The following is a 140387-nucleotide window of genomic DNA, read 5'->3' as shown; positions in this document are numbered from 1 at the left end:
CCTTGTGCCAATTGAACACTTTATTTGTTCAAAAGTCATTCCTATTAGACACAAAATGCTGACATGGCAAAAAACGTGTAATTCACTTTTCTTGAGCGCGTTAATTTATTAAAAATTATATTATTTTTTTTTTTAATTTATACCCCTGAGTTAATTTTTTTAAAAAATAATTAACAAAAAAGAAGATTTGTTCTTCTTCTTCCCTATTTCTATCAACCCCAACCCAACACAGCCCCATACCCATGCTCCAATGGTTATCTTCTTCCCCATCATTCTAATAATTTCAAAATTCTTAGCATCAGTGGTTATCTTCTTCCCCCACCATTCTAATGGTTTCAAAATTCTTGGCATTTTGTTTCATTCTTCTTCTTCTTTTTTTCATTTTTTGTAAAAAAAAAAAATCTGCTAATTTAACATGTGAAGAAGAAAAATTCGAACATTGGAGTTAAAAATTGATCGATATTCGTCTATCTCTATTTCGATGACTCCGATTGAACAAACATCGCCACTCATTAATTTATTAAAGATGATATTAAAAAATTCAACATACTTTCAATTTTTCTTGGTCATGAATCTTAAAAACAATTTATTGACGTTTATTTATTTTCACAAAAATCTCAAAACAAATGGAGAATAACAGATGACAGGAGATTAAATTTGAAAGGGAGATTTTTATTTTTGTTATGGTGGTCGTGGTTACTGGGCAGAGGAATGAATAAAGGAAGAAGAAAGGTCAAAGGGTTAGGTGGGGGTGGGGATTTTCTTTTGTTAATATTTTTGTGATTAATAAATAAAGGGAAACTATTTTTCATTTTTTTAAATTAAGAAATTATATTTTATTGCTAGATTGGGTTGATGTGCCAAGTGTCATAATTTTATTTGTCATTTTTTTAAGTCAAAACGCGTGAACTACACACAAAATATTTTTAAAAAAAGTTTTCATTTTATGTTCAATAGATACATATTCTTTAATATTAAAGTGTCTAATAGGAAATAGTCTTAGTTGAGGTGTCTAAGTGAATTATGCGAACAACTTTAAGGGGCCGCATATGACTTAAGCCTAAATTTAATTTAAAAGAATTGCACTATTTTACACAATATATGAACTAATAATCTTCAAAGTTAATATTTATAATACGAAAATAAAGGAACTCAATCCTTCTATTGTTAATCATGACATTATAATCTATGCACTGTTAATTTTTATAAGATACATTACAATCATATACTAATATTAATTTCTACATTACACAATATATTCATAAAATAAACTAAAATGCCCTAGAATATATATAACAATGACATATTAAGTATAGTTTTACAAAATGAAATGTGAAAAATGTATATGCTGACCTAATATGTACCTCAGAGATAGGACAATAGATTCCAATACCCATAGGACAATAGATTTCAATACCCTCATGTCAAGATAAAAATAGCCAAAAAAAAGAAGTAAAAATAACAAAAACAAAAATTACAAGTGAAAGTTAAATAAAAATATTCGAATCATAATAAAAAATACATTCAATATATTATCAACAAAAACATAATTTAGTATAAGACTGTTATAGTTTGAAAATATTATCATGGAGATAATGAGATATTTGATCTTTTTTTTTATGGAGCTAGACTTCGAACAAAAAAATTATTTTCACTTTAAATTATTCATATTTTAAAAAATTAATTTCTAATTTTTGTTTCGTAGCCAAACACAACTCAATGTCCAAAAACAAAAAATATTATATTTTCCACTATAAAAATATATAAATATTTTCTTCGAAATACTCATGGCAAACATCCATTGGTTTAGTTTAGTAGTTCATCACATTTTTTTTTAAAAAAAATATATATTTACATTTTACAAGAAAAAATATAAAAATGTAAAAATCTATTTAAATTGTAGTAAGTGAGACATCGAGTAGAATGGGAAAATAAAGAAGTAGGGATCAGGGATTGTCACACTGCGTTTAACATTTGACATTAGCCTGCGTTTATCATTGACGCCACTGAGTCTTTTTTCCGGCCGCCGTCTCCTCCTCCAAAACCCTAAACCTCAATATATATTATCACCTCCGGTACCGGAAATGGTATGACTAAAAAACGGGTTCTAAATCTAAGATCGATTCAAACCCCTACTATCGGCGACTGGAGATAATGCCCTTGTGGGTTCAACGGGCGTCCAATATCTCCCTCATTGCTCGATTTCATGGTCTCACTTCTTCAAAATCTATCCCATCATACGGACCTGGACCTGAAGCGGTTTGGTTTACTAAAGTTGTATGTCTCCTCTGTTTTCACCATTCTCAATCGCTTGATGTATTCGGTTCTGATTATTTTCGTCAAAATTTGGACCCACATATTGCTTTCACCGTTATTCACCATATTAATACCAATTTGAATAACCCCAGATTGGCATTTCGTTTTTTACAGTGTACTAGGATCAATCTGAATCTTATTCATTGTATTGGGAGTTTTAATTTGCTTTTGAGGTCACTTTCTCAGATGGGGTTTCATGATTCCGCTATGTTAGTGTTTAAGTATATGAAAGCTGATGGGTATTTACTAGAAAATTCGATTTTGGAAAGTGTTGTATTAGCACTTGCAAATGCGGGCAAGTTTGAGATTGCCAAAGAAATTTTGATTTCACAAGCTGAGTTAGGTAGGGAGGAAGGTAGTATTGTTAGACCTTTTGTACATAATAGTCTTTTGAGTTTGTTAATGAAACGAAGTAGGGTAGATGAAGCTGTTGATTTTTTCAAACATCATATTTTGAGGTCAGAGAGATTGTTCCCAGATACCTGCACTTTTAACACTGTGATTCGTGGGCTTTGTCGAGTTGGAGGAGTTGACAAGGCATTTGAGTTTTTCAATGACATGGGAAGTTTTGGTTGTTCCCCTGATACTGTTACTTATAACACTCTTATAAATGGGTTGTGTGCTGTTGGTCAAGTAAACAGAGCGCAAGGTCTGTTAGGAAATCTTCAGTTACAAGATGGACTGTCACCTGATGTTGTGACATATACTTCTCTTATCTCTGGTTACTGCAAGTTGAGCAGGATGGATGAGGCTATAAATCTGATGGATGAAATGATTACTTATGGTATTAGTCCAAATCTAGTTACTTTTAACATTCTTATTAATGGTTTTGGCAAGATAGGAGACATGTTTTCTGCTATAAAAATGTATGGGAAGATGTGTGCTGTTGGTTACCCTCCAGATGTTGTTACCTTCACTTCTCTCATTGACGGTTATTGTCGGACTGGAGAATTAGATCAGGGCTTAAAGCTATGGGATGACATGAACAGTAGAAATTTGTCTCCAAACTTATATACTTTTTCTGTTCTTATCAGTGCTTTGAGCAAGGAGAATAGATTAAATGAAGCTCGGGAATTATTGAGGCAATTGAAATCGAGGGATGATATTGTCCCCCAACCATTTGTATACAACCCTGTGCTTGATGGGTTTTGCAAGGCTGGTAATTTGAGCGAAGCAAATGTCATTGCAGCAGAAATGGAGAGCAAAGGGTGCTGTCATGATAAAATCACCTTCACCATTCTCATTCTTGGGCATTGCATGAAAGGAAGAATGCTTGAAGCTTTGGCCATTTTTGATAAGATGCTGTCTTTGGGTTGTGTCCCAGATGATATCACAATAAGTTGCTTGACATCATGCCTTCTAAAAGCTGGGATGGTAAAGGAAGCTTATAAAGTAAGGCTCATTCCATCAAAAGACTTGAATCCTGATTTATCACCTTCAAAGCTATTTATACCATTCCGGACAAGTTTGGATATCCCAGTGGCTGTTTAATTTAAAAAAAATACCTGGTTCCGTTGGCACTGCTTTAGCGACATGTGAATCGTTGTTCCCTTGAAGTGCTTCAGGACTTGAGAAGATTGCTTCAGCATATTTATATCAAGCTCAAGCATCATGGTCATCGTCGTTTCTGTAAGGTGAGAAGCTCCAAACAACTACCCAATCTGGTAGTTTTGTTAACCTGTTTGATAAGTTCACAAATGTGTCATTTGTTGAATTAACAGGAAGGAACCCTTTAGTTTACAAACTTATGAGACCTGCATTTCTAAGATCTTTAGTTTAATTCATCATTAGCATGAGAAGCATTACATGTGTCCCTCTAATTTCTTCAGGTTATAAGCTCCCTCATTTTGAGAAAAGAAAACTGGCCATAAAAACAAACAAAAGAAAGAAAACAAGAAGATGCCTTCTTACCTTTTCATGAGTTTACCCAGGTTATCTTGTGTTAAGCTTTTGTTATGTCATCTGATAGTCTGATAGGGTTCCATCATTTTGACAGGATTTTGATGGATAACTATCAGAAACTTAAGGATTGTACATGGAACTAATGCCTTCTCTTTTTTTAAAAAAGGAAGCAGTCCATGAAAATCAGCTAAGCTACCATGGAATAGTGTAATAATGGGAGGCTGGTGGGAAAGATTTGAAGAGTTTTTTGAGTGAGAAGAACTGAAATGGGAAATTAAATATGCAATGAAAAACAATGTTTATTTGTTGAAAGTCTTGTGAGAAACTTTTATACTACGTTGTCATTTTTGTACATAAGCTGCTAAGAACGTGCATGTTTTGTATGAAGAACAATGTTTATTTGTTGAAAGTCTTGTGAGAAACTTTTATACTACGTTGTCATTTTTGTACATTGTTATCAGTGGTGTGAAGGAATTTGGTCTGCAGATTAAAGGGCTTTCTTGAGAAGGCTCTTGAAGCTGCTAAGAACGTGCATGTTTTGTTCATCTTCAAGTTTTTACAGAAATTCAGCTAAACAGTTTTTTCTTGTTTGTTTGATTTTCAACTATAACATATGAGTATTGACTTTGTTCTTCTGTTTCTCAATTTGACTGTGTCCAACAACCTTTTTGGTGACAGCTGCTGGGAGTTGTCCCGCACATCCAGCGCATATTGGCATCTTTTATAATATTGGTTGACGTCCTCGATGTAGGTAAGCTTAACCTTTGAAGTACTACTGACCATAACATCAACTTGATTTACTCCACCATTAAGCAGTCAGTTGACATTCCAAAATGAATGAGAACTGTCTAAAATTACTTGTGTTTTTTAGAATTCACATTTGCCGACTTTATAGAGTTCAAATGCACTTACACTCTTTCTTCATCATTTCCCTTTTTACTATTATGGTAAGATGTCATGTGTCACTCCCATTACTTTCTAGGGCCGGTGGCCTTTTCTCTCTTTCCTAAGTAGCAACAGTAATTGGGTTACCATCTTATAAGGTTGATCATATGATCTTTAATTGGTCATAGTTAACAGCAAATTAATTTGCTGTCTCAAAGGTCATTTAAGCCCTCCTTCCATATTATGTCAGTCAAGTATCAGCTGAAAGATGCATTTTATTTTGTGTTTAAATGTCTACTTCTTGTGAGTTATTACCTGTCAGCTATCCCAGCCATGTAATCTAGAGTAAATGGTTACACTAACTATGTAAATGGTGATTATTTTGTATTTCATCGCACTTCTCCTTATTGTTTTTGTCTTTATATCAGTGTTGGCCTCTTCACCTTGTCGTTCTCATTCTGGAAGATGCATTATCAGCAGATCTGTGTTTAAATTATTCAACCTTTCTATCTTTACTCCTCTGTAACTTGGATGCTAGAGCCTGCTTGTTTCTTTTCTTCAAACTTCTGCTGTGCCTGTGGTCTTGCTTATGTTCCTGTTCCATTTTGTTTCTTTCAGGTTGTCTTTTCTGGGTTTAGACAAGATCTTCAAAAGTTGACAGGTCTCAGATTATTCTCCTCACAAGCTGGGGCTATGTAAGTACCTTTTATAGATGTTTGATTGTTTTTTCTCCACACAAATGATTTGGAAGAAGTTTCTCCGCATGTGGGAATGCCAATCAAATGTTCTCACCGTCGAAAATTGTAATAATAAATGGAAAAAGTCCTTTCTGAAGATCTGTGTTGGGATATTTGCCCATAACTTTTATGATCAACCAGTTGAATCTAATTATGGGAGATGTAGGCAAATAGAAAAATAATTGGTTTCAACTTGTTGAATAAAAAAGTAGTGTATTTGTTTATACCAAGTGTTAATGTTGATGAGTGTTTGTCGCGCAAAGTTCTCAATCAATAAGGGTTTTGAAGTCCCCAAAAACAAAATTGATAGTCTTACACAACCTTTGGTATTTTTTGATTTAAACAACTAAGCCCTAGTCCCAAACAAGTTGTTTGGCTATATGTATCCTCAATAACTATGTCTCACCATCTAAATTCATCTCAGTCAACCTTAATAATCTGCAATAATGCTATGCCCACCTGCTAAATACAATGCCTTCTGATGGACGTAAATAGTTGCCATACAGAAGTTTGTCTGATTATGAAATGACAGATCGATTTTTGTATGCATTCCCTTGTTTACATACTGAATTTCTGTTCTTGGGTTTTTGTGGGGCATAATGCCGTGTTACCATTAATGTTGTATAAAGTATGGTACTTGCATCTTATCAAATGCCTAACAAGACTATTTTCGAACCTTGCAGGTGGAGACACGATGACTGGGGTCGAGGAAGGAAGTGTTCTATCCTCAGCCCCGATGCCAAGTGATACAGAGTGAACATCCCAAGGGCAGACATCTCATTAACACCCAACCAAGACACGTATCAAGTTGTCTGGGTTGAGGAGGAAACTTGGCTATGCTCATCCCTGAAGCTTTGCATATTCATTGGTTAAATTCACTGTTGAGATTCAAGGGACAGAATGCGTATATGATCAACAGGCTAAACAAGAAAATTAACCTTCATCCGCCTCTTGTGTACATTGATGTGATGAGAGTTCTATGTAAGTAACAATCTTGTCACCACTGGATAGTGAAATCAGGCCATATACATGTCCATTTGAGACGTAGTGCACAAGTGCTGTTGTGATCTTTACATTTCCATATTTATAACGAAGATCAGTATCACTCTTCCCAAGCAATGCTCGTTTGATCTGTCTTTATAAGTTTATTACCACTTAGCAATATATACAAAGGCTACAGGGTGCCAAATTTTCTGCCCCCTGAACGTTTATCATTTATGTTGGGCTTTTTTCAAGATTTGTATCTACCTTTCTCATAAAGAGAACAGAACTTCCTCCCGCGTGAAACTTTCTTTATTTGCTACTCCTGCTCATCAAGTAGACGCTTTATGCTCTGATTTTCCGGTTAAAGTCAAGCTCCAGATTTAATGTCACAGTTTGATAGATTATAATTTTGTAAGTTCGATGTTTCACTTACACAGAAAATTCTACCATCTCCCCACTTCTCTCACTATTTATGGACCAGCCTAGCCCAAGTCCTTCCTCACTAAAGAAGGAAACGAAAACATTTTGTTTCACATGTTTAATTGGTCGAAGCCAGCCTACTGCCTATCTCCAATATTAATGCTTCCTAAATTTGTAGGACATGTACAAAAAAATATCATATGATTTTTTTTCATTTATCTAACTTTAATAGATTAAAGTATTTAGTATTTATGCCGTGGAAGGTAATAAATATCCAATATAATAAGCACAAATTAACTCAAACGCCTTCGTATTAAAAAAAAAGACTTAGTAATGTACTAATGTTTACACACAAACACTCATGTGACGTAAAAGAAAACCATTAAAAAGAAATTGATGTGATGTGATGTCTAAAGTCTGATACGTTGGCACTATTAATACCCTATGAACAAATCCAAACAAAATCCATTTGTCTGTTACACGTTGTTTTAGGTGATATATACCTCCTGAGTTACCTAAACAGAGTTGTGACGTTGTTTGCTTTGCCAAATAGTGGGAACTACTTTACCTTGCAAACCAATCGCACCTTGCTTAAGTTTTTTTACTACATATTATACGATTGACACAAATTATATATGACTTACAAGTATAAAACGAAATTCTTCTGTGAAATATTCCTTTATTTTAATTTTCTGATTTCAACTTTATACAAATTTTAAAAATTAAAAAGAAAACACGTAATAAAGTTTTCCACCTTGGTTTTGGATCATTCAAACTCTTGCTTTTGTTCAAATAGCTTATGGTTTAAACTTAACGTAGGGCAAAAGGTATGACCAGATCATAACCCAAAAAAAAAAGAAAAAGACCAAAAGAATTGCGTAAATTACAATCCTGTCCCTAAAAAAATCTCTGAAACTAGCAATTACTTAATTAATAAAACAAGCCTTAAGTAAATATGCTTACTTCAAAGATATTTTCGTCATTACTCACCTCAGCTGAGGAATTACAAATAGCTCCCCACAAAAGTTCCTTCCCCTTCAATCTCCCCGCAAAACCAAACACCGACCTGCCATAAAATGAAGAAATCAACGGTGAAAAATAGAGGAATTCAAACAGAACCAGAAAAACTGACGGAGCCGGAGATGAACGCGGCGTTGCAGCTTATTCAGCTTAGCGGAGATTCCGATAGCAGCCGTGAAATTTACCATAACGCCGGCGACAGTTCAAGAGTAGTGATCGTAGAAAGGGAGCACGGAGAAGAAGAAAGCGTCGGCGATACGGCGGACGTATCATCGTCAGCAGCCGTGAATATGGAAGAGATTTTCGACGAAGCTTCTCCTCCTAAGAAAAGGAAGTTCCGATCCGTCGCTGCACTTTATCAGGTTACAAAACCTTTGATCCTTAAGAATAAACATCGCAAGTTTAAATCCTGATAGCCAAAAAAAAATTATATGTAAATTATTTTGTGTATATATATATCCATCGAACGACATCAATAAACATTATTGTAGATATTTTTGGTGCAGTATATCTAGTTATTTATCGCTTTAACTGGAAAATATCAGTAGATCGGTTTATTGATTACTTAAAGTTTTATCTCCATAGTGTTGATAAGAGTTTGATTCCAATTTGTAATTCCTTTTTCCTCCTGTCACCAATTTTTACTTTTGCTTTTTTTAAAAAAATTATCCTTTATCTAATTAACTGATTGTTCATGTTCATGATCATGATATGTGCATTTGTTTGATTGGGTGGATTGGGGTTACTCAATGGGGGAGATTCTCGAGTGTTCTAGAATATTCTTGTTAAACCTTGCAGATTGAATTCAACTTTCTGACATTAGCAAATTAATAAAATCAAAATACTGGAAGTTAATTTGAATAGCACATGTTATTGATTATCTAAATTCGTTTAATTTTATGATTATTACTTGTTCTACATGAATTAAAAGCCAATCAAAAGGCATTTAAATTTGGACGTAATGTTGATTATCAAGAAATTGATCAGACAATTACATCAAGTTAGATTATTTTTTATTTTATTTTTTTTTAAAAAAAGCTTTTTGAGAGTTTGATCAACAACGCATGAGTCGGAATCACAGCTCATTTCCCCCTCAATTTATGTCTTGAACTTTTAAAAACTTAACAATAATAACATATTCCGTAAAATCCTACTTGGTGGAATCTTGAAATGAGTTTTACCTTTAAAAACTCAAGCTTATATGTGCTAATATGATGATCGTTTCCCCTTCTTGTAGTGAAGAAAAAGAGAGAAAGAGATCATTTGGGTATTGATGAAATATTATTGTTTGAAGCAGAAAGACGATACTCAAAATTAATTATGAGTATTTCAAATTTAAATCTTATTTTGGGTACAAAATTGCTTTAGTCAAGGTGTGATTTATCTTTTATTGTGAATTTTTCGGGTGCAAATTTAAATATAGTTAAATCTCTATGAGTACGAAAAATCAAAAAAAATAAAATATTATAACCTTTAAGTAATTGAATGGAGCCTTAGTTTATATATATGGTAAGGCGGCATGGACGGTCCGCACCCCCTTGCCGTTATGGGGACTCAGTCTATTATTTAGTCTTTTTTCTTCCTTGAATGGCCTCCTCACATGTGGCTGAAGTTATTGTAGAAGAATCCTGCTTTTATTATAACTATAAACAAAAGAATTTTTGGGACTTCATAAATTCTTAATTATTATCTTTTAAATATGCATTAGTTAAATTTGTGATTTGCAGACGATACAGGTAATGTAACTTACACTAAGCAAAGTGTGATGCAACAACCTCAACTAAAAAGCATTGATAGGAGTTCAAATCGATCTTGTGACTTCTCACGTAAGAATGTAAAAGGAAAAAATAATTAACTAGTGGATTGTTTTTGTACCCAAGCAGATACTTTAAGTATGTGAAAGGTATATATAGCCATTAGAATATACATGAAATATATTGAGATATTATGGATAGTAATAGAGTATTTACGATAGTGAATGTTGATATAGCTAGTCGTGAATTAATGCGTTGTTGTTGTTTATTGAAATACATAACAAATAAAGCAAAAATGATAGTGACTACACATACGATAAATCTCAATGAGATTGATGATGTATAATTATTGTTATTGTTTATTTGTTGCTATTAAAACTACTGTAGAAGTGTTTATATATATATATATATATATTACGGATAAACGATGATAATTTTAGCGTGCATGCACGTACTATTGTCTAAGTTACCAGTACGTTAATTTCTGCAGCATTTAATCATATTTTTAATGATAATAATGTAAACTAAGGGTCAAAACTAATCATATTGAAGAAGTATAAAATTAATTCCATTTTATATATAAATGTATATGTTTTACATTCATATCAGATCAATAAATATGGATTTTTTCAAAATTTATGAGAAGGCCCTAAATATAAAAGAAAATATTTGTTATATTCACTAGAAAATTTATAGACATGGCTAAAGATATAGCAACTATATTTGAACATGGAGCCAATAGGACTTAAATATAACAAATAAAAAACTTTAGGGGTAGTTTCGTAATTAATTTGATCGTCAATGGCGAAAAGCAAGAGAATGCAGCCGGAGATGAAGGTGGCGTTGCGGCCTTTTCAGTTCAGCGGCGGAGACGACGGAGACGACAACTCAAATAATCAGGTTAATTACCAATTACTTTTGTTTCCTTAATGGCTTGAACAATAGATATTGTATAGTTTTAATATCATCGGAAGTCGTGAATTTTAGAAATTATTATAAATATATTCGATTTTGAATTAGAGACGTTAAAAATAATGAATCATAATCGACGTACTCCTTCCTTCTGGCTTCTGAATGTGTGGTTTGTGGTTTAATGGAGAACCTGCGTATATATTCTCCCTCATCTGATCAATTCCACTATTTCACAGATAATAATTTTATTGAAGCTTGCCGTTTATGCATATTAGTTTAATATCATCAAAAATATACATTCATGAGTTTCATATGTTATTGATCGATGATTATGGGTCATCGAAGAATTTTTATGTACGTATAATAATTACGATATTGATATGTGTGTATTTATATATATACAATCTTAAAATTAGTAACCAAATGACTGAGGTTCATTTATTTATCTTAATAAGTATGTAAAATTTAATTGAAGAGTTGCATATAAGTATTTTGAATAAGTTTCTAGTAATATAGTATTTTATTTGACAAACAAAGTAAAAAAAAAAATGTTACAGCTTTTTTGATTTACAGTTCATCAAGTTGCTTTTCTTGTTTTTGAAGTGTATTGATAGGCTCTCACCGGTTGAAGATGTATTTAATTGGAGTTTTCTCACGAAAAAAGATTTTAATACGAATATAACAATCAAAGAAGTTTCAAGTAATAGAAAGAATAAAAAGAATGTTGAAATGTAAGTATATTTTGGTATAATATAAAATGTTTTCCATGATATACGATCATTCTTAATTAATTACTTGATAATCTCATGTTTAATTTATACGGTCTATAAATGACTCTTCTTTAAGAATAATAATGTTGTGTTCATTCTATTCATATCTAATTTAGTTTGTTTTGACCTGATTAATATTAGATTAAAGTATTATCCAGAGGTGAATTCAAATGGAGAAATAGTGGATAAAATGGTATAAATTTAGCAGTTAGCAGTACTATTTTTTAGATGATAGAACTATTTCATTTTTAGCTATAAGTTTTGAATTTGAGTTTAAATATGATTTTTTTTTTATTGAAAGCATTTAGAATAGATTTTATAATGTGCGATTTAAATTTAATCGAAATTTAAATTGATAAATTTCGAACAGACGCTCTTCACTTTCTCTGTATCTTAATTCTTTTATTATTTGATATTCTATGATCTTGTAATGACGTTTGAAGTAGGGCTTCTCAATATTCAACTTCTTTCAACTATTTTTCAAAAAAAAATTTAAGACCATCAACATTTTATTGGTGTTTTTCTCAACCATAATAATAATAATAATATACTCATTATTTTATAAAAATGATATTGTTTTTGAAAGACATTTTTAGCTCAAATACAATTTAATAATAAGAATTCGAAATTAATATAATAAAATAATGTGATAATTAAAATATAGTAAAAATGAACAATACATGAAGCAAAATCTAACAACAAAAAGCCAAAATTAATAATAAAATAATGTGATAATCAAAACATAATAAACAATTCAACGCGCGGAAAGATTGTTAAGTATTAGTACTACTTATTTTCTTTTGTGGAATTTATTCTTTCTACTCTATGTGGTGTCAATCACAACTTCATTCCCAATTTATTTAATTAAAATACAATTGGATTAGCCATTTAGGAGCACTTCATAAATCAAAAAGTTTCACCCTCAGGTTAATTCATCTTCAATTTCTCTCTTTTTTTTCTTCATTGTTAACATAACTCATGTGTTTGTTTGTTTTTATCCTAGTTCTATAGAATTTTTGAAATCAAGAGTTTATTTTTATTTTCTGGGTATATATAATAAATGCAGCTCAAATTGAATATTTAAGTTCTGCAGAAAAGCAATATTTGAGTGAATGCATGTTCTCCTTCCTAGATTGTACTTTCTCAGTTGTTAAAATGAAAAAATAATTAAGAAGAACTAAAAAAAGAAAAAGTGAACAAGTATATAGTAGTGTTGTAACAATTTTCAAAAAAAATATCTAAATATAAATGTGTGAACTTATACTTGAAGTATATATAATGCGAAGTGTGATTAATATCAGGTGCACCTCTTTTAAGAAATTTAAATCAAACGTCTCTAACTAAGTAGTAGAAATTCCTATATTTGTAGTAGTGTAATTTATTTAATTTTTGCACCTAATGTGTATATTAAAACTTGTAGTACTAGATGATATTATAGCATACAATCAAGATGAAGTTCAACCGATTTCAATACCTTTAGTAGGAAATATAGCTATATATATAGAAATTAGTACTATTTGAATATATTAAAAAAATAATATTGAACCTATAATTTTTAAAGTTTAACAGATTCATTGATAAAAAGAACCTAAAGATTAAATCGATCAAATTCATATCTCATGTCCATTATTTCGTAATAGTTTGCACCCCTCTTTTTGAAATCCTGCATACGCCTATGGTTCTGTTTGTGGTTTAGTAGACTTAGAAAACATGTACCTAAGCGACTTCTTACCTTTCGTGTTTTCTGCAGATTTTTCTGGCATATGACGACTCCTAATGGAGAAAAGAATTTGTTTACTTCTTGATGTACTTAGTAAGATGAGATACTTTTGTGTTTGCGGACAAGTATCTTATCGAAGAAGTGGAGATATAATTGGTGTAGACTGTCACAGCTGAAGCTTGATCAAACACTTGGGGGAACCTACAGTTCGATTCACTAACGTTTTCTATCTATCACCTTTTGGCCCTTCATGCAGGACCAATTTCTAAACCATCCTGTTCTTTTGACATTTTCTTCCTGCCTAGCTAGTTTATGTTTGCAGGACCAGGTGAAGTACCAACTAAGCTTCCCTCCGCTCTTAAATGCCTTAAACGTCTTTACCTATCTGAACTAGTCGAGGTTGCATGGGCTCTTTGCGCACACTTTCTTATTTTCTTACTCACTAGAGCTTCAGTTTTAAGTTCATAGTGACGTACCTGGTGATCTTTCTGGTGAATTGCTAGATTGGGTTCCTTGGGACACTGTTAATGAAATTCTTGCAAGCTTCCCAGATGTAACGTATAATTACCTCCGGGCAGTTAACGTTACAGGTGTAATGGGACAGTTTTATTGGCCAGTGCTGCTGAGGATGGTGATCGACCCCAATGTAGGAGGAGATGATTCACTCGACGATAACAAAATTTCAGCGGGCATCACCGTAAGCAGAACTTATATATAAAATGTGAGTGCGTATCCTGGTTACAAGCCTGCTTGATGTTCACACCATTATTTTTGGCCAAAATGTTTTGAAAGCTTCAGTGTATATAGAAACACATGTTTTTGCCGTATTATGTAATGCTGACTCGGTGAGAAAACTCAGTTTGGGAACTGGATGGGTGTTTTGGCTAGTGTATCTATATGCATAACATACTTGTTCAAAGGAATGAATGGAACCTGAAGCTCTTCCATGCAAAATGTTCAAAATACATCCACCAGAGCAGGGAACGGAATGGAGAATCTTAATAGAAAAAATGAAAATTAAAATAAAAGAAGATCGTTCAACATTGTTTAATATCTACTAATGCCCCTTAACAAAGAAATTTTCTCAAAAACTGTACTCTTCTCGACTTTCATGGTAGTAAATCCATGCTTAGATCTGTTGCTATAAAATTTAGCAAGCTAATTTCTTCAACCATTTTGAGTAAGAAAAGCACCTAATGGCAGAGTCAGCACACAGTTTAGTGCTCCAGATGGAAGACATATTCAGTCAAGCGCTGTAATTTACTGGGGTCTAACTTCTGTTCTGTTAGAACTGCTTGTTTCTTCACAGTAAGCATTTGAGATGCCGAATCCAAAGCCCAACCCTGTTGCAGCACATCTGAAAGGGAGACGACAAACTTATTGTTACCAAACAGTGAAAACTTATGAACATATTGTGGTTGGGATGCAGTGATAAATGGATATGCATTTGAAAGAATTCACTGTATGTGCTTCTTAACATTTGTATGTGAACCTATTTTAATTAGTTAACCGCTTCAAACAAATCGATCTGATATTAGAATTATCTTACATACCCTTTCAAACTCAATAATCACCTTCAATCCACCAAAGAGATTGCTATTAAAGTTGAGCTACATGAAAGTTGGAAGTACTATTAATTCACTTCATTGCCGGAAAATCGAAGACAATGTTACTTTTGATAAGATTAGCTTTTTCCAAATTACAGTTTAGACCAGTGTATGACTCCAAAACTAATCAGTTCACTTGTTCTCTATCAGAAAGTTCAAATTGATCATTAATGGAAGTGCCAACTGCAAGATTAGATAGCCTCATTAGGATAATTAAGATTAATGGAAAGTTGAATTTGGAAAAATTAGGACTCTTTTTTTTTCATAAGTGGAAAAATTAGGACAATTTATTAGCCTAATTGCTGAATTGATGGGCATCCCAGATGTATCGGTTAATCCTATCAGAGGAACTAAAGGAGATGTTAAGAAACTCCCCCCGCCAGGGGTGTGAAATTGATAAAGGAACAACTACCAACACATCAAAGAGCAGAGTTTGAGATATGAGAGAGCCTTTTCAGAAGGTTTAGAAAGTAACATTTTAGCATGACTTTTAAAGGTGAAAGGTGAAAGGATACCTGACCAATCAAGTCCAAATTATAGTCTGCTAGACAATGAAGAGAATGGAGACGATTCTCCTTGCAGACACAACAAGGATTCCTTATGACAGACACTAGTTCATTTAGTCCTCTTATGTACACAAAAAAGAACTTTACGACTACAAGCATGCACGCTGTAGATAAAAACTTACAGTTTGTAGCATCATTTTCATTCATTCCCAGGAAGTGAGCTGAGTCTTGTGTGCTAATGGTTGAATAAGCGGAAAGAAGGAGCTCGAACATCCTTTTTCTGTATAATTCTGCAGAAGGATGAAAATGATATGAAAATCAAATATACAGCAAAATAAGTACCCACATGTATATCTATGCGTCCTGTATAGAAAAACCACAAAGAAAACAATGGGGCACAAGAACTTCTTCAAGTTTATGTTTACATTATATGGCTCCCTTCACAGATTTGTGTAAAAGCTTTTCTTAAAAAATTGCTAGCAACTATTCGGACATTTCCCCAGCAATGTGGTCTAATATTTAAACAAATAACCAACTTAAATTAAGGATATATGTAACCACCACCCCCTACAATAATGTGCTAACAATCATTTTATTTTCTTACAAATACAGCCCCAATTAATATGGCAGAAGAAAATAATAATTTGGTGAAGTATAGTTTCACCTGACGTCACAAAAATATAATGCTGCATGAATTACAAAACACAAAAATAGTACTAAACTAATTTACTTCTAACCACAACAGAAGATCCTAGAGTCGGAACTAAGCATGCTGAAAATTCTGTTGCGCTCCTCTCCATCAGCATGGTCTGAAAACAACTTCATTTATGCTGCTTTGTCTACCACAGGTCCATAACCAATCCTCCAGACAGAACATTTCAACATAGATTGAGTAATCACTTAATCTTTTTGGTATATGTCTACATCAGTTTATCACTTAATCCTTGACCTCTCACCAAAATGTAGTAGTATAGTTTTGTTTTTTATATAGGTGGGATGAAAGCAATATGATGGAATTAGTATTACTGTGTGTCTTATTAGTAGAAAGTTACATGCCAAATTATCCTTTATATGTGGAAAGATATTTTTCCTCAATAGCTATCTTCCCAAAGTCAAGTATATAATAAATTCAATGAATCTGGAGAGTTACCCAATAATTAAAACAACCCAAGACTCCAACTAATTCACCATCAGTAAATGGTGTACAAAGAAAGAGTATACAGTCCTTGTTTTAGTAAATAAAACGCCTTGTCAAAGTTGCGCATGCGGAAAACAAAGAACCAATTAAGCTCGTCCAACTCATATAAGGAGTAATTGACAAAAAAAGAACACACAGCAAAATCAACAACGAAGAAAAATAGGATGGGGAGACATAATAGGAGCATTATCCACAATTATCTAGGTCAATAAGTACATACATATCAAGATTCAAGCATGGAGATGATACTGCAACCAACAATCCAACAATCATGACATCAACCAGGAACGAAATTGACACGTTGTGATTGGGAAAGGCATCACCATTATGATCTCCTTTCAGGGGATCACGCCAGTAAATACATCCTAAGTAAACCCATACTAAATAATTGCTTATACTGACTATTTCATACCAAACAGCCAATGGCCTTGCTAACAAAACATATCATTTTCAAATTTTTTGATGTTGTACCAAGATGTATTGACCTGTAGAGAACAATTCTACCAGCCCACTTAAGATGATTACCTGAAAGTGGGCACTAGACTTCAAGATAAGATCAGAGAACATCATTGTAGTCTCAAGCCATTATCAAACTCCAATAGCTAATCTTTGACTGCAGCCCAACTATGTGATTTGTGCAGATCCATAGATTCTACTAATTCACAACAATGGCAATTTTGTTGTTAATCCTTTACTTGATCCACATTCTATCTTAACCCAGAAGAGAGGCTAGACTCCTTTGGCAAAGTGGCACTTCTTATAAGTCACAATTCTTAGTTGTAGCAGCAAAACCTTCTATGCTTTTGACAGGCACAGAAAAGAATTTTAATTCCTTCCAAATGCCAACTATAGTATAAATTTACTAGATAGAACCTTCGAAATATAATCTCAACACTTTTATTTTTTGACAATGGTAAAAAATCTCAACACTCACTTTAACTTCTCCCTTTTTATTTCAAAACGAGAGGTGACACTCCTCTTGCACCACTATAACTTAGAGATGCTATGTCTTAGTTGTTCACATATTCAACGTTTTACCTACTCAATGGGTTCTTTCATCTTCATCATTCAGAACCCTATAATCCTATGGATTGGACAAGCAAAAACAAATCTTGGGCTGTTGCTAGGACTTATACAGTACAGTATGTAAAGCTTCTAACCAGAACTGATTAGACGACTAGAATTAAATGAAGCCAATCAAATTTTAAACAAAAAAGGATGATCAACTAAGTCTCTACCGTTTGTTCTATGGAGAATAAAGATAAACAAACTTGCCTGCAAAGGAAGCCACAAAGGGCTGAATCTCAGGACTCCAGCTGAATCCACGAATAGCCTCATGTACACCGACATAGTCCCTTGTCCAAAGTTTCTGCCCAATCCTCCAAACAGCCACCACCTCTGGTCGGGCTTCTTTTACAGCTGCAGGTATCTTCTTCCACAGAAATCGCGCACTATTACTGCAAAAGTAAAACAATAACAATGTAATTCTAAATCAATTCCCTAACATCATCCAACTTAAAACCCTAAAATTCCAAAGTAAAGTTGCAAATAAGAGATTACATGTCATTGCTGTAAATATGACCTAGAAGGTGAATCGCGTACGGCCATTCATCTTGAAATTCGATTCCCTCAGCGGCACCCTATGAATACAAATAAAGCGAATAGAAACATTAGGTTTCACTCTTAAATCGACTGAAAGAACTACACTAGAAAGACGATAAATAAAGAGAAAAAAATAGGGAGAAATTGCCTGGAGCATGAGATCATCACAAATATCAGCAATCTTGTCGTAGAAGCTGGACGCCAAGGCTTCGTTGAGTTGAGAAGTATCCATTGAAGCGCACTGTTTTTTTCGTCGTCGATTCTCCTTCTACTCCGTCACCGACTCCCCGCTGGGTGATCGGAATTACAATGTATTAAATAGTTTCGGCTTTTGGTTATTGGGCCTTTGGGCTACTTAAAGGTGATTTTCATATCCGGATACTAAATAACAAAAATACTAACATTTTTCACGACACATGTTTCTTGTTTCTTGTTTACGTGTAGAGAAAAAACATAAAGTTATTACTGAAGTTCGTTTTATATTTTTATAAAGATAATTTATCTTTGAAAGTGTTATATCACTCTATAAAAAATTTTAATATCTTTGTAAATGAATCATTTTGACTCATTTCCTTGTCTTGATTACTGCGCGTGATGCTCATTTTTTTTGATCCGTTTAGCCCAATCTAATTTTTTTATAAAGTAGAAAAATGTTTTTTTTCCTTGGTTATTAGTTAGCTTTCCAATTCTTTCAGATTTTCTTGTTTTTCTTTCAAGGAACTCGAGAACAAGAGGAAAGACAGAGCTCAGGCAGCATATGAGAGAGGAGAAAGCAGTTGGAAAAACTTAGAGTTAAGGCAAAGAAAGCTGCAGAGGAGAAGCTTGGACCTCAACTCGCCATCATTTCTCCAATCAAGTATTTTGAATTGGTACGTCATTTTTTCGAAATACAATTTTGTTGAAGATTGATAAATAATTTTAATGTCGGCCTTTTTTTAATTATATTGTCCTCCTGAGTAGTGTATTTTCAGTTAAACATTTGAGAGGACTCTCAAACTTTTATTCTTCATTGTTTTTAGTAATGAAATTGAATCTGATGCTTTTAGTGATACACCCAAAAAAACCATTTTATTGAAAATTTAAAGAGAAAGAATTCCTACATTATTGCTTTAGGAGAAGATTATGTATTTGTCAAAAAGAGTGTATCTGATCTTGCTTTAGAGAAAAAAAAATGAAATCATAAAGAGTGGCTATCAATGGCTATTTTGAGTTTAAATTTGGGAAAGATAAGGTAAACAAATTAATAATTAATAATAAAGAAATAAAGCGACATGTGTTACTTTTAAGCTGGTTAATGACAGTGAAAGCATTGTAGCACAGATTTATGTGCGTGGTCACAACCCAAACAAGGAAATGGGTCAAAATGGCTCATTTACAAAGATATTAAAAAGTTTTGTTGGGAGATAGGACACTTTCAAAGTTCAAGGGTCTTTATAAAAATACGTGACAAATTCAGTGACAACTTTATGTCTTTTCTCCATGATTGTATTATGATTTCCTACGTAGAAGGCACTATAAATTAATATATATATTAAAATGTTAATATTGCACGAGCCTATATTGTAAATCACATACCTCGTATGCCAGGAGGGATAATATGTGTTTCTTTTAAATAACACACAAAAACTTACACACATATCTTGTCATCATCCCATATTATCTATCAAATTTCTTTATCTTCACAAATTATGAAAAAAATCATAACAAATTATAACAAGTTTTTAAACATCATAACAAATTATGAAAAAAATATAATTTAATTTATATCGTATAATTTAGGTTCTACGGATTTTTATAGTGGGTGAGATAAAAGTATTAAAATTTATATTGAATAAATTAGTAAAACATCATATTTAAGAACAAAAACTAAAATTGACACCAAAATAAGGACAACACTACATGATATTGAAGTATATAGTTGGGACATTTACTTTGTAAAATGTTTGACTAACGTATTTTTATTTGGACATTACAGTTTAACTTTATAATTAATTTTAGTATATTAGATTAAGAAACACGAGATGAAACAAATTTTGGTTCAATAATAAAGTAAAATTCAGTATGAGTATACTATTTTCTAAATATAAATTTATGTTGGGTATGTTTTTTCAAATATAAATGGTTTAAAAGTGGATAAGAGTAATGATATCTAATTATTTTAGTGATAGAACTTAAAAGTGACAAGTTACAACTGATGTACATGATTTAAAGGTTAGTAGGATAATAATAATATCAATATCAAAGAAATGGTAATAAATATTTAATAATTGATATTTTTGTTATAGAATATAAATTTGTGCATCAATTTTTATATTTGAAAAATACAAAATTATGATATGAAATCTTCAAATCAAGGTTTTTAGAGAATTTCAATATTCTTCTCATGATTTCCAAATATTAATTTCATATCTTGATTTCAAATCAAGGAATGAAATTATATGTCCAAAACACCAAATTATTGTTAGTCTACCATACAACGAAAAAGTAAAGAAAAAGAAATAATTTTGTTGAAATAACATTTACGTCATTAATAAAGCTTGATTATTTATATTATTCTCACCGGTTACTGGAGTAGGTTGAATACCACGAAGTTTCGAGTTCAAATCTTAAATAATAATTTTTTGCCCTTCCATTTATAATGGAGTTACAATGATACTTGTTGTTGGTAGAAGATAACAAATATTCAATAATTGGTTGTAGACCACGATTATAAAAAATAATAGTAATGAATATAATACTTACTTTGATATGAATCTAGGTTATTACATTATGGCGTTGTATAGTAATAGATATTAGTTGTTTAGATTTGAGAAAATGGTCAAATTCCCCCTTAAGCTATGATCGGATTCTCAACTATATACTTATCCTTCACGGGAGTTCTATCACCCCTAAACTGTTTAAAACTAAAATTATTACCACCCGACATGCTTACATGACAAAGTGAGTGTATTGCACTCTCCTTGAGAGAGTGAAGATAAAAATCAACATTATAATCAACAAAATTCAAATAAGAAGATCAAAAGACACAAATCTATAAATTTTGATCTTTTAACCTTCAACAAAGTTTTTACATGACGAATCAATAAGGAAAAAAAATGTTTTTAATAAATTTTTCACCTGTCAAACGCGTGCATTTCACTTTATCAACATAAATGTGATTGTAACTTTTTAGGGGTGTAATTATTTTTATTTTTAACAGCTCAAGGTGGTGAGAGAATGCCGGTGAAATTCAAATGTGTAGTTGAAAATTTAAGTATAGATTAAGGGAGCATTTGATCATTTTATCTTTAAATTTAGGGATAATGCCCAAGTACCCCCTCAACCTATGCCTGAAATCTCAGAGACACACTTATACTATACTAAGGTCCTATTACCCCCCTTAACTTATTTTATTAATAATTTTTTACCCCTTTTTAGCTTACGTGGCACTATCTTGTGGGTCCAACGATGGTTGACTTTTTTTTCCGAACTAGTGCCACGTAGGCTAAAAAGGGGTAGAAAATTACATATAAAATAATTTCAGGGGGTAATAGGACCTTAGTATAGTATAAGTGTGTCTCTGGGATTTCGGACATAGGTTGAGGGGGTACTTGGGTATTTTCCCTTAAATTTAAGCATTTGATCATTTTATCTTTAAATTTAGAAGCAGTTTTAGCCATTAAAGAATTTGTAATTTGCAAAAAAAAATAAATAATTGTTATCAAAGTGAAAATATATCGGAATTTGATTTGTTTGTTCGTGAATATTAATTGAAATTGATTTTAAACTTTTATTAATAATCGAAGAAACAAAAGTCACATTTTTTATGATAAAACATAATTTTCGATATTCAATTCTTCTAAAAAGCAACAATTATTTATAGTTGAACATCAAAAAAAATTCGTATATTATTACATAAAAATAAAAAAATATATTATTTACATATTGGATCTGTGCAGACGCAAACTCTGATATTGAGTATTTTGCTGTTACGTTAGAAAGTATATAAGTATTTGTTGTATCTTAATTTATGTAACACGTTTTGTTTATCTAGAGTCAAACAATTTTTTCTCAAATTTTTTAAAATGAAATAAAGTCATTGGAGCTGGGCCGGGAAAACCCACCTAAAAGAAACTGGGCCAATAATCCCTAAATCCAGCCCATTCAACTTCGCTACTTATATAAACCTAAATGTTTCACTAGGGTTTTTCACTTTGAGCGAGTCCCCCATAGTTCCTCAGTAGCCGTCCCTTGCAGGTATTTTCTCCCTTAATCTTCCTGTTTTTATGCATGCTCATTTCTTTGTATCAACTAACAAGTACGTAAATCTGTAATGGTTTTTTCAAATTTTCAATAATCCATACTCTTTTTCAGAATGAATTTGTTTTACATTGTAGAAAATCACAGCTGTTTGACTGTTTTTAGTTGCGTTTATTACTTATTTGTGTGTGTTTACTGGTGTTGTGAGCTAATTGATATGTGTTCATTGGTTACAGGTTGAAGGAGGAGAAGGATGTCTCACAGGAAGTTTGAGCACCCAAGACACGGTTCTTTGGGATTTCTCCCCAGGAAGCGTGCTGCCAGACACAGGGGAAAGGGTATGTCTACATTTCCTTTTCGTATTGTGAATGGATTTTTGTTATAAAATATCTATTTTGGCATTGACAAATTATTTACTGAAAGATTTACTTATGTTTTGATGATGATGTGAATATTGCAATAAGTTAATCATCCTTGATAGGTTAAAAGTATAATAGTGTCATACATGTTCCATTTGAGCATTAGTTATCCTTCATTAGTTCTCAGAATTAATAAAATGATTCTTTTGCAACCATATGTTACTAAAGTTATTGTTCAATGTCCTTTAAATCATATCTTATATCTTGGTAGAATTATAGAAAATAGTTGTATTTTGATGTATTAATGAGCATCCGTTGTTCATCATTATTCTGTTTGTAGATTAGTTATCCTTGATTAATTATCAAGATAAGTAATATGAATTTTTGCAACCAAATGCTAACAACAATATCATTGTATTTACTGTTTTTTTTTTTCAAAAATGCTGAAAGTTTGTAACTTTCGATTTATTAATGAGGTACACTATTTTATTACTACGAAATAATTGTTTTGGACTCTTGTCAAATTTCATCTTAGTCACATACCTTGTTTATGCTATTCCTTTCTTTATTCTCTAAACCTTATTCTAGATAATGATTTTTTAGTGAAGCTAGTTGAAACTTTTTCCACTTGTATTGATACAATGAAATGAAATGTTTTCTTCACATTCTATATCACACCAAAAAAACACTTTTTATTTAGTTTAAGCTGCTCATTTCAACACATTTTTTTTATTATGGATGTTCATTTTAATTTTTTTAATACTATTGCAGTGAAGGCATTCCCAAAGGATGACCCAAGCAAGCCTTGCAAGCTAACTGCCTTCTTGGGTTACAAGGCTGGAATGACTCACATTGTCAGAGAAGTTGAGAAACCTGGATCAAGTAAACCATCCGTTTTCACCTGTTTCTCTTTTCATTTAGTCCATATCTTTCTAGATCTTTATTCTAGTATTAGGCAATCAATATCATGTCTTTGCTTAATTATTTTTGGTATTAATTCACATTCATCTGGTGGTTACAGAACTCCACAAGAAAGAGACATGTGAAGCTGTTACCATTGTTGAAACACCTCCTATGGTGATTGTTGGTGTTGTTGGGTATGTGAAGACCCCTCGTGGTCTTCGTTGCCTGAACACAGTCTGGGCTCAACATCTCAGTGAAGACATTAAGAGGAGGTTCTACAAGAACTGGTGCAAATCCAAGAAGAAGGCCTTCCTGAAGTACTCTAAGAAATATGAAACTGATGAAGGGAAAAAGGATATCCAGGCACAGCTGGAGAAATTGAAGAAGTATGCTTGTGTCATCCGTGTGTTGGCTCACACTCAGGTACTGTTAGACCCATCTCATGCTTAACAATTGATTCTTTGAGCGTACCTATGAACTAGTATATTTTTGGTGTGCTCACTTACTGCCTCAAGTATGTGTGGTTTCTAATTTGACTTTAATTATAAATCATGCACATCTTATATAAATCAGATTTCCAAAGCTGCTGTATATTGGTTCAGTAGATAATATGGTTTTATCTCTTAACTTGGTTATATCTGCAGTCATTTTTTGGTTATACCTCTTTCATAGTCCTGATTAAAGGATTTTGAGTATTTTCAATGTCTCTTTGTAAACAAAGATTATACTAGAATCAATCTAATGTTTTCTTTCCTTTAAATAAATTACAGATAAGGAAGATGAAGGGTTTGAAACAGAAGAAAGCCCATTTGATGGAGATCCAGGTTAATGGAGGATCAATTGCTCAGAAGGTTGACTTCGCATATGGTTTCTTTGAGAAGCAGGTTCCAGTTGATGCTGTTTTCCAGAAGGATGAGATGATTGACATCATTGGTGTCACCAAGGGTAAGGGTTATGAAGGTGTTGTTACTCGTTGGGGTGTGACACGTCTTCCTCGCAAAACCCACAGGGGTCTACGTAAGGTTGCTTGTATTGGTGCCTGGCATCCTGCTAGAGTTTCATTCACAGTGGCTCGTGCTGGTCAAAATGGATACCATCACCGTACTGAGATGAACAAGAAGGTTTACAAGCTCGGCAAGGTTGGACAGGAGTCCCACACTGCCCTAACTGAGTTTGACAGGTTTGTACTTTTCCTTTCTTTACCCTTCATGTAGCTGGTGGTTGTGTGCCTTTTTATCCATATACCAATCATAAGTTGGTGCTCGTTTATCAATTTGTAGTTTCTTAGATTTTCATTCTTGTTAACAGGACTGAGAAAGACATTACACCTATTGGTGGATTTCCCCATTATGGTGTGGTGAAGGAGGATTACCTGTTGATCAAGGGATGCTGTGTTGGTACTAAGAAGAGGGTTGTAACTCTGCGTCAATCCCTTCTCAACCAGACTTCTCGTGTTGCTCTTGAGGAGATTAAGCTGAAGTTCATCGACACATCCTCCAAGTTTGGACATGGTCGCTTCCAGACCACCCAAGAGAAGCAGAAATTCTATGGACGCCTGAAGGCTTGAATGTTTCAGCATCCACTTTGTTTGGGTTAAACCATAAGTTTTAAACAATTTATTGTTCCTACTAGTGTTTTTATTTTTGTGAGGTTTTTCTGGAGACAATTTTTGACATTTTAAAGCTTTTTGTTGCATTAAGGATTCTAGTTGAGAACTTCTATATAATGCAAAAGTTTTGTTGCTTTGTTCAAAATCCAATATTGTTGTTCGTAGCCCTTTGTAAGGGCAGGGAAACAATATTATCACGTTGAGCTGATCAGTCTTTCATTATTTGCCTTAGTTCGAGTGATAATGAATCATTAGATGACTTTTTAAACTTTACGTTAGTTGTTTTAGGCACGTACAACAAATCATTCCATGAATTTAATATTTTTTTTTATAAAATATATCTATTTGAAGCCTAGTTGTATCTGTATGAAAAACCCATAATTGTCATAATATTATCATTCCGGATGACGATTGTCATTATAATTTTGGTAAAACATTTTTTAGTCTAACTTAAATCGTGGATATACTTTGAAATTTTTCTTGAGATGCATTACAAAGTTAGGTACCTTATTGGAGTCTGGTGTTGAGGGGGCAATAAAATTGATCAAAATTTTTTAAAAATGCGAATTAATATGAGGATGTTTGTTTGCCTTTTTGGAAATTTTAATTAATTTTGTTGTCTTTTGGCTCCAAACTCCATATTTTTTACTAGCACACATTTTTGGATATTACATTAACCACTATCACCACTACTACTTCCTCTACTTTTTATCTACAATCTACAACCATCATTCGTCACAGTCACCACTGTTTGTTATTACCCGTATTAATGATCATTATCATTAACCACAACTAAACATCAATAACATTCCTCTATTACACCAATTGCCACTATCGACAAACACGGTTAATCACTATTATCAATAACTATAACAAAAAATATTACTCCAATCATCATCATCTGTCAACACCATTTCCAAATCGACAAACATTTACCAGAATTTTTTTTAATTCAAACGTTTTAATTTTTAATTTAGATAAAATAATTATTATTATATTCAAGCTTTTTTTTTTCATTTTCCCGAAGCACGCAATTACATTTGATTTGAGGCAGACACAACTCATGTCTTTCTACAGTAATTGTAATTATTTATTATTCAAGTCTTAATGAAAATAACTGGCGACTTATCACTTATATAGTCTTCTTACCGTAAAGATTTCCTCATTTTATAGCTATAATACAGCAATTATTCGATTTGAATATTTCACTAATTAGGGTAAAAAGCTGCAAAAAAAGAAAAAGATGCATGAGATGCAAGAATTCAGAATTCATTTGATAAAGTCACAGAATCAGATTCTCCCTTTAGAGTTCGAAAGATAAAATAAATTAAAAATATAAAACCAGAAAATGACATTGAGGAGTGGCATAACAATATATTGTTCAAAACTTTACAACGTGGAACAAAACTTTTTCCAAAAAAAAAAAAGAAATATAAAGAAGAAAATTCAGTTAATAATTAAATGCCTTTTTTTTTTTCCACTACAATTAGTAGGCTCAATAGAATCTTGCTTTTACTAAAATAAGTTTCCAAATGTTACTTTTGCAATTTGCATTTTTCTATCTTTGTTTAACCAAGTCCAACAAATGTGGTTACTTGTGGGTTAACAGTGTCATACACTTAGACCATCAAATCCACATTGCTTATATGTGAGAGCCTGTTTCCTTGGACTAATCACTATTGCACAATCCACTGATACCTGTTCAACACCATTCATCATCATGTACTGTTAAATTCACACACACTGCTGCAAGCATAACAAAATACTTGTATGGTTAAAAGTTAATGATACCGTTCTTTATAGGATAACAATCGACAATCATATTGGCTTGGTTCTAGACTAGCCATAAAACAAAGGAAGGAGGGCCGCTTCTGGCTATGGAGCCAAGTATACATAGAAAACCACACCTAGGATTTTTGAACCCCCTTTGCGACCACATCAGAATCTTCATTCAACAACGGTTTCCACCCTACAACGCATTATGGTTTTCTGGCAAAGAGAATTCAATTGAAACTTCGCCACCACCTAGCTACACCCCTAGTTCTCGCCTATAGTGCACATTGTATTATTTAAAAGATTTTCTCAAGTCAGTGAATGCTAAATACCCACTGGCTAATTCTTTGTGCTAGTGGAGAGAGTTTGTATGACATGAATTTGTTACTAACTATGACATTGTAAATCGTGCACTGGACTTGACCACTAGGATTATGCATCTGATGAAAAGAGTTGCTTACAGTAAATTTCCTTTTGGAGTGGGATACAGGACTAATTAGCACAAAGGATGAAGTGAAAAACAACTAGCTCAAGGATTAAGATACCTAACTGCATGAGACTAATCACTAGTCACAACTCACTGGAAAGAGTTTTTATAATCAGGAGCCGTTGGCCTTCTTATTCTTACCTCCCTAGTCCATACCTATTTCGTAGTATGTTCACTAGGAAACTTGCACCAGAGACAAGTTACATGTAATGAACTTACTTCATCCACTTAGTATAAGGCGAAGTTCTAGTGTAATGACAAAGGTGACTTAAAAATATTGGTTTAGGCAGCAGAATCAAAACCTTGTTAAATTTCCTACCTTTGTCCCCTCCTCAAAACTCCAAGGATTGAGTGTTAGTTTAACTAAAAGCAGTACAGAGTTCAGAAAGGAGCTTACGCAAGAAAGAGTCTGTAAAGCAAGATATTGGTTGTTCAAACCACAGGCTTGAGGGACTTGTGATATAGGTTATTCGGCAAGAGCTTAGCACCAAAACTAAGCCTAGTATTTAGAAGGGTGTGCCTATTATTCACGAGTTTCAAAGGCTACGGTTGATCCTAAAGGTCTGCTCCATGTGGAAAAATAATCGAAACAATGGCTAGTCTAAAATTGAATATTCCGAAGAAATGTCGGTAGTTAAAGAAAATTAACAAAAAGGGAAAAGAGGAAAGTCTCTGTCAATATAAGGAGGTGTTTATGTACACCAGGCTCTAATAGTAGGTGGAGAAATTGTACTGTCTCAACTCCTACTAAAGTATTGAGCAGCTCTAATGAATCCAAAAAACTACGACAATATCCCTAATCAATGCAGAATATAGTACTCAACGTTAAGAGTATGATCAGCGTATATTCTACTCTTCTCATATTATAATTATATGATTACACTGAATAAGCTGAGCAAAATTTCAAATCAGTTTTCTACTAGGTGAGAAAATGAAGAAACAAAAACATAAAAAATGGCAGTTTGTGTAGACAATAATGACCTAATAACTTGGACATGACAGGCAAAAATGGGTCCCTCTATCTATCACCATTATTTGTTTGTATTACTATCCGGACAAAAGCTTAGAGCAAATCATCCACCGCTAATTAATTATCCCTCCAATTTATACAAAATGTTTTCTAGCCCTTTTTTTTCTTCCATAAGGTCATGTCATTTATATATTCATAGTAAAAAGATTTATTTATTAAGTAACTAAATTATTATAGCAATTTAATACATACAAAACTCCCGTTCCAACCGATTCACAAAACCAAATACAAATAAAGTAGAATGGATAATACTAACCTCTACACCAGGTGAAGTAAAACCAAGGATTCGAATCTTAGCTCCGACATCACCCAATACCCGTAACTCGACCCGGTCATTCAAGGCGGCGTCACGAATCAAATCTGCTGCGTCAGCTTGGAGCAAGTTAACCCGATCCACAACGATGGTAGTTTCAACCCGCTTAACACTATGAGCTGGCTGGTAGAACGCGGGTACGGAGCCCCGACCCAGAGGAATCCCACGGTACATGATCGTGAACCGGGACTCACCGTACTTGATCCCTACTTTATTATCATTGAAAGCAGTGAAAACCATACGAATATTGAGTGAAACAGAGGCGGAGGAAGTTGCAATCGCAGCTGGATTAGGTGTAATTCCGACGTATTGAACACCCACTTGCTGAAGATCGAACTGGGGTTTTTTAGGCTTGACGGCAAGTACAATAACAAGTATAACAGCTAGAATGAGGAGAAGTAAGAAGGAAAAGAGTAGAAATAGGCAACAACAACAACCTTTAAATGAAGCTTTAGATGATGAAGAAGAAGTAGGATGAGGGTAATATTGAGGATGATGGTGGGTGCCATTAATACCATTTTGAGTTAATCTTGAGGTCATATTGTTTTTTGTTGTTGAAGATGAAGAAAGAATTAGAATAAGATTGAAGGAATAATTTGTACTGTATTAAGACCCACCACTCTCTTCTCTCTAATCCCTTTTTCAACTTTGCTTTGCTTTAGGAGAGAGTGAAGATGGAGGGAGGGACAATAGTGTGTGTGTGTGTGTTTGCTTGGAATTGAAAAAAGGTGGCATCAAAGTGGGGTAATTTTTTGACTTTGCATTCTTGCCATTATTGTTTTTGGTTCTTTCTTTCTCTTTCCCCTTTGTTCTTTACTAATTGTATTACTTATTAAATCTTTTATTTATTTGGAAATTTGAAAAGAAATTATAGGGTTAGATTTATTTCTATTTATTCTAATTTTAATGGACATGGTTAATTACCCTAATATGATAGTTATTGTCAGTGGAAGGTAATATTATTTTATGAAATTATTTGAGGTGGATGAAGATTGATATGAATATTATAGTTGTTAAAAAAAAGGAGAAATAATGATTAGAAAACATTGATTTGAATGATGAAAAAAGTTATTAATATTTATATTAAGATATATTGTAGTAGTTATTTTTATATGATTAGTTTCAATTATAAATGAGTTATTAATATTTGTATTAAAAATAACTTGACTGTTACTAGAATTTTATTTAATATTACATTGTTCATGACGGTTTGATAGAAAATAAGATTATTTTCACGTTATTTTAAATATTTTTATTTTATATTTATGTCTTTTAGTATACTTACATATTCGTTTTCATATTTTTATTTTCGTCACTCCATCTTTCAACATGCGAGTTTTTGACTAACTAGTATTTTGCTTTTTACATCAAAATCGTTCTCTAATATAACTATCATTTTGTAATTAATTTTAAAATTTTTGGTGATATATATCTACTTATCACACAAAACTCTATAGACGACCATTTTAACTCCTTTTTTTTTTTTAATTTTGTTTAAATAGCGTAGAATCTCAAATTTGAACATTTACCCAGCTTATTTCATGTCTAGTTTAAATTACTAGTTAATTCTAAAATATCTTTTATACTAATAATAATGAAACTAATTAAAAGTGTTTATTATTGTAAAAGTAAATAGACGTTTAACTAATACTGAAATCTTTTCTATTGTGATTAATTAAGAGAAGCTTTATTAATGAAAAGTTAATCACGTTATTGGAAAGGGAGAGATCTATTAGATGATAAAGTGGCACATCATGATATATATATTTATTTATATATAGAGAGAATACGAAGTGTTATAAATAATATAAGTTTAATTGATTTATTAAAATGGAATAGAAGGAGGAAATTTTAGGTAAACTTTTTTTTCTTTGCCAACATGACCCTTCTACCTCCCTCTGTTAAACGATAATTATTTATCATAGTCTTCAGACAAATATTTAAAAGTAATAAATAATTGATGAAATTTTATCAAATTATTTTAATAATATTTCTTCCATTTCAATTAATTAAATTGATGAGATATTTCATACATTTAAGATTTTTTTTTAATATAAATTAAGCATAATTTTTTATTTTTACTCTTATTAATTATTATTAAATTTATAATTAAAATAATTAAATATTAATTAATAATTAATTTCAATATTAACTAATGAAAGGTAAAATTGGAAGAACATTATAATAATAGTTTTGAAAATTAAACAATTAAGTTAATTGTAAAATAAGAAAATGTTTTAACAATTCAATTAATTTGAAATGAAGGGAGTTCAAAATATTAAAAAAATAAAAGTAATATTTAATAATAAGAACAAAATAAATACAAAAGAATAAATTATTGATTAATTTTATAAATCAGACAAGTATCATTTAAATTAAATTAAGCAAAAGGTAACATGCAATACCTTTTTAGGTAAATAAACTACTCCTTCAACTTTGACGAAAATCAATGTTTAGTTGACAAATTTAAAGGATTGAAATTTATAGGCCTACGTAAATAGATTTTTAAATTTGGTGAGTTTTTTTCCTTAGATATCTTAACTATATCATTTTTTTATTAAATTATTGAATCATTCATAATTTGTTCTTTTAGAATATTGTTAGTTGATTTTGATCGGCTTTTTAATTGTAAATGTTTTCAATTGTGTTCGAATTGTAATAATTTTGATTGAAGAAATAAAGATAAAATCGTGTTTGTCTCATTTATTTTCTAATGTATTCAAATGACCTAAATAAAATACAATTGTTCTCGAATATTTTCATTATTAATTGAACTAATGAATTGTGAAACAACGTATGTATCCTTTATTAATATCCTTTAAAAATCTGATTTCACATCAGATATGAAAATTTTAATTATTTAATAGGAAAATAACGTAGTTGAGATATATGAGGGGTGAAAATCCAACATGATACGTCTATTTGGCCAAATTTATAAACAGCATAATTAAAAAACAATTAAACCGAAATTCTAATTGAAATGCCGCCATTACTCATTTTCCAATTTCAAAGCAGAAACACAAGTACCTTTCACTAGCCACCGAGATCAAGCAGCAGTTTACTCAACAATGAGAGGCGCCGGACGCCGTCGTACCAATTCTGCAGTGCCGGATCGCCGTCATCCACCACCGACTCCGATAAACGACCCAAGGCAATTTATCTCCACTGGCGGGCGTGATTCCGACGCAAGCTTCGCCAGTAGCCGGCCTTCATCTGCCGGTGTAAACACTCGGTCCTCCGCTATCCCCATCTCTGACCGCTCCTATCAACTCTCTGCTCTGCGTACAATCAATGCTTACCTTTCCTCCCACTCTCTCCCTTTTACTCTCAAACATCCTCTCCCTTCTGCAAAAGATATCACCGAAACCCTAAAATTCATTCTCTCTCGTTTCGGATTTTCCTTAGCAGAGTCGCATAAACTCGAAGATGATCTCCAAACCCTACTGAAATCCCTAAATTGCCCCGTGAAATTGAACAAATCTGCATTACGCGCCCCTGGGACGCCTCATTCCTGGCCTAGTCTACTTGCAGCAATTCACTGGCTTGTTCAGCTATGTAAATTTGATGATTACCGGATGAGTTCGGCTCAACCACTAGCTCCGAGTAATAAGGAATTGAGATATACTGTAGAGAGTTATTTGCATTACTTTAGGGGGAAAGATGATCAAGTAGATGAATTGGATCGCCAATTTATGCAAGAGTTGGAACAACATAAGGAGCGGTTGGTTGAGGATGTGAATGTCTTGGAGGAGAATGTGAAGGCTCAAGAGGAAAAGTTGGAAGAAATGAAGACAGGACCATCGGAAAGAGAGACGTTGGAGAAGGAGAAGAGTGCGTTGGAGGAAGATGTAAAGAAGTTTCAGGCTATCATTGAACAGTTAGAAGGGCATATAGTGAAAATGGATAAGATGGTGGAAGAGAAAGAAAAAGGGTTAGAGACTAAGGTTACAGAGAAAGAGAGCATTTGTGCAGAGAATGAGGAGTTGAAGAAGAGGGTGGAGGAACAAGGGATTAATTCCAGGGATGCAGATAGGATGAAGAGGGAGTTGCATGCTTTGGAAAGGGATATTGGGGATATTGAGAACCAGAGGATTGAATGGGAGGAGAAGGCTTGGGACCTCGACTCTGCGATTGGGAACATGTACAAGAAGCTTGAGGAGCTAATGATTGAGTGCAACCAATCTATCAGGAGGTTGTCATTCCCTCTCCTGTTATTTATGTTGTTTGAAATAAGAGTATCTTACTTTCCATTTAACAGCATGAGATTCAATATTTTTCGTAATATAAGTGTTTGTTGTTCTATGAACATGGATATATTGCATTGCTGTGCTATTTTAGTTGGACTAAAGCTATAAGAATATGGCTACTAAGATAAGATTGGAAGGACATTATATTGTTTTCCCTCAATTGATTGTTTCTATCAACATTCACTTAAGTTTAAATGGCCGTTACAACATGATACTGTTAGATTGCTTCTATAATGGGTTCTCGGCAGATAATTTAGGTGACAGATTAATGGGAATGCAATTTGCTGAAAGTTATATGTAAACTGACTTTATATCTGTGCTTCTCAGAGTTTAATTGATTCACTAACTTCCAAAAACATGCCTTTCTTTCTCTAATGGGTAGTGAATTGTTAGCTACGGTGATATATGAGAATCACAATTTAGCCCATTGTTGTAGTGCTGCTCCTCTAAACTTTGACTTGAGATATGAATGAGGAACACTATACTAGTCACAAGGCAATAATGCTAAGATTCTCATCATACCTTTTAGTTATAGATTCTTGAATTTAGTTTTTCCAATCACTCCGGTTAGAAACTAAGGCTGCAGCATGCCTCCATTTTTTAAAGAACAATTGATCCTTCAATGTTGTAGTCTCTGCATTAATTAGATGTATCTTGCCTGACTGGGTGCTATGTTGGAATTGAGTTCTGTATTTCCAGCTATATGACGGTCCTTCATGAAGAATATTTTTTATTCTATATTCATGTTTTTATTGTTGGATTATGCGGCAATTGATGATACACTTTTTGAATTTGGCCAAAGCATGGACGAAAACACCCAAATGCCACTCGGGAAAAAAGATTTTGTGGGAGTGTCTCTATGCAACAATCATTTCTCAGATTTCTGTGCCTTCTTGTTGCTGCTTGAAAAGTTCTTTTCTTTTCCATAGCTTATCAGATTGAACTGTTGGAGCAAATTTTCTACAATTTGATGATTTAGATCATAACTTGGGAGGGGTTAAGATTGTAAGTTTGAAACTAGATCAGTCAAAGTGAGATGGAGCAAGTATATTTTTGTATGTTTTCTGTGGTTTGCGGTGGAACTTTCCTTCTACTTGTTGCTCGTCATCATTTCCTTAATTACTCTGACAACAAACAGCCTCATTTGAAATTTCAGGTTAAAGCTTGGAAATGAATTTCAGTATCAATTGAATCCCCAAGGGTCCTCACCAGCAGAGGTATTAGGTATAAATTACAAAAAAACATTAAAGCCCACTCTTGCATCCTTTGAAGATGAGATGAAAAAGAGTTCCATGGGGAAAATGGAAGAGTTGATATATCTCCAGCAACAGTCATCTGAGAAGGCTATGAAATTAGAGTCAAAGAGGAATCGTCTGGCTACTCTTCAGGCTCACATTGATGATGTAAGTTTAGCCAGCATCCTTTCCCACTATAGAATTGGACACTGGTCCTCTCTCTCTCTCTCACACACACACACGATATTTAATTTTGTATAATATATAACATTTTATCGGAAGTGAATCTGATGACATAATAAGTGGCATTCTATCTTCTAGTGGAGATGCTCTCAGAGTCAGAGGTACCTGCACTATTTGGAAATCAAAAATGCATAAAAAATTTCCCACTTAACTGTTTTAAAATATGTACAAAAGAATGTTTTGGGTAATAATTGATACTTGTAAAATTGTTTATGATCCAAATTTTAGAATGTAATGATTTATCATGCCTCAATGAGCTGAGTTTTGAGTCTCTTCTTTTTATGAAGTGAATTAGTAGTTGATCATTTATATTAGCGCCACTGAACAGCTTCTCTTTGGCCATGGTATATTTGTGTTTCTTTTTCTTCTTGCGTGCATGCGCTGCATGCGTGTCACTGCTTAAATGTTTTGGCCTTTCAGCATTGAATTTGAAAATTAGATAAAGCGATGTTACCATTATTCACAAATTCTAATGGCATAAGGTCTATCAGCTTAAAATATATCTTCTATTAGTCCTTTGGGGACGTATAACGGTGCCTTCAGCCTAATATGGCTATTTGTTTCCTTTTATGATTAATGATAGTTGGAGGCTCAGTTGGACTTGGTAAAGAAGGAAAGACTGGACTTCACATCTAGCTGTGCAATAGAAGCCGGAAGGATAGTTGAAGAAGTTGAAGCAGAAACGCAGAAGTTGGATCAGGTTGAAAGAGAGGCGGCGGACTTCCTGAAGGTAAGGCATTTGCAATTTAGACAAGATTTATACTGTAATGCATGGCTTCTAAATGTCTTCCGACAAATGTTGACTTGTGTGGTTTCTCGTCTTAGATGTATAATCTTCATTTTAATTGGCATCTTTTTCACTTTCAAAGGCGTCCAAGGCCAAATTACAGGAAACAATCGCACAAACTGAGGAAGAAGTGCAGCTGTGTGCCCATGAACTCTTTGCTGTTGTTGATTCAGTTTCAAAATATAAAGAGTATATTACATCAAAAGTTGGCATGATGAAGAATGATCTCGCAGAAGCTGCCGGGACTATAGCAGATCTGCATAAAGCTGGTTTGCCTGTCTCTGACGCAAACCACTGATTCCTCCTGATCTTAAGTACATTATGTTTCTTCGTTTTTACTTAAAATATGGTTATGTTGGTACACCATCCCTTACAAAGGTCTACAAGTGTGTATTCCATGGTATGGTCTTAACAATTGATTAGACTGTTGCTGTGAAGATCTCATTAAGTTCTCGTCTGATCATGCTAGTCACGAAGTTGACATTTGTTATTTTGCCCACTTGTATAGTAGCACAAAATCCAGATTCAGATATGGAACCACAAGAAACTTAACTGACAACACCACGGAACACGTAGCATTTAAATTTATTGCATGTCATAAACTTTCCATGAATAATGATGTCATTAAAAGTACGTTGTGTCAACCCTGACTGAAGCAATTCTATTATGCATATAGTTCAATCTGAGAAAACTGCAGCTATAGATTTTCCTTAATTATGTCCATTCAGAAGCTTAGCAGGTTGACAAGTAGTGCATCTTCATACTGAATCTCAACCTTGGCCAATTAATCTTCACATGAGTACAAATAAAACATTCAAATATAGGTGTGTATTTGAGAGAAGTAACTTTCTTTTTCTTACTGATAAATACTACGAATAAGACACTCAGCTGATACAACAAAATCGGAAGGTTTAACATAAATAAAAGTAATCCTCATAGCGGAGCTCAGCATGACACATATAGCTGCCACAAAAGCCAACCAAACACAAAACACCACTTCTTATAAAAGCCCATTTCCTGACTAAACCTTTACGGAGATGAAAGATCCATATCTACTGCTCATCATTGTTATCAATCCGTGGATCACCATTGCCTGCATCAACTTTCACATTTTCATCACTCCTCTGGTTATTCTCATCCACTTCTAGCACATCATCCATCATATCATCCTCCACAACATTGATATCCTCAACATCCTCATCTTCATTGTTGCTGACACCAGGAATCTTTCGAGTCTTGGGTCCACGCTCAAGCCTATGAGTCTCTAGCTCTTTGTCCATAGTCTCTTGAAGGTTTGAAACATTTTTGTTGGCTCTCCTTTCTAAAATATTTTTCCATTCCTCCTCAGCTTTTGCAATATTCTGTTCAGCAATTTTTTTCTGGTATTGCGACAATTCCTCTCTCCTTGCAGCTTTCCATTCCTCGAATATCTGATGAGGAAAAATAAAAGTCAAGTGTCTGTCAGCATAACACATGTCCACATAATCAATAAGTCCTGAGGCTCTTTGATGTGTTTTCTAACACTCAAGTCTCACATGCTCAGTCAACTATAGAATTCACACCACTGCATTCAGTACTCCCCCCTCCCCTATCCACAAACACAAGTGCATTCCCATAGAAACTCACACTACCAAAGCTACAGGGTTAAATAAACATAATTTTCTGCCACCTAAACAAATAATTTCTGTTCACAACTCATGCATTGTGGATTTTCAATTTTCTATCCATTTGGAAGTATTTCATTCGTATATAACGCAATCAAATGTGTGCAGCTTGATAGTTACCTGATCTTTTCTCTGCTCAAGTAAGGTTGAATCTTCTTCCAATGGTTTGGCAAAAGAATAAAAGATCGGGGGCTCGGCTTTGGTCCTGGAAATTAACACAGCCAAAAAATATAAAGAGAAATTATGAACTGTTACCAGGATAGATAACTGATCAGCCTACACTGCTGCAAAGAGGGATTTTGCAGTCATTTAACAGCTTCAACATTCTGTACATGAACAGAAACTTATCTTCGCGTCAATAAAATTGGAATATGGACATTTGGACCGAAATAAGAAATAACCTGCAAAATAGAACTCAATTAACACGATAAGTTCACTGCAGACAGATCTAGAATAGTGCAGACGCAGACAGTAGAATAAAAGAGGCTGCTCCCGAAACATTTCGAATGAACTTGTAATGATCTCAAAAACTCGAGGGCATTGAATAAAAATGGAATACATTTCATACAGGCAGGTCATGTAGAACAAGCTTCCATTGCTGGTTGCATCAGGAATTAATATCTGATGTAGCTAACGCAAATACCTTATAAAATTGGCTAGTTTTTTGTGGTGCTCAATCCACCGAAGAAACAGCAATTCCAGCCTCTTCTCCTCAGCTTTAGCAGCAAGACGTGCTCGAAGAGTCTTAACACGGAGACAAGAGTTGGGAGTTACATTTCTCATATCACTTATTAGGATTTATCACAGAAGTTCGTTGCAAGAATTGCTGAAAAATGTTAAACTGAAACACACCAGATCTCTTTTCAGCTTTTCATCAAGCTGCTCCCGCTCTTGTTGTCTTAACTTCTCACTTTCTTCGCGCGCCCTTTGCTCAGCCTGGCATTATTTTGATGTCAAAAGTACTTCTCTAGGCTTCGGTTTTATGATCATTAGAACAAATGTTTCTTTCTTGAGGTCTTTCTAACTTTTTGAGGGGGGAGGAAGGGACGGGAAAATAGTTGTAGATTATATGAGAAAAAATGCACTCGTAGAATAGCTGGTGTGGACTGTAAGAAAGCATACGATACACCAGAAACCCCATCCACCTATTAAAGACATGCTTTCAACAGGTATGGTATCAACAACATACCCAGTGAAATCCCACATGTATAGATGTTTCAAGATTCTTGGGGATTCATAAAAATGAAAATATTCCAATATAAAAAAAACTAAAAAACCAAGTTCATTAGGATAATCCTAGAATTATAAAGTTCAACAATTACAAAAGTGAGAACCAATTTCGTTTGTAGGTTAATCCCAGTACATTCCTCTGTAAACTCAAATTCTCCCGACTAAAGTACAAAATTCAAATATTAACTCAAGCTGCAACCAAATCATTAGACCACACACTCAAACTCGTATAATTTTCTCACCCGATAATTTTTATCCTCCCATAAAGTTGCAAGTACCCTACTACACTCAAGTTAGGTCAGTTGTATAAATCCTCAGTGAGCTGTCACAATATCTACTACAAATGCTCATCTTAAGTCAATATTATACAAATTAAAAATAGAAACAAAAATAAAAATAAAAAGCACATCCTCCAATGAAGTTTTATGTTAGCAATAAAAACATTCAACCAGAGTTAATACAACAATGTCAGATCGGAGTGCTTACCCTTTTCAAAGAATCTGACCTCCGCATGTAAGCCTCTGTCCCTGAAAGCTGCATGTCTTCTTTCCGGAATTTCTGTAAACATTCCACACATATAATTGGAGTAAAGGTAAGTGAGCTAAGTGTTGCCGTGCCAAACAGAAACTAACGATTGTACAACTGAATTACTGAGGGTTCTAAATTAAGAATTATCTTTCAAGGAAATATTATCAAACTGATAATGTAGAACGACAAGATGATTAAAAACAGTTTCTTGGCTAACTCCAAAAATTTTCCCCTAGAGGACCCTAGATATATAAGAGGAACAACATTAAACAAAAATAAAGTCATCAAGATGTTTTACCAATCCCTTGAAAGCACTTGAACCCCTTATTTGGACATCAAATTTATAATTCTCTTTCAATAGTTTTTCTTCTTTATAGTATCAGAGTTTGAAAATCAAGTCCCTCATTAGTCTGTAACTGACAATTCAACTCTTTTTTCAGTGACGAAATAGATTCATTGGTATGTGCTGCAAGAAACACTTTTTTTGGATATGCAACTATTAACGACTTTCCTGAAAAAAGAATTTCAATACCACTTTTCTGGTTTAGGTGATTGAGCACTATTCTGATGTTGCCTTAACAAATTATTTGGATAACTTCTTCAACTTAAGAAATTAAGCACAAGCATATCCCCAGGAGATGGAATTTTATAGTAGTTCAACTATTACAGAAACCAGATTGGCACCTATGAGGCAGCTGGTAGGTTCAGAAGAAATAAATCAAAACCATAAAAAAGTACTCTATACTCACCTCCAAGGTCCCCAGCAGCTGCCCCAACATTCTCTTATTCCTACCAACCAATTTAGGATCCTCGTTTTTGGGCAAGACTCTTGGCACAGGCTCTGGTGGAGGTATATCAAAATCCTACAATTCAAAGAAAATGAATATCAGTATCTCTAAGGTGCAAAAACATACCATTATCTTTACGAATAGTGTGGCGCCCCAAAAGTGTTCCATCCATATTTACCATTTTGGATGGCCTTTGAAAGCCATCTCTTCGTAGCCAATTGGATGGCTTCCTTTCATTCTGGTTGGCAGGTGCCACCCTGGGGATTGCCTCCACAATTGACTCTTCCTTATTTGCATCCCTTGGAGCTCCGGATACATCCTCAGCAATCTCCCCCTCTTCAATCTGAATCCATAAACCAATATACAATTAATAAGATTTTTACTCTATTTGGAATGGCAACGAATGACGACAACAACAAGAGAAAATAGCCTTAAAATGATTTGGCTATGAATTATCCATATAACTTGTTTCTTTAAGTAAATTAGTAGTTCTAGTTCTAAACATACGAATTTCTGAGGTGAGGATTATTGAATTTTCAGTGTTCACCTTCACAACAGTAGAAGACATACGCCTTTTAGGTGCTGGCTGATCCTCTGCATCATTCCTCTCGGCCTAAATAGCCAATTAACCAAAACACCGAACTCAATAACTAAAAAAGGACGTAAGTTACAAGAAGCTTCATCTCAAAAACATACAAAGAGAACTTACAGGTCTAACAACGCCGCGTTGGCGGCCACCATTGGCAACAAAACTCCGTGGACCTCCGCCACCGCGTCGAAGACCTCTTGGATCCTTAAGCCGCTCAGTAATCTAGTTAACCAATAGTATAAAAGTTACAAAAACAAAACCTAGAAAATTGTATGGCATAATGAAAGATATAGAACGAACCTCGCGTTGTTGCCTATTGAGTTCAAAGAGCTCTTTGCGGAGCTCTTCCTCCGTCTTCTCCACTACGCCGCTCGCCATTTTTAGGGCTTTGAGTTTTCTTCACTGTCTCTCTCTCTTTTTATTAAAAAACCTTTAAAAACTCGGACCAGCGAATGGTCGAGCCGGTATAGCACTGCAACTAAATAACACGTGAACCCGGTTCGGTTTTGTTAGATTTTTAATTTTCATCCCAAAAAATCACATTAAATAATAATTATGAAGGAATTATTTGGTAGTTAGTTAGAGTTATACACGTATTGATAATGTAGAAATAAATTATGAGTAAATTTTTATGTATTATTTTACTCAGGTATTAATTTTAGATGAATTAGTTTTATGTATTATTTTATTCGTATATTAGTTTAACAAGAATTAGTTATTTCACCAAACGGTATACATAAGTCGGTTTGATTTGCTTTATCATTAAAGAAAATCTAAATCAATTATGTTAGTTTATTAAACTAAAAATTAATTCAAACCACATAAAGCTGGTGTTTGGTCATAGATTTTCAAATATTTTTGGTAAATGTTATTTGGGTGACATTTCAGCATGTGTTTGGCCATAGTATTTGGGAAATATATTTCACTTTTTTGGAAAAAATATGATTTATACCCATAAGTTTTAAAAATATCAAAACTAACCATAAGTTTATATTACAAGTCAATTGGATCTTTGTTACAACAATAACAAAATAGTGTCCATGACACTAGAGCAATGTGGTAATTTTAAGTGCAACAAGCATCATTTCATATATCGTGAAGTAGACAAAACACATGCCTTTGTTATGGTGAGCTGATTATTCATTATTTTCATCAATAATCATATTATCATTTCACATTCACCAAAAATTTCATCACTACTTTGAAATTAATGTAAAGAATTATGTAATACAACGTAAGCAACAACTATAGAGGGTGCTTTTGTAAAAGATAAAAGTTTGAGGTATACATTCAATTTTTAAAAGATCCCAAACAATGAGAGTTTGACCCAAATACTAGAAAAAACTAGTGTATAGACAAACACTATTTGTCAAGTTTTTTCCTAAATATTATTTGAAAAATCTATGACCAAACGGGCCCAAAGTTGGGTTTTTTTTTAATAGTCTTTGGTCGATTCTTTCAATTTTTTAACTTTTTACAACTATAGGGTGTTTGGAAAGAGATTAAATATTTTCACTTACCTATGTGATAAGCTAAACTTTAAAACTGTTAAATGAATAGAATTTTTTGAAAAGACAGTAAAATTCATATGAGTACAATATATTTTTATTGAAATATCAACGTTAATCATGTTAAATTAATAAGATTAAAGGCTATAGTCAAACTGAATACAAAACATAATATTTACACATTGGACGAACCAATAAGATTTTACAAAATATGATGAAAAAATATATAGTAAAAAGCTAGTCAAAATCATTATCTTTTGACTCTAAAAAAGAAAGTACGACAATTAAAATGGACGAATGTAGTATAAGTTATGAAAAATAATACATGAATAACTTGAATCTTATCGTCCAATTACTAAACAACCGCTAAGGGCGTGTTTGATATAAAGAAATATTTTCCATGAAACTGATTGTTTAGTAAAAAGGTGAATCTCTTACTTATTTTTTAGTGTTTGATAAATAAGTGAGAATATTATTTAAAAAACATTTATATGTTATCTAATAAGATGTTACGGAAGTGGATAGGGGTGGGGAGTGGGGTTTCGGGGGTGGTATGGTCGAAGACTGAGGGTTAGAAGGACAGAGGAGGAGACAATAAATTTAAAAAGGAAAAAGTATAAATATACTCTCGAACTATCATAAATGGGATGCAGAAATTAAAATATATGTTATTAACACTAACGAAATCTAAATAGAGACATGTAATATAACCTTATCTGTCTATCCAATATTTAATAAATATGAATTGATACATCGGTGTAAAGGGTAATAAAGTTACAATACATTAGCAAAAGCAACGAGACAAAAAATCTGAAAGTGAAAACATGTTGCTTAGTCATTGACAAAAAGGTTGTTGAACAAAACGATATAAGCAAGCAATATTTACAAAATTTTTGACAAATAAAAATCATAGGCATGCAAAAATCATTTAATTTTGTAATATTTTTCATCGTATCATGAACAGAAATTATTAGGGATTCAAATTTATTTACGTAGAATGTAAATTATATATAAGAAAAAGAACCAAAAATCAAATCCAACTAATTGTTTGACAAAATTATGTAACTTTTTAATAGTTAAACTATTTGAAAGCCTTGCAATAGAAATCAATGACAGGAAAAATAGATTGAAATAATCAATTTTAAGATTCTATTTGTATATCATTTGATTTATTTTAGTAATAATCAACTTCATTAAGTTTCTAAAATATTAATTACAATAAAATAAAGTTTATACACATGGAAAATTGTATTAGTACATGTTAAATTTCACAAAGGCTCTTTCATAGCGCCTTTATATTATATATTTATTACAAATATACGGAAATACATATCTTTTCTTTCATTTATTTCTATTATCTTCTATTACTTTTAATAATCTTCAAAATTCTTTATTTCTTTAATGTATTTGAATTGCATATTAATGAATTCGAGTTATATATTATATATCAACTCTAGTTTTTAATGTATCTGAGCTACATATTAATGTATTCGAGCCAGTATTTGATGTATCCGAGCTACATATTATGTATCTGAACTAGTTTTTAATGTATCCGATTACATATTAATGTATCTGAGACCATATTTAATGTATTCGAGATTTAATTATTGTATCAGTTTTTTTTTAAATTTTAAGGAATTATTGTAATTAAATTCTCATTACAGATAAATTATATTTTCAAAATAAAACCATAAAATTTATGTAATTTACACATTTTTTTATTAATATTAATAAAGCTTTGTTAAGGAATAACTATTATGCGCTGCCAATTTTAGAATTAGATAATTAAAAAAACAGATATTTTATTTTAGTAAGTTTTACTTATATTAATGTGAGATGTTTTGGTATTCCGTTGGGATCTCAAATAGTCAAATTTATAGATCTCCCACTCAAAATTTAATTTCTTTGTAAATTATACAAAATTTGATTTGACTTTCTTTAATAGTGTATTTCTTTTTAACAATATAACACTCACACTCAAAGTTCTACAATTTGACTGTTTTATTAAAATGGTGCATAAGCAAAAAAGAACCACTTATAGATTTAAAAGAAAAAATTCTTATTATACAATAATTTAAAGAAGAAGATTTGGATAATATTTAAAAAATTTATAAAATTTAAAGACTAGCGTATGATATCCATTTTTTATGTAGCATCTGTTATATGTTGGGCCAATTGGGACCCTAATTACACAAACATAAGTCAATAGCTCTGTGTTGGGCTTTTTGTTACATCTTCTTTCGTACGAATTTGCGATTATTTATTTATTCGTAAATTAAATTATCTTAAAATTAAATAAAATAAGATAAATTTAATTAAGATAAGGTAAAATAAGTTTTTTTTTCTTTTTTCTTGTTCAATATAACTGTTAAATATTATTGTACAAATATTTTTTCTTTAGGGTATTCTTTTCACTAATCATATCTTATGTACTTGCATACTTTTTGGCAAAATTTCATGTTATTTTTCTTTCTTTTCATGTGAAAGCTATAAAAAAAAATATTGTATTACAATAAGAATTACTGATCGAAAGTAATAGATTTTACTATAATTTCATTTTATTTCTTAAGTTTTATGTTTTTTGACATCTTGATTTTAAATAGCAATATAGGCTATCAAAACAATCTATCTTCACGTGATAGAAATAAGAATGCGTATATATCATTCTTTTAAAACGTCCACTTATGAAATTATACTAAATATATTTTTATTTATTTAACAATAATAGAGAATAATACATCATGAAAAATAATAATTAAGGTACTTATCTATATTCTATAATTAGAAAAATAATACTAAATTGTCACCTCCATAAACTTATAAAATTCCAGCATCCAAATAAATTAATAACACCTAGTTACATATGATGTTATCCTATAAGCCAGACCATTCTCTATAATGTCATCCCAACTCTATTTTTTGAAAATTTATGCTATAGTTGATAAATTTTAGAGGTCAATAAGAAGAAAAAAAAAAGGATCATATATTTTTCAAGTTTTTTTTTTTAATCCCTAATTCTACGGCTAGCATTAAGATTTCCTAGTGATTAGCATTTAATTAATTAGTGGTATAGCCCATCAAAGGCGTTAAGATGGAAATTAAATCACTATCTAATTTAGGTATAATTAGAGTAGTCTTTTTATTTACTATCCCTTTTCCCTTTTCATCCTAACTAAACTATTCGAACGAGAAATTTAATTAAGTTGAAATTGAATTAGAAAATTTAACTTGATTGTTTGACATTTTATTGCTAAAAAAGTACTCTACATTAGAAGTAGCATTACACTAGCTACATTAGTTATATATATTAATTAGATTAAAAATTTATTCGATTATCTTGTTTTCTTAAATAATGTATAGTAATAAACATTTAGAGACTTCTTTTTTCTCGAAGGAATAATCAAAACTGAATATATTTAACACAATCCCTTAAACTTGTCAGAATTTTTTATTTAGATCGAAATTTATTCGAGATTAACGTTTTGTTTGATGTACTCAATATTAATTAATTAATTACTTGTATTATATATACTAACACATCAAAATTTAGCATCAATCAAGGGTTCACATGGAACACCACCCACCCAAACCAAATCCCAAATCGATGACTTACATAAAGAAAGTATAAAGTGATATATACTATAGATCAAATAAAGGAAGTCCACGATAAATTTCATTGGACTTGGACAAACTTAATTACTTGACAATTTAATACAAGCATTTATAACTTATGCTAATTATTATTATTTTTTCAAAGGTAAGTAAGATGCAACATATGAACTTTTCAAAAGGTCAACATAGTATTATGCTCGTCCAAAGACCATATGAAATTCTTTCGTGTATATATATGAGTTAATTAAATTTAATATTTTCGATATCAAAATATAAAAAAACTAATATATGTATATATAGAAAAATAAAGTACTAAAATTTTGACAAATATAATATCTGAATCATAATTCTAAAATTACAATGCGTGATGCTAAGCACCTTAAAAGGTATAATTCATTGAATTTAAATTTTGAATCTGTCTCGAGCATGTATATTGCGTAGTATAACATCATTCAACTCTCTCCAGTTGAATGGCTTTGATCTTTATTAATGAGCGAAGAAATAGCAGCAGCAACAGCAACCCTAAACTTAGGATCAGAAGCAATTGCACTCATATTTTCATGAGCCAACATAGGAGGAATATTATTATTATTATTATTATTATTATTATGTTCACCTTGTAATTTAGGACCAGAAAAAAGGTTATTCCCTTCATAATTAGATAATTTAGACATCCAATTAGAATGTCCAATTTCATGATTATTTGAAGAAGAACTTGCAAAGGGGAATTGATGATTATTATTTGACATATTTTTGGTGAGATCAAGAACTAAGTTCCCTTGTGAAGAATTATTAGGATCACTAGAATTAAGAATATTGGTTCTTAAATTGGAGAAATTATTATAAGGTGAAGAAGAAGAAGAGTGATGGTAATTAGGTGCTAGATTATGGTGGTAATTAGGGAAATTAAGTGGTTGGTTTAAATTGGAATTGTGATTAAGAAGAGGACTAATACTTGAATCCACTAACATGAATGAAGCTGCTGCTGATGCTGTTGATGCCATTGCTGTTGCACCTACTGGAAGTGGATGATTATGTGTTCCTTCATATGTTGTAATCAATATCGACATGTCCTCCAAACATCTTTGTACCTACATTTAACATCGAATTTAACTTATATACGTTGACTCTTTAATATTAGCTAACTATTTACTAAAGTTAAAGAGTGATGCAACAAATTAAATCATAGGAAAATATTAATGTTTGACCAATTTCTCTCTAAAAACTTCAAACAAAGAATGAAATAATATGTCACAACAAAATTAAATTACATCGTTAATGTATATAAGTTAAACGTACCTGTTTTCTAACTGGACAACCGGGCGCCACCGTGCAACGATAGTAAGCCCTAGGACAATTAGGACTTCCTTTAGCAATTTTCTGACCATATTTTCTCCATTGACAACCATCATTCATCTGGAAAAAAAATTTGAATTTTTTTGAATAAAAAATGTATTTTTTTCGTTAAAAAAAAAACGAAAGATTTTTAGCATTGAACTTACTGTAGCGGATTCACATCTTGCTCTAACTGAAACCCTAGATTTTCTGTTTGGTGGAGAAGCTGTAGTGACATGACTTGTTAATCCTCCCAAATTTTGTGGTTTATTTTGTAGTTGATGATTAATTGAAGGATGATCTTTTTTCTCCTTTCTTTGATCTTCTTCTAATATTTCCACTAATTTGCTGCTTGTAGTACTATTACTACTAACCAAAGTCAAAGATAACCCTAATTCATGATCACCATCCATAGTATCATCTTCTAATGATGTTGGTGATGAAATTCTATTAGTATTTAAAATATCCAAGATTTTTGGAACCTTTGTTTGTCCTTCATTTGTATCATCATTTCCACTCAATGAAAGAAAACTTTTGTGATCCTAAAATAAATAAACAAAAAAAAAGATTAGGAAGAAAAAGGACACAATTAAACATAAATGTTGAGTGAATTGATTTCTGGTCTGTTGGTCGCTCAACTAATAGTTATTATAGCAGAAAGTCATTTGTTCTTTAACAAATGATAATTAACTATTATAAGTTGAGTGACCATATGAAAAATTAAGTCGATATTTAGTTAAAACTATGACATGTGATTGATGAAAATTAAGTCGATTTTTAGTTAATACCTTGTGATTATTTTGATGAATTGAGAATTTTGCTTGTAGATCATAGTAATCTTTCATTGTTTGCTCCACTGCCTTCCTCAATACCTTGTTTTCCTCTTTCATCCTCTTCATCTCCTTTTCTAACATCGATAACTATCACACCAAACAAGTGAATAAAAGTGTGTGTGCTCTAACATTTCCATTAAAAAACTTTAAGACGAGATGATCACTACTCGTCTTGCAAGTAATTAATTAAAAAAAAAAGTATGTACCTCTTCATGAGTTTTTGGTAATTCTTGATCTTTTGGTTGTGTTTTCTCATTCAATTGTGATGATTCTACAATTTGATTTTCTTCATTTTCTTCTTCTCTAGCATCAAGTTTCAAGCTGAGATCAATTTCCACTTCATTATCATTTTCTGATTTGTTGTTTTCCATTTGGAAGAGAGAAGAAAAATAAAAATAAAACTTTGGTTTATCTTTTTGCTTTCTTAAATTTCTCTAATTTGTGTGCTGCTTTTGAGACACCAAAGTCAATTCCCTAATCTCAAAGTAATTATAATATAATTGGACATCTAAGGACGCATCTAAGTTTTGACTTTAATTAAATAAACCCATTAATACAAGCTAATTAATAGTAGTAGCAATAAAAAAGAATTGTAAGTAACTAATATAGTATTAGGAACTGGCAGTATAGTCTGGCATTGATCTTCAGCATCCTTTTTGTTATTTCCTACTTCCTAATTTAAGTGTAACCATTCGGATTTTGACAATCAAAACTTTTTAATTTTTATCGGTGAATTTGAACATAAAATCTTTACGTCTTTTTTAATTTAATAGCATTGCCGTCCTTTGCTTCAGGATTTGCCCCTCGATATGGTCAGTATATATTCTGTGTTATCGAATAATAAAATCTATACGTGTTCTAATTATAACGGTTCACCAGAACTTCTTTTATGCTCACTTAAAGGGTTGAGACCACCACGCCCCTCAAAAGAGGGAGGGTGTCTACTAAACATCTCAACACCATTTTTGTTTATCAGGTATTATTATATTTTGTGAATCGTAATATCGTACGATCACGCTGAGTTAGTTATTTGAAAATTATGTAAAAAAATTTATAATAATTAATAATTTAAAATATTTTAAACACATTATGTAAAAGTTACAATAAAAAACAATTTAACACCTAGTCTCTCGAGATGCAAATACCGCCACATAAATTGATAAATTACATGAACACCCTCAATAGCTCCCCCACTAGTACATTATTAAACCTTCGATAGTATGTATATTAATAGGCATCCCACTATATAAATTAGACTTGCGACTCTATGTAATAGTAGCATGCTTCAAGCACTTAATTTTCAACGTAAAATTTCAATTCCATTGCCAACTTGATGTAGACATAATAGGAACTTAACGACAGCAACAAACTAAAAAATATATCATCTAACGAAAGTTAAGTGATAAAAGTAGTAACTAATTATTTGATATAAATATTGAATGCGCATATAAAGTTTTTTGAAAAAAAAAAACTTAGCTACTAATTGCTTAAATATAGGATTGTATATGATTCTAAAAGGATCGCACCTCAATATATATATATATATATATATATATATATATATATATATATATATATATATATATATATATATAAAAGCACTCAATTGTCTATCACACTACAAACATTAATTAATATTTATAACTCAAACCCATAACTATTTTATCATTTGATTTTAAAGCTCACCATCAAATAATAATTATTTTTAAAAAAATAATGTTAGCACAAACATCATCTTCTTAAGGAATGTGAGACATGTACGAAATCCCATCAAGCCTTGGGATCGGATCTTGAAATTGTCAACTTGGAAGACCTCTCTTTCCTCTCTCTATCATTTCAGATTAAAATAGTCGTGTTTTATTTTACGAAAAATAATTACTTTATGAGAATAATAATTTTTTTCATATTAAAATAATGAAAAAATAGATCTTAAATTATTTCATATTATTTAACTCTTAAATAAATAATTGTGACAAGTATTTTAACGGCCAACGAAATATTCCATTTTTTACTTCTTCTATAATTTTATATCATGGTCTTCAAATGCGTCTTCAATTAAACAATCTTATGATAGATAAAAACATAAAATAATAATACGCCACTATATTTGAATAAGAAAATTTGAAGAAGGGAGGTAAACTGGTAAAAGAGAGAAATGGATTGGAAGAGGGGAATTTGATGATGCATGCATAAAAAAGAAGAATATTAGATGTACAAACTTAGAAATTCAAAGTATCCTCTAGTATAGTTTTAAAAATAAAAAATTGTAACCTATTGAATTACTATTAATCTTAAAGTTATCTCAGATATATATTAGGCATAATGCATAAATATATCCTTTAACTTGGTTTTAAATCACATTTATGTCCTTCAACTTTGGGTGTGCACATGTCGACACTTAAACTTGTATAAAGTTGAACAAATAGACACACATGTCCTACATTTATCCTACATGTCATTTTTTGTTCTACGTGGTGTCCTACGTGTATTTTGTCATGTAGGACTCGTGTGTTTATTTATTTAAAAGTTGGATAGTTAAAGTGTCTGTTTGTGCATTATGAAAGTTGGAGGTCAAAATTAAAATTTGAAGTTAAGTTTAGGGTCCAATATATATATTATGACTAACACGACTACATATATATTATATTTGAGATGATTATTCAAAAGTATTCTCTCAAATATACACGATTATACATTATGTATAATCTTATATTCTACTACTATATCTTTTTCAATTTGATTAAATAGTCAAAACAAATTTTAAGAGTCTTAACTAGGATCAAGCCAATAACAATAATCAAGTAATTTTTAAAGGGTCAATAATCTAATCTATTTATCAACTCAATTAATTTAAATATACTTAAATTTAATTTCAATCTACATATTTGACACCCCTGATCATGATCATCAATTTGTTTTTGTCTTTAAAAAAAATAAAAATAAAAATGGTGGTATAGTGATAGGAGACAAGTTTCTTTAAGGTGTCAAATGTAAATAGGCAAAACGGCATGGTTAAAAAGACCATTGTCAAGCGAATTATTTAATTAATTAATTTTAGAATTGGGATCTGTAATGCCAAAGGTTAAGGGAGCAGTATATAATAATTATATAATACATTTTTTTGTTTTCTCGATCGAATAAAATGGAGAAAAAAATTTATTCGAGCAGCTCAACGCATCTCAATTAGTTTATATTTTTAGTTATTTTATTTTATATTATAATTTAAGCCCAAAAAAAGGAAAAAGGACTGGCCCGTTGACATGAGAAATGAATCAGGTTTCTTACAACCCTATATAGGCTATACTTAATTCAAAATTAATAATTATTACTTTTGCATCATCTTTATTTGTTCATATTTATTTTTATAATTTAGTTAATTTTAAATTATTTAAATATTAAAATAAATAATATATAATAATAATGAAGAAATAAGTATAAAATAATAAATTATTTCTTAATTTTTTTATTTAGATAAATAAAGTGGACAGAGAAAAGTAATTGTATCACGTATTTTAGAAAGTGTTTTTCTCCATTTTTGCAAGTAACATCCCACGCTTGTTGTCGACCTCTTCCTTGATTAATTATGGATAAGTGATTAGTAAATTGTACTAATTAATTAATTAACATTTCTTGGCTTGGTTAAGGAATAATTAGTCAATGGTGAAGGCTTTCTATCCAGTCAATTTAGCATGGAATTAATTAATTTATTTAATTCAATAATTAATTAACAAGTCCCCATCAAGTCTTTGTAGTTTCATGTTGAGTCACTCGTTACATGATGAGTAATATTGTTCTATTTATTCTCTATATTTCGTTGGTATAATGTTTTTATATAGAAAATAATATAATGTATTATTATTTTTTATAATACAACTTACTAAACTATTCATAAATAATAATTAGAGTTGTTTGGTGTGAGGTTCATAAAAGGAATAATAATTATAGAATAAAATATAAGATTATTATATGTTAAAAATTAATTACATTTTATTTCAACTCTTTGCAGAATATGTATACATCCCTATACATCGCATCCTGGATTCAAATACATTGTGTAAAGTGATGTATTCAAGAATATGAATTTTTATAATTTCTTTCAAATAATAGGAAACCTTTAAAGAATATGGTAAAATAAGTTGTCTGTTTAGAAATTTTTTTCATTATTTTATCTCATGATTTACCGGAGATATTAGGTACGTAATTCTTGAATTTTTTGTCCAATCATTTCTGTAATAGTTAATGCAATAAGTTATTTTTTCATATGTATAATGGAATAACTTATTACGGAATAATTAATCTCGAAATAATAACTTTTCAACAGAACAACATCATATACGTGATAATTATTGTAAAATATTGATATTTGTTGGACATAGAATGTAAATATTTTTATTTACTTTTTTACTAGGGAATGTTTTTTTTTTAATTATTTTTTTTTTAAAAAAAAAAAACTTATTTGGGGAAGACATTTTTCCTATAGGCGTGGACATTGAGGAAGAGCAAGCGTCGCCGCAGCAAATTCTCCTGCACGTTGCTTCTTTAAACTAACTAAATACGTATTATAGTGTGTGATTAATTAATTAAATTATACAAATGGTTGTAGATCAGGTCACTCTGCACAACTTGATAATAAAATATATATACCAAAGAAATTTACATTGCTATGTCAATTCATTAAATGACCAAACTGCCCCTGGTCAACAAAAAAAAACTGCTTAAATAAACTCCCTCTTATATGATAAGAGAAAACGAAAATAAAAAATATGATCTAAGTTATATATATATATTATATGTATATATATATAAGATAAAAAAACAAATCAAATCAATTGGATTGAAACCCTAGCTAAAAGGTAAATTTAATTTTATAACCTTCATTATAAAATATATAATGTATACATTAAATTGATTAATGCCGTTTATTAAAAAGAAATATTATACAATTACTAATAAATAACTTAATTATATAAATATTTTCCCCAATCTGTGCAAGTGTAAAACTTGTGGCGTAAATTACGTAATATGTAATATTTTCTTCGTCCGGTATTGTTTGTCATAATTTTTTTAGAGTCAAATTATAAAAATTTTGACTAACATTTTAAGATGTATTTTTTTATCATATTAATATATAAAAAATTGTTATTTATAGTACTTTTCATATAGTTTTAGAATATCTAATTTTTTTGTTTAAAATATCGAATTAATGTGATCTAATTTACCTTTAAAAATTAGTCAAATTGACTTTTGATAAGCGTAACATAACAAATTAAAAAATTTGATATATTAAATAAAAAATTTAGATAATTAATAATTGTACGAAAAGTATCATAAATTTTTATTTGTTGCATATCAATATAATAAATCGTAAATATTAATTAAATTTTTTATAGTTTAACTCTAAAAAGAAAATTATTACAATGTGAACAAGTAAAATATAAATAAAACTTTGTCTTATTCTCTTGACCAAGGTCATATAGTTTAGTGTTTTTGGTTCTCTTTCTTGATCCATGAGTTTCAAAACCTACCTCTTTAATTAACCAACCCTAAATTAAGGTCTACATATAAGTAATAAACTCAAAATCCACTTTGATTTATGAGCCTCTAAACTATATGCAATATTTAATTCTTACATAATATAATAACAAATACTATTTTATTAAATTTTATATTACAAGTGATGGCTAAGACTAGTGTAATATTTTCATAAAGTACACATGGCAAATTATTACCTCTCCAAGCATCTAGTACAACAAAAATTAGAAGAAGATATTTTCTTACTATTTCTACCTTGTAAACAAAAACTAAAACAATATATATTAATTTATTTAGGAATAATTCATGGTAATCCAACAAAATGTCTATAACCAAAAAAAAAATCCAATATATCAAAATGCACATGTGAAGAAAAATACTTTTTTTTTTTTTTATAATTACCGTAAGTTTTAGAGGTCGAGATATAAGTTTTTTTTAAAAAAAAAACAAAAATCCAAATGTCATTCAAAACCTAACATGTGGTGATTTATTTCCAAAATGTCAATTCAACGTAGTAAATGACTTGATTTACAATTAAAGTTTTTCTCGCTAAACTTAATTAGTGCACGTTGACTTTATTCCAATTAAGTTTGGATATTATTTCATCCGTCCATTTTACTTGTTTACTATATTAAAAAGTAATTTTATCAAATCACCCTTATTAAATATAAATCTTCGAAACATTGAGAAATGAATAATATTTAATGGGGTATATAGATATAAATGATAAATTATTTCACTAAATTGAACAAATATTACTAGACATCTCAAAATAATATAAATGACAAGTAAAAATAATTAGTTCTTGGAAATAGTGAAGATAAGAAAATATAGTTCGATAAACTGAAATTGATCTGACAATTATAGTTTGTTCTAAATTATATTTCCCCTCATTTAAACAACACCTATGGGACAACATTGTTATATATATATATATATATTATAATGCCCCTGCTATGGATGGGTGAAAGCATAATATTAAGAGATTACGAATTTGAATCTGAATTAATCAAATTAGTGTGTATTGAATAGTTCAATAGATTTGTTTCTACACCGATGTATCCAATGCCATATCTTATTTTTTTAGTTTCAATGCCATACACTTCATCTTTTAACTTGGTATATCTAAACAAAAAATAGAGTTACATTTTTCTATTGAGAAATAGTTTAATTTCATTTATCCGTAGTAAAATAATTTACATCTAAAGTTTTATTTTAGATTAGATATTTTAAATCAATTTTTGTTCTTTCTTAAATTTTATGGGGAATGTGACAAAAATGAGACCATGGAGGTATAATATTGCTTATTTGAATTTCACATCGATACGCAGCTCCGCAATATAATTAAAGCATACGATAAAGTAGTGTTACTAATAATTTTTTTTTATAAAAAAACTATGTTTATATTTACTCCCTATTATAATTTAGCATGGCATAATTAAGGAGGGCAAATGCAACTTCAATTTCACTAGGAAAAACAATGATCACTATTTTCAGTATATATACACACGAACGAACTTAATTGTGCGTTGAATTTCTTACTAATGAAATTGAAAAAATTATATTCAGTATCACAATAGTCAATGAACATTAATGAAATATCATCGATGAATATTGCACATGACACTATTTATTCAAGACGGGCTAGGGATTAAAAAAAATTCTCTCTAATATGAAAAATATGAGTAGAACGACTCATCCGGTGACCTAATTGTGTTGAATTTCTAACTAATAAAGTTGAAAAAACAATATTCAGTGTCACAATAGTCAAAATAATTTATTAGTGTTATTTATAGCTAGGTTTTGAATTGAAACACATAAAATTTAGCCAAAGATTTATGTGACAATAGGTTTTTTACTTCAGTCGAAGAAATAAAATAATGGACCTATTATGTAACTGATAAAATTAGGCACAATTATCAAATTAAATGACCCTTAAATGGCTAGAGGAGGATGAAAGATAGATTCTTGAATAAAAACCCTATTTTACTGTGTCCTTACAGGGTGGAAATTAAAGGAGTGGTCAAGGATATGAAATTATTTCTATCGACGAATTTAAAATTACTTATTCTTAGAGATGGTAAAATGAGTAATTTATATGAATATTTATTTAATTATTTATATCCAATTCTTTTAAAATGGATAAAAACAAGTTAAACTTATACTATCCATTTAAAAATAGATAGTTAAATGAGTAAAATCAGGGGCGGACCCACGTGGTGTTCGCCGAGTGCTCGAGCACCCATTAACTTCGTTGTGAAATATATATATCTATGTAAAAATCGATAGGTATTTGTATAAAATTAACATAGAGCACCCAATGAATAAATTATATAATTGTCCCAATAGTTTTAGAATGGATACTTAAGACTCCTTTAGTGTTGCTGTAAAACAGGTAAAAAAAGACTCATTTATAAAAGAAACAAAAGTGACATTAATATTTTACTTTAAGGTATAGGTGATCCCGTTAAGGTTGGGTTGGACAAGGAAAAAATATATATTTTTTAAAAAATAACATAAATTGATTTTGAGACGTTAATTGGCGTTGGGGTTTGGGTAAGAGATTTTGCTTTTGAAACTTGAGATATACCTATAATAAGGGTGAATATGGATACTCATATTATTCATTCGGTAACTCGTTTTTATCCATTTCAAATATGAGTCGAATCAAGTATTTTGCTTATTTTTATTTAACTCATTTTATTTTATTTTTAAAGGTCAATTGAAAAACATGTAAGAAATTGAATTATCTTTTATTGAACTATTTTCATTTACTATCTTGAATATTTTAGTAGCTTTAAAGAGATTATCTTAATAAATAATATTTTATCACATTTCTATAACATGTAAAAAGTTAGAATTAAATATACGCGCACATAATGTTACATATAACCGCAACTCACCCCACAAATCACAATAATTTATAAAAAAAACTCAATTCAATCCGTCCCACATTCCACCGACCCCACACAACCTTAAACCCACCCAATAAGCTTAAATCCATCCTGCACCACATGTACCCCGCCCCATTACCATCCCTACTTGTACCCAACTCGATCCCCACGATAAAAAAAGATAATGCCTAAAGGGAAGGTTATTTTGGGTAAAAGACTTTTTATATAGGCGGGGTCTTTGAGACTTTGAGGAAGAGAAAGCGTCGTCGCAACAATATCAAGAGATAATTTACCTTATGATGAAATAATAACGTAGCTCGTTTGATGAAATAATAAGGTCATCTAACAATAGTAATTGTCCACTATACTAAAATTAGTTGTTCAACAATATTTGTTCAATTTAGAAAATCAAGAGATAATTTATCTTTTATATCTATTTTATGTTTGTTATTAAATACTACTCCTTCTGTCCCTATTTAGTTGTCCACTTTAAAAAAGGAACACATATTAATATAACAATAATTAGAATAGTGAAGTTACAATTACCCTTATTTAATATGGTTTGAAAAGGATGAATTAAAACTTAGAAATTTTTAAGAAGTTTAAATGGGGGTATAATAGGAAAAAAAATTGTCCTTTCTTGATCTGTCAAAATAGATAAGTAAATAGGGACATCTAAAAGAGGAAATATGGACAAATAAATAGGGACAGAGGAAGTACTATTTATCATCTAAAACATTTATCAAAACATTAAATTTGACAAAGTTAAAGGGTAAGATAATAATATGAATTAATATCTCAAAAGGTCACTCAATTTTGAAAATTTGTCTAACAAAATCATTAAACTTTATTTTACATCACTAAAATCACTAAACTTAGACCTTTCTATCAATAAAATCACCCCATTCAATTTATTACTAAAAAAGGTATTGACATAGCAAAATAAATTAATATTTTTATATGAATCTCACAAATAAATAAAATTAGAGAAATCTTATTAAAAACTTCCACTTCCTCTCACAAAACTTTTTTTAAAAAAATCAACTAAAATGTATGTGCAAACACAAATTCAAATTTCAAAATTTATTTATTAACAAATTTGAAAAAATATTATTTTCAAGTTTAAAAAATCTAACGTTAGCAAATAGTGAAAATTACGAAGGAGAAGTAAGGCTTTTACCTATAATTTATAGCAAGAAACATCTGAAAATCGTTACACGCTGAAGAACTTAATTAATAAATACTTGTTTTATTTTTGACGTTTTTTTATTGTTTTTCTTCCTGTTTTGGATTTAAATTGTTTTGTTTTGCTATAGTACTTGTTAGAGCCGTCAATATGGGCTAGTCCTGTTAGGCCGGCCTGGCCTAACCCGGGATTTAATGGGGCTGGACTAAGATTTTTGGAGCCCATTTAAGAAAAGGGCTTTTTGGGGGGCTTGAGAAATATTGGTAGGGTCGGCCCGTGGGCCAATAAAAATTAATTTAAAAATATAATATAATATTAAAATTTAAAAATATAGAGAGTCCAAAATCAAAATAATTAGGTTAATATTTCTATTTAGATATTTGTACTTTTAGTTGAAAAAAAAAAACTTAATAAATATTAAGTTTTTTTGTAATTTTATACACCTTTTTGTCTAATGTGGCACTCTATGAGACTCCACGCAATTGAGGCGCGTCAGAAATATTTGAATGCCACGTAAGCTAAAGAGGTACAAAAAATTATTAAAAAAAAGTTCAGGGGGGTAATACAACCTTAGTAAAGTGTGTTTTTGGAATTTCGATCATAGTCTAAGGGGTACTTGTGCATTTTCCCTAAATATTATAAAGATAATTTTATTTGTGAATTTGATTAACAAGTAGTGACAAAGTCTCATTTGTTTCCATTAAGATTAAGACGTTTGAATTTGAATACACATTTAAATATTAAGATATGCATTAAGATCTAGATGTGTAAATCTGAATAAACATCTTAATATTAAAATATTGTCTTTGAATCTGAACACTAAATTATTAGGACAGTTTATTTCAATATCTGAATGACATATGAAATTAAACTTTATATCAATAAAATATTATAAAAACCTTGTTAGTAAAATAGTTGTTTTTCATATAAAATAATATTTTGAACATTTTTACCATAACAAAGCTAATATAATTAATCTTTTAAGAACTCAACATCAAGTTACGTCATTAATATGACTATTTTTGCACTCAAATACTTTGAGAATCTAATATAATGCAATTTAAAATAGTTTATATAGAGTAGTAAATATATAGTTTAGAAAAATATTTTATTTTATTATAGAAATTTTATATTGTTATCGATTAAATAACTAATACTTTCTTATTTTTTAAAACCGTGCTAAATATTATATCATGTGAGTGCTTATCAATTCAAATATATTTATTAATTTAGAAAGTAAAATATGTATATTAAGTTAATGTGAATAAAGGAAATCATAATGGCAAACATGTAATTAATATTAATTAAATAAGAAAACAATTTTTATGAGATGTCGTGATATAGTTGAATTAAGATATAAGTCTTATTTTTTAGTCTGAATAGTGTTAAGGGTGTGTTACAGATCTGATTTATTCCGATATATCCACACCCATTAAGAGACTTATAATAAAATAAAACAAACGAACTTAATAAATTGAATCTGAATAATTAAGATCCAGTTCTTAAAAACAAACACACTTAATAAGGCAAATCTTAATGATTGAGATTCAAACCTCATTAAGTGCAAACAAATGAGGCCTAACATAATGTAATATTGTTTTGTCGATATTTATGATAATATTTTTAAATTATAATTTATAATTTAATTTAATAATTATAAAAAAATATTTTTTAAAAAAAAGTGGGCTGACCCGGCAAGACTGTAGCCCACGTACTTGTGGGCTGAGCCGATCATTTTCTGGCCCACATAAAATATGGGATAGCCCGACCTGGCTCGTAAAATGTCCAAGCATGTATGGGTTAGCCCGGATGGGGTGAGCTAGCCCATATTGACAGCTCTTGTCCTTGTACTCATTTTTTTTAATTAAGGAGGCAAATTATTATGGTATTAGTATTACAGTAATACAAAAATATGTTTCACTAAGAAAAGATATTCATTTATTTATTAAATCAAGAAGTAAATTATTCAACAATATCATTAAAAAAAATTATTTTCATAATTTAGTTTGTGCCGATTTAATGAGTTTTCTTTGATTTTATTTATTTGTGGATCTGGATTATATGATATAAAAATGTACGAGTAATTTATTTTGATATGTCAATACTTTTTCAATAATAAATTTGATTCGGTGATTTTATTGATAGAAATATTCAAGTTTAATGATTTTATTGATACAAAACAAAGTTTAATGACTTTGCTAGATAAATTCTCAAAGTTGAATGAACTTTTGAGATATTAACTCATATTAATATTATCTTTACTATTTATTATTTTTTAAAGGGATGCGCCAAGAAGGAGTACTAATTTTTTTGTTTCTCATTTAATCCAAGTATTGGAGTCTGTTCACATGATGCAGGGTCTTATCAAGAAGAGAAAGTGATCTTTATTAACGATATTTTCGTACTCAGGGCTCAAACTCAAAATTAAGAAAGGAATAATATTATTTATTGCACTATAGATGATAAAGATAATATTTTAATGTCATAGTAAAGTGAGAGAAATCCATATGCAAATATATGGACTTATTAGGATTTTGATTTTTGATCGTCTTGAAAAATAAAATAAAATAGATGTATTCTTAGCCTGGGATGAAAAAGAATATGATGTAAACGTTGCATACTTTGAAGAATTAAGTTAGGAAACGATAATGTATATACTTGGGATAATTATTTCCTTTGAATTTTATGATAATTTGCGTCAATTTTCTTATAATAATCTTCATTTTCCAATAATTTGAATATTTCTTACTAATATTTTTATCCAAGTCTAATATTACAGTAGAAAATATATCCTAACTAGAAGTCATTTCTTCTCACAAAAGCTATTTACTTTTCTATTATTTTTTTAAAATTAAGTCAACTTCTCTAACACATGTATCCAAAGGACTTGATCTTCCTATTTTCTCGGTAATGTTTTAATCACTATGATGATAATAAGAATTAACATGATTCCAATTTGATTTTTTTTATATATATACTTTGACCTAAACTAATCTTGATTTATTTTTTTAAATATATCATCAAAAAGAAAAATTAGTAAAATAATTGATTGGATCAAGGACCAATCCAATCTTGGAGATAGTGACAATTAAGATAATTTAGTCCAATTAACTTAATAGTTGCCCTGACTTTGGTTTTTTAATTTCCTCTAACTTGACTTTATTTCAAAAAATTAGAATCAAACTTTTGAACATTATATAATTGAATTAGGCCTCCTTCTCCTTTATGTTATCACTATTTAGATATTCATGTAAAAAATCGACTATCGATGAAAATGACGAACAATCGACTCATGTATGATTACTCTCCACATTATCACAATGCTTCAATGCCATAAACCCTACTTGTTATTTGCTACTAATAAGATCCAATCGACTTATTAAGGAAGTTATGAATCCTAATGTTTCTATCTTGCTATAAAATACAAACATATGGTTAGTTTCAATAGTTTTTAAAACTTATGGGTATAACATATATTTCTTAAAAAAGTGAAATATGTTTTTCAAATACTATGACCAAACACATGATGAAAATCTATGGCCAAACACGGGCCAAATTGTAGCAAAAAATTATTTGCCAAGGTAACAAACAATTTAAGCATCAAAAAAGGCATATGGTTACCAACCTCAACTCTAAAGAAGCATAATAAAAACCTACAATACCAAATACTAATTCAACATGCAGCAGCATGCAAATTATTATAATTACTTTCAAAGCAGATATGATTTCTAGAAACAATTTTCTTTTGTAAAGTTGAGGCAAGTAAAGTTCTAAACTCTAATTATTAGGGTCATTCTTAAAAAGTTGATTTCCAACCCTCCAAAACAAAGGCACAATCTATATATTACCAGAATCTACGAAGTTAAAAGGTGCCAAAACCAATCAAGATTCATGCACAGGACTGGGAAAGCACATAAACAATAACCCTCTCTATTCTCTCATTGCTTCCCACAAAATCTATCGAACGAGAAAAGTTATCAGAAAAGTTTCTGAATCAAGTACAGACAAAAACCATGAACCATTTTCGTATAGCATTTGGGTTAAGCTGTATCAAGAAGAAATGGCGCAAACATCTCAAATTCAAGAGCGGAGAGGCATCATAAACTTCATTTGATCCCATGCATTATCTTTAATGCCAGCTTCGAATTGATGCACTGCATAAAAAAAGGGGATTGTTTAGTGCCAGGAAATCTTTCAGTCAATAAAGTGGAGCTTTGTACTTCTTCACAACAGCTTCGAATTTGATGCCCTGCACCTATTCTGAGAAGAAATGTTAGTAATACAATAAATACGAGGTCCATAATTAACTATCACAGCATGTTCAGATAAAATTTCAATTAGAAACATGATTTCGTCAACTAGAAGGAACAAGTACCTTCGCAACATCTTTGTAGAAGGCACTGATCTCCTCCTCTGTAAGGCCACCCTCATCAGCATTTTCCTCCCAGCCCATAGAACGCAAAAGTGCAGCCTCTTCCTCGTCTGAACACAACATCGCATCACAAGTTGAAAAGCTCTTGTCAGTATTCTTTCCGTCGAAAGAGTCACTGTTGCATGTATTTTCACCCAAGATCTCAGTTGATTGCTCCACCCTTGGGGTCTCATCAGATAGTGAAGCATCTTGATCCTGAGGGATGCCATGTGCATTAGATTTCTTTCTCATACGATCAAAGAAATCATTCCGACTCTGAGCTTGGGATGATAGTTTCTTTTGCACCATTGTCCCAACAGGCTTGGGTTCAAAGGTAGAGGGAGCTGCAATATTTCCTGGACTGTGTGTAGAAGCAGACACAGGAACGGCCAAAAGCGCATTTGGACCTCTGCTGTGTATATTTTGGCTCAGGCTACTGTTAACAACAGGAGAAACACCATTCCTGTCACTTGTTGGCTTGTAGACGTGAATCCTGCTTGAGATGCAGACACTTGAGAGATTGTGACTGACAGGATGAGACGATGAGACAGTTTGTTGCCGCAACTCAACCTTGGTTCTTGATTTATCAGAATGATTTGGCACCTAAATTCAAAGATTGCAGAATTGTATCTTATCAAGATAGTAATTCATGTCAAACATATGATTAATGGGGTCTACAGGGGAGGGGGTAAGGAAACAAGTGGTAAAAAAAATTGTACTTAAATGAATTACTAAATGAAGCTGCAGAATACAAAACTTGGGACTGCAGGAATCAGATAAAGTATTCTACCACGGTACCACCACACTATGACTTTCTCCCATCTTTCACTTATTACTTCTTTCCGTAACTTCCTATCGTTAACCTAGTCGCCACTAATAATTTTCCCTAAAACACCTTCAGAAAGGCATTGCCATATGTTTCCGTAATGGGGTAGAACGTGGATTGTTCTAGTATAGAAAAATAAACATAAATGGTTTCCATGCAATTAGAATATGAACATACTTCTAAATAACACTAATAGGGAAGGAAATTTTAATATTGCCAACCAACATAGATTTCCCAAACAGGAAACTCACGGATGATGCATAATTTTGGATACATGAAAGGATTTATGGTGGATTAGAAGATAAAAAAAAAGTGTGATCTCATACAGTGGCATAGCTACACTATACTCACGTCAGAAAATTATACTATATATACAATAGAATGATATGTTAAATGGTTAAATAACATATTTGGATACTCTTGAAACAATGAAGTGTTGTAGCCTAGTGGTTATGGCACGCCTGAGATGTTCAGGCTTAAGGCAGTCACGAGCTATGTTGCTCGGACTCTCCAAAAATGCCAATGGGTGCGTGTCAGATTCGTCAAAAGTAGTGTATTTTTGAATAATCCGAGACGGGTGCGGCATCAAAAGTGAAGAGTCCGCGCAACTAAGGTCACGAGTTCGAATCTCACTTGTTGCAGCGTTTAAGATTTTTTGACACGCTTCGTAATTTCTGACTCTGCCACTGATCTCATAAAGGCATTCTTCAAGTCATAAACAAAGAAAATAAGATTTGTTTTCCACTGAATGACCGACAATACATGTCATAAAGGGAAGAGCAAGCATATCATGAAGCATTAAAAAGAGGAGGATTCCAAATTTAAAGTGGACGATACTTAGCAGTTTGACATTATATTACATGAGGCCCTATCATATACAAACCACCAGCAAGTGATGTACGAGATAAAAATTGGTCCCACCTTTTAGAAGAAAATGTACTTAGTAACCTAGGTAAGTAGGCGTTTGTGCACAATAAGTGCACTTCAATAAACCATGCATAGTCACTTCCAGTAGTTTACAGGAAGATAAGAGTGATATAAAACCTCCTCCCATCCAATTGCTGGGAAGGCTGACATGGAGAAGGGCAGCCATCCCATCTGTCATTTCCACTCATACAGTTTTGTATATATTATAGGTAGGCCTTTAAAATAGTGATAATGGAACAAGCCGTCTCTGTGACTTTGTAAGCAGTTTCTTTTTGGTTAGTCTCTTTCCATTTTTTGTTATTTCAATTATAGGCCATAAAAATTGGAGAGCAAATCACTTGTATGCTTTTGGGAAATGGCAGCCCAGCACCACCAAGAAAAGGTCTGTATTCCCCTAGTTAGTGAGAATTGGCCATGTCTATTTCACAAACCAAGTGACAAGTTTAACCGAAACAAGAAATCCTACCTGCAACATGAACAAGCCTTATGAACACGGAACACAGCTCATCCATAATACCTTGTGATACATGATGATCAGTCAGGGCTCAGGATAGGCAAGTCTGTTATGATCATCATCCATAGAAAAGAATGTTTTGTCACGAGAATGTCAAACTCATCATAATTCCCTCGACTTTTGTCTTCTCCACCACACTCCACACCACCCTTTCAAATTTATTCTTAAATCCCAAAATACTTCTGATTAGATCTTCGTATACAGTTTTTGAGCACAACAATATTTTGAATTGCCTCATTATTCCAAATCATAAAATTAAGAGCGACTGAGGCTTTGAACCGTTGGAACGGCATATGGGTATGTCAAGGGCTCATTAGACAGTTCAACATAACAACCAAAGAAACATTTTTCTAAAACACAAGCCCCTTCTTTTTGCATCTCTTTTGGTTAAGACTACTTACTTTTATGTGCACCAGATCTGTTGCTAGATGTATATAAAAATCCCCACAACTTTCTACGGCCATCAGTTATCAGGAGAATAGACAACAAAGAAAAAATAAATAAAGAATGGTTGTGAATTTAAGTGTTTAAAAGTAAAAAAATTCACAGTAACTCAAAATCTGTTTTATATTTCATCAACTAGGATATAATATAAATTATAATTTGCCAAACATATGGAGCCAAGGAAAATTATACAATCCTAAAATAACTAATAACAATTGAGCTCAAAAGCATGGAGATGGAGAATAAAATCCACAAGCCACAGTTAAATATACTATTTGCACAAAAGATTGAACACACAAAGAATCAAAATCCACAATATGAGAAATAGCAGTCTTGAAGTGAACAATCTTACTTATGTGACCGCAGAATGTATTTCCAAACAATCCCAAAATGAACATAAAAGGGGAGGGAAAGGGGGGCCATGAAAGGTTATAAGCAGGCGTGAAATCATTCGCATTAGTTTACCCATTAATTTGCACAATTTACTAAGTTCCTGATTCATTAGCTGGTTTCCTAATTTAAACAGAACTGTGTGATTTTGAATAGCAAATAATCCAGTTTTAGAAACTACATTCATGTAGTTCAAACCAATCACGAGGTATCATAAATGGACAAAGAAGCACCATAAAAAATACAGTAACTCTTTTTCTCAGAACATCATGACATTAATTCTCTTGAATTATCATTGTTACACTGTGATTCTTACTGGTAACTGACGGTAAATTGTCCTTGGTCAGGCTAAACACAGACCATGTTATCTAGCTATGTATTTAGATAATTAATCGATGCGTGAGTAATAAATGCATTTGTATAATTAATTGTGAAAGAGAAAGGGAAACATCCGAGTAATAAATGCATTAATTAATCCTGCAAGAGACAGGAAACACTTGAGTGTCAAACTCATAGTAATCACTGGTGGAAAAGGTCAGAAAATCAAATAAGCAGAGTCTCTGAAGCATTACTTAAGAATTCCCAAAGGCTACCCAATTAAACCTTCTGATAAAGGTGTTAGATCATACAAGAGCAAGCAGTTCTGTCAAATAACTGACCTTTATAGTAAATAATTTGGGAATGACTTTCATGTACATAGTAATATTTAAATTTTTTATGAAGTTAATGTATATAATAATTAAACATATATAGGAAGCAAAGCTCTTACCGAGGCCTTAGCCACCAGTGGTATCAATTGCCTAGATTGCTTCATAGCAAGCTCTTCAAGTCGGTGATTTGCTTGGGACACCTGTTATGTTAAACATTAAGAGTATGAGAATGCTAACTTTCCCATGTAAGCCACACCCATATAAACAAAAAGGGAAACAAACCAAACCTGGGAAATAGTCTGAGCACAAGGAAGACCCTTAGCGACAGTTTCAGCCATATTAAGACATCTGCCACTTGACTTGCTAAAAATTGGAGAAGAAGGTCCAGAAGAGGCAGCTCGTTTCATGGAAGATAGACCAGAGTTATCGTTACCGGCAACTGCTGTAGTAACTGCTAATGCAGATGCCAACTTGTTGACAGTACTGCCTGACGGACTTGTTGGTATACCCTGAGTCCTAGTACCCAAACCAGGAGATCCGACACTTCCAAGGCCAGGTGATGTTTGTCGTTTTTCAGTTACTAAGGGTCGGATGCCACATTCAATTGCTTTATCCGCAAGCACGCCATTGTTGTCAGTTAGTTTGATCTTACCAGCATTGCTCAAATTCCTAGGCCATTTCTCACTAATTCTACCAGAAGTCATTGAAGGTGACTGTAACCCTTCCTCAAATATTTCCAAGTGATGTTTCTTGGAAGTATCGGAAAAGTCCCTAGACCTATGATTTCTTAAAGTTGATGACTCCCGGTACTTGTTAATGTCTTTATCCATGTCTCTGTGATGATTTCTAAAATTATTGTAAGATTGAAAGTTAGGGGAATTACTACTGTTGGAGCTCCACCGAGTCCGTGAAGAGATGGCTCGATCAGATGAAGCAGGACGCCTCCACTCTTTATTGTCCGTATTCACTGACAGTGATCTCTTGTGTGCATGTTTTGATGGGGCTGCATCATCTATAATGATAACAGAAAGAAGCAAATAGTTCAAGTGACATGAAAATGCATGTTTCATATATAAAAAAAAACTAATTAGAGCATGAAAGTAACCTGGATGCAACCGGGATGATGCGGCGCCGAAGCTTGACACATGTTTACCGCTCCTTAACCATTGTGGGGCTAATGTAGGTTCACTTGTTTCCATCCTAACCTATTTTAGTTCTATGCATCCAAGCAACCCAGTTCCTCTCTTACAAAAATTAAACCCTAAAAGACACAAAATTATAATACTTAAGCAATCACACTAAAGAGGAACACTCAAACGAGTTAGATGAGTCAATCCAGCCCGAGATTAATATGATTCGGCTACTCGTCTGCACTCCCCATATTTCTCATGCTTTAGAAACAAAATCAAAATCAGTCTATAGGGGTCAGATTAAAAATTTCCAGAACCCTATATGATTCAAAAAGAGACAACCCCACAATGCTATTCACTATGGATGATCCATTCTGTGCACTAAATATCATCAACAAGAACCCTATTCCATCTTCAACTAAATTTCAATCAGTAAAAACCAATGAATAAACCAAGAAACCAGAAAACTACGACTCTACCGTGAGAAATCAGTCCGACCCACTACAGATAACAAGGAAACAGTGAAACCCTAGATTTCAAAACTTGCAAAAGAGAGACCAATATAAGACGGCATTCACAAAAACATAGTCCAAAACAGAACTTTATCGTCCAAAAATCCGAAGAATTCACCCAATAATCAAAACAATAAAGCAAAACAGTCGAATTGAATTAAACCCAATAAAAGAATATAATCAAAATTGAATAATAACAGAGCCCAATTCAGTTCCTTTTTATCTATTTTTGTTGTATTTCTCAAGGGTATATAGCGAAAAAAACTGATATAGATAATGATGATAAACAAAGTTTATAGTAACAATTAAGAGATTAATAAGTCTGTATGTGGAAGAGTTATGGTGAGAGAGAAACACTGGTAGAAGAAGAAAATTTATGCATCCGTGTGGTGCGGAAAAATTTTATTTTGTGCCTCGCACACATAGTATCAGTTGTGTGAGGCTTTTTTGCCTTGCCATTTGTATGTGGGCCAGTTGTATCTGTTCAATTCCTCATTTTTTTCTCTTTCAATTTATATTTTTTATTTTGCTTATAACTCTTTTTGTAAATTTTATTTTGATTAAAGAAAAAATTAAAATTCACCTTGATAATTTATATATATTTGAGGGAAATTAAAGTAATATATTAGAACAATATAAATTTAATTTTCTTGGATGAATTCAAAGATATTGAATTAAAAAATAAATTGAACTCTCATCAAAGAATTAAAAATTCACTCAATTATCTGGTAATTTAAATTTTTTCTTTTGAGATTTCAATTTTAATTACTCAATTCTTAATTGTCAATTATATTTTTATTTATTATATAACCATTTTATGTTTTTAATGTTTAGTATTAATAATAATGTCTTAATGATATTAAGCACTCAATTATCTTTTTTTTCTATATTTGTTAAATTCTTTACATATAGTAGTGTCTTAAAATGTGAAACGAAACTCTTGTAAATATCTTTTCATTGTGAGTTTATAAGAATTAATATAAAAAAAATTAACCAAAAAAATTTGTGAAAAACACAAAATAATAGTAGCATGAATTATTTTTTTTCACTTGGAGATAGAATTGAAAAAAAGTTTTAGATGATGCAAGATAAAATAAAAAATGGATTCTCTCATAGAACAAGATGCATTAGTATTATATTTTTTCACTTAGAGGTAGAACTAAAAAAAAAGCTTTAAAAGATGCAAAAATAAAATAAAAAATAAAATTTTACATAGAAAATATGCGTTAAAAGCATTAAAATTTGAGAAAATAGAAGCTTGAAAGATAAAGTGCGACAACAAAAGGAGGGATCCACAAAAACACTTGTCAAAAAGAAATAGTGTCTTCATATAACTATTGTTGATTGTACCTCAAACACCATAAAATTTTTCGTTAAGAAAATATTTGAAGATCAAAAAATAAAAAATTGAGATTTAAACGGAAACAAATACCAGAAAATAGAAAAATAATAATAATAAATAAAACATATAAAATATAAATACTAGTAGTCCGTTTTCTGCGTGTGAGTTTGAAAGACTAGAAAGTGTGGTCGCCAAGCTTTTCCTTTTATTTTTTTAATTAATTACTTTTAAAAAAAGTACAGAACCGTAGCAAAATGTCCTTCGCATTTTTTCTTTTTCAAAATTAAGAAATATATTTAATATTTAAAAATTTGAAAGCGATTAGAAAAAATGACATATAATTCGATGCATAAAATAATATACGTTAATAAATTTCGTGTAAAGATCTACACCTCAAGAAGTGATATAGTTATTAGTGTCTATTTACTAATTTTGTCGACTTTTGCTTGATTTGATAGCATAACAATCATTAACGATCAATTATATAAAATAAAATATTGTGTTTGTGATACTATATCAATTATTAGTACCGAAACAAATCACTAATAAATCACAATAGTTTTAAAATGGATTTATTATTTAAATAAGTAATTGATATTATATTTTCTCTTTTTCTATTTTTATATGTCTTACTTACTATAACATGTTACAAAATTAATACACAAATAATATTATTCTTCATATTTTTTTCTTATAAAGTTCTTATTAGTCTTAAATATTTGACCAATACAAAAAGAATAGCTAATTTACGTTTATTGATATTACTTAATTAATTACTCCTACCATTATACTCTAAAAATCTTACATTCAAACATAAATCTCAACAAACAAACAAACTAATAATAAAAGATGGAGGGTAAAAAATAAATAAATAATTACAATTAACATAAATTTATATATATATATATATATATATATATATATATGGAAATTAAGTGTAAAATTTTAAATTTGAGATCAATTCATACTGAAATTTTGGCTCTAATTTCAAACACAAAAATTTGAAATAGTTATTTAATGCATTTCAATTATAATATACTTCACTTGTAATTTCATCTCCATGGAGTACACAAGAAAATAAGTTAAATTTGCTTATTTATTTTACTTTGTAATTTTTATATGAATTAATCTTGATTTGGACTTTTAAAATGGTAGATTTTATTTATTAATAATTGAAAATTTAACTTCAAGAAAATACAATATAAAATTATCATAATAAATTCATTTAATCTCTTACACAGAATAAAATCTAAAATTGTGACAACTACCATATAAGTTTTGTATTACAATATGTCTCCATAGTGTTAATGTTTTATATCAATATTAATATATTAATAAATATATCAATATGTTAATAAATGTAGTAACACAAAATTTGTGAACAATTAACATGAAATACACATATAGTGTATACATTTAAGTGCCCACGTAAAAGTGAAAAAGAAAATTAGTTTTGGATGAAAGGCTATTTGTTATACAATGATTTTATGAGATAATATCTCAGATGATTATTTAATTATGAAGTATTTTCACATAAAAATTCACTTATTAACTTTGATTATTAATTTAAAAAACACTCAATTATGGACTTTTTTCACATAAAGTCACTTGGCTTTGATTTTTAATTTAAAAATCACTCAACTATAAACTTCTTTCCAAAAAGTCACTTAAACTATTTAAGTTTTTAAAAAAAATAAAATTCTCCACAATTAAAATTTAAAAGATATTATTTGAATCATTTAATGACCATTATTATTAGTATTCAATGTAAAATCTTTAAGTACTACGCATATTTTTATGGATTCTTTGAGATCTTGCAAATCACATGTGATTATATATGCTAATTTGGCTGGCTAATTGTATTTATATATGTAGTTTAGTGACCAACAATATCGATGAGAAAAAATCATGATTGGTTGAAAAATTATATTTCTTAATTGAAATCTATAGGTAATTTTGAATTGTTTGCATCATCATGTGAACCTATTCATATTATTCCTTAATTTATGTATTTTAAAGTTTAGGAAAAGAAAACATTATGTTAAACTTAATCCCCATTCCCCATGGAAACTAGAGTATACTATTCCAAAAAGCACATTAAAAAATTATAATTTTCATGTAGAAATTTTTAGGAAAAATCCTTTTGCCAGAAAACTTGGTTAGAATGGTTAACAATATATTTCACATTATGTTATTAATCTTTTTTGAATATTTTTTTACCTTTTTGATTTTAATATCTTTTGATTAAAATAGAAAAAAGATCAATTTGATTTTAAAATAAAAATGATTTATAAATTTTTTAAATTTCTGATCAAATTTTCTGGTTATTAAGCAGTATCCAAATTTTTAATAGGTAAATTTAGTCGGGAGGATTATTAAGTAATATTTTTAAAATTTTAGTAGTTAATTTCATTAATTAAATTGGTTGAATGATTTTTTTAAGTAAACACCTATTTTTGAGCGATTTTATACGAAAAAATTAAATTCAAAAAATTAAAATTGAGTGATTTTCTATGAAAAAAATGCATAATAATAGTTAAAAATCAAAATTGAATGATTTTATGTAAAGAAGAAAAATCATAATTAAGTGATTATTTGAAATATTACCTCGACTTTTATCCAATGAGATAAGTACTAGAATAAACTATAAAAAAAATACTACTCAATTGGAACAAATGCTTAAACATGATTATTTATGAAAATGAAATTTATTTTCTTAAAAAAAAAAAATCTTATGCTATTTCACAAATATAAACCTATAAGGTATAGTTTATTTTTATTAGACTAATGTATTTTCAAGTTTCAACTGTCCACGAATCCAAGCATTCCACTACTTAATTGATTTCTTGTTATTTATTTTATTTTTTATTGGATAAATTGACCGTAAAACAATGCACACAAAAAGATAATGTAAAAGGTTTAAACGAACACGCCATGCAACTACTCGGCCTATGGAAAAGGACTTTTTGACCTTTCCATTAACAAATAATTACATTTTTTTTGTTAAATATATAAAAATATAAATTTACCATTGTGAAGAATAATCATATATGGTAAAAAAAATCAAGATAAAAAGAGCAAATTCAACTATCATATATATGTTTCCAAGATAGATACATTACTGATTATAATTTATAATATTTTTATATTTATATGGGCATATATATACATTTAAAATACACTATTAAATAGTGCAGAGGATAAAAAGTTTTTTTCAAAATTTAATATCGTTATAATAATTTCAGTCAAAATTCGAATATATTTAAGATATTTTTCCTTACATAAAATCTTAGATACTATGACAGAATTTGATTCACTTATTTCTAACGCAACATATGTTATTCATGTTTTTTTCCCGTTAATAACATTTTTATTTCTTAGCTATTGATAAATTTTAATTTTTACTGTTTGTGATATTTAGTCAGGCACATTCAACTATAAATTATTTGAAGTTAGCATTTAAAAAAAAAAATTACTTAAAAGAGTATTTATGAATTTAAAAATTCATCGACTTCTTACATTAGACTTGCATTGTTGTTATTGTTTACCTATATAATCATGATTGTTAATGAACGTAGTTTATTTGATGCGTCTAGTTTTAAATTCACACTTTAAAAACATTGCCATATTTTTTTAAATCGGGGCTGTGGTTTTTGTCACATAGTAGAGGAATATAATTTGTTATACCAAAAACAACAATGTATAGAACAGCTGTGATTTAGTTGGATTTATTAGAAGATGTTTTTTTAATTTCTTTTTGTTTTTCTTTCTCTTGCTACATATGAGAGAGTCTGAGATTGAAGTATGCATGTATTCGTTGATGTGTTCATTTTTTTTTTTTTGGCAAAAGTAACAAGTTTTTGTATAAATCTTCAGTACTAAGGCTGGGGTTCAAAAAAATTACATCACAGAGCTACCTATAACTTAGTAGGCTCAGCAATCAAAAAAAAAAAATTAATCTCACTTACAAGGATCCTAAAATGTCTACAATTGTTACAGGATCTTTTATATACTCATAATTACACCAATAGCAAAAAGTGATAATGCAGTTCATTTTAATTCTATATCAAGGACTGCTGACACTTTCAAAACATCTCGAATTTCTCTCCTTCCAAAAGGGTTCGCCATATCACTGTTGGGACAATTTTTCATCTGTTTTTGTCCATGCTATTACTCCCTTCATAATTTTAGCTTACTAGATTCTGACCCGCCTTTTTAGGCATAGTCCACCTTATGCCTTTGAAATTAGTAAAAAGTTTCATAGTTGGCTAACTACTTTACAACGTAAAAACAGAAGGTTGATTGTATTATTTTGTTCTGTTTTAATTTAATTTTAACGTTTATGAGATCAATTCTAGCTATGTTGTTTAGTTTTAAATTCATATCTTTTAGTTATAATTCTATGTGTGAATATCACTAATATTTGTGTAAAATTTTGTAATTAATAAAAAATTAACAGCCAATTTCAAAAAATATTTTATTATGGACATTCGAATGGGTCTTGTAAAATATTAGATCAAGATTTTCATGTCGATACACTGTTGCTTAATTACTACAATATGTTTTATTCTCATTTTGGGGATTTGAAATTTTGTGATACTTGCAACCTCGCTTAACATAAGTGTCATCGTAATTAAAGGTATTGTACAGAGGTATTTGCATAATTTTCTAATTATATTTACATATACATTGAAAGTGTGGGTATAAGATATATAAATACAGATATATATTTATCCTTTTTGGGTAGTCAACTATTTGTTTGGGCAACTCCTTTTGGTGACATCTGTCCATGTGACTAAGGTCACTTTTGTATATCTTCATATCTCCTCTTGTAATTTTCGTCTCACCTGAAGTATAGGAATCTTAGACCATTATCTAGGTCCTTTTGGCTGGAATTCGACACACACTTCCTCTTGATAAGTGATAAAGAATCTATTTTTATGCTGGGTAATGTTTGATATTTTAATCATATCTCGTTCAATAGAACTTTGTTTACAGTGAGTAAATATGATTTGAACAGCTAATCGTATATATACAACTCTTATGTTTATGTAAAACTCTAATTTTGCTGTTATGAGTACGAAATAAGGGACACAACATAGGACAAGTTTATCCAGATTTTGGAATTAGAAATCTTCTTTGTTCAACTGTTAGTGTTTTGACTATATATTTGTGTACAAAACGTATTTTTCCGGTGATTCCTGATTATTTGCAAGCTTAAGATATGTACCTACATTTTTTATGAAGGATAGAATGTCCACTTCTGTTGTTTACTGTTTCAAATCTAAGTTGTGACATGAAGTGCTTTTGTTGGACATAGTTACTGTTTTAGGAATTTAGTCGTATTTGTATAAGCTAGGCTTACTTGTGAAGATAATCATATTTTACATCAACATTATTGAGCTGCAAGAAATTAAAGAAGTTATTTAATTGTATTCTTAAGGTTGTATATACTCATGAACAAGATGAGGACTTTCGTACGTTGGTAGGTCTATGGTTTGAACTCTTGAAGTGGTGTTGGACTGTTTTTTGTCTAAAGAAGTGAGGTTTGTGTATAATCTTATACTTATACTATTTTTAACTGTTGGTACATCTGAAAGATTATCTTGGTACCTTGGTTACCTCTTGCCACTTTGCATTATCGTGTTGTTGTCATTTAAGACGTTAAAGACTCTTGTGTAACTCGCTCACTTGTACGGATTATTTGAGCACTTGACACTCTTGTTGGGACGTTGTCCTTTTTGTGGTTGGGACTTTGTCACTATTGGTATGCCTCTTGATTCAGATCATTTGCTATCTTTACTTTGGATTTTTAGTTTGTCTTAAGTATGGGAGTTATCCATTTTAAGTATGAATGAGAAAACTATTTTTTATATGGTTCTTGGTTCTTTTGATTATTGGGCTTTGAGCCTTCTTGATACGGGGTGTCGATCCTTCTTGATACCTGTTCGTGCTTGGTGTGACGACGTGATGTATATATTGGGCGGGTCTTGCTAATGAACCTCTTGAAAAAATGTGCTATGAGCGTTATTGACATTTGAATCTTTAAATATCCAAGTTGATACTCGTTGTATATTGTTTATTCGATTTACTGATTTTGTTTCAATTATGCTGCCCTTGACTTGAGAATGATAAGTTGGTGAATCTGAGGGCTTCAAATCTATAGTTTTACACCACTAAGTTATATGTTTAGCGATAATCGTTTCTATCATAGGGATTGTTTGAGGACGCTTGAAGTTGATCATTGAAGATGGAGATTTTGAAAGCCTTAAGGAAGATTACACTTGCACATAGGCATATATATTTTGTATAACCTAGGAACTCTTGGAAATGATCGCTACAAAAAAACATATTATTCTTTTCTTGATTTACCAAAATTAATAAGTAAAACATTAAAATGAACAAACAAAAAAGTAAGAAATATATTGAACAAGTAAAAATGGACAAAGCTCGGAAAGATGATATTATTGAAACTGCTTACGTGGCACCGTGTGATGATTGTTGAATTATTTTTCGTTCCGCACATCACTTAAAACAAACCAAAAAGAAAGTTGAACGAAGAGCAAGAAATGACAAATAGCAATCAAATCCACTGTTTTGACAAATGCAGTCACCGCCGTCTCTTCTGAATTCCTCTTCTTTTTTTCTCAGGTAAAAATTAAAGTCTCTATCTTTCTCACCATCTCTATGTGTGAAAACTGAAAATTGAGGGATGTATGGGAAGCAGAAGAAGTTAAGGCCTCGACTTGACCGGACAAATGCCCTAAAAAACGTTGATTACGACGCTTCACAGTCGGTTCCGTCTTCGCCGTCGTCGTTAATAGATCAACCTGCTCACCGGACTAGGTCGCTTGACCTTTATCCTGTACCTGACCGGACAAGTTTCAGAATCGACGGTGCTGCTGGTGAATTCGACACTATTTGCCGCTCGCTAGGGCTTTCTCCTGAAGACTTTGCGATTCCGGTAGCTGCGTGGGAAGCTAGAAAACATTGCTCTCGTTCTGACAGATTGCGCAGCACCAGGTTTTCGGATGACCGCCGTGACTCTGATACTAAGCTTGACGACGCGAATGAACTGCCTGATAGTGTTACAACTGTTGTTAGGGTTACAGTTGACGCTGAATCGAACAGCCGGTTAAATAATTTGCCTGAAAATGTGAATGAGGTGACGATTAGTGAATCGGATGTAGAGACGGAATGCTCTCACTCTGACTGTTTCGGTTCTGAGGATGAGCTTGAGACTGCTGATGAGGTTAGAAATGGTGCTAGGGGTATTGTTGGCGGTAAATTGAAGCACTTATTATATTCATCACCTGAAAATTTGATTAAGGTTAGGGTTAGTGAATCAGTGGACGATAATTTGCCAACGGATGTGAAATGTGGAATTAAGGGTTTCAGACCACCAAGGCTGGCTCCTCCGACAGATGTGGACGATTTCACATCTGCTTGGGATTTTATCAAAAGTTTTGGTCCTGCCGATGATGAAGATATGGTTTCACCGTTACATGATGAGAGCACTTCTGATGACATACTTGTGAACGAGCAAGTAGAAGAGATTGCTAAGAACGAAGAGCGTAGTGAAGATTTTGTAAGAAATGCTTCACAAGTATCAGAATCTTCTTCGGAAATGTCCACTGATAGAGATAACAACTCCTCAGTCTTGAGGGCAGAAAATGATGGAGCCTGTGAAAAGCCACTCGAGCAGGCTGTAATAGATGCTGCTGAAAGTTCGAAGTCACCTTTTGATGATTCTTACAGCCTGATATCAAAGACAAGCTCCAAGTCACCCACCGGTGAATCCAATGACGTTATATCGGAGATGAGCTCTAAGTCACAGAGTAATGATTCATATGCATTGATTTCAAAGCCTTTACCTTCTGTTTCTCCAAATGGTTCCCCCAGTATAAAATCTTGGCAGAAGGGCGACTTTCTTGGGAGTGGATCATTTGGGACAGTGTATGAAGGCTTTACCGAGTAAGTGATTACATTTTACATCAATCCAGACTATGATATTGATACCAAGTAAATATGGATTCTTTGGTCTGTCCTTTGTTCTTTTGCATTTCTTGATTCCTTGCATTTTCAGACAGACTCCTTGCCTGCATTCCTTTTATATATATATATAAATTTTATATGTAGACACAGAGGCACCGATACAAATATGTGTATCTATATATATACATGTGTGTGAGGATGGGGTAGTGGTGGCGGCAGCTAAGGTCGAGCGACTAGCTAGTGCAATATTTGATGTTATCTATCTCACCATGCTCCTTAATACTCCTATAGAGGCCTGCAGAAAGAATGTTGTACTCATCTTATGTGTGTGTATCTTTTTCTAGTAGAAAAATATGTTTCTTTTCTTAAGATTCTTTCCTTGTTCTGCTGCGTGCAGTGATGGATTCTTTTTTGCCGTCAAAGAAGTTTCGTTGATTGACCCAGGAAACCAACAAAGCCTTCTTCAACTTGAACAGGTATTAGTTGGCCATTTCACTGCTTAGTTTTTTGGATTTTGTTTCTCCCTTATTCTCCTTACACCTTGTTTCTTTGTGCAGGAAATTTCTCTTCTAAGTCGTTTTCGACATAGAAACATAGTTCGCTATCATGGCACAAACAAGGTATGCTATCATAATCTGGAGTGTGCATCTTCTGCATACTTCCTCTTTGTTGTGTAATTTGTGAAATTATTGTTCAATTGTGCTGTACACATGGACAAAAGTACTACTATTAGATATTTTGAAAAGACGAATCTCTTTGGGTCTTTTAATTGGTAACATCATTGACTAGATGGAGATCTGATGACAGAACTGCAAACTCAAGAGAATTATTGTTCTCATCCTTACTTACAAATGCACAATGTTTTTCTATCTTCAGGACGAGAGCAAACTGTATATCTTTCTTGAGCTTGTTACAAAAGGTTCACTTGCTAGTGTCTATCGCAAGTATCGCTTGCGTGATTCCCATGTTTCAGATTACACCAGGCAAATCTTGAGTGGGTTGCATTATCTTCATTCCAGAGAAGTGATGCACAGGTGATACATATGTTCTCTCTATCTTGCTGAGTTGTGGTTATTATTTGTCTTCTCTTGCAATCAATGGGAGCAATATCTTGATTTGTTGACATCGTCTGCATGTGGAACTTATCTCTCCATCACTAGAAGACCATTTAGTTGCCATCGTGCCATGTTCTAAAGAAATTGATTTGATTCTGAGTGTGTAGTCCGTGAGCATTTCCTTGCTAAGAAATATCTTGCTTTGGTATCATCGAACTTCAAATCTCTTGCTATGTGCATGTGAAAAGGCTAAATTGTGCACAATATCTTTTGCATCTTCATTAAGGCACCATTAGTTGGCATTAAGGCATTTGAATGAAATGCTGTCTCTAGATTTGAACATCGAATGGTTAAGACTGCTTTTCTCAACATAATAAATATACAATTCAAATAGAAAAATACTCATTCCGTTTCAATTTGTTTGTCTTACTTTCCTTTTTAGTCTGTTTTAAAAAAGCCTCTTCTCTTTTTCGGGCACTAAATCTAACTTTCTACATGGCATTTTTAAATCTATAAGATTAAAGGGCCAGATATAAAAGTCCTTCCCATTTTTTATAAACTCGTGTCAATTCAAACAAGGCAAACAAATTGAAATTGAGGGAGTAATTAAATATATGAGAAATATAAATGTAAAAAATAAAATCATGGAGGGAACTCCTTACCTTTTTCAATCTGGTTGGACAAGGACCGAATCAATATGCTCATGGAGTGGTCTCATTGGATAACTCTTGGAAGGTGTATGTGATGTGCCTATATGAGCTCATTAAAATATGGTCCTTGCTGTTTACGGAAAGGTTTGTTCTCTGTATCTGCAAAGAACTCTAATTAGGAGTTGTCAAATAAATGGTGCTAGGGGAAAAGATGATCAGTTAGCTGTTAGTCAGTCATATTATCCTTTGCATAGGCAGAGTGGCCAAGCAACTTTTCTATTACACTATAATATCTGTATGACTTCATAGAGAATATGGGAAGTCTCTGAATACATTTTTTATATGATGTCATGGAAACTTCTTCTTTCTAAAACACTTGTTTATGCTCTACTTGAAGGGACATTAAGTGTGCCAATATATTGGTGGATGCTAATGGTTCAGTGAAGCTTGCAGATTTTGGACTGGCAAAGGTGAGATAGTTATGCAATCTGTAGTTTTTTCCTTTTATTGGTCTTATATCAATCAACTAACTTAATCTGAAACTAGCTGGGGTTGGCTATATGAATTGTTTAAATCAGTTCCAGTAATTCTATTCACCCTGGTTCATTACAACACATAATAATTTGTCCTTCCGCTCAAATTACTACTTCTCGTCTTGTAACTTGATAATTTCTTTACAGGCAACGCAAATGAATAACATCAAGTCTTGCAAAGGAACTGCATTCTGGATGGCCCCAGAGGTTTGTCTTCGGCATCACAGTTTTTCGAACTTGGAAGTCTATAATTCCTACTCTCTGAACCCCCAAAACCCACAGACCATAGATTTTTGATGCCTGTAGGTGGTTAAAAGTCATGGAAAAACAAGTGGATACAATCTTTCAGTCAGTGTTTTTAAAAAGAAATAAAAAAATTGGGGCCTCACTTCTATGCAGACTTGGTGCAAAATATGGCACATAAGAAAAAAGATCCATAATAGGAATTACCAATTTTTTGTAAGGTTTAGTTCAATAGGAATCTTCTAGTTTTGATAGCGATTTGTTTGGCAAAGAACAGAAATTGTTGAGAACATTTGGTGCTAGATAACCTGATTTTTCATACGGTGGATTGCTACGGGTATAATTGGAACGACATGGTTGGTGAGGATTCACATAGATGACCCAATTAGCTTGCGATTGAGGCATTGTTGCTGCTGTATAGTCTCACTCAGGGGTTTCTTTTCCTTTCTAATTTCATGCTGTATTGACATATGTTATTGATCCAATTAATTTTTGATAAACATTTTAACGAGGAGCTATTGAGTAATTTGCTATGGAGGCTTAGGTTTGGGAAAAGAAAGATAATGCACATTATACATGCCTATACTGCTAAGGATTTGTTAAGTGTTGATAGATGTTGCAATAGCTTAGATGAAGTTGCTTGTGCAATTTATGTAGCTCATGAGATACAATTAACAATTTAGGAGTAGAGTTCCACATATCTTTGCTGAAGCAACTGTCTGTTGGTAGAAGCAGGATACCTCTGGTTAATCCTGCCTAGGAAATTGTCATTTACTTCAACCCATTCAGTTTTCCATATTTTGAATGATTTCCAGGTGATCATATTTACTCTTTGCCATAATCTATTTGCATCGTTTTCTTATTGTTGAGTTTTAGCAAGATAGAAAAAGATTAAATGGTTTCAAGATATTTACAGCCTGGCTCATAAATTTGTCTTGGAGCTATTTCAGGTTGTTAATAGGAAGAGCAATGGATATGGTACTCCTGCTGATATATGGAGTTTGGGTTGCACTGTCTTAGAGATGTTAACTGGACAAATTCCTTATTCTCACTTGGAAGGGGTATGTTATATCTCAATCATTGAATTTTCTCTATGGAAATTGCAACCACTTAACTTTATGATGTATGTTTTGCTTGAGTGGGAGTATGAGAATGACTTCACCAGAGTCTACAATTGATCTCTTGCTTGTTTAATGTATGAATCATCTAAAATATGTAGTCTAAAGTGAAATAGGAGATTATTATGAACTCAAATGCAAAGGCTTAGTGAGAACATATAAGTTTCAAGAAATTTACATTCATGATCTAGTAGTTGACAACTGCTTGTACCTTAATTTATGTTCTCTTTTAACAGCCACTGTAAATTTTCCTGAAAATATTCTTCTATGAGCATGGGCGGGTGTCTTTTAGTATCTATTTCTCACTTCAATTGTAATAGATCTTCCTTAAGCTTTAAGGTGTAGGCCTGTAGCTGATCTACACATCAGAGGTAACTGTTGTTGCATAATATTGCATAACCAGTTTTAAGTCTTTTATATTCTTGGAAGAAGTCTACTTAGTAATAGTACTAGTAAGCACACTGATAATTACAACAATATAAGTCCTGAATAATCTAGTTTCTTTTTGCGCAAATAATGGAACTTCATGACTAGACAAATAGAGAAAAAAAAACATGGTTTATGGCTTAGAGAAGCTCTAGTTTTCCTCAGGTTTTAAGGGTATTCACATGTTAAGATCTTATCATTGTTTTGTGGGACAGATGCAAGCACTGTTCAGGATAGGCAGAGGTGAACCTCCTCCTATACCAGATACCTTATCGACAGAAGCTCAGGATTTCATAAAAAGCTGTTTGCGAGTTAATCCAAATGATCGACCAACTGCAGCTGAGCTACTAGAACATCCATTCGTTATGAAGCCGCTGTCAAATTTCTCAGGTCCTTTAGCGCCATAAATTCTGCTGTCAATTGTACTGAGGTAAATACCATCTGCATCTGTCAAGGTATAGGGAGTTCTATAGTTTGTCCTCCTTCCCACAAATTCAGGAAGAAAGTCTTGTGTGGGAGGGGATATGAAATGGCTTTTGGTAGCATTAAAAAAACTGACTTCTCTATAGAATAAGCTTGTAAGAGACTATTGAGTTAAACTTCCCTTGAGAGAAATGTTTTTGTTTTAAGCTATATCAACCTCACAAGTCATCAGTATTCGTTCATTGTTAAGGGGGAATTTCAAGGTCTATTATATGCTTCTCTTGTATTTAGTTAGTTCTTTTTAAACCTGCCTAGAATTCATGCTAGCATTGACATGGTATGCAATTTGCTACAGTGTACTCTTTAAGTCTTCATGCTCTTGCTTTCTCAAAAAGAAAATGGGTCTGCAAGCAGTGGCGGACCCAGGATTTTCTTTCAGGAGGTTCGAAAAATAAAAATATAAATGTGTAAACCATTCTTTTGGCACGTTTTTAAAATAAAAAATGCTTGAAAAACAGCACTGATTTTTTAAAACAAAAATAAAAAGTGATACTATAAAGAAAAATTAAATAAATGTTGTTACAGGGATTCAAACGTGGGGCGTGCAGCATAACAATCAGTGGTCTTACCATCAAACCATCTATTTTTATTTGTTATTGAGGGGTTCAAAATATATGCATCTACAGAAATACAAAAAAATTACTTTATATATATCGTGTATTTGTTGCCGAGGGTATTCGGGTCTGGACCCAATGTGGCCCCGCCCCTGTCTGCAAGTACTCATCTGATGCTTTGAGGACCGTGCAAGTCAAGGATCAATTTCAAATGAGATGCTTGTACAGGGGATTGGTTTGTGTTGCATCTAAGAAGTCTGTCAACTGAATTGCAAATATTTGGAGGTGAGCAGTTAAATGCTGAATGGTCATGTGTAAGTTGTTAGTAAGATTGAACAACAAAGTTCAGACATTGCACTTGTGCCTGGTTGTGCTCTGTCTATCCAAGATAAAAAGTAAATTGTTAGTGAAAATATCATTATATTATAAAGAAAATTGTATATACAAGATAAATGATATTGCTTGGTACACAAAGGACAATGATTGCACAGTTGGAAATGCTTCTTTTGCTGTTTTCCCCTGTTATGTTAAATGTGTAATATGTGATGTACTGTTAAAATTCATAGTTGACCTTATGTGATGTGTTTGCCAAGATACCTGAGAATCCTGGTATGATGGAAGCATTGTCCAGTTCAGTTATTTGCTAAATTGTGGCTTTCATACTCCATCAGAATTTGAGCGGCAGGCATTATTGGCCTGGAACTATAATAAGATGCAAAAGATCAGGTTTTCAAATCACTGGTTATAGTTCATACATTTGGAAGGCATGGTATGCTAAAAAAATCTAAACATAGCAGAATAAAGCTTTAACTGTGGACGGCAAGATATTCACGACTAAATAGGTGCGCTGATAATCCAACAACCTTGAACATATTCAATTCTGAATTTGTACAAAGGCTTACCTGCATATTTACTATTGAGCAGGCAGCCAGAGAATACTTGTAAGTTTCTTCATTAATGAGAATACAATGTGCACAATGAATTGTTGCACAACTAGTAAAACAAATAATCATGTTATTAGCTATGACTGTTACTGATATAGACTTTAGTATCCAGTAAACGTGCTATGAGATTTCTTCATCACGGCAGTTTTTGATGAGATAAACTCATTATATTTTGAAACCTTATGAACAGTGGCAAAGAATTCACGAGCACATATTTGCAGCTCTGCTTCACTCTGTGCTATTGTTTCCTGCAGTTTGGCCTTTGATAGCCAATGAGAATCAGGATTATACATATAAGAACACCCCACAAATTAACATTCATCGACATTTAGAAGTCATGCATTACAATATAATTCTGACTCATTGCAAAAAGACTTACCTTTGAGAAGTCCACCGCCTCCCTGTCAACCTGACCCAAATTCCCAGTTTCTGTTTCAACTTTCTCAAAACTATCTTTCTGGCTTTTGTTGCATAGCTAAATGTAAAATCCTGTTTTTCCTTCTTTACCAAGTCCAACTGACATCAATCATAAAAGGTTTTGCTTATAATCATGTTAGGCTTCAAGGCTGTTATAAGTTATAGCGATTACACTAAATTTATGGCCTTGTGTTTATCTGCGAACAAAACTTCTTTGGTGTCTCGACCTTGTAAAATCATGTTGAAGGATTAATAAACCAAGCAAGATGGGTCTCAGAGACACCTTTATACATCACGAATGAATTAACAGAAGACATTGATCAAGCTGATAGACCTCAACGTCTTAATTTGCCAATAAGGGTAACAAGTACCTTATTCATTCTCAAATCCAGACGTTGAAAGGCCAAAAATTCTCACTTGTGTAAAGACTCACATGCATGCAAGAGGTAAAAAAAACACTAAAATTGCATGGTTAAAGCAAAGAGGCTCTGATAAGACTGATTGACTATTTAATACGCTAAATAAAGAGAACAGAAAACTCAGCTGATGAGACACGATAAGTCAATCCCTACTGTAACTTCAATTGCTATTGTCCCAATTTATGTGGCACAATTGGAATTTCGAGACCCAAACTTCTAAACCCTGATCTTGAATTTGGACGTAGAAGTTCTTAAGTTTTTTAAAAATAAAATTTATATATTTGGTAACTTCGTAAAATGTAATAGTAATTCACAATTATTAACAACTTAAAAGGCATATAACAAAATTTCGGTCAAAGAAAAACTTGGTTGACTCTCGAAATTTCAACAGTGTTACATGAAGTGTAATTGAAGGAGTAAAACTCTTAAGAAGCTCAATTGAAAAATCGTCTATGTAGAAAACTTGAATTTCCCTTGGAAGTCATCTAAATTATCTGCTGAGAATTCAATATGCATAGAGGCTGAGTGCCAACTTGATATAATGGGAGCTATGACTATTAACTGAATGCTACTTGCAAGCAATCAACTGAGGTGGACAATACAATAGAATATCCTTCCATCCTTGTCTTATTACTCATACTCTTACAGCTCTATTTGGTCCAACTAAACTAGCATGGCAATACAACAAATCCTAGCCTAAAGAACAACAAACCTTGGATTAATGGAAACTTAAATCTCGTAATGTCAAATGGAAGTAAAGTCATTGTTCTTCCAAACAACAATTAACAATAAGAAAGAGTATGAGACTATACCTCCTTAAAGATTGGTTGCACTTGAGCATCAGCTCCTCCAGATTCTTGTAGTCATTCCTAGCTGCAGAGTCGAGGTCCACGCCTTCTCCTCCCATCTATTCCTCTGGTTCTCAATATCCCTTTCCAAAGTCAGGACCTCCCTTTTCATCCTCTCTGCATCCCTGGCATTATTCGCTTGATCCTCCACCCTATTCTTCAACTCCTCGTTCTCAACACAAATCATCTCCTTCTCTGCAACCATAGTCTCCAAGCCTTTCTCCATCGCCATCATATGCCCTTCTAACTGTTCAATCATGGCATGGAATTTCTTTACATCTTCCTCCAATGCACTCTTCTCATTCTCCAACACGTTTTCCTTTGATGGACCTGTCTCCATTGCCTCCAACTTCTCCTCTTGAGCCTTCACATCCCTCCAAAACATTCTCATTCTCAATTAACCGCTCCCTTTCTTGTTCCAACTCCTGCTTAAATTGATGATCCAATTCGTCCACTTGATCATCTTTTTCCCCTGAGGTAATGCAAATAACTCTCAATAGCGTTGCTCAACTCCTTATTCTCCGAAGCAGGTGGTTGAGCAGAACTCAGGCCGTGATTATCAAATTTACACAACTGAACAAAGACGGTGAATTGCTGTGTATAGACTAGCTCAATAATGAGGTGTCCCAGGGGCGCGTAATGCAGAGTTGTCCAATATCACTGGGAAATTTAAGGATTTCATTAGGCTTTGGAGATTGTCTTCTAGTTTTTTGCGAATCTAATGAGGAAAATCCAAAACGAGAGAGGATAAATTTAAGGGTTTAGATGAAGGGCGACTACCGGCAAAGCTTGTATCGGAATCACGGACGCCGGTGGAGAGATATTGCCGAAGTTGGAGGAGGATGTAGACGATCCGACACTGCTGGGTTCACACGGCGGCATCCGGCGCATCTTATTGACGGAAATTGTGGAAGATGCTGCTGTTGATCTGGATAGTGAAAGGTTTTTGAGTTCCCGCTTTGCAATTGAAAAATAGGGTTCCTTCATTGGGCGAATTTTGAACAGCGCGCCAAAATCAACTAGAATTATGATATATGCGGGTTTGTTTTTTTTTTAAAATCATACAAATGGTATTAAATAAAGAGAAAATTGTCAAAAATGCCCCTCAACTTTGTTTTATTAGTTGATTATGTTCTCATCGTTAAAGTGAAGTTATTTTTACCGTTACCGTTACTATTTTCATCATTTTTATCCCTTAATTGGATGAAAAAACTAAATAAACTAAAATTACAATTGAATGACCCGATTTTCTCTTTTAATCGAACTTGATTCATTATATCAAATTAAAATCCTAAACACATTTTTTTAATTTCTCCATCTCTTTTCTGTTGAAACACATGTTACTAAAATATGTGATCAGATTTGCTACCAATCCCTACGTTCCAACTTTAATTTTTGGATCTCATTTCTATCAATTTGTGGCTGTTGTTTTCCAGCCTTGATGCTCGCTTAATTATGTTGTTGGTTTAATTTATTAACGGTGCTTTCAGTTGTTTTCCGGTGGGGGTTCTGTTTGTTGGTTGTTTGGAGGTTGGAGAACGATAGTCTGGTGATCATTTGCTGGTTATTTTAGCTTGGGTGATGGAGGTCTGAGTTTTGGTGGGCTGAAATGTGGTTTTACTATCAGATTTTGGCATGGAAAGGATGGTGTTTGAGAGTTGTTTTAGAACGGTTTCGCAACTGTTTGAATGATTCCGATGGTGGGTGATTTGTTTAATGTTGTTTCAGCTTAGAACTGTCAGAAAATTGAGACGAAAGGTCTTGTATTGGCACCAGAAAGTAGAGAAAAATGGGTTTGTTGTTAATGTTTTCTGTTTGGTGTTGATCCTGGGTTTGGTGGCTTTTGAGTGGTGGTTTCAATTGGTCGTTTGGAGGTTGTTTCGGTGGTGTTTCGTCGGAAAAAAGGAGAAAATGAATGGGATTTTTGGGTCGTTGGAGCTTGATTTGGGTTTTAAATTTGGTAAATGGGTCGGGCTCTTATTAAAATGAGAAAATCAGGTCATACAATTGAAATTGGGTAATTTTAGTTGATTTGGATTTTCCATCCAGTTAAGGGGTAAAACTGGTGAAAATAGTAACAGTAGGGGATAAAAATAACTCTACTTTAACGATAAGGGTATAATCAACCAATAACACAAAGTTGAGGGTATTTTGGCCCTTTTTCCTTAAATTAATATTTAATAACTGGAATAGTAGATTTTATGACTATCTCGTAGAGTTAGAAAAATTGCTTTTGAAAGATTATCAACTCAAGTGTAGTAATTTATTTTTTTTGAATAAAAGAAGATGAAAAAAATCATGAAGATTATTTAGCAACTAATAAGGGAATCAATGTAAAACCTACAAGAGAAGGAATAAGAAGTTAAGAATCGTATGATAATCGAAACGTAATAAACAACAAACAATGATAGATATCAAAAGCAAAAACTATATTATTACAAATAATACGACAACAAACATCAACATCCATTGTTTGTTAACCTTTTACCCCATTGAGTGTCCTCCACGCCCTCATGTTTAAGATAGTATTCTTGGTAATTAGAAGTTATTTTGTGTCGTGACTGATTAGCTCTCTGAATACTTCTTCTGCCTATTCTACTGCTTCTCGAATCTACTATAACTAACCTCTCATATCTCCTCAGTGCAGCATATGCACATCTCTTATTCATACGTTTAGATCATCTCAGAGTTACTTTCTTCCTATCACAAGAGGTTACTCTGTCCTTATCTTGGATATTCTTATTCATAATTTTATTGCTCTTGGTATATAGGTCCACTCTGAACATACAATTAAGGTATAATATATTTTCATTTTCATTTTTAGTAGATTACCAAATAAATTTTATGATATATTTATCTTACAATAACATATTTAACGTATTTTTACAGAATATTAAAAGGTAAATATGTATACAAATTCTACTCATATTAAATAAAATAAAGTTTTGTTTTTATACTCTCCACTCAATTATCAAACCTTACTAATCATAATAAAAAGGGAAACATTCAAAATAAAGGAATCAAGAAAAAATATTAAAGCAAACAAGAAAATTCATACTAAAAACACAAGCATCTATGACAAAGTAATATGATAATCCAAGTGCAATATATAACAAAAAAAAATAGAATTACAAGAAATTTCTCGATAATATTGTGACTCGTTTGGTTTGAATTCATATTTGATGGAATTAATTATGATGAAATAAGTTATGCTAAGAATATTTTTTATTGACTATTTGGTTTGTTGTATTCAAAATAATAAATCTTCTAAACAACATATATGTGTACGAGAACACCCTTCATGAATGTGAGAAGTAATATATAAAAAGTGTTTAAAGGGATATTTTTGTCAATTAGTCATTTTGTCCATGGATAAGTTATTTCAGAATTATTATACCATTCAAGAAAAGAAATAACTTATATCGGTACTAATTATTAATTGTAGGATCCTTTAATACTAGAAATTTTTTAAAATTAAATAAGGACATATTAGGAAAAAAAATTATTGTCCTTTCTTGATTTGTTAAAATAGACAAGTAAATAGGAATAGATATAAAAGAATATGTGGTCACATGAATAAGTAAATAGTGATAGAGGGAGTAGTTAACAAAGTAAAAATAGTTTATATTTAATGGGGCTAGAGGATAAATTTGGCGGCTATTTATGTAAAGATACCTGCACATCCAACCGATTCGTAATTCGGGTCACACAGCCCAATGTCGTCGCAATATAAAACCCTTTTAGCTTTGCACATATCCCGCAAAAAAAAAGAAAAAAAGAAAAAGAAAATTCACTGAAAAATACCGTTCCCTCCAATTCTCTACAAACCCTCGTAAAAATCCCCAAACTCCACAAAACCCAAACCCTCACGCACTCAAAACAGAAGAAGAAAAATCTTAAGGCAATTCTTGAAATTGTTTAATGGGGAAAGACGAAGATGAGATGCGGGGTGAAATTGAGGAGAGGCTGATAAACGAGGAGTACAAGATTTGGAAGAAGAATACTCCTTTTCTTTACGATCTGGTTATTACTCACGCGCTTGAATGGCCTTCGCTCACCGTCGAATGGTTACCGGACCGGGAAGAGCCGTCGGGAAAGGATTATTCCGTTCAGAAGATGATTTTGGGGACTCATACATCGGAAAATGAGCCTAACTATCTCATGCTTGCTCAGGTTCAGCTGCCTCTTGAGGATGCTGAGAATGATGCCCGCCACTATGATGATGATCGGTCTGAATTTGGCGGATTTGGTTGTGCCAATGGCAAGGTTTGAATCTATTCTGTTTTATGCCTTGTTTGGCTGTTTTATATGGGTTTTCATTTTCTGGATGTTTTATTTTACTACATTTTTCTGGCTAATTTCAGTGTTAACGTCTGAGATTTACTTGTTTTGTACTAGAGTTTAGTTGTTCTAGGGCAGCCTGTTTAAGAATCTCTTGAATTTTGATAGCTTTGGGATTATGTTATATAGTAAATGGTTTAAAGTTTATTAACAACACTATAACAAGTAACCAGTGTAGTCCCAGAGGGTAGTGTGTACACAGACTTACTCCTACCTTGTGGAGTTCGAGAGGTTGTTTACAATAGACCGTTGGCTCAAAGTTTTCTCCTTTGCAGCGTAGGTACTAGGGAGTTGTGAATTGGAAGTTGTCAGTTCATTCATGGATTTTGCTCAAGGTACAGTTAATATTTCATCAAAAATTCACCAAAGGGGAAAAAAGGGGGCCTAGCATAATTAGTGCACCATTTTCTGACCCACCACCACACCAAATAAGGGCACCTAATAGGTCAATCCCTTTGGGCAGAGTGAACTCTTTGACTGACATTTTCTTATTGAAATTTTATGCGTTGTTGTAGTTTTTATTATTCCTCTGCTTCTTTCTCTGTCCTGATATTGTTGAAAGGTTCTCTTCATAAAGGGCACTTGAGGCTTTTATATCATATATGAATAATGATGCTTGGACCCCAAATCAGTAGTGATTTGCTGGTAGCTTAGGTGAAATGGGTTGTAACAAAGCCAATGCTTCCTGATTCGGCTAGCGTTCTAAAACTAATGGTTTAGTTGCTCCACTCATTTGAATGTGAAGATGATTGGAAGCAACATTGCTGCAGGAGAAAACTGATGAAGTTTTGAATAGTCAGCTAGAACTTTAAAAAGCTTATGAGAATACCACTTATGACTATCACCTTTTAGTGTAGATTGATGTCACAGATATCAAAGGTACTATCCACATAGAGTCAGTGATAAATTGATAATGAATTCTTCTATTTATGATGAGGGCATGGAACTGTAAAATCTTATTCTCTAAAAAGGTTTTAAAAATGGTCTGTCAGTTCCAATTATCACTTGAAGGCCTTACTCTGATATCTTTTTGCTGTACTATTATTTCCCATAATATCAGAGTGAATTTCTTGTCTCTGTTTCAACATTGAGTGGCTTATGTATAATGATAAATATTTCTCTTTCAGGTACAAATAATCCAGCAAATAAATCACGATGGAGAGGTTAATCGGGCTCGATATATGCCCCAAAACCCATTTATCATTGCAACTAAGACAGTTAGTGCTGAAGTATATGTTTTTGACTACAGTAAACATCCATCTAAGCCTCCTCTAGATGGTGCATGCAATCCAGATTTGAGGTTAAGAGGCCACAGTACAGAGGGGTATGGTTTGTCTTGGAGTCAATTTAAGCAGGGTCATCTATTGAGTGGTTCAGATGACTCACATATATGTTTATGGGACATTAATGCCACTCCCAAAAATAAGGCTCTAGAGGCTATGCAGATATTTAAGGTTTGCCTCGTGTTTTTTTTTCTGACGAGTCTGCAGAGGATAGATATTGCCATGTTACACTGCATAGATTATCAATTTGTTGCACCCACTTACTACTTGTAGTTTTATCTTGTGCAAATAACCATAATTGATAATTGGAGAAGAACTTGTATGCTTTCCCTTCCAGCAAACACCCCCAGGCACCTCGAAGTAAAAAAAGATCAAGCGAAGCAGAATAGCATGAGTTCTCTTTATTAATATCATGTTACAAAGTTAAACTGTAACTTCAATAGTGTCCCAACTTTTGTCTCAAAGGATATTTTTGGTATCATCTTCTCTACTATTTGCTGTCTGAAGCTTCAGTCTACCTAGCATGGACAAGAATCTTGTCTCTCGTATTATTTTCTCATTAAGCTTTTGTCAGCTGTTGTTGGTTTATTCTAATATTTAAAATGTGTAGGTTCATGAAGGTGTTGTTGAGGATGTAGCTTGGCATCTGAGGCATGAGTATTTATTTGGCTCTGTTGGGGATGATCAGTATTTGCACGTATGGGATCTGCGAACTCCATCAGTGACCAAGCCTATACAATCTGTAGTTGCACATCAAAGTGAGGTGCGGCTTAGACTTCTTAGCTGGACTTTTCCACGTTTATGTAGTTAATAATGCTTCCCTTTTGACTGGTGTAAGAACCACTCAGATATGTCTTCTTAACATTGTTGGCAGTCTTTTGATTTTCTTGCACAGAAATGTGAGGATCTTGTGCTTACAAAATAATTATAGTTTTTCTTGAAACTAGAATTAGTGTTTCCCAATTTTTACCTGTACTTTTTTTTCTTTTCATTTTCGTGGGTTTACATTATTGGATGTGCAAACAAGTGATTGCTGTGTGTGTAAACTATAATGTGATGCTCATGTCTGGATGAATTTCTGTTTCGTTTTAAATGGTTTAAGGAGAAGATCCTGCCTTCCATACTCTCTGCTGATTATTAAATGTACAATATCATAGAAGGATGATCATTACTGCACATGGCCTATTATGAAAAACATTTCTGAATGCAGTTATCTAGATTTTTTGTGAACAAGCAGTCTTGTGTTGATGATTGTACATGATTGACCTCCTTTCTCTTTTGATCAGGTTAACTGCTTAGCTTTCAACCCCTTTAATGAATGGGTTGTAGCAACGGGGTCTACAGACAAGACAGTTAAATTATTTGATCTACGCAAGATTTCTACTGCACTTCATACTTTGGATTGTCACAAGTAAGATGTCTTCCTTACATATACTTTTGAGGAAAATGTTGGCTCCGTCATCATTCGTGTTAAATAGTATAATAGAAGCTTGTTCATCTGTATTTACAGTTGCTTATCATTAATTTCCTTGCAACTTTTCTGCAGGGAGGAAGTTTTCCAGGTTGGGTGGAATCCAAAGAATGAAACCATTTTAGCTTCTTGTTGCCTTGGTAGGAGACTCATGGTTTGGGATCTCAGCAGGTTACTCTTCCAACTATCCTTACTAGTATTTTCATAATATCAGAGTGAATGTTCTGTCGGTCCAGTGGGTGCTTTTATTCTATCTTGCTCTTTGATGTTTTGAATTTTAATTATTCCATCTATAAGTTAACACCTGCCTTATCTTGCCAGCTATAGTTCACCTAGAGTTGTGATCTATCATCTCTATTCCTTCCCTCTTCTCCCACATGGCGTCAATCCCTGTACTCCTTAGAAAACTATCCCATTTCATTGTTTGCTACTGCCCATTTATTTGGAAAAACACCTTTTAGTCCTAGATTAGTATTTTGGCACTTCCTTTATAGGTTGCAACTTTGTCATCTCACTCAACATGTGATTTGGAACTCTGAAATAGGCTCATTCTGTTGTGTGCTCGAGTCAATATTGTACTGAATTGTCCTAGCATGTGAAAATGACTACGTCATATGCTCTACTGAGTTTTGGCATGTGTAGAATTGAAGTTCCATGTTGATTTGTGCACATGATAATCCAGATGTACAATTATATTATCATGTGGTCCGAATCTGAGTTTCTGATCCAAGTCTCAGTATCTGGGATTGCACTTATTCACTGAATTGTTTTGGTGGTATCAATCCATTGTTTCTCCTTTGTGACAACTTGTGTATTGAAGTTGGACTTTGACATTAGAGATATCATTGCGTTAAGGATTTGAAATCATGTACTTTAAAAGGAACTTCAGTTTTAACCAGTGATATTTTCTTGTGTCAAAAAAGGCCATTTCTGCTCAGTGATACATTTAACATCTACGCTTGAATGCCACATCTGGCGTTACATGGGATTTATTTTAGATGATTCACAGAAATCACTAGAGGTTTTATATATAATGTTCCCTTTAAGATCTGCAGGCTGCAGTAAACCTGAGATTTCACTTTTTTAAAATTTGATTTAGGATCGACGAGGAACAAACTCCAGAAGATGCGGAAGATGGACCACCAGAGTTGCTCTTTATTCATGGTGGCCACACAAGTAAAATTTCAGACTTCTCATGGAACCCATGTGAAGATTGGGTCGTTGCTAGTGTTGCCGAGGATAATATACTACAAATCTGGCAGATGGCTGAAAACATCTACCATGATGAAGATGACCTGCCTGGAGATGATGCCCCCAAAGGCCCTTAGGATACTAATATAGCCCTTAGGAGGGTATTGTAACATCAACTAGGAGAGGCTAAAAAGATGCTTGTTCTATTTGCCCCTCTACTCCCCCACATTGTTGCGTTATTTTTTCTTTTCGATTTTTCCTTTTGAACTGAGCTTCTCTACTACTGTGATGATATCTATGACTGTTACTTTAACAACTTTGTTTTTCTCTTTTAACATTTCATTTTTGTATTTAGATGAGAAAATATTGAGCCCATAGTTGCTTTTTTCCCAATTGGCAAATGATTTGGCCAGCTTTATACTTTTCTAGATTCTATTTCTTTTTTTCCTCCATAGTTGGCTGTGATTGCTTAAAGATGAAAGCAAAGTTCATATGAGTTGATGATGTAACTTTATTCTCATAAAGAATAGGATTGTGACAGGCTAGGCTACTAACATGGGCATGTGAGCTTAATTGTATGCTTTAATATAGGGGGTGGTGGTGATCTATTCCAGTCCCTCATTCTGTAAACCTGCAATAGTTTCACGTGAGAGACAGTTAACAGATTAACCCACAAAAGATGGAGCACTGCCAACCCTATCTGTTTAGCCAAAAAAATGATCTTTCGTTTGGTATTGGGACAAGGAACAATAATATCGAAATAAAATGTAGATTGATTCGTTTATATCATCTCAAAATCGAGATAACTTTGTCAATATTTCTTCCTTTCTTTTATTAACTTGTCTATTTTAACAAATCAAAAGAGATTTTTATCCATACCAATTTATTTAGTATTAATCTCTATTAATTAGTGAGACATTAAATTAAGGATGAATTAAAGATAATAAAAAATAATCTTATGGTAAATGCTACTTGTATATTTCGTGATATTTCTTTATGCATTGCATATACAGTCGATTAAATCTTAAATTATTTTTTTTGATCATTACTATTCTCGGATCGACATATATGTACATGTACAATTTCGTAAGGTAATTACTGAAAAATAAATAAATCTCGCAAAACCTAATAAAGTATAATTCTTTTTAATTACGCAATGTAAAGCGTACGTGATCCACCTCATTAAGTATTACTTGTAAATTAATAATTTATATAGTTGAGCTAAACTAAATTATACGTGTGGTAAGTATGTTGTCACTGTGGATGTGTATCAGATATTAGGTAAAATTATATTCTCAATTCAGCAACATTCAACCATCAATTTTCGTAATAAAATGAGTTATTGGACTTATAATTTTTGAAATTTAAAGTTATTTTTATGCATGCATGTTACTTGAATAAAATCTTAAATTCTATGAGTAGAAATTTCAAAATCTGATCTGATAATATTTAAAGATTGAATTTAAAAGAAAATCAAATTTCATAATCCAACAAATATTGAAAGATTGATTTTAAAAAGTTTGATCCGAAATTAATGAACAAATATTATCTGAGCAATAGTATATATGGCTATACAACTTGCCCATGAGATGGTAATAAATAATCCTACTCAAGTAGGAAAACTCTAGAGTTCTAGACTCTATTTTTCCTTTATATCTCTCAACTCTTCCATAATGTTTTGATCAATCTATATTTATAATTAATTTTAATTGAATTTTTTTTCTATAATAGCTGGAACTTGGGACTAGAATTGCCTAGTTGATAAGACACAAATAAAACAAAATAAAATAAGAAATGAGATTTGATAGAGATTTTTCTTTTAATTAAAATTTTTATCAAAAAAACTTGTTCTAAGTGAACTTTACTCAATATATAAATTAATTAAATCGATAGGTCTTGAATATCGAATGATTAAACCAAAAGAAGATAATAGTAAAAAGCAAAGGATTACACCAAAATTTTATTGAATTAAGTATATTATATGATTAACCTAGTTTTTGATGTTAATGTTTTGACATATTGTGCCCAAGTTGGAAAAAAAGAGAGGAGGTGAACAAAATAGACTGGCTTTCTATTTGATGATGAAATAATCGTCAAATACATAGGTAAAGACATAATATTATAAATCATAAAAAAGGTTAATAATTAGTTTTAACATTTTAACCCAATATTTTTGAAATTACCCCATATATATATATAAAAAATATGGAATGAGCCTTTTGGTTTCAAAATACATTTCCATTAGTCTTTCGAAAAAAAAATTGAAAAATGGAGGTTTTAAATTTTTATTTTTCTATTATGAATTTCTTTGTTGGAAAAATATATCATCTTCCACTATTACACCACAACATCTTGCATTATCATTTTATAGCCATACGACAAAACTAAATTATTTTATAATTTTGTGAAATGAATAATGTATAATAAAGAAATGATTTTCTCGTACAAGCTTAAATTACATGGACATATTTTAATGTTTCTTATTTGTCTTTGTACAAACGCTACTCAAAAATCATTACTCAGTATTGCTATATTGCTATTTAAAATTATTAATTTCATCTGAATTTTTTTTTATCAAAAAACATTAAAATAAAAATATGCTTTAGTACCTCCGGAAAATTAAAGCTGACGTGTCATCTAGCCTAGTAGTCACGATTCCCAATGTTTGATGAAACACCTCACGTCTCAAACTAATGGCAATACCAATCATCTAACCAGTCATCATGCGTGGCCTTCACTCTCAAGCAATTACGTATTTCTTCTATCTCAATTTATATAATTTATTTAGTTGATATTAAAAAGGATAATATATTTTTATTTTATCAATAAATTTTTTTATCATTTATTTTAAATTATAAATTTTAAAATATTTTTTTAAAAAATATAATTTGATTCAAAACTACTAAAGTGAAAAATCATATAAAAAAGACAAACACGGAGTTTAATAATTTCATTTAATATCTCTTTGTGTTATTTTTCAACAAAGTCCAATTATTTGGTTTATCATTATTAATGGTTATAGGTGACAAAATCGCCATCGTTATTAATGATTATGATGATCATTTTTCGTCTGTTGCAATTTCACACTTAACGTTTTGAAATTGTGAATATTTGTATTCTTTTTAATTATTTCATTTTATTTTTAATTATTTTAATTTTAATTTTTTTCCTCATCAATGTTTTTTTTTTTAAAAATCATTTAATATTTTACAAGAAAATAAAAAAAATAATTAGGAAGCTATCATAAAAAAAGATATAAATCACATGTATAGAAAATAATAGTCGCGTGAATATCAGTTTCCGAAGGCGCGAGTGAAACCGCCACCTAACTGCCGTCGAGAGGAGAAAAAGAGTAGCGTAGAAATGACTCCACGAATCCCATGAATTTTCTCTCTCTACCATTTCCCCTTCTTTTTCGCTTTTTTTACTTTCTCTCTCCTCCAAATCCAAAATCCCCAAATTTTTTCTATATCATTTTTCAATGCCCGCGCTCTAAAAGTGAAATTCTCTCACAGATCTCTCTCCTTTTTACGAGAAAACCCTAGCTTTATCTCTCTTTCTTTCACCTTTAAGCGTCCTTTTTGTTGCCTATTCATTCGTACTCCAGTTTTAATCAATTGGGATTTTTTTTACCGGTAAGAATGATGTATTTTTTGCTTATTTTTATGAATTTTTGGAGGTTTGGTGATTGTGGGATATAAGGGGATAATGGGACAATCGATGGATTTGATAATTGGATAAAATTAGTGGTGAATCTGAGATTGATGGAGGTGATTAGAAAAGGTCAAGGAGAGTCATGTGCTTGGCTTTGTTTTTATGTTATTTAAATAATTGTTTGCTGTACTGAGCTTTTGAATTATTGCTATTAATTTATTCGTTTTGTTATCTGTATTCTCGCGTGATTTTGTTCTGCTGGGGCACGTTGTTTCGTGTATTAGATGCATTTTCTGAACCTATCTTTGCTTAAGTAGTAGGTAGATAGGTGGGAGTTGAACTCTATCGCGGTGTGTGCATATATAGTTAGCGTGTACCTTTTTGCTGCTCACAATAATCATTTTTGGATCCAGATTTGCTCGAAACTCAAGGTGGGTATGAGTATTAGCCTTTTCGTTTTTTGATCAATTTAGCTTGTAGGTGGGTATGTCTTCATTCTTGGTGTTTGGGTATCTGTTATTGTGAGGTGTTTTTCTCAACTGGGTTGTTGATTGATTTTTCTGGGGAAACAATGGAGGTCAAGTTGGTTGTTCATTCATCTGAATTACAATTGCCTAAGAGGATTCTGTCTAAGCTAATGCAAAATTTGATCTTTATGTGTATGGGTAACGTCTTGTCATTGGTACAATGTGATTGTGTGGTCTGATCTTCTATTTGATTGTGATAAGAGGTGTTTCCATGGCTTTTAACAGTGCCTGGATTCCCCAGTTCTGAATTCTTCATTTTCTCCTCCTCATCTGGCCTTACTTTTTATGATAGTCTGATTATCATTGTTATAATTCAATTGATCAGACTAGTTAATGAGTGTATTTTTTGGCGTTTGAGCTAGAATTTTGGGGGGTGGGGTGGGGTGGCAGTTCACTTATTATCAGATCTGTGGCTTTAAGGAATTGTTGACAAGGGAGTTCCTCCCATAACTCATGTGGTGGTGATGGTGGTGTGTGTGGGATAATATACCTTTAGAGACTATTCCTCCTTGAGTTGGATTGACTTTATGCGCATGTTGGAAAAGTCTGTATTTGTCTTCCTGATGCGAATGGGTGTTCTCCGGTCTGTCTTCTGTTTTGTCTTTTTGGCATGGAGATGTTATTTTCTTTGGTCTTGACTTGGTTTGAATCCTTCACTACACTTTTTTTTTTGAGGGTGGAATTTGAGAATTTTAAGTTGATGACTCCTGAGCATAAAGTAAAAAGGAACAGAATAGGATGGCAGGGAAGGAAGGACAGTAGCAGCTGGGTTGCTTTATTTCATTTCCTAAGCTTTTTCCTTATCTTCACTCTTCTGTGATCAAATTCAATGAAATGTATTTGCCATCCCTAGTTTTTTTATTAGGGAGAATAGACCCAGGGGTTACTTTCCTGATGCCTCTAATCATTCTCATGTAGTTGGTCTGAATGCATGTCAAGTATTTTTACCTACCAACATAGTATGGCCATATACCCAGTTATGCTGACTCAGAATTCTAGAAGATAAGTCTAAGTTGCTTTTGACTAGATTTAATTCATAGAACTTTATTTTCGGTAATCAAGTCATTGTGAAATTTGACTATGCTCTGAATATTAGCTTCAGATAAAGCTTAATTGATTTAAAGTGTTCATATAGCTAAGTCCAACTACTTTGGGATTGAGGTCATAGTTGACTGGTATGATGTAGTATTGAATTATCAGACTGCATGATCTCTCTATTAGCGTAGTGCTCTTTATCCTGCAGTTCAGTGATGGAGCTAACACCCCTATTATTTCCTCTGTTACTCTCTCGTGAAAGGTCTATCCTACTTTTATTTCCTTACTGATCCTCAGATAACGGATGCAGTCACTCTCTCTTTCTAATTTAGTGCAATCATGCTAAATTATTGATGTTCTATTCATGCAGATCTGTTTAGAAAATGGCGAAAGGGACCACAGGACGACGTAGGAATGGTTCTCGACGATGCAGGGCCACCCCATACCCTTTGCCATCTGCTGACCATTCTGAACTTGTTCACCAAAAGAAATGCTCTAAAATCTTTGAGAAGAAAGACTGGGAAGATGCAACATGTTCTGTATGCATGGAATATCCCCATAATGCTGTGCTTCTCCTGTGTTCCTCTCATGACAAAGGTTGCCGCCCCTACATGTGTGGAACTAGCTTGCGCTATTCAAACTGCCTCGATCAGTACAAGAAAGCCTACACTAAAGCAATACTGCCAGATAATAATCAACCCGTGCAGGGTGCTACTGATCCTCCAACTGCTGAACCATTTTCTACTTGGCCTTCTGAGAAAAGCGAGGTCTCAGAAGTTGCTTGCCCACTATGTAGAGGCCAGGTGAAGGGATGGACTGTGGTTGAACCTGCAAGAGAGTATCTAAATTTGAAGAAGCGTAGCTGCATGCAGGATGATTGCTCGTTTGTTGGAAGCTACAAGGAGATACGAAAACATGTTAAGGCAGAGCACCCCTGTGCTAGACCACGTGAGGTAGATCCTCTTCTTGAACAAAAATGGACAAGGCTTGAGAGGGAACGAGAGAGGGATGATGTTATCAGCACTATAACTTCTTCTATGCCAGGGGCTGTGGTTTTTGGTGATTATGTGATAGAAGGAAGTCATTATGGTTTTGATTCAGATGATGAAGAGGGTTTTGATGCGAATGAGATGATGAATGAGAATGAAGGTTTTGGAATGGGCATCGATCGCAACTTGATGAATGTGTTTCTGTTTTTGCAGGCTTTTGGTTCAGCAGGGAATATTGGGTCAAATCGGGTTATGAGGCGGCACGAGAGGGAGATAAGTGACACTTTGGATATAGGTGCTGGTGGAGTTGACCGAAACCTCCCAATTGGTGGTTTTGAGTACTCTGATGATGACAGTGAGAATAGTGGGGGTGATAATGATGATAGTGGTATGTCACTAGTTGGGCGGCTTCGTCGTGAAGGTAGAGTCCTCTTGGGTCGGTCTGGGAGGAGACGAAGACGTAGAGAGGCCAATGCAGGTCGGAGATAGATGTAATTTGTGTATGTTTGAAATTGTGAAAAAAGAAATAATTATAGGTCTTAGTCTAGGATTTAACTGTGCTCTAACATTCTCATGCACATCTGCCTCAGATTGATGTTTGATACATGGTAGATTGTAGGATGGCTCAGAAAAATTGGCGGGCACTTGAAGAAAGTTCAGTTTCACTGTGATTTGTAGTTTGTAATTTCCTTTTTCTGTCTTTTGAACATTTATCTGTCAATTCTTGTATTAATTAATGCAATTTCTGATGTACATTTTTCATATCTTGTTCAACATTTCAACTTGTATGAATGTTATTTACATCTGGTGTTGAAACTTGAATCGTGGACATGTTAAGGAGATTGGGCCTTGAGAGTCGTCTGCCTGGACAGCAAAAACAGAAGATAGTTTTCCTTGTTTCACATAATAAAAATAGTGAAAACTGTTTTGTGCCATCTGATCTGAGTAATTGCATTGGAGGACAAAGGAAACACTCTTCACATCAATCTGAATCAAAGTCACATTCAAAACTGAATTAAATATTTAATTGACACTGATTGCATTTACAACGGTAATGTGAATATCTCATCTCTAGTCAGATTTTAAGAAAGGGAACACGATATTTAAATTGATAAAGAATAAGTAATATGACATAACAATAATACTACAAATCTTTTTTGTTTATTATTCCTGTGGGGACACCATAACAAACTGGGGCTGCTCCTATCAAAAAAGGGAGAGTGCATGCCTCTCGAGCTTGCCCCATGAACGATCCAATCTTTGGTCTATGGTTACAGTGGTTAGTAGATATATTGTAATTACACAAATCAGCTGTTGTATCTTTCTTTGTCTTTACCCTTTCACTTCTTTTTCTATCACTAATTTTTAACGACTCAAGTTTATCTGAAAGCGTATCACATTGATCACAAACATTTGATCTTTCTCTCAAAATAGCATCAAGCATGCTCTTCCCAAATCTGTCAATATCCTTGTCTGTCACTTCCCATAAATTAGCTACTATAACTGGTGAACCTGCGAATAGATAGCACAGGGGAACACCTCGAGGAGCATAACATCCATGCAGATAAAGTGATCCACTGCTGCACCCCATAAGCAGAGTAGCAGCACAACTCTCTAGTTTTTTCACCTCATGCTCAGGGATATATTGTGCTCCTGAAATACCAGCATAGCAACATATATTATTCCTAAACGAGCATGTAAAAACTAATGAACCATGATAATATCATCATTCAGTTTAAATTTGAGCGTACCGCTTCCATGGCCAAAGTAAATAAAAAGATCATGACTCTTCAATGCCTCAGCTAATTCTTCTACAGCTGGTGCAGTTCCACACTTCCCCTGCACAAAGAAGTTAAATGCTTTTGTTTAACATATCCTAGGAAGGGGCATCTGACAAACCACATTTAACATCACGTTATGGTTATACACTCCAAATATTACCAGAACTACTTTTGCATATAAGATAATAATGGTCATTTTTAATAAAGGGAAAGACATGGTTAACAACTATGAATTCAGAATTGTTTCTTAGTTCATGATTATTATATGTGTGTATGTATATATGTTGTTTTTTAAGGGAGCAACAACAACATACCCAGTGAAATTAGTTGGCTGATTGACTAATAAGATTAATTGTCCTAATTATTCATAGTTATAAGATAGTATATATCAGTGGAAACAAACTAGAATAATTGAACCACTGCAGTTCCCACTGAAATAAACTACTTTTTCCTAGTCTTTCCTCCCACCATTTAAGGATACATACATCTCAATATTCAGTTGAAATTCATGAAACATAATAGGCCTGTTTTAGCAATCATAAAAAAGGGAAGGAACATAAAAAGCTTAACTTATGTAGAGTATATATATAATATATATAGATGAACCTTTCACATATATGCACGTTCCGAAAAGGCAAAATGTGATACCTAGTCTAAGGATTTTCTTTCTTTTACTGTTCTGATCCCAGTGGTTTGAGCTTGGGACTTCCATGTTGGAGGTCTCAAGTTCGAAACCCCTTGCCAGCAAAGGGTTTGCCTTCTAGGTCGAGCTTGTTGCACCAGGCTTGCCTAGTTTGGGTTACCTCTCATATGTGGTTTGAGATCTATTGCATAGGAGAGGGGATTTTATCCTGTGCGCACCCAAAGGGTAGCGGCTGCGGGTTTCCCTTGTCATCGAAATTTTTTTTTTTTTAAAAAAAAGTCCAGGACTGAAGTGGAGAAGTACCTCAAAATCCTGATCTCTGAACCAGTTTTCAAATTCACACTGTGTACTGCTCAGATCTCCACTTGGATTCAAAAGATAATAGGAATCCATTGGATCAATCAGTGGAATGGAAGGTGATAATGGAACCCCTTGTTTCATAGGAGATCCCCCCTTCTGAACTTGCTGTTGATCTTGGCAACATTTGATCAGCGTTGCTCTAATGCTGCTAACTGAAGGCATGCGATAAACCTGCTGGTTTCTTAATACCGGTAGGTTCTCCCAAGGAAGCATCTGCAGAAGTCATCATTATTTTTCTTACCAAAACCTTCTGTTTAAAGAGTTTTACTAGATTTCAACCAATTAGGGAACATTAAAAAGAATTTTGCCAATTAGCAGAGGAACTTTTCCAACTTGGAGAAGTTCAAACACTTGCAGCACAACTATGTAAACTATGCACAATAATAGGCTTATGCAATACAACAATTGCACATTTCACAAATTGCAATATTTAACAAAATCTATCATTTCACAAATTGCAACTTCTCGAAGCATGGGAGGACTTCATATAAGGAACTTCAGAATTAATGAAGCACAAAGTTGAATCAGAACTCCTCAAGCAACCAATACTAAAAGAATAACAAGCAAGGACAAAAGTAAACTCACCTGCACCTCAAGATCCAAAACAAGAATAACTGGTCTTCTACTCACGGATTCAGTCTCTTCTATCTCTTGGGCTTTGTCAATTATAGACTTGTATACTGAATCACAGAGACTTTCAACTTCCGTAGATGTCTTACATAATGCTTTGGATTTTCCATGACCCCCTCCATGTAGGTGACACCCTTTATTTATAACCATCTGAGAAGTGCAATTTTCTTTCTCACAAGCGTACTTCGCACCTCCAAGAATTACTTTTAGAAGACTTTCATGAACATCTGCTCCAGCTTTACATTTAAAATGATCATCGAGTTTCTTTACTAGAGAATCCAAGAGCTCACATTCTGACAATTCCCCCAAAAGCAAGCATCTCCAAGGACCTAACCATGAATCCTCTAGATTCCTGAGGCATATAAATTAAAAACATAGTATACTTTGATATGCGTTATTTGAAAGAGAATTGACATCATGTAGAAATGATAAGCATCACATTCAGTGACTTCACTCTTAACTATCAGATGGAGAGGTGAAGACATCAACAATTATACAAAATCATCATCATGACACCAATCTTGCAACTTAACTTTTGCAAACATATAATTCAGTATTGAAGATCGTCCACTTAAATGGAAATGATCTTTTACATGGAACACAAAAGTAGATGGAGAATTATTTAAATAAGACTAACCGTAAAAAGTTGGCAAGGCGCTTATCAAGTTGTTTCCTCCACTTCCACCATGATGATCTGTTCTCTGTTGTATCTTCTAATAGGTGTACAGAAGAGGATAAGTAATTATTCTCTAATATATCTCTAAAGACTGGAGCCACATCATCGATCACGCTGGACACCCAAGGGCAATGCCAGTGCTTATCTTTGACTTCAAACGGAAAACTGGAAGTGAATTCAGCAACATCATCTGCAGCTTCTGATGGCATGAAAGAAGAACAATTTATGTATACCTTTCATGAAATAACTGTTCAATTTAGAGCGTAAAACTGTATTACCATTTAAGATAGAATGCACCGGCAGAAGTACAGTGATGGGCTGACTGGTCGAGCTCATGCGAGATAACAGAACCCATGATTGAATGGGGTATGGAGAATTCAACAATTCAGTCAAGAAACTGGAAACAGAGCGTCCAAGCAAGCTAAGACAGACAATTGTACAAGAAGGAAGGCTCTCAAAAAAATTCGAAACAAAATCTTCAAGATCTTCAACTGATTCAGGTGCAATCCTGCATTAGAAGAGGAGGAAGATAGAACAGAAATGAACCAAATCTTCTTAGCAAAGGTGCTTAATTCAAGCTAAGACTAAGAAATACCTGAGCATATTAAGTTCTTCTGAACCAAGATATGGTTGCCTCAAAGAACATGAACCCTGAAAACGACAAATCCATAGATATAAGTGCACCCAGCACGATGCAAAGGAAAAGTATAATATTAGCTTGTGTTGGAGAAAAACTTAGATCTAATAGTAGGTTGTCATTTAGGCTTTAGTGAGATCTTATAGAAGCTTTGGTGGATCTGACTGAAGGGTTACACTGGGTATATGTTGTAGTTTGCAGTCTTTTGAGGTACGAACATAATGCTATGTTTATGTTTAGGGCTCCAAGGTTGCCCATCATAAACTTTTGATTTACTCAGTCAATACTGCTCAACATTTTCCTTGGAGAAAAGTGAGCTTCCTCAGTTCGGCTTTTCTTCCCAGTTATTAATCTCATTTTCTATCTGATTTATCATTACTCTGTCTGCTATCCTCAAAAAAGATTTTATACTCCCAAAAGATCTTCCCAAGGAATCCAATTCTTAAAACAATATTGTTTCAAGGGGAGAAGATAAAGAAGATGTCATGCTTGGTTAGTGATTGTTGATCAGTAACATGATTATAGCAGAATGATCACAGCAAAAGATAGTTGTTGACGCTCATAGTCACAAATACAAGTGGACAGATTTGTCCGCTATCCAACAAAAAAGAGATTGTATGTTTACTTCTGACTAGAGATTTCAACTTCATTAAAACACATTAGGTTGACCTAACTCAGGTTCAGGCCTAGCTTACTTCCCTACCACTTAGGGGCTGTTTGGTAGCTGGATAAGAAACACGTTATCCATGTATTAATTTTCGTACAACCTATACGACGTTTGGTAGGTAGATAGTAAATACGTTATTCATGTATAAAATTAATAATACGTTTTGTTGACATTGTAAAACCAACATAACTAATACATGTATAAGTTATGAGGGAATATTATTTTATGTAACTAATCCCTACATAAAATAGTACATAGATTCACTCATAATTAACCCCTACATTACTAACATCCATAGATTCACTCATAATTAACCCCTACATTACTAACATTTGCATTACTCTTAAGCAACTACCAAAGTCCTTGAACAATAAAAAATGGCAAGGCACTAGAAGATCATGCTGCCAGTATTACATGCAACCATGATGCAGAACACACAGCAACAATAGTAGTTTAAACTGCAGAACAAACACAACGAAGAAAAAACTTCTTGTAGTTCAGTTGTTGACGCAAAGTCGCAAGCTAAACTAAGAAACACATACCTCATAATCCACATCATGTTCAGCTTTCTGCTTCTTCAACGGGAAAGAAAAGAAGTGTTGATTGAGATGAGTACCAATTGAAGCTTGATGGAAGAACGATGCCCATTGGCCCTCAGACATTGCTTTGCTAGGTGCTATACTAAAAGACTTAACAGAAGTAGAAAGTACATAAACTGCCGCAAGCAACCTGGAAATCTGTTTGAATTGATACACAAGTCAATTTCCTGGGAATCAAACTGTTTCAGAGGCTTACAGATTGGAGAATAACACAATGAATTGTCATATGTTTATTTAACATCTCAACATGCACCCAAAGGATAAGCATACAATGATTTAATTTTACACATTTGCAGAGATCATTGCAGTAAGATCCACTACAAATGAACATCAAAAAATGATTACAGCTGTCATCTAAGAAAATCAACCCACTCATGCAAGAACTGCAAAGCTAAACGAAAGATATTAGAGCCTTACTTAATATAATATTGCAACAGTCCTTTTATTTATGGACTTCAGGACATTAACATTTGTTACTAGTTAGCAATTTGTTGTCTCAGAGGCCAGAGCAGGCAAAATTACCATGTATTTGTTCATGCACCTTATGGTTTGTTTGCAAGCACGTGATATGAAGCTGCTTAGGGGAATTTCTGTATAGCATTTTGTAAATGTATATACCAAAGGGGATAATTCCAAGTGATTGAAAAGGAAGCACACTGATAAGAATGCAAGTGTCTCAAAAGGTAGATACAGAAACAAGATTGTTGAACTATCCACTTAGCTAAGAGAGGAATTTCTAGTACAGATCAACTAAAGAAAGTAACCTTTTGAGAAAGCAAGGGAATCTCACGACTAAGAATGAAAGCCAGCTTCAGCCAACCAATAACTTTTGATAACTTAATGCATGAAAAATTACGGCATTCTTTACAGCTAACTTTCCTGCATAAGAAAGAAAATCAGGACAACAGAAAACATTATTACGAACTAAAACTTAATGTGAATGCATTACAACTTACTACAAGAAAAATGTATACAGCGAGGGAAATGTGGCTACCAATTTACATATATAGATGACAAATGGACGATTTGGGGCGAGTATGAGCAGGTCGAAATGGTTGAATTGATAAATGGTAAGGTGGCTAAACAATGGGTCATAATAGAGCCACTCATCTCTTTCCAAATTTTATCTTCATTATTTATTAACTTATAATTTGTTTAATTATCAAGCACACAAATAAAACTTTTCTGTTCTTTACTAGAGCTATATTTAAAATATCAAACAAAAAAGTTTTTTATTTAAAGATTTTGACAGCTTTTCATAGGTCAATTTGTGCTACATACTTGGCCAAAATCAGTCCAACAGTTAGATGGGCTAAATTTGGATAAGTCAAGATGTGCTTAGTTAATAAATAGACGGTTCAGTAAACCGACCAACTTGGGTGGATTTGAGAGAAGTACCAGTGGGACCCAGGATATTCTCCTATTTAGTGATTGTTTGATATCATTTGAACTTCAAAACAGAAAGATGTGACACTTGGGACTAGCTCAAGAGGAGAAGACTGCCCAATTTCATATAAGCAGACCACAGGTTCATTCCCCAACCAATGTGGAACTCTAATAGAAACAAAGCATACAGAACCTTTGGAGTATTTCTAATGGTGTATTAGACTAGAGCAGATAAATAATGACTATTGAGCAACTTAAGTAGCCAACATACCAAAAAGAAAGCAAGTCACTTTAAAAGTATTAAAAAAACTAACTATAAGCTACAGTGCATGCTATTTACAGCAGACCTGGAGTTGATTGTGTTTGTGGGGAGGGGGGTAGAAAAAATTGCACCTTATTCTTTTACTTCTATAAAGAAAAGTCTCACTCTAAAAAGAAATATTTCCAGAATTTACAGAAGATGTGAAAGAAACATCAAGTACATAGTCGAACACCGTTTTCTAAAATAAGCTACAAACAAAAATCAACTTAAAAGACAAATTACTGGTAATCGGACTGAAGTTGAGCAAAACAGATTGGACTGGATGCGAAAAATTCAGATAGCCAACCCGAACAGGAATGGATTGAGACATAGTTGGGGCTATTCACAGAAATGGTTCCACTTCCCTACACAATTATGTTGCTAGAAGTTCCAATTGATCCCTCATTGCATAAGAAATGCCTGTACTTGGAGATTTTACTGGTTCTCTCTAACCAAATACACCAATTGGTGGTAAAAACATTCAATAAGTAAGTCAATTTTGCCTCTATCTAAATCTGTTGGAGTCGACAACATGAATATTTTGCATCCATTCTGCTGCTCTATTCAGGACCATATCATATCAATACTAAATAATTGCTGTTGTTTCATGCAAATCATGGGTTCCCCAAATTAAGGGAAATAAAGTTCTTAAAACCACAAAAGTCTACTGAAAATTCACTCCAGTTCTGTAAATATTTGGAATAACAGTAGTTTCTGGACGTCTTTTAATGGAAGGAATAAAAACCTTAATTTGTTAAGCACTAGTTGAGTCTCCCACCTCCAATAAGGGATGGGGGACTTGGGCAATCCTCACCTCTTCATGTAGCTTTTGGTTTAAGTCATTTTAAGAACAATCTAATTTACAATGTTACGACTGCTGAAGATTGTCAAATACAACAAATAAATATCGCTGTTGCATCTACACCAGTAATTTGAATTTCAGAATTCATAATAGCAAGTTAGAATTTGTCTGAGATTCAAGATACGAAAAGATATGACAACTTGCATATACTTCTGCAGGCATACCTGGTTCCTTTGCAAGTATAGCTATTCAAAATGGAATAGCAAATGCGGTAAAGTATAACTGAATGATCAATGGCCAGTTCAACCGCCCAAATATTCAGTCCCATCTGGTCAACCAAGGACATTAGTGGCAGAGAAGAATACTTGGGACAAGACGGATCTGAACTGAACAGCGATAAGCTTTGAAGAACAAGCTTTTGTGCTTCATGGCTATCACCAGAAAGACCTAAGCATTTTTCTGCCACATACAAGATAAGAGGTAAGGCCAATGAATAAGTTGAAAAGCATAATGAGAGCGAAAAAGATAAAAGGTATCTGTCAGCTTCAGTTCAAGAATTCAAGTTTCATGTAGGCATGGAATGTCTACCATGTCTAGAAGAAGTTAGGGCCACAAGTGGATCACAGAGTTCACTGCTTCAATGAAATTGAGTGCATGAAAGAGCAGCATGAATTAGCTCAAACATGCACACAAGCAATATAAAAAAAATTGACAAATTGAATAGGTTTTGTCAAAATATATGAATGTGCTTTTAAAAATGAGCTAACTTAAATTTTAACATTATCAAAATACATATGGCTACAAATTACGAATATAAATATGAATGATCAATTGCACATGTAGGTGCATCGTTTTTATGACACTCTCTCTCTGAATTTAAGAACCCTCAGTTAGACAATTTAGAAAGACACAATAGCTCCTGAAACGGGTCTACAGTTTTTATGATCGCCCCACAAGTATTAAGTGATCAAAGCCTAAAAAGCTTCGCCGCTGTGCCTTTTAAAAGAAAAAACACAAAAATGCAATAACAAGAATAAAGGTGTTTCTTTCCAATATTAAGAGCTCAATCTGAAGGAAAACAAAATCATTAACCAGACAGGAAACTAGTACTAACTATAGTAACATCAAATTTGCAATTCGCTTCACTAATTTCAGAATCCATTATACAACAATGACAACATTGATCCCAAAAAACTATGGTTAAATATCATCAAAATACAATTTCCAGTAACACAAGAAAAGATGCCTGCAATTGAAAATTTGATTCTCTTTGCAATGAATCAACAACAACATACCTAGCGTAACCTCACAAAGTGGGGTCTAGGGAATAGAGTGTCCGCAGACCTTATCCATACCTCGCAGACCCTTGGATCACTCTTTGCAAAGAATCAACCATTGAAAAGAACCAGTGTATAATATTGACCTCCATATTTCATTGATTTAGGAATTTGTTCTAATTTATCTTTAATTGCAAGATTCATTTTCAAGTTTTCCAAAAAATTGAGTCTTAATAAAGAACTAGAAAATAGAAAGAGATAGAAATAGACAAGAAAACGAGATCATTCCCAGCACTCAGATAGCAAAAGGCTCTAATCTTATCCTCTCTATTTATTTCTCATCTTCAAAAGTTAATTCAAATGCTTCTAACTCAGATTGTTTTAAGCTTCATTGCACGAAGCAAACAATACTTTAAAAGTCATTAAGCTTTACCACGAGAAGAGATACTCTGCTTTGACATCACTCAGTTCTTTTAGCAACTGTGCACTGCTATTGAAGCATAATAATGTGCGACTCCAAGCTCTTATAACATGGACAATACAAACTTTTAGAAACACTAATAATTTCTTCTATGTTAGTAGTATCCAGGCCAGCAGTTTGCTGAAATGAATATTCCACAAGGCAGCCTGCAATAGTACAAAAGCACAGGAATACACCTCCCATCAAGACTGAAGCCAATGGACTCACGTTGAATTGTGTAACCTGCTGAACTTGGAGCTTCAGGTTACTCCTACACCTCAACACAAGTAATGTGACAATTTACTCATTATGTTTTAACATTCAGGGAGGATCTGTGAGTCTATTACTAGTAATATATTCATGGTATATAGTTTATAACAGAATTTTGAATTCTGAGCATATATCATATGTTGCATACTGAGAAACCAACCATAGCCACAGCTAAAGAAAGTGATAAGAAAAATAAGCACAATCACATCCAGAAGGAACGTCATGCTACCTGTAGTAGTTAGAAGCCTCAGCGAAAGTTGTCTGCGAACGAGCTCCCATTTCAAGTATACAAAACTACTCAAAGACCCAGATCGGAAAATCTCAAGAGGAAGATGGTGCCAACACTTCAATTTGTAGCACATACCTGTGAATTAAATGATCAAACTTGGCAATGAAATGCAATTTCTATCTTAAGCTCCAGCTGAAAAGAAACATATTAGTAGAGGGTGCTTACACCCTATGTCTTCAGCATCATTAGCATGTTCATCATCCATAGAACTTTCACATTTTTTCATAGAGTGATACCTTGACCGCGTCATCCTTAGATTATGTTCGGGCTCTTTCTTGGTCTTCCTAGTCGTTCTGCCTTCAACAGCTTTTTCCAGCTTGTCTTGGGATGGGAACTCCTTCAGATCTGAAGGATCTGTTGAACCATTTGCAAACGAATACCTAGCCTGGTGCTTGGTATGCTGGGAACATGCTCCTAAAGAACAACCAACAGAATCCTCCCAGCCGAAGTTATTCAGCTTCTCAAAGGAAGATCTATACTTCTCTTTAACACTAGATACAAATTCCACTGTGGAGGTAGTATTACAATGTTGGCGTCTCCATAAATCTCCTAGTAGCAGATCAATTGAAACTTCCAGAATTGTTCTGCATTTCAGGCAAGAGATGTCATCATAGTTTTCAGCCAATGTTTGCTTAGCAGTATTTAGTTCCTTTTCTGCCAACTCCAAGAGATGTTGTTTAGCATATAGTTTTCCTGATGAATATTAAAAGACACTAAGTTGAAAATCCAGAAACCTCCTAAAAACATGCATTGTGATGTACGAGAAAAAGCAAAGAAGTTGGGGAAAAGAATTACCTAACATACAACAGAATGAAATTATGAAGAGTGGCAAACTCTGAAAACAAGAGATGTCCTTCCCCCACACTAGAAGTGTCTTAGCCTCAGTTCCATTTCCAAGCATCTCATGAACAGTTCCAACCTGTTGTATTAGTTTATGTTATCATGGTCAATTAGATTCTCCATAACACATCCAATTAAAATTAACAAACTACTTTTGTGTATAATAATTATTGACAATTATAAAAATAAACAAAATAATGATAGACCTGTAAAATGCTTTCCAGATAACATTGGAGGACATTCCAAGGAGTAAGTGTAGAACCATCAAAGTCAAATGAGACACTTCCAGGAAACCAAGCCTTTGCAGCCACAGAATCATATATCTGGAATTTTGTAAGACCATATACTTCAGCCTGCTGCTCTATCTGATATTGGAAGTTTTCTTGGAGAAGTTTGCTTCGTAAACGATGGGCTTCTTTTGCATAAGCAAGAGCCTACAGGCATTGTTGACATTAAAGAGCAATCAGTAGTCAGTAGCATGCTCAATATTAGAGAATAACTTATAAGTTTGATACAAAAATGTCCCTCCGACCCACTTTATGTTCCTATTCATGTTATAGATGCTAGATCTTCTCTTGGAGCATGGATCCATGTGGTCTCCTAAGGTATGTAAACCCAATAATAGAAGCTAAAAAGGTAAAAATCGCAAGCGGGGGCTCCCACATTGGATCTACTTTCCTCTAGCAAAACATTTTAAGAGTTCCATGAACGAGTGCTATTGATTCAAACAAATAAGGAAGAAAACTTGAAGTTGCAACCCTATAATCATGCAAAATGCTATAGCCATTATTTTACCTCAATCAGTCGTCCATTTAGAATCAGTCTCTCACTCAAGTCATAGTAAAGATAAGCAGAAAGAAAGGCTGAACCGCTTGATAAAGGAACCTAAGAACAAATAACAGCTCAAATTAGCAGGTACAACCACACTCCGTTAACTTGAATAAATGCAACGGAATTTGCTGTGTCTACATTAGAAGCTTACAGCTTGAATGAGCTCTGAAGCAGTAAGCTTAACTTTATCCTCTGTAATGTCACAATGGAAAAGGCTTTGATTATTATGAGACACTTTAGAAGAAAGAGCAAGGGTTAGAAAGAAGCTCTGCTGAAACCCAACTAATTGTGGTTGAGATTCTTTCATGCACTTCATCCAGTATTCAACAGACTTGGAAAGTTCACCACAATGGTTTGACAATGTTTTGATGAACATTTCATTCACAGGTGATGTACAGAGTGCATGACTAAGTCTTCTATATCTCCATAGTAACGACACAGACTTCTCTAATGGAATATTCTTCATAAATATTTGTATCATCATCTCATATATGTCAGGATGAATTTCCAGGTAGCCCTGAAAAATGGAAGCACAAGATGATAGAGTTCATGGAAATTGGCATTATCTCAATACCCAAAATTCAGCATTCTTCAAAAAATTTAGACACACACAAGCATGTTTATAGGAAAGACAGAAAAGATTAAGCCCAATCATTATTGTGTTTCAGAGAACCTTTGAATAAACTTTTAGGAATTAAAGCTACGGTTGAACCAGAAGAGTAATTTTACACATTTAAATAAGTGAGCAATAAGTAACTCTTAAAAGCTTCCAGGGTTTTTTTGAAAATCTACTGGGAAGAAGCTTTCTGGAACCAACCAATGATTATTTATACTCAACACGCATTTCTAGTATATGCTTATAAACACTTATCTGTCAAGAAATTACATCGTAGGAAGGGATTCCTACAAACCACTTCCCGAAGTGAAAGTTGCTCCTTATGATGCATGAGCCTACAACTAGGATAATCATTCACATGAAACAAAGCCAAAAGTAGTTATCACAAACTTTCCAAAAATGATGCATGAGCCATCAAAGTTATAAGACCAGTCAGATCGACTAGAAAGAGAGAAGTTTGAAGGGCAAAAAAAGGTTAAATTCAATGAATGTGATACAAGGCCCTTTTACCATGTTCATGGCAAATACAAAGTGATATCAAGATTAGAGGTTACCTTCAATGATAAAAAGTCAACAATCTGATGCAACATATTCAATATAGTTTCAGACATCCTACACTGATCATGTGTATGGCAGTGGTTCAGACTCATCCAAAGTCTAGCTGCAGCACGTATATCTTCATAAAGTCTCTGTTCAAAAAGGAATGACGGGGAATAAAACAACAGATCAGTATTCAGAACCACAGAAACGTTCTGAGAGTCAAGAGAAAGGAATTAACTAAACATAGAAAAACAATGAAAAGATTACACTAATTTGTTAGTTTGCTGTGAGATAGAGTTGAAAATGATAAGAAATTTCTCTGACTTCTCTTCTTTAGACCAATCAAATCGTGAAAGAAAATGGACCTTGGACCTAACTCAACCGAAAAGACAACTCATGAGGTAAGGATTCCAAAGAGCATATACGGAGAGGGATATGTCTTGCTCTACTACCATGTAAAGAAAATAAACCTTGAACCTAACTCAACCAAAGCTAGTTCATAAGGAGAGAACTGCCTAAATTTTATAAGGAGACAACATCCCTTAACCAATGTGGCATATTATGACACATTTAAAATAAACAGAAAAGGAAGAACTCACTCCGTTTCCTTCCAAGTCCCAAATGGAAGGTCATTAGCCCAACTGTTTACCCCCCAAGGAAACATATCAATGCAGGAGATCAGCCTTTTACGCTGTAATACCTTTGAATCTGGTTCAATCTCACTGGAACAGAGTGCACGTGCACAATATGCATAGGCTGCCAGATGAGAAGCTGAATTGGTGCAGGCTAAATTTTCTCCATATCTTTTCTGTTTTAAAGTACTTTCCTGCAAAAGGTATAACCTGACATAATTAACAACATCAACTAGACAGACAAAGACAATCAAACTCTGATTACCATAACTCAGTAGATAAAGAGGCAGACACAAACAAATAACTTACTACTGTAGCTATTGCCTCGGATAGACACTGAATGCAATCTTTAAGATATTGAAATCCACGGGCTCTTAACACCTCTCCCTTAACAAGAAGGAATCTACATCTCTGTAAATAGCTGTCCTTGGAGACATATACTTCTTGTATAAGAAGAGCTATAATTTTTAAACACATTTCCTGACATAATCTTGGATTTCGTGCATTCAAATCTCTATATGCCATAAGCTCCTGATGAAATATAAGAATCAGTTGTTAGCAGCACCTATTGTTGAGCAAACAAAGCAAATTAAATCAAATATAACTCCTGAAAGAGGTTATAACTATTAACAAGCCCAGCCAGGAAGAGTTTGTGTGTTAGAACCTGCTCCAAAATGATTCCAAGAGCCTGTTTTGATTCTACAAAAGGTGACATCAAAGAATACAACATAGTGGTACCTTCTTCAATATCCACATCGTTAACTTTCAATTCCATCTGAAAGCAGATCCACATGAGAGAGATCCATTAACAAGAAGTCAGAAAGACCAATATAATTTTCACTACTCCATAAAATGGAAGGATGGTAAGAGAGGCAAACAAGCAAAGCTTTGGATTTTACCTTCACAAACTGTTTCACTACAGATGTGGGACTTGGCAGTTTTTCGAACAAATGCTCTGCAGCAGACCAGCTTTTAAGGCTATCAATGAGGATTTTTTGTACCTTACAATCGCCAGTTAGTTGGAGCACCTCCAAAAGAAAAGCAGTTTTCTCACACGCCTCATCAATGAAACCAATCACATCATCTTCTGACAGATCATTCTTAAATTTATCTGATTCGTGTTTAAATAATTCACACAGACATAAGACACGCTTCCAAGATGCTTTGCAGCATAGCTTCAAAGCTTTAGCAGCCTGGAAAGGAAGAAACGGTATAATCAAAAAATGGACTAGAATATGAAAGGACATTTTTTTTCCTAATAATAGTTGATACACCATAATTAACGTTTTTTTTTTTTGGAAATCAAGGAGACATAGGTACGAGCCTATAGAACTGATCCTGTCAAAGTAAGGTTGTTACACCATATTAACGTATTTATGCACTATGACAGCAGAGCGATATTCAGAAAGAACTTGAATAAAATGATCGTACAGAGGAACTAGTTTACCACTTTTAAAGCATTCTAAGTACAAAATAAGAGTAGGAAACTAGATCTACCTGGGCTCATCTTATCATTTCTAATGAGTAATAATATTTGGAGAAGTAACGCAGGTAATGAAGTCAGGGCAGTGTTGGCAGTACCATATGCTGTTTCTTTATGTCAAAAACTTTCACCCATTGAAAATTATTCCATGTTTTTCTTTTTTTTTTATAGGTAAATTAATTAGTGTTGGCAGAAGGATTCGAACTCCCGCCACTTAAAGAGGAAAAATTATTCCATGTTTTCTCTCCTTCATCAGAGTAGATTTCCAGACATAAACAAACTATCTCAGTTTTCTATCTCTTTGGCTTTCCAGCAGATGTTTGCCACTTTCATCCATTCAAAATTTCCAGAAGTGCATCTGCAATAAAGTTAGCTTATGGACCAGATCTCACATTGGTTTATGTAGCCTCCAATTGGAATAAGAGCATCTGCTGCAAAACACCATCACATGTCCATTAAAGTTCACTCCTCTAACATAAAAATCTTTCCGAGCTAAAACCCATTCTTTTCCCCCATGAAACTCTATCTTGTGATGTGCTGGATACAGCTGGCACTTCTTAAACATGTATCAAGACTAGCTCATGGTTCCACAATATGCCACAACACAGATCTGTCCCTTCTCTCTCATCCACCTAATATACTACAATACTCAATGAGCTGAATGCCTTCATAAAGGTAATTTTCATTCAAAATTGACAAAGCATCAAAAACATGAAAGTGAATATAACACGATCATCTTCATTAGTACTAAACCAACCATGTGGAAAGTAAAACAGTGGAAAAGGATAACAAGAATCTCTACAGCTGCCCATACCTCTTTCATTTGCTTGTTTCTGTATAATACGACAGCAATGTTGTAAAATGAGGTAAAGAAATACTTAAGTCCATTGGTTTGAACTTGCTCGCTTGAAATGAGATACTTGAGAAATCTAACAGTTTCCTGCAAGTATAAATAAAGAGACAATATAAAATTCATTGTTAAAGTGGAGCTAGTCTGTTTCTATTATTGAATAATATACAATATATCATATGGGATAGTATTAGTGGTACGTGATGTCAATAACAATCTTAATATCTTAGTAGCACGAACAACAACAGAAACCTTGATATCACGTTTTGTGCGTAAAGAGAGAGTGAAAGCAGCGACTGCTACAAGACGTAACACTTTGTCGTTATCTCCACAAGGATCTTGTTTGCTATGAGCGGTACTGCATTAAAAAGGGTGAAAAACATAAGGTTTACAAAACATAGCCTATGGAGAACTCAATTAAATAGAAATACCAACACAATCTTAAAGATGAAAAAGACCAGTAAACAGCTAAATCAATTTTAACAGAGAAGCTAAAAGATCTATTTAAAATGGAAACTGAATTTGTTCATAAAATACACAACATACCGAGTACAAAGAACCTAGCAATGGCTCTAGAATTCGTAATTCCATGTCAAACTAAAAACTTTAGTTCGTTGTATGTAAAATCTAGAGAAGTATAATAAGTTCAAATATCAAAATGTAAGTTAAAATCAAACTTGGCAGATTGCAGGACTTGTGCTATATGCTAGTGGTGTACCTGTTGTGTAGGAAGACTTTAATGTACTGCTCGAACACATCCTGAATGATCTCTAGGTGAGTATTGCAAGATCCAGTCTCTTTAACACTAAGAATTTCTTTCCTTGCTGAGATAACATACTCCGCAAGTGGCTGGCACAGAAACCTCAATGCATCAAAATAAGACAGAACATAGAACATTCTCTTCTGTGAATAGTTGCCTCCTTTGCTGTCTATGTCAAAATAAGATTTTGAAAAGTTGAGCAAACTACTTAATTTCTGCAGCACATCATCGCAAGCCAAGGAGACAGCTCTTGAGTCATGAATACAGGACTCATTAATTAGCAATCCAGTAGCATAAAGCCCCAGAATCAAATCAGTGGGTAGCTCATCCTTCAAAAGAAATTCTGTCATAAGTAGGACTTTCCTTAACCAAAGTCTCCCATAAATTCATAGGAATCATTAAAGAATCAAATAACATCAATAAACTGCTAACGTGGTTACCTGAGAACCTGTTAATTCAGCATAATAATTTTTCACGTGCGTGGCTAATACTTTTAATTGGGCAGCCAGAATACTACAAACATTTGAAGTAACGCTTCGGCATTTATAAGCACAATAACAAACAAGCTCCAGAATTTCTATTATAGTGTTATCCTGTCCAACCTGACATGTAGAATTACCACAACTTCATGAATCATACTACAGATGTAAGGACAATTCTATCATCAAATAAGTAACATAAACAGTGAAAAATAAGTTTTAGAATAGACCATTGACTTAAAAGTGCATTTTATAGAAACATTCTTGCGATTATCTTTAGCAGAAAATGAGTTTAAAGCTAACCATATAGATAATGATTGGGATCAAGTCACTAACCCAGGAGAAGAAAAAGCATTGCAGGTCAGAAAACAGTGTCATCTATCCCACATCATCATATTTCATATTTGCGCTATCTCAAGGATGTTTGTAGGTTCTTTTTAAAGAAAAAAATATAGTGATGCTCATATTAGTTTGTGCACACCTCGACTAATGAACCGGGTACCTACTATCTCCCACCAACACAAGTATGGTGTAGCTCTGTCCAATATCCACCAAAGCTTAGGCGAATGGGAAGAAATAACCTAGCACTTTTCTACCTCTGTTTGATTTGAACCTTGGTCTCCCATAGTTCATTCATCTTCTTAACCACTGCGCCACACTCTCGGGTGCAGGCTATTTAAAGTTTACAAACTAGAAAGCTCCTTCCTAGTCTTCTATACCTTTTTCTCATAACCGTTACACTAAATAAATAAGAAACAATACCAGTTTATACAAGTAACTTACTAATTAATGTTCAAAAATCTCAGAAAAATCACATTATCTCTACTGATGGATCTTATCTACTCCATTTAGTAATAAAATTGCTAACTTAAGGTAAAGAAAAACTCAAGTATCTCTAATAGGCAAGTGGAGGGACTTAATTGTCTTTTTGAGTTACTCTGATAATAGGTAAAGTTAAAAAGTGAAACTAGATTCCTTTGACCAATTATCAAAGTGACTCAAAAGGCAATTCAAAATGGAAAGAGTAATATTTAACAGGTAAGTCAAGGTTTGTGGGATTTCACAAGGTATGTTATTGTAACTCATGTTTCATTTTGATTTGGCGTGATTATGTTAAAGATTCAAAAGTGCATTGATCATATTGCATTTTTTTTAGGATAGTAACACTAATCTATATATTTACAGGTAAACTACATCCAAAATATGTACTCCCCTTCAAAAGGTATTACCCTTGTATTATGCAGTAAATAGTGTCAATCAGTCCTATCTATTTATAATTTCCCTTGTTTTATATGGAGCAAGTTAACTGTAGAAGTTCATTTGAAAATAACAGTTAGAAAAGACACAAGTAGAAACCTATGAATGTTTTTAAAAAAAAATTGGTAAATTGTATTCATCACCATTAAGGGTATGCTGGTCACCCGTCACCTCAAAAATTGAGCAATTACAAGCTTCCTATCAAATCTACAATTTTGATCTACATCTTCTATACAAAGTAGTTTACACAAAAGAAGTGGAGCTTCAATACAATTCCATTTTACTTTACGTATGGAATTGGGCCTATCTTTAAAGCATCTCCCATTTCTTTCCTTCTATATTGACAACCATATACATAATGGTATGAAGTCGAGCAGTCCTGAAGAAGGTGAGTTAATTTCTACGTTTTTCTTAATAATATAATGGTATCTTTTTGAGCTTAATTTATATTTTTCTTGTTAAAGTGCTTTATGCAAACTTACTCTGGGATTTCCAGGGATTTCAATAGGAGTAAGTGGAATTCAACATATTTTTTCATTCCTTCTTGTTCCCTTTTAAGTCTCCACATCCTTTACTGGTGACATACTACATTGTACATCCCAGATCTGCACCAATAACAGCGACCTCATACATCTGTCGCTTTACTAAATCACATAACATTTGAAGCCTCGTAATCTTATTGCTGATCCAACCTTGATTCAGCAACCCTATGACCAGAATAAGCAATTCAAGTCCCCCCCCCCACGCACCCAACCCCCGTTTTGTCCTACAGAAAACTGTGAACTTGTTTACTTCCTCGTCTTGAATAAATTATTCATTTGTATATGTAATTGTACTGTAAATGAAAAGAATAAATACCGGATCCTACAAACAGCAGAAGCATACATACTTGTTCGGGATCAATAATCTAAGAGATGATCAATATAATACCTTTATTTCTGCAGCCATGGTGTCCAGCACATATTTTAAGGTGTCAGCAATCCTAGAGAACTCATCATGTTCTTGTGAGAACAGAGAAGAGCATATCTTCCTTGCAAACTGTGCACATATACCTGTTAGAATAGACAGAGAAGACATCTCTAGAATAGGTAAATGAAAAATATGAGAGCTTCACCTTGAACAGTTGATCTTTTAGGGGTGATTGTTTAATTTGACACAAGGTTTCTATACAAAATTTACACACCAAGTCCCCATTGAATTTTGTGAAGTCCCCAACCATAATCAGTGTTATTCTGTTCAAATATGTCACAAGCACCGGATGCAATTTCTTACGAGCATTCATATCCAAAACCCTGAATCATCCAAAGTTTGTAAAATTCAATCAGTCAAACATTTTTTCGAGCATTGCAAGAACTATAACAAGGTCAAGATTATCAAGTTCTTGGGTTCAAATATTCCAAGAAATTACTCAACATGAGATATAATTAAGTAAATGAAAAAGAAAAAAAACTCACTTTAACCATGGCACAACTTCTTTGACCAAATCAAGAAGTCCATCATATTCATGGACAGCCTTGTTCTGAATTAAAGAAGCACACTTAACAAGTGTAACGACAATCTCCACGACCAAAAGAGCAAATTCTTGATCCACATACTCTCCGTCCAATTGCGGCAACAACAGCTGTGTTGATCTTGACTTCTTGACTTCTTTCTTGATTTTACCAATTGCATTCTCTCGAAGAACCTTAAGTACGGTAAGTCCTTCACATTCCACTTCCTGGTACTTCCCCCATGAATCCAGACAATGAATGTACCGGACTCTTTGTGCTTGAACAGCGTAAGGTTTACAAGACAGCTGCGAGGAGATAATCTCAAGGCAGTTAAGGCATAACCTGTAAATATCAAACAAATGAGGGGCAGATTCGTCAGGGAGTTTGGGGGATTCAGATAGGCGTTTCGGTAATAGTGATAAGGATGTATTGAGGAACGAAAGAAATTGTTTGGCAAGTGAACGGATTGTAGTAACGTCGGTGGATTTTGGTTTGGATAGAGTGGTGAACTCGTGGAGGTAATTAGAGAAGTTTTTGTAGGTATTGGTAGTGAAATTGGTTGAGGATTGAAGTTCTGTGAGGAGAGCAGTGGCGGTAGAGGAACCCATTAGAGAGGCTGCGGCCGCCGGAGGGCAGGGCAGCGGCGGAGAAGACGCGGTGGTGGTCCAGTGAACTTTTTGTTGAGAGAGAGTATTTAAGGAGCGGGAAAGTGTACCGCTCTTTGTTCTTCAAAACATTGAATAGTGAACGGAGAAAAATATACACTTTTTTTTTTTTAGTAAAAAAATAATATTTAAAAAGAAAATGTTTTAGAAAGTAAAAAATTGAGTCGTATAAAATAAGCTAGAATGGATCCGTTTGGCTCCAAGAATTTTTGCGAAAAAAATAAAAATTGGTATTTGATCATATAACTTTGATAAATAAGTATTTTAATTTCTCAAATTCTAGAAAAAACTAGTATTTTGAGTCAAATTCTAATATTTAAAATTTTTAAAAATTTAAAGTTTACCACAAATTTTTATATAATATAAAAAATATACGTTATTTATCAATTTCAATTAATATTTGTTACTACCTCCTTCACGAAAGTTAGATTTCTAATTTGAGCAATAAACATGGAAAAAAAACAATTTGTGTTTAATGGGTTGACTATAACTGAATAATTGACAAATTTAAGTATGTCATTAATTTATTGTCTTACACATATTATAAGGTTATTTTTTTAACTAAACATATTCATTTTCAAATGATTATATAAATTTATAGGTATTTTAAATATTTTTTAAAATTTGTAGATATAAATGTTATTTTAAAAATAGTAAAATATTTCTGAGAAAATTTGGAGTGAAACACGTGGTGAAGCTTCACTCAAAACTTCATCCAAATGCGACAAGAATATTTGTAAAGTTGAGAACAAACGCTAACTAAGTGAATTAGGATTAATTATTAGAGTTATAACTTTTTGAGCTAATTTCTAAAAAAAAATGTAGTCTTTCTATCGTTGTCAATATTTTTTGACATTATCATCATTATTGCTATTCACAATCATTAAATCTGATCTGGAAAAGATTAATTTAGCTAAGATGTGAGATTTAACATGTCAGTAAAAAAGATAGGCATAAAATGAAATGCTAATGATAAATATGTTGAAAAGAATATGTTAAAAAATAAATGTAATTTTTTAGAATAAGGAAATTCAACTCTTTTATGGATATAAGTTGAGTTTTTTTATGATGACATTTAAACAAAATTAGAGTTAAGATTTGAAGTTAACGATTTTTTCATAATCCTGAATTAAACTGTAATAGTAATAATGTTTGGAGTAAAAAAATATAGATATTTAGTAAATACTTGAACAAAGACAATTGGGCTAAAAAAAAGTACATTTGAAGAGATATGAGGGGGGAAAATCAAGAACCTTATTCCAATTTCCAAATATCAAGAATATATATATATATTTTAAATTTTATTTTTAATGTTCGACCAAATGCAAAACACACTATATATATATATATTAAATTTTATTTTTAATGTTCGACCAAATACAAAACACGCAATCGTCATTTCACAAACAACAAAACATTACATCACATAATGTAATGGAAAGAGCAGCTATAAACTTGGAATGAGAAAAAAAAGTTTGAAGGCTAAGTGAAAATCAAGATATAAGATTCAAATATAATTTAAAAATCTCTTATATATCTTCATTCACCAACACTCTAAATCAACAGTATAACAAATAGTATAGCACGAAGTCATCTATAAATCTTGACAGGAATTGTTATATAAAATTTTAAAATAATGGTCAAATACATAAGTATTTATCTTTTTACGAATTCTATATTTCAACTATTTTTGTAATTTTTTTTACATGAACTTTCACAATTCATGTATTTAAAGAGTTAATAACTCAGATGGTCACTCAACTATGCACTCTTTTCTCAGAAAGTTACTCAACTTTCAATTTTCACTCAAAAGTCACTCAGCTATGTATTTCTTTCTCAGAAAGTCACTCAACTTTGAATTTTAATTCAAAAGTCACTCAACTATTCACTATTCTCTCAAAAAGTCACTCAATCTATTAAATTGTTTTTAATTAAAATTTATTGATATTAATTATTTATATAACAAACCAAATTTTAAAAAAAATAAAAATACCATTTAAACCATTTAGTGATCCACCCACCTAACCCGACCCATTAAAAATATGATATGACCCATTTTATTTTGTCTTTAATCCTAATTCAAGGTTTAAAGAAAGGGATTAATTTAGGATTAAAGACAAAATAAAATGGATCATATCATATTTTTTAATGGGTCGGGGTAGGTAGATGGATCACTAAATGGTTTAATTTATTTTTTAAAATTTTTAGTTTGTTATATAAATAATTAATATCAACAATTTTTAATTAAAATTTAATTTAACAGATTGAGTGACTTTTTGAGAAAATAGTGGATAGTTGAGTGATTTTTGAGTTAAAATTCAAAGTTGAGTGACTTTCTGAGAAAGAAGTGCATAGTTGTGTGGCTTTTGAGTGGAAATTGAAAGTTGAGTGACTTTTTTTTAGAGAAGAGTGCATAGTTGAGTGACCATCTGAGGTATTAACTCTGTATTTAAACACATTTCAACGATCAATTGTTTCATTTTATGGTAGAGTTTAGATAGAAAAATGAAACAATTGACATTTGATGTATATTTTAATACATAAATAGTGATATTTTAGGTAAGAAAATCAAGAAAAAACTACATAACTGGATCAAAAAACTAAAAATAATTATATGTTCAATTAGTTTAAGTAATTAAGAAATACACATTCTCCCAAAAAAAAATTTACAACCCATACACCCGTTTTATATATATCATATTGGTATCATTAAAATTTTTTGTTTAAAAATTACTCATATACTTATATTGTTATAGTATTATTAAGATTTTTTTGGTATACATATATATATATATATATATATATATATATATATATATATATATATATATATATATAATTTGATATCAACTAAGCAAAATTATTAATCTTGATGATACCAATACAATATGATACTAGATTAGTATTAGTAAATAATCCAAATTTTCAAATATTTTAAAAAATTAATATTTAGGTCAAATCTCATTGTTTGGTAGCTTTTAAACATTAAGATTTTACACTAAACTTTTATCTTTTACAAGATCACCCTTTATAATAGTTGTTAGCATTGTATTAAATAATTTTTTACGTGAACATCTAAATAGCGATAACATATTTAATAAATATGAAAGTGATGATATGACATTGTTGAAAATGACGAAGAATCAACTCATGAATAATAGTTTATTGCTCACACTTCAGTCATCACATTATCACATTGCTTCAGTGCCATATACCCGCCTTGTTATTTGCTATTAATAAGATCCAATCGACTTATTAAGGAAGTTATGAATCCTAACGTTACTATCTTGCTATAAAATACAAACATATGGTTAGTTTCAATAATTTTTAAAACTTATGGATATAACACATATTTCTTAAAAAAGTGAAATGTATTTTTCAAATACTATAACCAAACACATGATGAGAATCTATGACCAAACACTAGCAGAATCGTAGCAAATAATTATTACCAAGGTAACAAACAATATAAGCATCAAAAAAGCATATTGTTACCAACCTCAACTCTAAAGAAGCATAATAAAAACCTACAATACCAAATACTAATTCAACATGCTGCCTGCAAATTATTATGATTACTTTCATAGTAGATATGATTTCTAGAAACAATTTTCTTTTTTAAGTTGAGGCAAGTAAAGTTTTAAACTCTCATTATTAGGGTCATTCTTAAAAAGTTATTTTCCAACCCTCCAAATCAAAGGCACAATCTATATATTACCAGAATCTACGAAGTTAAAAGGTGCCAAAACCAATCGAGATTCATCCACAAGACTGGGAAAGCACATAAACTATAACCCTCTCCATTCTCTCATTGCTTCCCACAAAATCTATCGAACGAGAAAAGTTATCAGAAAAGTTTCTGAATCAAGTACAGACAAAAACCATGAACCATTTTCGTATAGCATTTGGGTTAAGCTGTATCAAGAAGAAATGGTGCCAACATCTCCAATTCAAGAGTGGAGAGGCAACATAAACTTCATTTGGATCCCATGCATTATCTTTAATGCCAGCTTCGAATTGATGCACTGCACAAAAAAGGGGATGGTTTAGTGCCAGGAAATCTTTTCAGTCAATAAAGTGGAGCTTTGTACTTCTTAACAACAGCTTCGAATTGATGCCCTGCACCTATTCTGAGAAGAAATGTTAGTAATTCAATAAATACGAGGTCCATAATTAACTATCACAGCATGTTCAGATAAAATTTCAACTGCACCATGTATTAGAAACATGATTTCGTCAACTAGAAAGAACAAGTACCTTTGCAACATCTTTGTAGAAGGCATTGATCTCCTCCTCTGTAAGGCCACCCTCATCAGCATTTTCCTCCCAGCCCATAGAACGCAAAAGTGCAGCCTCTTCCTCGTCTGAACACAACATTGCATCACAAGTTGAAAAGCTCTTGTCAGTATTCTTTCCGTCGAAAGAGTCACTGTTGCATGTATTTTCACCCAAGACCTCAGTTGATTGCTCCACCCTTGGGGTCTCATCAGATAGTGAAGCATCTTGATCCTGAGGGATACTATGTGCATTAGATTTCTTTCTCATACGTTCAAAGAAATCATTCCGACTCTGAGCTTGGGATGATAGTTTCTTTTGCACCATTGTTCCAACAGGCTTGGGTTCAAAGGTAGAGGGAGCTGCAATATTTGCGGGACTGTGTGTAGAAGCAGACACAGGAACGGCCAAATGCGCATTTGGACCTCTGCTGTGTATATTTGGGCTCAGGCTACTGTTAACAACAGAAGAAACACCATTCCTGTCACTTGTTAGCTTAGAGACGTGAATCCTGCTTGAGATGCAGACGCTTGAGAGATTTTGACTGACAGGATGAGACGATGAGACAGTTTGTTGCCGCAACTCAACCTTAGTTCTTGATTTATCAGAATGATTTGGCACCTGAATTCAAAGATTGCAGAACTGTATCTTATCAAGATAGTAATTCATGTCGAACATATGATTAATAGGGTCTGCGGGAGGGGGGAAGGAAACAAGTGGTAAACAAAATTGTACTTAAATGAATTACTAATGAAGCTACAGAATACAAAAATAGGAACTGCAGTATCAGATAAGTATTCTACCACAGTACCACCACATTATGACTTTCTCCCACCTTTCACTGATTACTTCTTTCCGTAACTTCCTATAGTTAACCTAGTCACCACACATAATTTTCCCTAAAACGCCTTCAGGAAGGCATTGCCATATGTTTCCGTAATGGGGTAGAACATGGATTGTTCAAGTATAGAAAAATATACATAAACGGTTTCCACGCAATTAGAATATGGACATATTTATAAATAACACCAATAGGAAAGGAAATTTTAATATTGCCAACCAACATAGATTTCCCAAACAGGAAACTCACAAATGATGCATAATTTCGGATACATGAAAGCATTTATAGTGGATTAGAAGATTAAAAAAAAGTGTGATCTCATACAGTGGCATAGCTACACTATACTCACGTCGGAAAATTATACTATATATACAATAGAATGATATGTAAAATGGTTAAATAACATATTTTGATACTCTTGAAACAATGAAGTGCTCTAGCCTAGTGGTCTTGGCACGCCTGAGAAGTTCAGGCTTAAGGCAGTCGCGAGTTCGAATCTCACTTGTTGCAGCATTTAAGATTTTTTGGACACGCTTCGTAATTTCTGACTCGGCCACTGATCTCATAAAGGCATTCTTCAAGTCATTAACAAAGAAAATAAGATTTGTTTTCCACTGAATCACCGACAATACATGTCATAAAGGGAAGAGCAAGCATATCATGAAACATTAAAAAGAGGAGGATTCCAAATTTAAAATTGATGACACTTGGCAGTTTGACATTATATTACATGAGGCCCTATCATATACAAACCACCAGCAAGGGATGTATTTGACAAAAATTGGTCCCACCTTTAAGAGGAAAATGTACTTAGTAACCTAGGTAAGTAGGCATTTGTGCACAATAAGTGCACTTCGATAAACCATGCCTAGTTACTTCCAGTAGTTTACAGGAAGATAAGATTGATACAAAACCTCCTTCCGTCCAATTGCTGGAAAGGCTGACATGGAGAAGGGATCCAGCCATCCCATCTGTCATTTCCCCTCATACAGTTTTTGTATTTATTATAGGTAGGCCTTTAAAGCAGTGATAATGGAACAAGCCGTCTCTGTGACTTTGTAAGCAGTTCCTTTTTGGTTAGTCTCTTTCCATTTTTTGTTATTTCAATTAGAGGCCATAAAAATTGGACAGCAAATCACTTATATGCTTTTGGGAAATGGCAGCCTAGCACCACCAAGAAAATAAGGACTTAACATTTGATGGAAAGCGTAAAAGATCGATATTAATAGGAGAAAGGGTCTGTCTTCCCCTAGTTAGTGAGAATTGGCCATGTCTATGTCACAAACCAAGTGACAAGTTTAACCGAAACATGAAATCCTACCTGCAACATGAACAAGCCTTATGAACACGGAACACAGCTCATCCATAATACCTTGTGATACATGATGATCAGTCAGGACTCAGGATAATAGTAGGCAAGTCTGTTATGATCATCATCCATAGAAAAGAATGTTTTGTCACGAGAATGTCAAACTCATCATAATGCCCTCAACTTTCTGTCTTCTCCACCACACCCCACACCACCCTTCTAAATTTATTCATGAATCCCAAACTACTTCGGATTGGATCTTCGTATACAGTTTCTGAGCACAACAATATTTTGAATTGCCTCATTATTCCAAATCATAAAATTAAGAGCGACTGAGGTTTTGACCCGTTGGAACGGCATATGGGTATGTCAAGGGCTCATTAGGCAGTTCAACGTAACAACCAAAGAAACATTTTTCTAAAACACAAGCCCCTTCTTTTTGCATCTCTTTGGGTTAAGACTACTTACTTTTATGTGCACCAGATCTGCTGCTAGATGTATATATAAAAATCCCCACAACTTACCACGCCCATCAGTTGTCAGGAGAATAGACAACAAAGAAAAAATAAATAAAGAATGGTTGTGAATTTCAGTGTTCAATACAAGTTAAACCTCAATTTTTTTAAAAGTTCACAGTAACTCAAAATCTGTCTTATATTCATCAACTAGGATATAAGATAAACTATAATTTGCCAAAAATATAGAGCCAAGGAAAATAATACAATCCTAAAATAACTAAGAACAATTGAGCTCAAAAGCATGGAGATGGAGATTAAAATCCACAAGCCACAGTTAAATATACTATTTGCACAAAAGCTTGAACACACAAAGAATCAAAATCCTCAATATGAGAAATAGCAGTCTTGAAGTGAACAATCTTACTTATGTGACCGCAGAATGTATTTCCAAACAATCCCAAAATAAACATAAAAAGGGGAGGGAAAGGGGGGCCATGACAGGTTATAAGCAGGCGTGAAATCATTCACATTAGTTTACCCATTAATTTGCACAATTTACTAAGTTCCTGATTCATTAGCTGGTTTCCTAATTTAAACAGAATTGTGTGATTTTGAATAGCAAATAATCCAGTTTTAGAAACTACACTCATGTAGTTCAAACCAAGCACGAGGTATCATAAATGGACAAAGAAGCACCATAAAAAATAGAGCAACTCTTTTTTTCTCAGAACATCATGACATTAATTCTCTTGGATTATCATTGTTACACTGTCTATGTGATTCTTACTGGTAACTGATGGTAAATTGTCCTTGGTCAGGTTAAACACAGACCATGTTATCTAGCTATGTATTTAGATAATTAATCGATGCGTGAGTAATAAATGCATTTGTATAATTAATTGTGAAAGAGAAAGGGAAACATCCGAGTAATAAATGCATTTGGATAATTAATCCTGCAAGAGACGGGAAACACTTGAGTGTCAAACTCATAGTAATCACTGGTAGAAAAGGTGAGAAAATCAAATAAGCAGAGTCTCTGAAGCATTACTTAAGAATTCCCAAAGGCTACCCAATTAAACCTTCTGATAAAGGTGTTAGATCATACAAGAGCAAGCAATTCTGTCAAATAGCTGACCTTTATAGTAAATCTTTGGGAATGACATTCATGTAAATAGTAATATTTAAATTTTTATGAAGTTAATGTATATAATAATTAAACATATATAGGAAGCAAAGCTCTTACCGAGGCCTTAGCTACCAGTGGTATCAATTGCCTAGATTGCTTCACAGCAAGCTCTTCAAGTCGGTGATTTGCTTGGGACACCTGTTATGTTAAACATTAAGAGTATGAGAATGTTAACTTTCCCATGTAAGCCACACCCATATAAACAAAAAGGGAAACAAACCTGGGAAATAGTCTGAGCACAAGGAAGACCCTTAGCGACAGTTTCAGCCATATTAAGACATCTGCCACTTGACTTGCTAAAAGTTGGAGAAGAAGGTCCAGAAGAGGCAGCTCGTTTCATGGAAGATAGACCAGAGTTATCGTTACCGGCAACTGCGGTAAAGACTGCTAATGCAGATGCCAACTTGTTGACAGTAGTGCCTGACGGACTAGTTGGTATACCCTGAGTCCTAGTACCCAAACCAGGAGATCCGACACTTCCAAGGCCAGGTGATGTTTGTCGTTTTTCAGTTACTAAGGGTCGGATGCCACATTCAATTGCTTTATCCGCAAGCACGCCATTGTTGTCAGTTAGTTTGATCTTACCAGCATTGCTCAAATTCCTAGGCCATTTCTCACTAATTCTACCAGAAGTCATTGAAGGTGACTGTCTTAACCCTTCCTCAAATATTTCCAAGTGATGTTTCCTGGAATTATCGGAAAAGTCCCTAGACCTATGATTTCTTAAAGTTGATGTCTCCCGGTACTTGCTAATGTCTTTATCCATGTCTCTGTGATGATTTCTAAAATTATTATAAGATTGAAAGTTAAGGGAGTTACTACTGTTGGAGCTCCACCGAGTCCGTGAAGAGATGGCTCGATCAGATGAAGAACCAGGACACCTCCACTCTTTATTGTCCGTATTCACTGACAGTGATCTCTTGTATGCATGTTTTGATGGGGCTGCATCATCTATAATGATAACAGAAAGAAGCAAATAGTTCAAGTGAAATGAAAATGCATGTTTCATAAAAAAAAAAAACCTAATTAGAGCATGAAAGTAACCTGGATGCAACCGGGATGATGCGGAGACGAAGCTTGTCGCATGTTTACCGCTCCTTAACCATTGTGGGGCTAATGTAGGTTCACTTGTTTCCATCCCAACCTATTTTAGTTCTATGCATCCAAGCAACCCAGTTCCTCTCTTACAAAAATTAAACCCCAAAAGACATAAAATTTTAATCCTATAAGCAATCACCCTAAAGAGGAACACTCAAACCTCCTTAAGGGTGAGTTAGATGAGACAATCAAGCCCGAGATAAATACGATTCGACTACTCGTCTGCACTCACCATATTTCTCGTGCTTCAGAAACAAAATCAGATTAAAAATGTCCAGAACCCTATATGATTCAAAAAGAGACAACCCCACAATGCTATTCACCATGGATTATTCATTCTGTGCACTAAATATCATCAACAAGAACGCTATTCCATCCTCAACTAAATTTCAATCAGTAAAAACCAATGAATAAACCAAGAAACCAGAAAACTATGAAGAAACCAAGAAACCAGAAAACTATGACTCTACCGTGAAAAATCAGTCCGACCCACTACAGATAACAAGGCAACAGTGAAACCCTAGATTTAGTCTCAAGTATGTGGGGGGTGTTATTTTTTATTTAGTTAAATATGTTTGTGAAAATTATGATTTTGTTCACATCCCATTGACCCAAGGGTCCAAATAACGCGTTATTCTACTACAGAGCCCAAAATTTCAGTTAATGGGCCTGTGAACTTTTAGGCCCATTACAGGCCAAAATCAGACATAAAACTAAACGCGCGGCCAGGTTTTACTTCTTTTTTTCGAAAGCTAAGCAACAAGTAGGGTTTTAGCTTTCACAAGAAATCAAGAAGCAATGCCGAAGTCGAAGCGTAATAGAGCCGGTAGAGTAAAATCCTTGAAGTTTTCATATATGATTGATGAATTCATTGTTGTTTAAGTACTTTGTTGATTTATATATCTGTTTTATTGATTTCTTGGTTGTTATTAAGTCGATGTGTTGTGGATTTTGATTGCAGTTACCTTATCTAAGACGAAGAAGAAGGGTAAGGAGCATAAAGAAAACATTGTTAACTCAATAAGGGAATGCGCGGAGAAGTATAGTTCAGCGTACGTATTTAGTTTCGAAAACATGAGAAATCTCAAGTTCAAGGAGTTCAGAGATCAGCTCAAGTCTTCTAGCAGGCAAGTTTTTGCTGTTTAATTCGGGAATCGAGAGACAACGCACTTGTTAGTTTTAGTTTTAGTGAGTGATTTTTGTTGTTTAAAAGATTGTAATAACTACATTTCCAAGTATAGAAAGTTTTGTTGCAACTAATAATGTAGTATAGCTTTGTATGTATCTCCATTCTTTTCAAAAATACAAATCTTATGTATCCCATATGAATTTTCAAAGCCTGACACTTTTAACTGTTCTTCTTTGTAAATGGACAACTTAGAAAGTCTTTTTTACTGAACCTGGAATTGGCCTGTTTGGCTGGCAGTGCTTGTTTCACGAGTACATTTTTGTGCATACAATGATCATTTTATCATTGAAACCATTACATTTTCTAGAGGATTATCGTATAGAAATTGGTATTGAGTTTGGAATCATATATCTCGAAGGGGAACTTTCTTGGTCTTCCATAATTAACTATCAGTAGCATAATAAGCATAATTTCTTTCCATTTCAGATTTTTTCTGGGATCGAACAAAGTCATGCAGGTAGCACTAGGTCGTTCAGACTCTGATGAGATTCGTCCTGGCCTCCATAAGATTTCTAAGGTATCTGCTATATATCCATTTGAATGAAATTTCTTTTTAGATATGTCATTTCTACTCTTAAGTCATGTTTGGATTGAAATGTCCTGTCTTTACAGCTTGTTCGCGGCGATTCGGGTCTTTGCTTTACTAACTTATCAAAGGAGGAGGTCCAAAGGTAAAACCCAGATTCAATTATGTATTTTAAAACCAAACTCTACATGTTATAACTTTGCTTCTTGATCAAGTCAAAGGGAGTTCTTTTTTTGGGTGGATGGGATTAGTATTACCCCTGCCTACTGTGTTGTGCTATATCCAAATTGTTGCTGATTGTGTTCACAGCTTGACATTTAGTAGTGCATGCATGATATCTTGTTTCCAACAGTTCCTTAATCAAGTCTTTCACTTCTTTTTTCACATTGTACTGTAATTTTGTTCTTTGCATGGAAGTCAGAATTCTCTGGTGGGCTGTGACCCGCCTGCTGTTTGCTTCCTACTCCTTTTGTTTCTCTCAATTTTTTTGCTCATCATTTTAAACTTTGTTAGGTTGTTTAATGAATATGAAGAACATGACTTCGCGAGGACTGGCACTACAGCAACTGAAAAGGTATGCCAGAAGGTTATTGTGTACACGTTTTTTTAATGACTATGGTTCAAATGTTTCAAAAAATAAATCAACAACATAAGATATAAATCACGGTGTCCACCTTGCATGCACCCTGTGACTAAACTACTAGGAACCACCCACTAGCAAAGGTGTAGGGGAACTCATTCTTGTGGCTATATGTCAATTTTTAATCTGTAAAGCTAAATGCCATTTTGGCTATATAAACAAAGAAGCTAAATGCCATTTCGGCTTTATCAAAATAGAAGAAACTAAATGCCATCTTGACAACTACAATAAGGGCTATCTGCTCGAGAGCTCTTACATAAGATGTTTTCTCGAGTCCAATTTGATGCCTTTGGGTACCCATGTGTTGTTTGCTCTATAATAATTGAATCACATCGATTATTATTGCATTGAAGTGTGGTTCAAGTAGATAGCTTGGGTATATTTTTAACTAAAGTTGACCTGAGCAGAGGTATAGTCACATATTATCTTGCTCCAATTTATATCTCATGTACAATATTGGGCTTTTTATGTTTGGTTCAATCTATCAGGTGGAGCTACAAGAAGGTCCTCTTGATCAGTTCACACATGAGATGGAGCCATTCCTGCGGAAACAAGGGATGCCAGTGCGGTTGAACAGAGGTATTTATCATTGCTCTTTTGTTTTGCTGATTGTGATTGTAACATGATTTTGGTGGTTGATATGTCAATAGTTATCTTTAATGCTCTCTGATTCTTTGACTTTTGTCATGCGGGGTGAGCAGGTGTTGTGGAGCTCGTGTCTGACTTTGTTGTATGTGAAGAAGGGAGGCCATTGTCACCAGAGGCAGCTCGGATACTGGTTTGTTGATTTTCACAACTATCAAATTTGTGAATATAGTTAACATTCTGTATATTTCTTACATCATATTGCAAACGCATGAAAGCAATTACCTGGTTACTTGCAGCGTCTGCTTGGGAAGAAGATGGCTACTTTCCGACTCAACTTAATATGCAGGTGGTCTCCTGATGAATTTGAAATCTACAGAGAAGGATTGGAAGAATCAGATATTGAATCCTCATAGACTGCTCTCAAGCCTCACGTGTTTTACGATGTTAAAGTTTTGGCATCCGGAGGAACTCCTATAACCTCTTGCTAGCTGAAGTTATAAATGGAGTGCTTCTTTACTTGGTTCTCAGAAATATTACGTTGACCGATCACAGTTTTACAATGTTAAATTTGGCATTCAGACCTCAACTCAGTATGTGTAATGTGTTTGAATTATTTGACTGTTCGATGCAACATAGTTTTATGTAAAATCTTTTACTGGTAGTATATCGTGGCAACTTCATATTTTGTTCTCAACATTCTTTTATGGCTTACCTTGTGTCAAAGATATACTTGTGAGTTCAGTTGCTTGGTTTAAGAAAGAATATGCCTATTTGAGGCAATAATTTTTTTAAAAACAGTAAAAACATCTATAGATAGTAGAGTACTAACGGTATGAATTCAAGAAATTGCCAGCTGGTTCAGCTGAAAACGGTTACTAAACTTCGTCTCAAAAACTGAGGTGTTTTCAATTATCCAGACAAGACGACAACTTCTCTCCCTACTTCAGCTTCAGAGAATTTCTTTAGGACCCACCTTCAGAATTTCTGTCCAAATAACATTCATGAAGCATTCATGCCACAAGCCAATTAGTGTAAATAAATGGTATTTCAACTGCTAGTATCAATGTATGAAATAAAGGACAAATCAGATCAACCAGCAGTTATGTCCTCAAAAATTGGAGTACTATCTGAAAAATACCATAAATTAGATCCTACATTGCTTCGCCCTAGCTATTGCACAAAGTACAAAAATACACACAATTCCATCAACCAAATCCGAGTGTGTTGGATATATTGATGCAGCAATAAAACGCCACCAGGCTACTGTAGATTCAAACTAAGTGCTTCTTCAGCCTCAAATTCAAGATGCTTCCAATTCAGCCTTTTTATTTTCCAAGAGCTTCAACTCTTTTCTCCAGCTTTCCAGCTTGGCCATTTTCTCCAGCTGCTCTGGCTTCATGTCCTTCTCATCAGTCTTCTGCTGTTGAGCTTCTGTCAGCCGAATCTACACCAAATAAAACAGGGTTAAGTTTAGTGAGCTCAACAAAAGAATAAAGCTCCAGCAGAGATGGGTAAGTGCATCTTGAACTTGAAGGTTCAGAAGAATTGTAATACAGATAAATCACCAGTGATTACAACATCGATTTTATTTATTTTTTCTCAGATCATAAAAACCCACATCATTCAACAGATTATTTTCCAATGACCAGATTTTAATTTATCTGCAGTTTTAGAAAGATGGGACTATCAGCAGAAATCAAATGAAATACTCATATCATAGTTGGAGAGTTAATAGTGCTCTGAGATCCCATTATTTGACATTTGCTAGTAGTGTGGAAATGGGAGCAACACCTTGGACTGAAAAATGCAACTTAAAAGTGGATATACAATGAATCACATAAAATGAATAGCTGGAGTAGGACATGGATTTGAGCCAGCACATTTAATGGACCATACGATTTTTGGTTTACAAAAGAATGCACAAAACCCATCATTACCTTGAAACAAACTTGAATCATCCATTTAGTACATCAAAACTGAAATAGAGAGTATTTTGACCATACAACGCAAAGTAGAAATAGCTGAGTATTTCTAAAATGCTTTAAGATGCATCAAACTTACTTGATAGCTCTTGAATGATGGCATACCATCAGAGAACTAGAAGCACAAGAGTACATACCTTTTTCTTCAGAGCTCGGATCTTTTTGTCAATGTCCTGCAGACTATCTCCCATGCCAGAAGACTCGGTTGAATTTGAAGGAGGGACAACAGGATTTGCAGATATGGCAAGATTGTTTATCTGGGACATAACTGACTCGACCTGATCTGGACCATCAACTGAATTTTCAGCAGATGAGACCTCATCGTTCTCTGGATTCTTACCCTTTTCAAGGGCAGCCTGCCACAAATTGTGTTAATCAAGCTCAGACATTTTTTGTGTGATTAAACCTCACCAATATTTACAACGAGATCATGCCAGTTTGTATACAGTTTTAATTACAACGAGAGCATGACAGGCTTGGTCCTCTTTATAACAAAAATAGGCGAAAAAGTAAAGAGATACTAATCTCGCCGCCTCCCAAATGACCTTTATTTTTTATCCAATGTTATATCCTCAAACTTGGGACTCCAATCATTATTAGTTCATCTATGTAATAGCTCATATTGTTGCATTATTATATTCACGTGTGTAAAATGACCAAGAGGCCCAAAATATCTTCATCCTAAACAAGAATTTTATGTAATAAGTCAATTCTTGCCTCAAGAGAAGGCTAACAGTCAAGAAGCAGCTTTCTTCAACTTATGATAGCAGTTTGACAAGAAGCATACTGGATAGCTGAAAGCAAGAGGTGAGATGGGATGGAATAGAAAAGTCCTACACAGTTTATCATTTTCAGTTCTTAGTCACCTGTGTTACATATAATTGTCCATTGACTTCCACAAACGTGTAAGAACTTTTTCAATGATCTCATGTAAGATTCCACCTTCCTTCTTTCCACCTCTTTTTTGGATAATGGTTTTATGACTTACATTAATGCTCAGTACAAAGACTCCACCTTCCCTTTTCCGCTTTTGACAAATACAATAAGAAATTCTATTCATAGAGTTGGTAAAAGTACTTAATCATAGGGAACCAGTGTCCTCCTAACATGAAGCAACAAATTAAATAATAAAGAAAACAGAAATTACTTCAAACACCATATTAGTGCAATATAAAATACTTTTGAGTTTAATTTAAAAGATAATTAGAAAACAGCAAACAAGTAAGAGAAGAATCCATATTATCTGTTTCCTAAAAAACAATACATATTTTATTTGTAAGCATAAGAGATATCAAAGCATATGCTATAACAATATTGAGTGTGGCCATGGAGACACATTAGAAACTTAAAAGGAAGAATTCGTTGCAAATGGACTGGAAAAGTTCAAACAGAATCCTTGGTTTGGTCACATCTCTCTTTTGATAACCAAGAAATCCAGAGGGCCAGTGGCACACTGTTCACTTCCATAGCTCAATGTAGGAATATCAGTTTTAGAAGGTAATTTTAGATCTCATAGATATCCTACAGGAATAGGATAGGATACTTTTGGGGAACTTTCAATTGCATTTGACATCCCATTTTACATATTTCACTGCAATCTCTTAGAGCTATGTTTATAATAAATTACTATTTTGAAAAAAAACAATCAGTTAACCGATAAACTGACAACTGACATCTTTTGGGGAAACAGAGGAAATGACTATCAAGTGGAAAGATTTTAGTAAAGGGAATTTCACTGTATAAAATTATTGCAGCTTGATTTCTTAATTTGTTTAAAAAGCACTATATGTGGCAACACTTCTCCCAAGATAACTTAGAAAAGGGGTAGACTTTGTGCAACAGGTGCACTTCATGTGCGAAAGTGACGTGGTCACATAGAGGAACCTAATCATCTCTACCTGCGAGCGAGACAAGGGAGTTCTGATATATGTTCCCTTTTGGATTGAATGGGTAATACCTCAACTTCTAATAGCCACATACATCAGTTGAACTGGTAGGGATCCATTTCACATCATTTGTCTTGCCTTTTGTAGACTTCGTTGTTCGTTTTATAAAATTCTGAAGAGACGTGAAATTACGCCTCACAGATAGCTATTGCTGTTTTAGTTGGATTATGCCAACGTTTGGAGAGGGTTTCTGCTTATCCACAAACAAACAAACATCAGAACCCTTGAGGGGTACTATGCTGAAACAAACTGTATCAGGAGTCGGGCTGTGTCCTACTTTAGATCCCCAGTAAATGTCATTTCCTTTTACGGCCTTTAGTCTGAATATAAAGCTGTATAGTGCTTACCATATATATAAACCATACAACGACTAGCAGTGTCTGTGTCAATTGTTTGTTCTCTTTGAAGCTAAAGGGACATTTAATCACGTACTGTAATATAGGAAGCGGGGTTATTGAATATAGTAGAAACTTCAGGGAGGAAGTTTCTCGACTTAGTTTACCTTATGTCCTCAACTTACATAGCTTAGTGCATTGCAAATGGTAGTTGGAACATAAGCTACTATCAGAAACTGAAGAAAGAATTGGATTAGAGATAGGTTGACTTATCCTCAACAAAACGTGACAGTACAAGGAAATTCACTATAAAACATGGCTATTACAATATGCTTAATCTTGTAAGGACACTTAGCAAGGAAATTGCCATTCCAAAGCCAAGCCCATCTTAAAAGTTTCCCTTTTGGTTGGATAGCACTACATGAAGCTGTCTAACCCAACATAATTTAAGGAAAATGGGCTCATTCCATTCAATAGGTACTCGATATAAAAGGTACTGCATATCAAGGACCCTAATGATCTTTTCCCACTCTGTGGATTGTGGCAAGGTAGAAGCAGGATATGTTTCTAAATCTATTTGTTATTCAATGGGTGAAGCCGAGATCCATAATGGTAACATAACAACAGTGGATGCACGGGTCAAGAAGTATTTCCGAACAAAATATCTAGGCAGTGCTTACTATAAGTACAATAAACAAGAGAAGCAGGAACTTAGTATTAACCTGTTGACGCTTCTCCTTCTTCCTTTCATTCCGCTTGGCAGCTTTAGACTTGGGCTTTTCATCCATCACAGGATCATAACCCGGCGGAACATCCTGCAGTGACTCCATTTCCTTCTTCCACTGCACTCTCCCCCAGGCACCAATCAATCAAAACAAAAACACACTACATAATTTTTGAAAAAAAGAGAAAAACAAACAAACAAGTATGTTACATACAATAGCGCCTTTAGATTTGTAAATGGCGACTTCATCTTGAGGCACATAACCAGCCCTAATTCGAATAGGTTTACGGAGTGTTCCGTCAGGTCGTCTTGTTGGTGCGAGTAGTCTTTCCCCTTCTTTTAGGGTTTTGCCTAGCTCAGCTGCCAATTGTTTCGCTTCTTCCTCTCCTCTGGTCGTGCTGCTCGCCATTGCCGTTTCTCTCTCCGTTGATACTGATGTTTTTACAGAATCATCATATTTTGATATTTTAATACATGTTATAAAAATAATTTTTATTATATTCAACGTCTAATTATGTGAAATTCTTTAACAAATATGATTAGGAATATTTAATAAAGAATTTTTCTTTACGTTAAAAAAAGTTTCACAAATCTTAAATATTTGTCATAACTAATTACTATGTTTAGTGTCAGAAATTAATTAGGTGAGTCCCTTGAAGCTTGTGAGAGTCGACGGGCCGGGTTTCTATTTGTTAGTGTTTTGGGCCATAATATTTGCAGCAAGAATTGCTCTTGTAATCAATTTCGATCTTATTTTAACATTATTTAACTAATAGCCAACATTAATAAAAATTCCAGCCAAAGCCTGGTTTTTGTTTCTCTATTTTCTAGTTTCAAATGTACAGCAACAAATGTTGAAAGCAAAACTTACAAAAAATCACACTCAGAGACGTTTCGATAGTAATAAAAGCAAATATTATAAAACTTGAATTTTTAAATTTAGGTATGTTTGTATCGAGCTTAGGAATAAGGTCTTTTAGTATAGAATCAAACTTTAGAGAAAAGAATCAAAAAGTTATTCACACAATTTATAGGATTGACTTCAAATATTTTCTTACTTCTAAATTTTATTTTTATTAGTGTGGTGTTGATCTTGAAAAGGCTAAACTTAACAAAAAATTATACATTTCAAAAATAATTCTCAAATTGGCTATTTGTGCAAACCTGTGTTTGCTAAGATGGATAACAACCAGTCTTGTTATTTATTTAAAAATTAACCACAAACTTTTAAAATGTTATAAACTTGAACATTTTAAATTCTTCTTGCTCCACTATTTATTGGTTATATATATATATATAAAATGGTTGGGGTGTAAAAAGAACGAGGTAGGAATGAAAATGAGCTATTTGTGATCAATAAAAAGTATGATCGAATTTTATATTCTTTAGTCTTTGATCCTCACCTTAAGTAGTTTTATTTAGTTATAAAAGAAACCGTTTATTAAAAATGAGAGGATGACTAGAATTCAACAACAAATCATAAAAATTTCAAAACACTCTATTAATTGGACATTTGTATATATATAAATATTTTGTAAAATTTTACAATAGAAAGATTAAATTACGATCATTTAATTTTGTAAATTGTTAGAGAGATTTTTTTTTTGAAAAGAAACTTCAAAGGTACATCAATGAATAATAATTTGGTAGACCCTCGTAATTGTATCGAATTGTATTATGGACTCTTTTACTTAACTTTTTATCATTTGGACTCGTGAACTTAACCAAAATGAGATTTTTAAATTTCTCTGACCATATGTGTATCTCACTCTCCCTTACATAGATGACATTATATCCATATCATATCCATGACATATATATTAATGTCAAGTCATAATTTTCTTTATAATAATTTTTTAACTAATAATAAAAATATTAAATAAAAGACAAATTAAAAAAAAATCTATTTTATCAAATAAAATTAAATTATTATTTTTATACACATTCCCTAACCCATCATCACTGTCAATACTCCACCATCTCCATATCCCTATCTTTTTCTTCTTTGACTTTTTTCACAATCCAACAATCTGATGAAGTCATGAAACTACTTCACTCCCCCCGCTAGTGCTATTTTAATTTATTATTACCATCAAATCGGCGTCGTAAAAATCATTAGAATTCAATTGTAAAATCCAATATAGCATTTCTGATTTTTCGGCATGAATAGCAATACAAACTGATCGGAACAAGGTAGATAATCTCGTCGATGCCGGAGAAATTGATGGAGTCATTGCGTCGTCTTCATTTTTTACGGCGGCGTCCATTTTTGCCGGCGTCATCGCCATTTTTACTGGCAACATCAAAGTAACAACAACCTAACAACCATAATAACAACAACCAAGCCATCTAACAACCAGGTCTAACCAAACTTTTCATAAAACAATGCTAACTATTATTTACACCCCAAATTGCTTACAAATACAAGAATAATTTTACCACCAAAAGAGGTCAAATTACTCATTAGAGATATCAACAACTCCACTGATTTCTAATTTTTCTTTGCTTATTATGTTCAAAAAATTTTGCCAAATTTTATTTTTTATTTAGGGTAACAAAAAAAAATAAGAAAAAAGTTGAAAAGGAGCAATGAAAGACAGAAAGATAGAAATTCAGGTACGGGCGAGAAAAAAGAGGGAAAGTGATAATTGAAGAGGAAAAAAATAGGGATGGATGGGGAAAGAAGAAAGAAGTGAAAGAAAGATGAAGATAAATAATAATAGGGTGTGGATAAGAAAGAAAAATAGGTTGGGGTTGGGGTGGCTGGAAAAAAAGGTAGTGTGGGGAAGAAGATGGATGTAGTGTAGGGAAGAAGATGAAGTTTTTTTTCATTTTAAATTTATTTTTTAAAAAAAACAATTTTAACAACTTAAAAGTAAAAGTTAAAATTTTGATATCATGCTCACTTGCATCTATATTAATGCCACATAAGGATGATCAATAATCAGATGGGTTTAATATATTGTGTTATGTTGAATATAAGGGTCCAGATGACAAAAAACTAAATAGAAGAGTTTATAATACAATCCGATACAAGTACGAGGGTCCATCAGACTATGTTGCCAACATAAAAATATGTCTTAGTTTAAATGAATTTTAACGTTGAGAATGAATACCAATTGTTCCTTTTCAAATAACTATGAGATCATTGCATTGATACATCAAAATGAAGAATCAACAAAGAAACATATATCTTAAAACAATTTTGTGTTGTGATCTCAATTTTTTTGATTGAAATTTAACGTTGAGAATAAATAACAATGCCCCTTTCAAATAACCGTGAGATCATTACGTTTATACATTAAAATGAGGAACCAACAAATAAACATGTATCTTAAATTTTTTTTTTATTGAGATCCCAACTTTTTCATCACATACTTAAAAGTATTTGAAAGTTTTTGATTTTATTCATTAGCACAATCGAGTTTTACATTAGAGTAAAAAAAGCAAATACTGATGGAGATAATTCAAAGAGAAAATAAAAAATATT

The 140387-nt window shown here is 32.9% G+C and overlaps 16 protein-coding genes and 1 long non-coding RNA gene across 31 annotated transcripts; 7 read left to right on the top strand and 10 right to left on the bottom strand.

Annotated features, from left to right (window-relative positions):
* Positions 1-1963: 1963 nt before the first annotated feature.
* LOC138340768 (uncharacterized) lies at positions 1964-8691 on the bottom strand. Its single transcript, XR_011213600.1, has 2 exons — positions 8235-8691; positions 1964-3994 (listed from the first exon to the last, which is right to left on the bottom strand). It is a non-coding gene; the product is annotated as an uncharacterized lncRNA (long non-coding RNA).
* On the top strand, positions 2155-7127 carry LOC101262963 (pentatricopeptide repeat-containing protein At2g06000). Of its 3 annotated transcripts, none has more exons than XM_010316705.3 (4): positions 2155-3950; positions 4897-4969; positions 5722-5798; positions 6524-7127. In XM_010316705.3, exon 1 carries the CDS (start codon positions 2155-2157, stop codon positions 3805-3807), a length of 1653 nt encoding a protein of 550 aa, XP_010315007.1. In that variant the 3' UTR covers positions 3808-3950; positions 4897-4969; positions 5722-5798; positions 6524-7127. The 3 variants fall into 3 exon arrangements, with proteins under 3 accessions (XP_010315007.1, XP_069149028.1, XP_019067374.1); XM_069292927.1 differs by having other exon boundaries at positions 4313-4969; XM_019211829.3 differs by lacking the exon at positions 4897-4969.
* A 5652-nt stretch (positions 8692-14343) lies between the features above and the next one.
* Positions 14344-18704, bottom strand: LOC101263551 (COP9 signalosome complex subunit 8). Its single transcript, XM_004230565.5, has 5 exons — positions 18482-18704; positions 18292-18371; positions 18007-18188; positions 15716-15823; positions 14344-14777 (listed from the first exon to the last, which is right to left on the bottom strand). The coding sequence occupies exons 1-5, from the start codon at positions 18563-18565 to the stop codon at positions 14638-14640; spliced, it is 594 nt and encodes a 197-aa protein (XP_004230613.1). The 5' UTR covers positions 18566-18704; the 3' UTR covers positions 14344-14637.
* Positions 18705-22552: 3848 nt separating this feature from the next.
* RPL3 (ribosomal protein L3) lies at positions 22553-25584 on the top strand. The gene is made up of 6 exons (NM_001247068.1): positions 22553-22569; positions 22809-22910; positions 23703-23813; positions 23953-24257; positions 24605-25014; positions 25143-25584. The coding sequence occupies exons 2-6, from the start codon at positions 22826-22828 to the stop codon at positions 25399-25401; spliced, it is 1170 nt and encodes a 389-aa protein (NP_001233997.1). The 5' UTR covers positions 22553-22569; positions 22809-22825; the 3' UTR covers positions 25402-25584.
* A 1112-nt stretch (positions 25585-26696) lies between these two features.
* LOC101244424 (NDR1/HIN1-like protein 26) lies at positions 26697-29929 on the bottom strand. The gene is made up of 2 exons (XM_004230586.5): positions 28990-29929; positions 26697-27141 (listed from the first exon to the last, which is right to left on the bottom strand). The coding sequence occupies exons 1-2, from the start codon at positions 29584-29586 to the stop codon at positions 27055-27057; spliced, it is 684 nt and encodes a 227-aa protein (XP_004230634.1). The 5' UTR covers positions 29587-29929; the 3' UTR covers positions 26697-27054.
* A 2062-nt stretch (positions 29930-31991) lies between these two features.
* LOC101249025 (kinetochore protein NDC80 homolog) lies at positions 31992-36018 on the top strand. The gene is made up of 4 exons (XM_004230512.5): positions 31992-33238; positions 34450-34696; positions 35355-35501; positions 35641-36018. Exons 1-4 carry the CDS (start codon positions 32115-32117, stop codon positions 35854-35856), a joined length of 1734 nt encoding a protein of 577 aa, XP_004230560.1. The 5' UTR covers positions 31992-32114; the 3' UTR covers positions 35857-36018.
* A 371-nt stretch (positions 36019-36389) lies between these two features.
* On the bottom strand, positions 36390-40820 carry LOC101248146 (uncharacterized). Its single transcript, XM_019211828.3, has 10 exons — positions 40658-40820; positions 40478-40579; positions 40316-40381; positions 39947-40111; positions 39730-39843; positions 38939-39010; positions 38075-38158; positions 37866-37966; positions 37343-37427; positions 36390-36988 (listed from the first exon to the last, which is right to left on the bottom strand). Exons 1-10 carry the CDS (start codon positions 40733-40735, stop codon positions 36611-36613), a joined length of 1245 nt encoding a protein of 414 aa, XP_019067373.1. The 5' UTR covers positions 40736-40820; the 3' UTR covers positions 36390-36610.
* Positions 40821-45750: 4930 nt separating this feature from the next.
* Positions 45751-48122, bottom strand: LOC101261463 (probable WRKY transcription factor 9). Its single transcript, XM_004230558.5, has 5 exons — positions 47852-48122; positions 47601-47732; positions 46980-47354; positions 46777-46893; positions 45751-46568 (listed from the first exon to the last, which is right to left on the bottom strand). Exons 1-5 carry the CDS (start codon positions 48014-48016, stop codon positions 45930-45932), a joined length of 1428 nt encoding a protein of 475 aa, XP_004230606.1. The 5' UTR covers positions 48017-48122; the 3' UTR covers positions 45751-45929.
* Positions 48123-61065: 12943 nt separating this feature from the next.
* LOC101263472 (uncharacterized) lies at positions 61066-67502 on the bottom strand. Of its 3 annotated transcripts, none has more exons than XM_010316686.4 (5): positions 66525-67502; positions 65707-66431; positions 65539-65619; positions 61633-62271; positions 61066-61411 (listed from the first exon to the last, which is right to left on the bottom strand). In XM_010316686.4, the coding sequence occupies exons 1-5, from the start codon at positions 66616-66618 to the stop codon at positions 61364-61366; spliced, it is 1587 nt and encodes a 528-aa protein (XP_010314988.1). In that variant the 5' UTR covers positions 66619-67502; the 3' UTR covers positions 61066-61363. The 3 variants fall into 3 exon arrangements, with proteins under 3 accessions (XP_010314988.1, XP_025883680.1, XP_019067372.1); XM_026027895.2 differs by having other exon boundaries at positions 61066-61517; positions 66525-67495; XM_019211827.3 differs by having other exon boundaries at positions 61066-61512; positions 66525-67489.
* Positions 67503-74925: 7423 nt separating this feature from the next.
* Positions 74926-81958, top strand: LOC101263165 (mitogen-activated protein kinase kinase kinase 1-like). Its single transcript, XM_004230475.5, has 9 exons — positions 74926-76377; positions 76796-76874; positions 76956-77018; positions 77275-77432; positions 78501-78573; positions 78784-78843; positions 79830-79940; positions 80639-80853; positions 81432-81958. Exons 1-8 carry the CDS (start codon positions 75116-75118, stop codon positions 80828-80830), a joined length of 1998 nt encoding a protein of 665 aa, XP_004230523.1. The 5' UTR covers positions 74926-75115; the 3' UTR covers positions 80831-80853; positions 81432-81958.
* Positions 81959-82287: 329 nt separating this feature from the next.
* On the bottom strand, positions 82288-85022 carry LOC138340767 (kinetochore protein NDC80 homolog). 2 transcript variants are annotated; one of them, XM_069292925.1, is made up of 2 exons: positions 84053-85022; positions 82288-82664 (listed from the first exon to the last, which is right to left on the bottom strand). In XM_069292925.1, exon 1 carries the CDS (start codon positions 84477-84479, stop codon positions 84081-84083), a length of 399 nt encoding a protein of 132 aa, XP_069149026.1. In that variant the 5' UTR covers positions 84480-85022; the 3' UTR covers positions 82288-82664; positions 84053-84080. The 2 variants fall into 2 exon arrangements, with proteins under 2 accessions (XP_069149026.1, XP_069149027.1); XM_069292926.1 differs by lacking the exon at positions 82288-82664 and adding an exon at positions 82784-82920 and having other exon boundaries at positions 84053-84622.
* A 2845-nt stretch (positions 85023-87867) lies between these two features.
* MSI1 (WD-40 repeat-containing protein MSI1) lies at positions 87868-92790 on the top strand. Its single transcript, NM_001247073.2, has 6 exons — positions 87868-88354; positions 89557-89883; positions 90323-90475; positions 90999-91123; positions 91259-91354; positions 92283-92790. The coding sequence occupies exons 1-6, from the start codon at positions 88010-88012 to the stop codon at positions 92509-92511; spliced, it is 1275 nt and encodes a 424-aa protein (NP_001234002.1). The 5' UTR covers positions 87868-88009; the 3' UTR covers positions 92512-92790.
* Positions 92791-95745: 2955 nt separating this feature from the next.
* Positions 95746-99341, top strand: LOC101262665 (uncharacterized). Of its 7 annotated transcripts, none has more exons than XM_069292923.1 (4): positions 95746-96009; positions 97961-98543; positions 98793-99057; positions 99170-99341. In XM_069292923.1, the coding sequence occupies exons 2-4, from the start codon at positions 97974-97976 to the stop codon at positions 99172-99174; spliced, it is 840 nt and encodes a 279-aa protein (XP_069149024.1). In that variant the 5' UTR covers positions 95746-96009; positions 97961-97973; the 3' UTR covers positions 99175-99341. The 7 variants fall into 7 exon arrangements, with proteins under 7 accessions (XP_069149024.1, XP_019067370.1, XP_004230521.1 ...); XM_069292924.1 differs by lacking the exon at positions 95746-96009 and adding an exon at positions 96271-96459; XM_019211825.3 differs by having other exon boundaries at positions 95748-96009; positions 97961-99057.
* A 318-nt stretch (positions 99342-99659) lies between these two features.
* On the bottom strand, positions 99660-119894 carry LOC101263947 (separase). Of its 2 annotated transcripts, XM_010316667.4 has the most exons (28): positions 119100-119894; positions 118760-118937; positions 118576-118683; positions 116350-116511; positions 115868-116238; positions 115402-115507; positions 115114-115239; positions 113716-114009; positions 113481-113591; positions 113126-113347; positions 112885-113010; positions 112199-112333; positions 111180-111545; positions 110993-111082; positions 110404-110631; positions 110153-110276; positions 109523-110050; positions 109298-109432; positions 107286-107520; positions 105337-105451; positions 104516-104710; positions 103265-103320; positions 102948-103177; positions 102631-102868; positions 101949-102345; positions 101307-101576; positions 100331-100418; positions 99660-100232 (listed from the first exon to the last, which is right to left on the bottom strand). In XM_010316667.4, the coding sequence occupies exons 1-28, from the start codon at positions 119741-119743 to the stop codon at positions 99724-99726; spliced, it is 6387 nt and encodes a 2128-aa protein (XP_010314969.1). In that variant the 5' UTR covers positions 119744-119894; the 3' UTR covers positions 99660-99723. The 2 variants fall into 2 exon arrangements, with proteins under 2 accessions (XP_010314969.1, XP_010314971.1); XM_010316669.4 differs by lacking the exon at positions 101307-101576.
* Positions 119895-123494: 3600 nt separating this feature from the next.
* LOC101262360 (uncharacterized) lies at positions 123495-129600 on the bottom strand. Of its 3 annotated transcripts, none has more exons than XM_004230472.5 (5): positions 128914-129600; positions 128090-128820; positions 127927-128007; positions 124058-124696; positions 123495-123825 (listed from the first exon to the last, which is right to left on the bottom strand). In XM_004230472.5, exons 1-5 carry the CDS (start codon positions 129005-129007, stop codon positions 123751-123753), a joined length of 1620 nt encoding a protein of 539 aa, XP_004230520.2. In that variant the 5' UTR covers positions 129008-129600; the 3' UTR covers positions 123495-123750. The 3 variants fall into 3 exon arrangements, with proteins under 3 accessions (XP_004230520.2, XP_025883668.2, XP_025883667.2); XM_026027883.2 differs by having other exon boundaries at positions 123495-123930; positions 128914-129538; XM_026027882.2 differs by having other exon boundaries at positions 123495-123925; positions 128914-129538.
* A 54-nt stretch (positions 129601-129654) lies between these two features.
* Positions 129655-132604, top strand: LOC101262055 (uncharacterized). The gene is made up of 8 exons (XM_004230471.5): positions 129655-129793; positions 129929-130094; positions 130583-130673; positions 130769-130827; positions 131196-131256; positions 131811-131901; positions 132024-132100; positions 132207-132604. Exons 1-8 carry the CDS (start codon positions 129766-129768, stop codon positions 132321-132323), a joined length of 690 nt encoding a protein of 229 aa, XP_004230519.1. The 5' UTR covers positions 129655-129765; the 3' UTR covers positions 132324-132604.
* A 332-nt stretch (positions 132605-132936) lies between these two features.
* Positions 132937-137509, bottom strand: LOC101261756 (partner of Y14 and mago). The gene is made up of 4 exons (XM_004230470.5): positions 137112-137509; positions 136896-137015; positions 134030-134248; positions 132937-133354 (listed from the first exon to the last, which is right to left on the bottom strand). Exons 1-4 carry the CDS (start codon positions 137304-137306, stop codon positions 133211-133213), a joined length of 678 nt encoding a protein of 225 aa, XP_004230518.1. The 5' UTR covers positions 137307-137509; the 3' UTR covers positions 132937-133210.
* Positions 137510-140387: the final 2878 nt, after the last annotated feature.

The sequence above is a fragment of the Solanum lycopersicum genome, chromosome 1 (assembly GCF_036512215.1).
Source record: "Solanum lycopersicum chromosome 1, SLM_r2.1".
Classification (NCBI taxonomy): Eukaryota; Viridiplantae; Streptophyta; class Magnoliopsida; order Solanales; family Solanaceae; genus Solanum; species Solanum lycopersicum.
This window is presented reverse-complemented; position numbering and strand designations above follow the sequence as displayed.

What these genes read in the sequence shown, in the direction of transcription:
- LOC101262963 (XM_019211829.3), top strand. Translation starts at nt 2,155, where the DNA reads ATGCCCTTGTGGGTTCAACGGGCGTCCAATATCTCCCTCATTGCTCGA.
- LOC101263551 (XM_004230565.5), bottom strand. Translation starts at nt 18,565, where the DNA reads ATGGATACTTCTCAACTCAACGAAGCCTTGGCGTCCAGCTTCTACGAC. An exon ending in CATATTTACAGCAATGACAT is followed by an intron (nt 18,189 to 18,291) that starts GTAATCTCTTAT and finishes TTACTTTTGCAG; the next exon opens with TAATAGTGCGCGATTTCTGT. An exon ending in TGAAAATGATGCTACAAACT is followed by an intron (nt 14,778 to 15,715) that starts GTAAGTTTTTAT and finishes TCTCCCTTTCAG; the next exon opens with ATGTGCTGCAACAGGGTTGG.
- RPL3 (NM_001247068.1), top strand. Translation starts at nt 22,826, where the DNA reads ATGTCTCACAGGAAGTTTGAGCACCCAAGACACGGTTCTTTGGGATTT. An exon ending in AGTTGAGAAACCTGGATCAA is followed by an intron (nt 23,814 to 23,952) that starts GTAAACCATCCG and finishes TGGTGGTTACAG; the next exon opens with AACTCCACAAGAAAGAGACA. An exon ending in GCCCTAACTGAGTTTGACAG is followed by an intron (nt 25,015 to 25,142) that starts GTTTGTACTTTT and finishes TCTTGTTAACAG; the next exon opens with GACTGAGAAAGACATTACAC.
- LOC101244424 (XM_004230586.5), bottom strand. Translation starts at nt 29,586, where the DNA reads ATGACCTCAAGATTAACTCAAAATGGTATTAATGGCACCCACCATCAT. An exon ending in TTACTTCACCTGGTGTAGAG is followed by an intron (nt 27,142 to 28,989) that starts GTTAGTATTATC and finishes GGTGTTGAACAG; the next exon opens with GTATCAGTGGATTGTGCAAT.
- LOC101249025 (XM_004230512.5), top strand. Translation starts at nt 32,115, where the DNA reads ATGAGAGGCGCCGGACGCCGTCGTACCAATTCTGCAGTGCCGGATCGC. An exon ending in TGCAACCAATCTATCAGGAG is followed by an intron (nt 33,239 to 34,449) that starts GTTGTCATTCCC and finishes TTGAAATTTCAG; the next exon opens with GTTAAAGCTTGGAAATGAAT. An exon ending in AGGCGGCGGACTTCCTGAAG is followed by an intron (nt 35,502 to 35,640) that starts GTAAGGCATTTG and finishes TCACTTTCAAAG; the next exon opens with GCGTCCAAGGCCAAATTACA.
- LOC101248146 (XM_019211828.3), bottom strand. Translation starts at nt 40,735, where the DNA reads ATGGCGAGCGGCGTAGTGGAGAAGACGGAGGAAGAGCTCCGCAAAGAG. An exon ending in AGCTGCTGGGGACCTTGGAG is followed by an intron (nt 39,011 to 39,729) that starts GTGAGTATAGAG and finishes GAATGTTTACAG; the next exon opens with AAATTCCGGAAAGAAGACAT. An exon ending in AAACTAGCCAATTTTATAAG is followed by an intron (nt 37,428 to 37,865) that starts GTATTTGCGTTA and finishes GTTAATTTCCAG; the next exon opens with GACCAAAGCCGAGCCCCCGA.
- LOC101261463 (XM_004230558.5), bottom strand. Translation starts at nt 48,016, where the DNA reads ATGGAAAACAACAAATCAGAAAATGATAATGAAGTGGAAATTGATCTC. An exon ending in CAAGATGTGAATCCGCTACA is followed by an intron (nt 46,894 to 46,979) that starts GTAAGTTCAATG and finishes TTTTTTTTCCAG; the next exon opens with ATGAATGATGGTTGTCAATG. An exon ending in GTTGTCCAGTTAGAAAACAG is followed by an intron (nt 46,569 to 46,776) that starts GTACGTTTAACT and finishes TGTTAAATGTAG; the next exon opens with GTACAAAGATGTTTGGAGGA.
- LOC101263472 (XM_019211827.3), bottom strand. Translation starts at nt 66,618, where the DNA reads ATGGAAACAAGTGAACCTACATTAGCCCCACAATGGTTAAGGAGCGGT. An exon ending in ATCATCCCGGTTGCATCCAG is followed by an intron (nt 66,432 to 66,524) that starts GTTACTTTCATG and finishes TTATCATTATAG; the next exon opens with ATGATGCAGCCCCATCAAAA. An exon ending in TCTACAAAGATGTTGCGAAG is followed by an intron (nt 61,513 to 61,632) that starts GTACTTGTTCCT and finishes TTCTCAGAATAG; the next exon opens with GTGCAGGGCATCAAATTCGA.
- LOC101263165 (XM_004230475.5), top strand. Translation starts at nt 75,116, where the DNA reads ATGTATGGGAAGCAGAAGAAGTTAAGGCCTCGACTTGACCGGACAAAT. An exon ending in GCTATCATGGCACAAACAAG is followed by an intron (nt 77,019 to 77,274) that starts GTATGCTATCAT and finishes TTCTATCTTCAG; the next exon opens with GACGAGAGCAAACTGTATAT. An exon ending in CTTATTCTCACTTGGAAGGG is followed by an intron (nt 79,941 to 80,638) that starts GTATGTTATATC and finishes TTTGTGGGACAG; the next exon opens with ATGCAAGCACTGTTCAGGAT.
- LOC138340767 (XM_069292925.1), bottom strand. Translation starts at nt 84,479, where the DNA reads ATGAGAATGTTTTGGAGGGATGTGAAGGCTCAAGAGGAGAAGTTGGAG.
- MSI1 (NM_001247073.2), top strand. Translation starts at nt 88,010, where the DNA reads ATGGGGAAAGACGAAGATGAGATGCGGGGTGAAATTGAGGAGAGGCTG. An exon ending in TTGGTTGTGCCAATGGCAAG is followed by an intron (nt 88,355 to 89,556) that starts GTTTGAATCTAT and finishes TTTCTCTTTCAG; the next exon opens with GTACAAATAATCCAGCAAAT. An exon ending in AGGCTATGCAGATATTTAAG is followed by an intron (nt 89,884 to 90,322) that starts GTTTGCCTCGTG and finishes TAAAATGTGTAG; the next exon opens with GTTCATGAAGGTGTTGTTGA.
- LOC101262665 (XM_004230473.5), top strand. Translation starts at nt 97,974, where the DNA reads ATGGCGAAAGGGACCACAGGACGACGTAGGAATGGTTCTCGACGATGC.
- LOC101263947 (XM_010316667.4), bottom strand. Translation starts at nt 119,743, where the DNA reads ATGGGTTCCTCTACCGCCACTGCTCTCCTCACAGAACTTCAATCCTCA. An exon ending in TAAATGGACGACTGATTGAG is followed by an intron (nt 110,632 to 110,992) that starts GTAAAATAATGG and finishes CAATGCCTGTAG; the next exon opens with GCTCTTGCTTATGCAAAAGA. An exon ending in TTTTGGATCTTGAGGTGCAG is followed by an intron (nt 101,577 to 101,948) that starts GTGAGTTTACTT and finishes TGACTTCTGCAG; the next exon opens with ATGCTTCCTTGGGAGAACCT.
- LOC101262360 (XM_004230472.5), bottom strand. Translation starts at nt 129,007, where the DNA reads ATGGAAACAAGTGAACCTACATTAGCCCCACAATGGTTAAGGAGCGGT. An exon ending in ATCATCCCGGTTGCATCCAG is followed by an intron (nt 128,821 to 128,913) that starts GTTACTTTCATG and finishes TTATCATTATAG; the next exon opens with ATGATGCAGCCCCATCAAAA. An exon ending in TCTACAAAGATGTTGCAAAG is followed by an intron (nt 123,826 to 124,057) that starts GTACTTGTTCTT and finishes TTTTTTGTGCAG; the next exon opens with TGCATCAATTCGAAGCTGGC.
- LOC101262055 (XM_004230471.5), top strand. Translation starts at nt 129,766, where the DNA reads ATGCCGAAGTCGAAGCGTAATAGAGCCG. An exon ending in GTCGAAGCGTAATAGAGCCG is followed by an intron (nt 129,794 to 129,928) that starts GTAGAGTAAAAT and finishes TTTTGATTGCAG; the next exon opens with TTACCTTATCTAAGACGAAG. An exon ending in GCACTACAGCAACTGAAAAG is followed by an intron (nt 131,257 to 131,810) that starts GTATGCCAGAAG and finishes TCAATCTATCAG; the next exon opens with GTGGAGCTACAAGAAGGTCC.
- LOC101261756 (XM_004230470.5), bottom strand. Translation starts at nt 137,306, where the DNA reads ATGGCGAGCAGCACGACCAGAGGAGAGGAAGAAGCGAAACAATTGGCA. An exon ending in ACAAATCTAAAGGCGCTATT is followed by an intron (nt 137,016 to 137,111) that starts GTATGTAACATA and finishes GGGAGAGTGCAG; the next exon opens with TGGAAGAAGGAAATGGAGTC. An exon ending in TCCGAGCTCTGAAGAAAAAG is followed by an intron (nt 133,355 to 134,029) that starts GTATGTACTCTT and finishes TATTTGGTGTAG; the next exon opens with ATTCGGCTGACAGAAGCTCA.